We start from the raw sequence: 144,179 nt of genomic DNA on the forward strand, positions 1-144,179 counted from the left end.
GTATGATTTGGGGGGAAATTGGGAATTCTGGATTTGTCCCTGCGGAGTTCAATACCCCTTGAGGATACTGGATTATGCAGGTAAGGAGAAAAACATACAGGCTGGCATCAGGTATTGTTCAAGCCACCACAAACTGCAGTGAAAGCAGTTGTTTGTGTTCCCCAAGGGAAAACATCTAATATTTCGCATTGGCTGCCTGCATTTTGACTCTGTGGGGGTTTATTTGGTCTAACCTGGCATAATTCTGTCCTTCCCTATACTGAGAAACAATAACAACAACCAAAAGTAAGCCATTGCTATCTCTCAGCTCTGACCTTTATTTTGATTTCATGAGTGGCCTTCCCACTTTCTGCAGTTGGACACCTCCTACTAAATTGTACGAGGGTATTTTAGCCCTGAAAATTTATAGGCGTCACCAACTGAAATGCTGGCAATGGAAATCCCATGCTGACAGTAAATTGATTATCTCAAGTGGGGCTATATCTTGTATCTGTTCTCTCCTCAAAGGAAGTAGACTTCATTAAGTGTTGGAGGCCAACTGGGGAATACCTTAGAACTTTGATCACGGTCTATGTTTCACTATGAGTGTGGGATGCAAGTATACAGGCAAGAACTTACATTTGACCTCAATCATTCTTAATAGTCTTAAAATTAAACCTGACAAGAAAACTAACCCACCCATTCAAGGGAGGTTATTTGTAGGTTGTTATAAGCCAGAAAATAAATCCACTAGAGACCATTTATTATTTAATTAACCAAACTGTGTGTACAATTTTGATTATTTACAAGGTTCTGATGGAGAATCCCACATTCCGCTTTATGAATGAGTCACCTAGCCCCATTATGTGGTGCTGTCTCACCCCCCCTTTCAGCTCATTATGAAGCAGCAAAGCAAATTCACTAGACTTTCAACTAAATTCCTACACAGGTTCTCGGAATAACCATGTTAATTTATTAACAGAGTTCATCAATGCAAACAGGCAAGTAGGGGATGTATAAATTGTATGAATAATCAATTGGAAGCTCCAGCACTTGAATGGAGAAAGCTTGTTTTTAAGGTCATAATGTGAACCATTTAAAAGATTTATCTGTAGCATCTGTAGCTCTTGGTCAGGTAAGAGGTTTCCTTTGTGTATAGGGAAATTAGTCAATTCATAAATAAAATGTTTACTTAATTTCTTTCTGGACAACTGGTCTCCAACAATTCAATATTGTCACTCCTTCCCATTAATTAATATTATACAAGAGGCAGCACAGGTTAGTTTATCTTCAACCCTACAAGTTGCAACTTTGCCAGAGTCTGGGAAATTATGTAAAAATCTAATTTCATTAGGTTTTAATGAGTCCAGAGACTGTGTCAAGTCTACAACGGTGCCTGTGGAGCGCTAAGCACAGAACCTGGAGAGAGGTAATTGAGGGTAAACCATAGACATTCACTCGTGGGGAAGAAACAGGAAAAAAATATATATATATACAGTGAGGGAAAAAAGTATGTGATCATCTGCTGATTTTGTATGTTTGCCCACTGACATAGAAATGCTGGAATACCCATCCACGACCCATTTTTAATGCCCTGGCTGAGAGAAGGAGGTTCTCACCCAAGATTTGATGGTACATTGCCCCGTCCATCGTCCCTTTGATATGGTGCAGTTGTCCTGTCCCCTTAGCATAAAAACACCCCCAAAGCATAATGTTTCCACCTCCATGTTTGATGGTGGGGATGGTGTTCTTGGGGTCATTCCTCCTCCTCCAAACACGGCGAGTTGAGTTGATGCCAAAGAGCTCGATTTTGGTCTTATCTGACCACAACACTTTCACCCAGTTCTCCTCTGAATCATTAAGATGTTCATTGGCAAACTTCAGACTGGCCTGTACATGTGCTTTCTTGAGCAAGGGGACCTTGCGGGCGCTGCAGGATTTCAGTCCTTCACGGCATAGTGTGTTACCAATTGTTTTCTTGGTGACTATGGTCCCAGCTGCCTTGAGATCATTAACAAGATCCTCCCGTGTAGTTCTGGGCTGATTCCTCACCGTTCTCATGATCATTGAAACTCCACGGGGTGAGATCTTGCATGGAGCCCCAGACCGAGGGAGACTGACAGTTATTTTGTGTTTCTTCCATTTGCGAATAATCGCACCAACTGTTGTCACCTTCTCACCAAGCTGCTTGGCTTGTAGCCCATTCCAGCCTTGTGTAGGTCTACAATCTTGTCCCTGACATCCTTGGACAGCTCTTTGGTCTTGGCCATGGTAGAGAGTTTGGAAACTGATTGATTGATTGCTTCTGTGGACAGGTGTCTTTTATACAGGTAACGAGCTGAGATTAGGAGCACTCCCTTTAAGAGAGTGCTCCTAATCTCAGCTCGTTACCTGTATAAAAGACACCTGGGAGCCAGAAATCTTGCTGATTGATAGGAGATCAAATACTTATTTCCCTCATTAACATGTAAATCAATTTATAACTTTTTTGAAATGCGTTTTTCTAGATTTTTTTGTTGTTATTCTGTCTCTCACTGTTAAAATACACCTACCATTAAAATTATAGACTGATCATTTCTTTGTCAGTGGGCAAACGTACAAAATCAGCAGGGGATCAAATACTTTTTTCCCTCACTGTATATATAGAAGCCAATCCAGAAGAAGAAATACAAGCAAGTACAAAGGTTTTTCACCCTCCTTTCCCTAGTGAGTCACCAAATAAAAAGTACAATTTGGTTGCATTAAATGCTCAAAATCTGATTCTGTCTCTGTACCCATTCTTTACAGTGCACTTTGTCATAGAAAATGCAGAATGCTTGATGTGTCCTTGAAACTAATTATTGCGAATAATAAGACTAAAAAAAAAGAGTATTCAGAATGGATACATTAAAGAAAATGCCCAATTCCGCCCAACCAAGAGGGGAAGACAACTCTGCAATTACCCTGAACAAATGGGTGACTGACAGAATCATTTTCAATGCTTTCTTATCCCCCAAAATAATTTCTCTCTCGATTGTGTGAAATAAATTATATAATTTTGGTTATTTTCCACTTTTTGGAGCTCCTGTGTGGCTCATCCATTCAGATTGTGGGTTAAGGCCTGTAGTCCAGACAATGCTGGTTCCAATCTAAGTTGTCATAGCCAACTATGAACAAGATTCCTCAAAGGGTGGTGTGCAATATATATATACACTCACCTAAAGGATTATTAGGAACACCATACTAATACTGTGTTTGACCCCCTTTCACCTTCAGAACTGCCTTAATTCTACGTGGCATTGATTCAACAAGGTGCTGAAAGCATTCTTCAGAAATGTTGGCCCATATTGATAGGATAGCATCTTGCAGTTGATGGAGATTTGTGGGATGCACATCCAGGGCACGAAGCTCCCGTTCCACCACATCCCAAAGATGCTCTATTGGGTTGAGATCTGGTGACTGTGGGGGCCAGTTTAGTACAGTGAACTCATTGTCATGTTCAAGAAACCAATTTGAAATGATTCGACCTTTGTGACATGGTGCATTATCCTGCTGGAAGTAGCCATCAGAGGATGGGTACATGGTGGTCATAAAGGGATGGACATGGTCAGAAACAATGCTCAGGTAGGCCGTGGCATTTAAACGATGCCCAATTGGCACTAAGGGGCCTAAAGTGTGCCAAGAAAACATCCCCCACACCATTACACCACCACCAGCAGCCTGCACAGTGGTAACAAGGCATGATGGATCCATGTTCTCATTCTGTTTACGCCAAATTCTGACTCTACCATCTGAATGTCTCAACAGAAATCGAGACTCATCAGACCAGGCAACATTTTTCCAGTCTTCAACTGTCCAATTTTGGTGAGCTTGTGCAAATTGTAGCCTCTTTTTCCTATTTGTAGTGGAGATGAGTGGTACCCAGTGGGGTCTTCTGCTGTTGTAGCCCATCCGCCTCAAGGTTGTACGTGTTGTGGCTTCACAAATGCTTTGCTGCATACCTCGGTTGTAACGAGTGGTTATTTCAGTCAAAGTTGCTCTTCTATCAGCTTGAATCAGTCGGCCCATTCTCCTCTGACCTCTAGGATCAACAAGGCATTTTCGCCCACAGGACTGCCGCATACTGGATGTTTTTCCCTTTTCACACCATTCTTTGTAAACCCTAGAAATGGTTGTGCGTGAAAATCCCAGTAACTGAGCAGATTGTGAAATACTCAGACCGGCCCGTCTGGCACCAACAACCATGCCACGCTCAAAATTGCTTAAATCACCTTTCTTTCCCATTCAGACATTCAGTTTGGAGTTCAGGAGATTGTCTTGACCAGGACCACACCCCTAAATGCATTGAAGCAACTGCCATGTGATTGGTTGGTTAGATAATTGCATTAATGAGAAATTGAACAGGTGTTCCTAATAATCCTTTAGGTGAGTGTATATATATATATATATATATATATATATATATATATATATATATATTAATAAAAAGAACCAGAAAGAGTAATCCTTTACCTCTCTCTTATCCCAAGCCTGCTAGGCAATGCAAAGAATAAAATAACATGGACAACCATCAAGCCTAACAACTTCAGACAAACGTTAGCATTCAACCAAATACAGGGCATTGAGATCTGACAGCTTCTTTTGCTCCCCTCTCACAAAATAGTTAGTTCAATTCTCAGATAGACTAGAAAAAAAAAGACAAGGAATGTCATATATATAAACTTTGATTTACCATTTCACAGTTATCAGGGCAGATTTCTCCTAAAATACAAAGCACGTTTAAATATCCCATATCAAAAAGCGGGACACTGGGTAAGACTTACCAATCAGTCGTTTTGAAGATGTCAGGTATAATTTAGTGAGAGTGGATTAGTTTGTACAAAAATATGTTTTGAAAAGTTATTTGTGGTATATATAAATAGAATGTATTGGTAGTGATAGATCTCTGTTTGTAAGGTAAATGGAGTGCCACAAGCTTTCTCAGTTGTGAAGGCAGGAAACCTTAACACTGTGGCATGCTTAATATATATATATATATATATATATATATATATTTTTTTTTTTATATAATTCTGTAATCCTGGCTATGCTCTTGTGGACTTTATCCAGGAGTTCAAAGGGAGCTGTACACAATTGTCAAAGCATCACTAGAGTCAGGTTTGATGGGGACACCACTGTGGCTTCTATGGTACCTGCAGATACAGATAGTTAGCAGTTCCATCTGCATCAAGTCCTTCCCATCATTGTAGTACCTGGGCTGAGGGTGTACAAGACATGCATTGAGAAAAATAGATGACTTTGAGGACAAGCACTTTGTCTCCCGAAGACACAGAGTTTTAGTGCAACTGCTGATTCCAAGTTGGAGTTTGGAATAAGATAGAAGATTAGATATATGTTGCTTTAGGTTTTACTGCCAACTCACATCTTCAACGTGTCAGTGAAAAAAAGCTGATTTAATGTGACATGCATCACAGTTCTGTGTCCTGAAGCTGCTCATTATGACGTGATTGAGGTAGGAATGCAAATGCAAATAATCTGTTATTTCTTCCCTTTGGCATAACTAAAGGACTTTTGAAGAATGGGGGGGCAGCATTTAAATTATGAGCATATGCAAATGCCATTACAATTCCAGGTCTAGGAACAGAAGAAACCAACATGTTGTCATATTGAAGAAAAAACTTTAAACAACACAGAGGGTTCTGACAGCTCTCAAAAGCAGCTGACTGCACGCCTCTTTTAACGTGACGTGACTCCCTTCATAACTCCCCAATCTGACACAGAGGGAGATTTTCTCAACAGCAAAGCCCCGACACTCTTTAAAAAAATGAATACTAAAGACCGACTTTAGTCTTACTTTACTCTTACTTTGCAATTGATTTTGAAGTAAATTAGCATTGGGCAGGGTTCGAGGAGGGACTGTGTGGAGGGATCAGGGATAGATTGGAAATTTCTTCTGCCCAGTCAATGCCAGTACTTTTTATTTAAAGAAAGACAAGAATGCTGAGCATGGCCCTTGAAGAATCACAAAACACGAACAGCAAAGACAAACAGGATCTGGATGGTTGATCAACTAGCCTCACAGAGAATCGTAGCTGTCTGAGCTTGACTTAAATCACAGGAGCTTGCTGGACCTTGAAGCATGCCCCCACCTCCCCATCAGGTGTCTGATTGACTTATTGACTGTGGAAAGAGAGCACAGAAGCTAACTGTATTCTCATTCCAAGTCAATCAGCCAATCAGATTTCCCACTAGTCAACACTGTAGCCATTTAACTAATCACAGTTATGGACAGCTGGCAATACAAAAAAAAAAGTGTTCAGGGATCCTTATGTACATAGTATATATTGCCCGTGTTTTGTTTGTCTTATATACCAACATTTAGAGCACTGGTTAAATAATAGAAAGTCAAATAACATTTTAAGACTCAAAACAAAAACTGAGAGGGATACAAGATACAGGTAATTGACTGATCACATTTTGTTTATTGCAGGGTTTCTCATTCCTGGTCCTTGTGACTAATTGCATCTTCTGATACAATATATATTGATATATTGATACAGGAGGGATTGTATCAAACACTACTGCAATTATCATTCGTTGTACTGCCTGGGCCTAACTGGTTACATTCCAGAAACTGTGTGAATTAGGTGTAATTTCTTCAACTGACAAAAACTTTAGTTCTAATCAAACAAAAAGTTATGTTAAGAGTTAATTAAGGCTATACACCTTACTTGAACCCAGAAGACACAGTGGGTTAGCAAGGAACTGGATTAGGATACACTGGTTCCAGGCATGGTGCAAAAGAGAGAATGAAACAATGCAACACACTTCTTTACCACATAGATTGAGAAAGGCTGATTGAAGGTGCCTAAGGTGAAATTGAACTGGTAGAAACGGTTAATGACTGCTTTCAAAGGCAATTTGATCAAGGCACCCACCAGAGGAGGTGCTTGTATTGATCAAGGCCCAGATTGAATCAGAACGCCAGCCCACTCGCAAATTACAAAGCTAGCACTTGATGATTGGTCTCCAACGAGTAGAAGCACAAAGGCTCTGGCCAAACAGAAAAGTGGCCATCAAAACTGAGTTTGTAATTTGCAATGGTTGGGTAGGTTGTAATTTTGATTTAATCCAAGACCCAGGCCTTTCACATTAAAAACTATTAAAAGTCTGATGCCTTGGAAGAGAAATGTACAACTGAAAAATGCACTTTCATGTACAATATACATATCATAAAGGTGGAATTTTACATGTAGAAGTAGTAACCTATGGAAAGGATTTTGACCCATTTATCATCGTCTTCATTGTCATTTCAAACTTTGTTCCTGCAATGTTGTATTTGAGCTTGTGTTCTAAATAAATGCTCAGGTACATAAATGTTTGATGAGATGGTTACATGGATTAATTTAATACTGTTCTAATAATTACAAATAATGTACATTGAATCAAAAGAATATCTTCAGCATTAACTGTAAACATAATATATATATGTTATCTATAGATACATTACTAGATTTGTTAAGTAATGCGAGGTCCAGTTGGAATGAAACACAGACTTGCAGCCCTACAAGAATGGAGTTTGAGATCTCCAATCTAGAGAATTAGGGGAAGCAATCATAAATGCCAATACATGACTACGTGATTGGTCAGCAAGTTAGGAAAAAGGATATTGCTATCCTGGAAAGAGTTCACAGAACAGTAACTAGTCCAGTCTAAAATGAACATGGCCAGGTTAAAAGTAACTTTGAAAAGCCCCTAAGGTTTTGATCAAATACATTTTCAAATAATTTTGATCAACTATGACACAAAGACCAGATGTCACAAGTACAATTTAAATGCAGATCTGAACATAGCAGGCTTTTCTGTTGACAAAGAGTCATAGGCATCTGGAAGACCCTACTGAGCCACGTTGTGGAACGCAACTCTCTTCTGCCCTTCAAGAACCAGCATGAAGACATACTGGGGTCATTGACCTCCCACCAACCCAACAAGAGAGATCTTCGCTTGTTAGTGCACATCCCTTTTCAGAAGGCTCTCTTTGCGATACCTTTCGCTAGAGAATATCAAATATGTTTCCTAATGTTTGGAATGCCAGTAATTTTTTCACAGCCCCTATTATTTTGGCATAAAGGGGAAAACAATAAATAAAGTGTGGGGCAAAAAAGAAACCAGAAAAATATTGGCAACGGCCTCTTTTTTTGTGCTCCCTTCGTTGTGATCTGCCACAGAGTTCAAAGAGCCCAACGCTCTCACCTGAAATTGAGGGCACTGTCTGGTGAAATTGGGGCCAGGAAATGGCATTTCAATTGAAAAATACACTTAAAGCAATTCCAGTTCAATGAAGAAATTGGGTAGCTAAACTGAAAGACAACAAGTGGGAAAGGAAAGGCTTACACAGAGGGCAAGGAACTATGGGAAATTAGAAACCATTCTAGACCCAATAACTTTAAAAAAATAAAGGACCAAACACACAACAGTGCAAGGAAAGCTGTCAAAATAGGAATAAAAGATTTGAAGGTATGAACTGAAGCATTCAGCTTTTCAAGGAAAATATAATGTACTCTAGGGAGTACTTTGCAATATTATTATTTCGCTCTTGATGTATGCCATGAAGTAATTTAATTTATGGATCTGAAGCTATAATAAAATCTCTAATAACCAGCAAACCTTAATTAGCTAAAGAGAAGGAAAGCACTGGAAATGGTTCTGCTTTTTAACCACCTTGTTTTCTTTAATAAAGATACTGAACAGCATTTACTGTATTGCTCAGCATGTTCTCAACTATACAAAGCCATTTTCCACAATTAAAAAGACCCCAGAGTTTATAGTGATGGCAAGGATTTGCTAAACAATAAGGGAACACAAAATGCAGTACTAGCCAATTATCTTGACACATTATAAAATCTGCACAAACAGGGTCACAAAATGTCATATATACCATCATCAGTTATGGTTCAATACTTCGGACAGGCAAAGCTCCCTTTAAGGACAAACACGGACAAGGAAATCGGTAGGGGGGGGCTGGGGATCATGCATCGTCCATTATCAATCTGCAACAAATAGTTATTGAATCTTGACAATTGAGCCAGGACCAGGTTGTACAAGAAAGAAAAACAGTCCCCTTGGAAATTGATTGAATGTAGTTTATTTACAGATTTCCAATAGTACAGACCAGTGGCGTAATTTGTCCTATAAGCTGTGAATGATGGTGCGGTCCTTCAGTTGCTGTACATATTCCCTTGCCTGGTCTAGACCAGTCGTCTCCTCCTCCTTGGGTGGCACCCCCTCCATCAGCTTCACAAAGTAATGGCAGTGCACTTTATCCATGATGCCAAACATGCCTCGGCCATGGTAACGTATGCGTTTCAGATATTTGCCCTTCCCAGAATAGGATTCAGCTATAAATGCCAAAGAACAAAGAAAAAAAATCTTAGCATCTATTTTACCAGAAAAAAGAAACACAACATTTTACATTATGGTTTACTGCCTGGAATGATAGGTACATATATTAAGCATATTACTCCCTACATGTTACATAATCTAGAAAGATTCAAGGTTCTAATTGTTTCAAATACAGATTTAGAAAAACAAGTCTTTTTTGGTTCCCAAAAAGATGTGTCAAAATAGCAAAAGGCTCATCTGATACAACACATTTCAGTTAGACAGACCACCTTCATAAAGCACATGTAAAAAAAAAAACCCTCTTTAGTCTGAGAAAATAAACATATACGCTCTTTAGCCTTCCACTTGAGAAGACTAACCTACAAGAAAGATGTTTTTTTGAATTAGAAAAAAAAAATCCTAGATGTGAAGTGTTGAGGCAATTACTTATGTAACCTAAATATAGAGGCTTGTTCGGTGCTTTCTCTGAATCCCAGAAGTCTAGGAGTTGAAATGTTCCTGGAGCTTCATTCATACAGTCTTAATGCCTGGCCAGCATATATATAAATAATCAGCAAACGTTATGAAATATGCTAGGAACTGCTAATGAGTATTTTATGACCATATGGGCTCAGAACTCAGTAAGACGAGTTACTTGTTAGAAATGAAAGTTAATATGCTTGAAATTAAAAAGTATTAATAGGGAGAGCTCCAGCACATGCTGAAATGGCACGATTAAAAAATATTAGCTTTTTCCCCCCTATGCAGACAGGCACTGTTAGAAGGAAAAAAAAAATCAGTTAATCTGGTTCGGGGCTTTGCCCTTCTAATGTTCAAATTGCATTTTTTTTTTTTCTCGGCTTCTCTTGATTGCTTTGAACGTTTTGCAGCACATTCCTTTTATTCGACTCTTTTCTTTTTCCAGAGGATTATATATTTCCTGCTGAGTTTTTCTGCCCGGGGTCTGTGGAATGCTGCTTAAAAAGTGTGACAGTGCATACGAACATAGCTCAGCTAGTAAAAAATAAATAAATATATGAATAATTTACCAAATACATTTACAACAGGGAATACACTTACCTATGAACAAATTTGATTTGTATTCTACATTGTGATTTCTTACTGCCATATCCTGGGCTTCTAAAAGAACCTAAAATAATAAAACATTAAGTGAATACATTCATTATTAACGAGAGAAGCAAATAAAAAGGCCAGATGAAGAATTAAGCTGTCTTACAAAAGATATTTTAAATCATATTTAACTGCTATGTTGTCTGCTTCTGAATATTTTAGGCAGATAAGAAAAAAATATTTTCATTACATTTCATACTTTACTGATTTGTGTTCTGAACAGAATAATTGCATTATTACCATGGCTTAGTATTTGCTCCCTTCAGTTGTAAAGTACAATATATTCAGGGAACATTATCCAAAATCACATAGAGGGGGGTTATAAAGTCTTCAATCACTACTGTGCAGAATATCTCTGTAACCGTGTGACTGATTTGCTTGAAATTCAAAGAGGAGGCTGGTCGATTCATGTCCCCAAACCTGCAGGGTTGAGGCCAGTGTGATCTGCCTGTGAACGTTTCATGGAATGCACTTTATTTGTTGAGAGCCATGTCTGTAAGCATGCCAAGTAATATGCAATAGCATTCCTTAGATAACGTACACCAATGGGCACGATGGCACCAAGTGGCAATTTTGTTTCCTCTACTGCCGGTCAAATTACCCTGATCCCATCTGTAAAGTGTGTGAATTTCAATTTAATTGTATGCACGGCTATTGAGATATTCTTCCCAAAGTTATTACCAAGACATTAAAACCGCCCTTTAAATACAAGAGCTAGTGATGTTAGCCAATGTTTGCTGTGCACTCTGCTAGATGTGGGTAATGTGTTTTTCTATATGTATATATAATCTGACCTTTTACCCTTGCCTGGTTTTCCAAGTAATGCAAGGTTCAGGTCATCACAGGAATACGTTTTATACAGTCTACATGAGCTCAGACACAGAGGGCCCTATTTAACTGTGGATAGTTTGTCCCAGTAATGCATTCAGTATGAAATGGGCAGTTTACACAAGGGGGTGGTAAAAATGACCCATGTATATATATGAACAGCACCATTCAGATTTTAGGAACAAAAGATTTTCAGAAATTGTAATGGAATATTCTGAAAACCAATTCTTGGTAAACAACACCTAGATGTAATGACATGAATACCAGCTGTGTGAATATCCAGTACAAGCCATGGCCTATATTATTGTTTTTATTACATTCGCTGCATTGGCATTGGATGTTTTACAGCCACAAAATAACTATTTTTGTCTTATCAGGCCAACATTTTTCTGTTTCATATTAAAACAAATAAAGAAACAGAGAAACACAAGGACGTTCCTTAAAACATCAAATAATATTTAAGTAAGTATTTTCCTGCAATCATCAGATTTAGGTGAACTGTGATAATTAACATGCATCACTCCTACTACCATCGATGTGTGTTTTGGGAAGCCCTTGTAGTACTGTAGAGATACTGTTCTGAAGTAATTTCCATCCACTACCCTAGTATCTTGTTTGTATATGGTGGTACATGCTGTAATGAAAAGGTACCATTTTTTTGTACTGCTCTATATCCAAACAAGAGTTATCTGAATGTGGGTAGGTTACTTGCTTTTACATTGATTGCAATGCAATGTCCCCTATAATGTGGATGACATACCTCCTTTATGATTTGTGCACCCTTTTTGTCATTGAATTCAAGCTGGGCAATGGCCTGGTCAACAGTCATACCTCGAATCTGTAGAAGTATAGTGAATCATAAAAGAAAGATACAATTATTTTAGCTTTTTGCACTACTTGGCTTATGTATCTTTGAACAGTACAGTATGAATCTTTATACATATGCATTGAAGCACTTAACCTTTGAAGGGACCCTTTATCTTAATAATCAGGCAATTTGTGGTAAATGTAGGAAATAATACCCAAGAGGGATTCTAATATACATTGTGTTCCTAGTGCAGTCTAAAATAAATATGCATTTCTTGCCTTAAAGAGATTATTTTTCATTATGCTATAAACAAACTGCATCAGCCCTATACACATATTGACAGGCCTTACTGTATACTTCTAAAATCAGTTAAATAATGAAAATGTTATATGTTTATTTTCATCATTTAAAATAATTGTAGTAAATTTGTAAGCCCCTTGGATAAAGGTGTATTTCCTATGGGTTGCAAATAGTAAACAATGCAAGATTAAATTGACAAGGTAAACAATCTAGAAGAAGAGTAACACAAAGGCAGTAGATTTTACAGTTTACTATTTATTTCTACCTTAACATTCACTGTATATTAATATCCAGAATTACTGTAATGACATTATTGATCAGAAGCCTATAGTTAGATATTAAGAAGTTAACAAATTAATAAAACAAATCTGTATATATGTATGAAATGTAAAAATATGATAAATCTAGGCTTTTGGAAAAATAATCCAACAAAGAAATAATGGAAGATCCAAATTGCAATATATGAACTCATTAGACTAGACTAGATTTACTTTTTTAACCGTTACTGCATTCGCTTTGACCAAAGTGCTTTATTTAATCATGGATTTGGTTACCTTGAGTGCTTTAAAATCTAGTTTAAACATTTTTAAAATGTGTTTTTTTGCTATTGTACTGCTTGGAGGAAAATGCTATGTGCTTTTTCATACATGTTAAATAGCAGTTAAATTATACAATAATGCATCAAGTTTTATTTACCAGTTTAGCCAGATACCACATCTTGTCCTTGCTGTATTTTATTTGTCTTCTGCAATGGTATATTTCCTGCAATAAAATACAGATTTGGTAATAATGTTAATTGTGGTACAGGTTATGAATCTAGTAGAGTGTAATGCATCTTACAGGCCGATCAATAAGTTGATCGATTGCTCAGCATCTTTAATCAATAAGTTAGCATCAATAAAAATAAAATAAAATACACAGAAGTACATACTTAGACAAAAACAAAAATAACAATTTTCTGTAATCGAGTAGGGACTTCCAATCACCAAGCTACAGAAAATAATGAATTACTCTGTGTACAGCAGATGCTGTAACACCTGTTTTTGTAGTATGCCAAAGGCTAAAAGTAATGTAACATAGAAACATCATTCAGCTTAAATAAATAGTTTCAAACATGCTGACGTCAAATGTTGTAATAAAAAATACAACTCATACTATAAAGAAATAAGTCCTCAGTTTTCTTCACTTGGTAGGTCGCTACTGTGAAGAAAATGCAGATCTATAACACTATACGTTTACGGCGTTTAATTTGCTTTAGAGAAAACTGTACAGATTATAGACTGAACTGAATCAAGAAAATGTGTGAACATTGCATTTCTGAGTGGCAGTCCAATGCTTACAAATCCCGTCTCAAAGTTAAATTAACATTTTTTTCCTTAACTGAATCATAATGTCCTGATATTGGGATATTTTGGTAAGAATAATAAATGAAACTCACGGCCGGCCTGCGAGGCTCTCCTGGCAGCTGTGGAGGGAACATGATGCGATTCTTTCTCTCCCAGTTCTTATTGACTTCTAGCGCTGCGCTGTTGTGGAAGCTGGCATTTTGTAATGCGCTGCATGGTACCAGCAATCTGCAGGATACAAGTTACATGCATGACTAGTAACATGTACACTGGGGAAGATGTTGCTTAATTTACAAACACAGCAGTCAGTAAATCATCGAGGCCAGTGTTTCACAAGCAGTGTGCCGTGACATTGTTGTGCCACCAGGCATGCACAGGTGAACTATGTCTGTTTAAACACATAAAAACGAAACTAATAATGTCTAATTTATCAAGAATACAAACGTTTCTACCAGAATCTAATTCGTCTGTGCATCAAGACACGCTGATGTTTCTCAGGTAATTTTTTTTTTTATCAAAAGGGGAGAATGTGCAGGAGGGATAGGTGTCAGTACACAATTTTCCAAATTAAGTAGTTGTACCTTGAGCTTTAAACGGATTGGAAACACTGAGCCACAGCTCACGATACGAAATATTTACTGCATGAAAAGGTAACATCTCTCTTAGTCTTCGGGGTTCTTTACTAAAGACATATTTTCTTTGGATTAAATCGTGACCCCTAATAATAGTGAATAATAAAAAATACAATACAAAAGAATAATGATACATTATAGGTCTTCATTTTAATTGATTCAGACAGAAAACATGACTTTTTACAGTAAAGCCTGTTATGTTTTATTATGTGTCCTTATTGTAGGACAACAGAGTGACTACCGCCGTGTAGCAAAATAAAAATATAACCCACGCTATCATCAGGTCTTACCTGCTTTGCACACGAGTCGTAATGCTTCTTAAAATGAAACCACCTATGACAAAAATGTAAACACAGTCATGATAAATGAATTGTAAGTTCAACTAAGAATAATTCTTAAATAATTCAATTTTATAAACTGCCTTACCCATTCCTAAAATACAGGACGCCGCCATATTGCTTCTGTGAAAAAATGCTTTACGGCAACGCTTATAGCTTTAATGATGCTGGAAAAAAAATGGAAAGAAAGGGGCAATTTCTGCAGTCCAACAGTCCGAGTTCCGTATTATTTATTTATGTGCTTATTTATGTTTGTTTAAACAATTTTGACATTCAACAGTATGTAATATGTAATATTTTATAATAATAATAATAATAATAATAATAATAATAATAATAATACTTCAACGTTTTTGTAAATTATGTACATGAAGTTTATCCCTCCTGCCTTCCTGTAGTCTGTTTACGACAATCTAGTTGCTGTACGGCTGTCGTTCTGTTTGTTGCAGCGGCATGAGCAGTGGAGAAGGTCCCATTCCTAACAGCTCGGCAGCAACGTGTTGTATGATGAACTTCAGAGTCTAATTTGATTGAATGCTATTGTCTGATTTACAATGCCCGAGAGACTTCTGCCAGCGTCTCCCAACTGGTACTGCTCCAGGTCCAGTGACGCGAATGCCAAGGGAGTGTTTGGATTTGGGGCTAAAAACTCAGTATATCTTATTAGCATCACTTCATCGTCGCCTGTTGTCGTGGGTAAGTTTACGTTTTATAAACTTCTCTTATGCCTTAATAACTTTTAGGTATTATCATCATCATACTTTTTGATCTATCTACTGTGGTTAATCAAGATACGCAGCCAGAAATCAAAATACCTTCTCATTGTAGAGCAAATACAATTTAATAAATTATGTATTTATTTTGTATTATTTTTTTAAGCGTAGTTTGTAATTATATATAACACACACTATACATACAGAGGAATGTAGATTGATTCTTACTACATTTGTCTTTTCCCCGCCTTCATATTATTCGAGTTGAAATGAGTTTCCCTTTCTTTAGCAGCAACATCAGTGTTACAGTTTTAAGGTAAGGGGATCTCAGAAAAACGACCATGTGTACTAAATAATGGCCGATGACAAAATGTCTTATTGTTATTTTTCTCAGGTGAACTGATAGGCCACAGAGAGCGTGTATCAGGATTCACCTTTTGCCATTATCTGGGTCAAGAAGATCTGTGCGCCAGTAGTTCTGATGATGGGACTGTCAAAATCTGGGACTGTGAGAGAAAGATTATGCTTAAAGAGCACAGAGCTCACCAGGTGAGTTAAACTGTCTCCTTCCATGCCTCTGGAACACCCCCACATTCACAGAGTGATGCCAACAGAATAGTGTAAATACAGTTTCACCTCAGCTAAGAGCTCAACATTACAGCAAAACGTCAGCCAAGGGGATGCTACAGGTTTTTATAGGTCTCATAATATCCATCACTTTCTAAAGACCATCATGGTAACTGTGTCAATTCAGACAAGCGATTAGTGACACCAGATAGAGCACTCTGGGTTACAGTGATTTGGATTTAAGAAAATCACAGCTTTGGGCAGTGGACTCCTGTTACCGGAGATCTGCTGAAGTGATGATCTGATATTCAGTGCAGAGCAGTGTATTGGAATTTGAAGTCTGCCTCATGTTGTCAGCAAAGCACAATCTGTACTCTTGATGTGGTGATTGCAAATGCATTTCTTAACTAGTATGCCCCTTAGTGGAATACTGTTATTCCAGTGACATACAGCACTGTGTAAATAGTTTTAATAATCATAATAATTTTTAATAATCTCTGCTTTTTAAAAACCTATTTTCCCGATCTGAGCTTGTTAGTTTTGCTCTGCCCAAAATGTGCATGTTATACTTCTAGATGGATTGTGATGACAAAAAAAAACCTTCCATTGACAGAGTACCATAACTGCTTTGCACTGGTCCCCACTGGAGAAAGACCTGGTGGTTTCTGGAGACGAGAAAGGGGTCGTCGTTTGTTACTGGCACAATCGTAATGACACGCAAAGCTTCTTCCCGGAACCAAGGAATGTCTTTTGTTTGTCCTGTTCCCCTCACAATGAAAACTACATCGCTGTGGGGCAAGTATTCCGATCAGTTAATGCCATGGCACTGAGTCCAGTGTTTGGATCTCTGTTACAGAAAGTTATCTCACAGCAGATCTGTCCTATACTTTCTCACTGATGTATTCTACCGAAGTTGCGAAAATAAGGTACAGTTCATATGACAGTATGACTGTACTTTGCTATAAGACTCTCTGAAGCCGTTGCCTAAAAACAGGGAGCCTTGATTCACAAGTTTTCTTCAGTACATATTGTGTTGTGTACTCTGCATCCAAATTAGAACCAGAAATAAGTGCACTGATTAAAACACTCTGATCTGCTGAAATATATGCACTCCACTTCATTCATTGATTTTAACTTGTGATTTTATAAATTGGGAAAGGTACAAAACTATAATACCAAATTGACTCTCAAGGTTAATATATGGGATCTGTTGGGGTCAGTGTGCAAATTGGTCAGTTTGTGAAATCCAAAATAGAAAACATGATCTATTAATTTGAGGTTAGGTAGATCTGTGAGCTGGAGTTGTGTTTTGGTGGGCTGTCAGGCGTCACATTTAATAAACCTCTTGCCTTACTCTTTCATCCTAGGTACAAAGATGGGATGATTATTGTGATTGACATAAGTAAAAAGAATGAAGTCGTGCACCGTCTGAGAGGCCATGACGATGAGGTCCATGCCCTGGCTTGGTGTCCTGAGCCTGGGGAGGAGGCTTTGCACAGCCGTCCAGAGGAAGGGACAGGTGGGAATCCTTTACAAGATAGATCTACAACCCTGATCCTGGAGTGCCCTGAGCTAACAGGTTATATCAGCCTGCTTTTAATGATCCAGTTATCGAGACTAGGAGACAATTAATTTTGATCATAAAACCACTGTGAATTCTAGGGTTGGGGTCAATTCCAGGTTGACCACTCTGATTCCGCTGGTAAGATTCAGTTCTGTTCCTATTGCAGTTGATCCTATTATGTCAAAGGCAAAAGGAATTGGAATTGGAATGGGTCTGAAAAAGTGGAATTGAAAGCCAACCCTGTCGAATTCAGTAATTTAGAGATGGAATGGCCCGGATATTGAAGTTATAAATTAACAAGTCTCCTGCTTACACGGTCATTCCAATACTATATATAATACTGACTAAAGTGTTTCCTGGTCTGCTGATTTAGGGAGACCTACAAAATTAACTGAATTGGTGCTTTCCAGGGTGATGGTAGGATAATACTGCTTCACACACTCGCACAATAGCTCAGCAGGCTGGGCCGCAAGGAAATGAGATTTCCTACATTTGTTATTCTGTCTCTCACTGTTAAAATACACCTACCATTAAAATTATAGACTGATCATTTCTTTGTCAGTGGGCAAACGTACAAAATCAGCAGGGGATCAAATATTTTTTTCCCTCACTGTATACACTCACCTAAAGGATTATTAGGAACACCATACTAATACTGTGTTTGACCCTCTTTCGCCTTCAGAACTGCCTTAATTCTATGTGGCATTGATTCAACAAGGTGCTGAAAGCATTCTTTAGAAATGTTGGCCCATATTGATATGATAGCATCTTGCAGTTGATGGAGATTTGTGGGATGCACATCCAGGGCACGAAGCTCCCGTTCCACTACATCCCAAAGATGCTCTATTGGGTTGAGATCTGGTGACTGTGGGGGCCAGTTTAGTACAGTGAACTCATTGTCATGTTCAAGAAACCAATTTGAAATGATTCGACCTTTGTGACATGGTGCATTATCCTGCTGGAAGTAGCCTTCAGAGGATGGGTACATGGTGGTCATAAAGGGATGGACATGGTCAGAAACAAGGCTCAGGTAGGCCATGGCATTTAAACGATGCCCAATTGGCACTAAGGGGCCTAAAGTGTGCCAATAAAACATCCCCCACACCATTACACCACCACCAGCAGCCTGCACAGTGGTAACAAGGCATGATGGATCCATGTTCTCATTCTGTTTACGCCAAATTCTGACTCTACCATCTGAATGTCTCAACAGAAATGGAGACTCATCAGACCAGGCAACATTTTTCCAGTCTTCAACTGTCCAATTTTGGTGAGCTTGTGCAAATTGTAGCCTCTTTTTCCTATTTGTAGTGGAGATGAGTGGTACCCGGTGGGGTCTTCTGCTGTTGTAGCCCATCCGCCTCAAGGTTGTACATGTTGTGGCTTCACAAATGCTTTGCTGCATACCTCGGTTGTAACGAGTGGTTATTTCAGTCAAAGTTGCTCTTCTATCAGCTTGAATCAGTCGGCCCATTCTCCTCTGACCTCTAGCATCAACAAGGCATTTTTGCCCACAGGACTGCCGCATACTGGATGTTTTTCCCTTTTCACACCATTCTTTGTAAACCCTAGAAATGGTTGTGCGTGAAAATCCCAGTAACTGAGCAGATTGTGAAATACTCAGACCGGCCCGTCTGGCACCAACAACCATGCCACGCTCAAAATTGCTTAAATCACCTTTCTTTCCCATTCAGTTTGGAGTTCAGGAGATTGTCTTGACCAGGACCACACCCCTAAATGCATTGAAGCAACTGCCATGTGATTGGTTGGTTAGATAATTGCATTAATGGGAAATTGAACAGGTGTTCCTAATAATCCTTTAGGTGAGTGTATGTGTATAATATATAATTTTGTTGGATTGGGGCTCTATATATATATATAAATATATATGTGTTATTGCATAGCCCCAATCCAACAAGATTCCAAGTTGCCCAAAACTATTAGGTTGTGTCTGTAGGACCAGGTTTTGGTCTTGCTGCTGGCATCCCAATAGCTTGTGTTTTTAAGAACATAAGAAAGTTTACAAACCAGAGGACGCCATTTGCCCCATCGTGCTCGTTTGGTGTCCATTAACAACTAAGTGATGCAAGGATCCTATCCAGTCTATTTTTAAATGTTCCCAAATTTTCAGCTTCAGCCACATCCCTGGGGAGTTTGTTCCAGATTGTGACAACTCTCTGTGTGAAGAAGTGTCTCTTGTTTTCGGTCTTGAATGCCTTGAAGCCCAATTTCCATTTGTGTCCCGGGGTGGGTGTGTCCCTGCTGATCTGGAAAAGCTTGATGTGGTTGATGCCTTTCATGATTTTGAAGACTTGAATCAAGTCGCCGCGTAGTCTCCTCTGTTTTAGGGTGAAAAGGTTCAGTTCCCTCAGTCTCTCAATAGGACGTTCCCATCAGACCTGGAATAAGTCTGGTTGCTCTCCTCTGAACTGCCTTTAGAGCAACTAACTAGTGCATTGTACAGTCTGAACATTACTGCCCTTGTTCTAAATTCTACACTTTTGACAATATACCCTAGCATTTTGTTTGCCTTTTTTATTGCTTCCCCACATTGTTTAGATGGAGAAAGTGAGAAGTCCACATAGACTCCTAGGTCTTTCTCATGAGTTAATTCATCTAGTTCTATTCCTCCCATAGTGTAATTATAGTGGACATTTTTTTTTTTTACCTCCATGTAATACCTTGCACTTGTCCACATTGAATTTCATCTGCCAGGTGTCGGCCCACAACTGAATAGTATTTAAGTCCCCTTGAATAATCTGTTCTGCCAAGATTGTATCTGCTGAGCCACCTATTTTTGTATCATCTGCAAATTTGACAAGTTTACTAACTATCCCAGAGTCCAGATCATTAACTCCTCTTATTGACACCCTCTGTTTCCTATACATCAACCAGTTCATAATCCATCTACTTACATTACCCTGAATGCCTACAGCTTCCAATTTTAGGATAAGCCTTTGGTGCGGAACCTTGTCAAAAGCTTTCTGTAAATCTAAGTATATCACATCATATGCTTTCACGTTGAATCGGGCATGTTTTCCTACAGACTACAATATTGCTAATTGGTGCTTACCTTTAACAGAGGTAAACAATGGGCTGCTAGGGGGATGTGAGAGAGGCTGTTACCTGGCGTCAGGAAGCAAGGACCAGACTGTCCGCGTGTGGAGCACAGCAAAGGGGAAAGGTCAGTCTTTTTCATGTGTGCAATTCCTATCAAAGCACATCTAAGTATTTCTTTGTTGGGTTTCTCAATCCTGGTCTTCTAGTTTTCCTTCTGATCTTTTACTTAATTTAATTTTTCTAAAATCCCCATTTACAATAGATCTGTCACTGATTACAAGTATTCCAATCAAGATATCGTCTTGGAGCCAAACAATCTTAATGCATTGTGTTTGTCTCTTGATTCAGCATTAGAAAGGCAAAACAATCACTGGCTAAAGTATTCCATTAGGACCAGAAATCCTAATACCAAAACTCTCAAAATATCACTTATGTGAAAGTCCTTATTACTGGGTTAATCTTCCAAAGAATAGGACTCCTCTATGGGAGGATTTTGAATTATACAGTATTCCCTTCACTTCATTGACCCTGCTGTTGAAGGTCGCATCAATAATAAAGAATCTGTAGAAACACTGACCTGCAAGGCAATGCATTAGATACAAAAAAAAGCCAAGTCTGTCTACCCCTTACAATGCAGCCCTTGTGGACCGGATGGAATGGAGACTACGTTATTAAAAAATAGTTATAAATATAAGAATCCGTTGTGTTTTCTGTGCATCTCTGCAGGGGTGATGACGCTGAAACTCCCATTCCTGAAGAGAAGAGGAGCTGGGGTCGACCCCGGGGTGAAGGAGAGGCTCTGGCTCACAGTAAATTGGCCTAAGGGTCATCCTACACACATCGTATCCAGCTGTTTTGGGTATATAACCATTGTCCCAGAATCATGCCTCCGGTGCACTTCGTGTATCGTAGCTCTGCATTCTCTTTTGACCAATTGTGAACTGACACAATTCCCTAAGTGCACTGTGACGGAACCTTTGTAACCAAATTCATCCCATTCAGGCATCAACATATGACGGTCCATAATGCATTAATTTACAAAGCCATTCGATCCCATTTGCTTATGTGCCTTTTTTAATTTATATATTTATATATTAACGTACTTAACAGTACACCACTTTTTACAAATATTTTCTGTTGGATTTAAGGTTATATTGTGTGCTGGATAAAATCAGTTCTTATTCCCACAACACTTGCAAATTTATTAATTGCCAAATATGATGATCATTCTCAATGAGAATTCTAAGTGGTTCTGTTTTCCATTTTCATATCAGAAGTATAAAGTGATATGCTGCCACACTGTCCATTCCCCCATATCCTGGTTGGTACAGCTAAATAAAGCGGCTAAAACTGTTTGCACATAGAAATAAATTGACCTTTTTAATTAAAAAAAAATAAAGATGTACAAGAGCATATTTTATTGACTGAATTCGCCTTCTTGTGTTTACCTGTCAGTGAGTCTATGAGATAAGTACTACAAATTATAAAAATGGATTCAAGTATCTCTTAAGTATTTCTGATCAAATTTAGCAAAATGTAAATTGTATGCATGTTTTAATGGTAAACAACTAATTTAACAGTGGATGTAGTCAATTAAATGCAGATTTACATATATAGTTTTTTATTTTGTACTCTTCAAGATCTGTAAGCCACCTTGAATAAAGGGTATGCAGATGGTTTAATTAAGTGTTTATACAGAAGTAAAGTCTTTTTGGCCCTCTTTTGTCCAAACGACCATTTAGCAAGCAAGGGCTAATGGAAAAAAATGAGCAGTGGTTTTAAAAGTTCTGAATATCCTTTTCGAGAGAGTTGCTGTACTTCCCCTGTCTTTTCTATTTAATGTGTGCCCTCTTCATGTTTCAGTGGGGAGCTGCTGTCGTGGGACCTTATGAAGAATGGCAAGCAGAAGTGGACTCTGCTGGGCTCTGCATCCGAGGGCCAGACTCACTCAAGGATTGTCTTTAACATGACCTCTGTGTGTGTCGAGGACAACAGGGAACTTCTCATCAGCATTTCAATGGACAGAGAAGTAACAGTTTTTTGTGGGGTTTCAACATTTTTAATGACATCAATCAATACATTTCTGAGTACCATTTCCAAGCACATAATCAGGTTTTTAGTCAGGTTATTGTAGCACATCTGGCAGAGCTGAGCAAAAATTTCAAATTACACTGATGAAGCCAAAGAGCCAGTAATATGAACTCAACATGTACCAGCATGCTCATTCACTCAAAATATGTTAACAAGCTCCAGATATGTTTATTACCAGGAAATAACTAGTAAATGGGTGCAAAACTTCCTATGGTTCAAACTGCTATGCAATGGTCTTATTTCTAACTTTGCATTCAAATTGTTCAACTCAAATGTGATTTCTTTGCAGCGTACCAAGTCCAAATAAAGTTTTAATGAATCAAAGACTTGAGGATGTCTCACAAAAAGATGAAGATGTTATTAGTAAACCGATAAAAGAAAGCTAGTGTTCCTTTGATGAAATTAACTCTTTTTAAAAATTACAGCATTACACAGCTGTTTTCACAGGGGCTTTGTATTATCAATTACATAACTATTATACTTTCAGTAGCAAATAAAGTGCCGAATTAGCATTGAAACTGGCTTTACAGATAATGAATTCCATGTTTTCCATTAAAGTTAATTACAATGGGGAGCAGTAATGAGGCCCTTTGTGATATCCACTTGTAACAGGTTGTCAGTGTGTGGGCGAAATGTAGGCTAACCTAATGGCTTTCACAAAAAACATTCTTTCTTCTTTGATCTGTGGCAGTTACACAATGAGATTGGTTAAGGCGGTTCTCACCTCGTCTTGGCGGGGAGCACAGACAGAATTCTAATCGATGGCATCCTCTCTTCAAAGCACCTGTCCCACTTCAAGGGAGTTTAGTTTTCATTTCTTTTGTCGTTTCAGATTAAATGCTGGGACTTGTCTACCCTAGAGTGCTGCTGGACCCTGCCATCCCTCGGCGGATTTGTGTACGCGCTGACCTTCTCCCCCGTGGATACAGGTTCCCTGGCCGTGGGTGTTGGAGACAACATGATCCGAGTGTGGAGCACTCTGTCCATCCAGAACAAGCATGACACCAAGACCTTCTGGCAAGGAATCAAATCCAAAGTCACGGCGGTATGTGAGGTTCCTTCTCGACCACTCCTCATAGAGAACAGAAATCTGCCTGACCCCACACTGCGATCTCCTTAAAGGAATTAAGTGCTGTTCTTTGAGGATGTGAAATTCGATGCATACTAAATACGTCAAAATGAGTGCTGGTTGTTTTTTTTTTCTTAACACTTTTAACGTTTTAGAGCTCCTGTGTGCAGGTTGAGTCCAATAGGCCAGACAGCCATGGTTCCAATCAGGGCTGTGTCATAGCCGGCTGGAACCAGAATTCGCCCTGGGGGCAGCATGCTATTGGCGCAGGGCCAATAGCACACTGCCGCCAGGAGGATCTTGGTTACAATGGGCTCGAGCTGGTCACAGTTTCCTTGGCGTGTTGTCAAGCAGCGACTCCTGTAGCTTACTTGGCGCCTGCGAGCCCTGCAGTGTTATCGGTGAGAGCACCTCTAGTCCTTCCCATAATGCTGTAGCTCTGCTCTTTCTATTAGGGACTCGCAGGGGGACAGAAACAGATGGCTTTGCAATGCACAAATCGGAGAATGTTTTTTGTGTGTTTGTAAGTTAGCTGCCTTCAGGAGTACAGGAGTTCCATTACTCAGCCAAGCTGATTAATTAACAAATAATAGCAACATTAAATAATTATTCTAGCCCCACTTCCTTTTTCATTTTAGCTGTCCTGGCACACACTGAAGGAAGGCTCTCTGGCATTTGGAACTGATGATGGCAAAGTTGGCATTTATGAAGCTTACTCTAACAAGTAAGTGGATGCATACGGACAGACGCTGACCAGATTTAATTGTGCACAACCTGAAGGATTTTACATTTTCTGGTGGTTCTATTTCTAGATCCAGAAATAAGTATTATGTGGTCACACAGTGATGGATGATAAGTTATTGATCTTAAATTGATATTGATCTGGTTTCTACCAGGATCATAACATTTGTCTTGACGTTCTCTAAATCCTAATTTGTAACCTAAAGCTACATTGATATTTCTATTTGCCAGGCCCCCGCAAATATCCAGCACTTATCACCGAAAGACTGTGTACACAGTGGCCTGGGGACCCCCAATACCCCCCCTGACATTTGGTAAGTTTGTTGCTATAAAAAAAAGTTGCATAACAAAGAAGCATGCATCACACAGACACACACACACACACACACACACACACACACACACACACACACACACATACATATATCTATATAGACACCCACGCAACAACAGACAAGCGCCACCACCCTGCACAAACTGTTCTTCGTATGGTTCTATTCTGTTTGCTGATTTTCATTCATAAAAAGTTATATATTGCTACATTTATACTGGGTTGGTTATTTTTGCATACATTTTCAGTATACTAGAAAACAGGTGATTGGTAGATTAAATCAATCCACTCCTATTTAACGGTGAATTGACTTATTTTGTTTGTACATTATTAGTCTGGCAAAGACGGGAAGAAATTCACTATTTATTGTATAACTTCTGTAGTGGAATTGGGAGATAGATGTCCTTTTACTAACTTTTCTTGTTATACACTGTTACAGTACAAGGTGAATACTGACCAGAAAACCTACCAGTTTGTGTTTTAGAAGTAGTTATTTAGTGAAGAATTGGCCAGAATTGTTAGCACCAATGGAATGCTTAATACCTAGATGTGAAAATATCTGCCTGATTCTGCTTCTTTCAGTAAACATCTACCACTATAAGCACTTTATCTGTTTAAAACTCTGCAACATAAACCACTCTTATCCATCCTCAATGACAGTAAAAGTTAAGCAGACAGCGCTTTAATAAAAACACATTAACTGAACGAGTATTTTAAAACTAGTTAATTTCCTGCACACATGTTCACTGGGAAATCAAACAAACAGTAGCTAATGTAAGCAGCTGCAGCTTGTGGCATTTTTATTGCGGTATCTGTCATACATCTCTGAAGCTGTAAAGATAATTGCCTTGTTTAAAAATAGTTGCTGATGAGTCTAAAAATCCACACATTGGCTTTCCAGGCATTTTTTGAAAATATCTCTTATTTATTAATTTTTTTGTGCTTATTGTGCATTTTCTGAGCTGCAGGCCTCCTCGGAGGGTGTGTCATCTTCAGAAATACTGTGGTGATGAAAAATGCTGTCGATGTGAATAGATTCCCAAATCACCTGGCTTTGTTTAGTGTGCCCATTTGTTCCATTCACTCAATTCTTCAAGATAATATACACCAATCAGCCATAACATTATGACCACCTGCCTAATATTGTGTAGGTCCCAAAATAGCCCTGATCCATCGAGGCATGGACTCCACTAGACCTCTGAAGGTGTGCTGTGGTATCTGGCACCAAGACGTTAGCAGCAGATCCTTTAAGTCCTGTAAGTTCGAGGTGGGGCCTCCATGGATCGGACTTGTTTGTCCAGCACATCTCACAGATGCTCGATTGGATTGAGATCTGGGGAATTTGGAGGCCAAGTCAACACCTTGAACTTGTGATTCATCAGACCAGGCCACCTTCTTCCATTGCTCCGTGGTCCAGTTCTGATGCTCACGTGCCCATTGCAGGCGCTTTCGGCAGTGGACAGGGGTCAGCATGGGCACCCTGACTGGTCTGCAGGTTACGCAGCCCCATACGCATCAAACTGCGAAGCACTGTGTGTTCTGACACCTTTCTATCAGAACCAGCATTAACGTTTTCAGCAATTTGAGCTACAGTAGCTCGTTTGTTGGATCGGACCACTCGGGCCAGCCTTTGCTCCCCACATGCATCAATGAGCCTTGGTCACCCAATACCCTGTCGCCAGTTCACTGCTTTTCCTTCCTTGGACCACTTTTGATAGGTACTGACCACTGCAGACCGGGAACACCTCACAAGAGCTTCAGTTTTGGAGATGCTCTGACCCAGTCGTCTAGCCATCACAATGTGGCCCTTGTCAAAGTCGCTCAGATCCTTACGCTTGCCCATTTTTCCTGCTTCTAACACATCAACTTTGAGGACAAAATGTTCACTTGCTGCCTAATATATCCCACCCACTGACAGGTGCCATGATATCGAGATTATTAGTGGTATTCTCTTCACCTGTCAGTGGTCATAATGTTATGGCTGATCAGTGTAAATGTTGTGGAAAAAAGGTGGAAAAAAAAGAGAAAACAACTATCCCGTTTTGCTTGTCATTACCGATAAAGGATAGGAACAAAGCATTTATTTTCTTTGTCTTTTTTGGTTTTCTTTAATCTAATCTTTTCAGTACATTTTTATAAATGTAATCATCACAGTGTTTGGACAGATGTCTTGAGGTAGCACAACCTATACAAAGCTCTGTTCAGAGCACAGGTTGGGACCTATATTGCATATATCACTGGTTTGATTGACTGACTAACCAGGATACCACAAGGATTGGCTTGAAATGTGTTTTATCTTTCATCTTTTATTTCCTACCAAAAATACCTGGTGCCCATGAAGAAAAATATATTATTTGGTAGCTATATATATGATGCAGTGTGATTTGAAAGGAAATGTTTCCATAGATATGAATTTGAAGATCCTTTTTTTGTGATTTGATAGTACATACATTAATTGTTCATCATTATTAAGCCTTAACATAATAACAGTAACATTAAATATAAGGACCTGGTAGTCACAATGTGAATTGTAATTCACATTTTATCCTGTAAATAGATTTGTAGGGAAGTGTATTGTAGTTAACATAAACAGGATACTAAGTAACATTTTTTTATTAAGGTAGTCAAAACTATTATTTATTTATACAGCGTGGTGAAACATGAGCCATGTTTAAACTTCAGGCTGAAATATAGTATTCTCTAAGGGTATAATTTCCAGTTTACTGGGTGATTTTACAGTTTTCCATAAATGTTAAATCCCTCTTTTTTTCAATAATTTAACAGTTTCCTCAATTTGAAGCCCAACAGAAACCTCTCCTCTTTATATTTAAACCTCTTTGTCAGATTCTGCGTTTCAAAGCTGTAATTCCTTTTTATTTACTGGGGAGCTTGTTTGAGATGCCCTGGATCTCTAGAACAATGTGTTCCTGTGAATTGCTTTTGTAGGAGGGGATGGAGACAAGCTGTCAGTCGCTCTGTATAGCTGTGCGGGAGAAGGAGTCATCTTTCAACACAACCCCTGGAAATTGGCAGGAGAAGCCAGTGACATTGATAAAGTTATTCGGGACACAAATGGCATTAAGGTACGAAATCAAGGATTTAGCATCCAGAACAGATGACTTTCTCAGTAAGAAAGGATAAAATAATGTGTTCTTAGGGAGCAATTCTGTGTTTGATTCATCGTATCCTCTTTGAAATATGACCGTACTGTATGTAGCTTGGGAAATTTTACTTTGCTGCTGCAGTGACAGGAACTTGACTTAAATATCTATTTTTCAAAGCCCTATCACTTTTTGAAGATGTTCATTTTCAACTTTTGTTTCACCACACTGTGTGGTAAAAGCCTTCTTTTAAAGTATTTAATTTTAATTTCAATATGTTCATGCCTTATGTTCAAAATGTGAGCATTACCTGCTTCAATTTTGACTGAAGGTAATGTATTTGTATAAAGATCAATAGAGCGGTCTTCCTGTCTTTTTAAATATCAACTGATGTGTTTTTGCAGCACAAATTATCACCACACACTGATCTCAGCTGGAAACCAGATGGCAAAATACTGGCTATTGGGAATGAAGATGGGTGAGTTGCTAATATATTATATAGACCTATACACACACATGCTTACCTGTGGCTCAGAAACCTGTAGATTTCAAAGGACCAGAAGAAATAAAAACAATATATCTGGCATTTTTGATAGTTATTTTTTATTTATTTATTTATACACCAATCAGCCATAGCATTATGACCACCTGCCTAATATTGTGACCCGTCGAGGCATGGACTCCACTAGACCTCTGAAGGTGTGCTGTGGTATCTGGCACCAAGACATTAGCAGCAGATCCTTTAAGTCCTGTAAGTTTCGAGGTGGGGCCTCCATGGATCGGACTTGTTTGTCCAGCACATCCTATTCACAACCTTCCTATCAGAACCAGCATTAACTTTTTCAGCAGTTTGAGCTACAGTAGCTCGTCTGTTGGATCGGACCACACGGGCCAGCCTTCGCTCCCCACGTGCATCATTGAGCCTTGGCCGCCCATGACCCTGTCGCCGGTTCACCGCTTTTCCTTCCTTGGACCACTAATAGGTACTGACCACTGCAGACCTCACAGGTGCCATGATAACGAAATTATCAGTGTTATTCACTTCACCTGTCAGTGGTCATAATGTTATCGCTGATTGTTGTATAGCACCTTTGACCAAGGTGCTTAACAGTTTTTTTAAACTAAACGGTTATGATCAAGAGAAATGGCTAAAGGAAGAAGGTACATTTATTAGGCAAGGATGAGAAAGTAGAGAGTGGTGCTATAATGAGAAGAGAGACTAGGGCAGGGATGGGCAAATACGCAGGTTCCTGCCACATATCTGTTTTGTCATGAATTAATAATAATAATAATATTAATAATATTATCATATTGTAGCCTTGCCTTTTTATGTTTGCTGTCTCCCAACACAATAACACCCCACATATAACACACATTCACACTCATGCACACACACAGACAGACAGGGTCCCCGAACTGACCCACCCACCCTGCATACACACTTTTACATCCTCCCCACACCTTTGGGCTGCACTACTGTCACATACACACACACACACCCGCCAGGATCGCTACAATATTTACACTGATATTTATGTTAGAATGTTTAAAATAGATCTAACTTAAAACTTTTACTCATTCAATGTGAAGAAGAGAGTCTCTCTTGGACATTAATAAGGGAGGTGAAGTCAGGTGTCATTTCCGATGTTGCAACGCGCAGCACTGCTTCAAGGTGGTCGTCACTAATGGAGGATCTGTTCTTTGATTTATTGAATTACATCACCGAAAATGTCTGTTCGCATACGTAGGTTGAACCAAACAGTACAAGCATCTTTTGATCATGGGCCCAGATCTTTTGAAACTTCTGTTCATTGAGAGACGCATGAAACCTCAGGAGTGGCGCAGATTTGAATTGTTCCCCAAGCAGTGCGTCAGACTGCAAGTCAATAAGCTCAAGCTGGAGATCAATATGAGCGTTGTCCACATTGAATGTGAAAGGGAACGAAATCAAAGCCATGTCATTTTCTAACATTTAAAAATCTTTTCCGGTTCACATTTCATATTGTAATCTGTTGCAATGTATGGGGGGGGTGTGAAGTTCTTGCCTTCAATTCGACAGGAAAAAAGTAGCAACTTTGCCATGAAGGCTTTGACAGGGGAGTACATGTCATGAGCAAAAAGCCCCCTTCCTTGTAGTTTACAATCCAGTTTATTCAGGAGACCTATGACATCAATGGCAAACGCAAAATCACAGCTCTCGTCAAGGGCCAGAGAAAAATAAGAAAAATTGTTTATCCTACCTTTCAACTGTTGTTCCATGTTCTCAGAGATTTCTTCAACACGTCACGTCACAGTACACCTTGACAGTTAAAGTTTTTCAAAAAGCTCTTTCTTGTCAGGGCACAATATTGCAGTAGATTCAACCAAACATTGCTTGATGAATTCTCCCTCTGAGAATGGCTTGCTGTTTTTTGTGATTTTGTGAGTAACCACATCGCTTGTTCTGGTAACTCCATCTTGAGCTGAATTAAGTCTGGTGAAAAAGCTTTGTTCCTTTTGCATTCGTGAAACCATCCCGTGCAATTGTGTACCCTTCTCTTCCGAAGACATGCTCTCATATCTGGCTGCATGTTTCATTTCAAAGTGACGTTTCAAGTTGTACTCTTGAATACTGCTACAATTTCTTTGCAAACTAAGCACACAGCTTTTCCTGTGACCTCAGTAAAGAAGTATTTTGATGTCCATTGTTTATTAAACACTCTGTGTTCCGCGTCTATGTTCCTGTTATTAGATAAACTCATTTTGCAATTGTAAATTTACAGGTGAAATGTGAAATCACTTCCCGCACTCGTGCTGAACCATAGCCACGCATCATAGCAACCAATCAGAGGCCTGTGTCAACTAAGTACAATAAAAGTCCCCAAAACTGTGTGTGTTCACATTCAAAGTACATACTATTGAATACTAAGAGAACTTTTACATTATTTTATTAAAGGTTTCACAGCTAGGCGAGTGTATATTATTCAAAATTATGATTTAGTCTGGAGGTCATAAAGGGCCAGAGTGAGGTAAGGAATGGGCCGCATCCAGCCTGTGGGCCGTATTTTGCCCAGGTCTGGGCTAGAGCATGCAGTGGGATAGGGTATGGTGAAAAGATGTGTTTTTAGGCAGGAGGGAAATCTACTTAATGAAGGGGACTGCTTTATATTGAGTGGGAGTTTGTTCCAATGAAGGGGAGCCAGGAGGGAAACGGAACGGAAACGGTATTGGGCACAAGAGGGAGGGAGGGAGGGAGGGACCGAGGGGCACAACAGCGTTTCAGAGCGTAAGGGACAGGAGGGAACATAGATGAGAGCAGCCAGGTAGTGGGGCGAGACCATGGAGGGATTTATAAACTAGAGTAAGGAATTTAAATAAGCAGCGATAATAAACAGGGAGCCAGTGTAGCTGGTGGAGAAGAGGGGAGGTATGAGAGGAGCGGGGGAGGTGAATTTGCTGTAATGGTATAAAGGCATAAAAGGGGAGGCCAAGGAGGAGGGAGTTGCAGTAGTCAAGGCGGCTGAGGAAAAGAGTATGAACCAGGAGTTTGGTGGCAGAGAAAGAGATGGAGGGACGTACTTTTCCGGATGTTAAATAGGTGAAATCAGCAGGTACGTGTAATGGCCGAGATATGATCAGCAAAGGAAAGGGTCGCATCAGAGATGATGCCGAGGTTGTGGGCAGAATTAGTTGGAATGAGGGATGGGGGAGGAAATAAAATGGTGGGGGTGGGAGAGGGAAGAGAAGGGGAGGGAAAGAAAAGGATTTCAGTTTTTGATGGGTTGATGAGGAGGTATTGGCGTGCCATCCAAGATTGGATAGCAGTCAGGCAGGCAGTTATACGGGCGGAAAGTTCAGGGGTGAAGGAATGGAAGTGAAAAAAAATCAGTGTTGTCAGCAAAAAATGGTGAGGGAAGTTAAATGAAGAAATTAAAGCTTCAAGAGGTGAGGTGTACAAAGAGTAGTCATGTTTGGCTAGTTCCACAACAGAGGAAATTAGAAAGGAGGGAGTGGTAGGTTTGGAGGTTCAAAGGTGAGGGAGAAGACTTCCAGAGTTGCTCGGTCTGGCGTAATGAACATTGGTCTGATTTAAGGGAAAGAGTGAGCAAAGGTTGAGGAGGCCTATCTGAGGGAGAATAAGGACATTGTGGAGCCAGGGAATTGAGGGAGGAGGATAGTGCACTGAATATGGTGTCAGCGGCTAGGTCCGGCCAGAAAGGACAATAAGGTCAAGGGTATTGCCAGAGGTGTGAATAGGGGGAGAAGCAGGAGGTTGAATGAGTTGGTGAGGGGAAGGGCAGAATCAATGAGGGAGCATTGTAGGTAAAGACTGAAATCTAGGAGAATGAATGGGTGAGGGAGGACAGGAGGTAGTCGAGGTGATCGACGAATGTGGAGGAAGAGCCAGGGGGCCATAGATAACAAGGAAGATAATGGGGTGGGGGAGGGTAAAGGAAGTGAGTTGATACTAAAATGAAGGGAAGGTGGTAATATTTGCGGGAGAAGAAGTAGGGGTCCAGGAGGAGGATGTAAGAAGACCAATACCTCCGCCTTTAACAGCCGGACGTGGAGTATGGTAGAAAGTGGTGACTGAGAAGGTGAGGGCAGCAGGGGTGATCGTGTTGTGTGGTGAGATCCAAGTTTTGGTGAGTGCAAACACATCAAGGTGGAGGGAGAGGAAGGCATCTAAGGTAGCTGCAGGTTTGTTACATACTGAGCATGCGTTCCACAGGCCCAGTTTGATTAGGGAGGGATGGGGGAGAGGTACAGGGATTTGGGAGGTCAGGTGATGATGGGGAAGGGGAGGTTTTACTGGAAGGGAAAGGTGAATCAGGTTGGAGGGAATAGAACGACGGAGATTGATCACTTTTCGGCAGGGAGAGATCGGAAGGAATGGGAAATGTAAGGGGGGTACATGAAGGGGTCTGGGAAAAGGACCAAGGAGGAGTAGTGATCAGAGTAACTTCAGTTGCCAGAGGCAAGGAGAAGTTGAGTGAAGTGTATAATGATAGAAGGAAGGGGAGGTGGGTATGGAAGACACATGGGTGAAGGACTCTCTCTCACAGAGCCCAATGAATTGGTGAAATCCTGAATGCTCTCACTTAAACAGGAACAGAGGGTGGGGATACCTAGGGGGGAAAAAGGGAGGAGAAGTGATGAGACAGACTAACTCACACTGAGTCTGGGCATTAGCAATAGGGTCGAAACTAAAATGGGGGGGAGGCATGGGAATAGATTAGTTTAACTAGGATATAGGGGGAAAGAAAATGAACTGGTTATGCACAATGCTTCCAGAGTAGTTAATTATCAGTCCAGGTTGGAGAAAAACTGGTCAGCAAAAATGCAGGTGATGGAGGACAAGGCAGGACAAAACACGGACAAGCACAGCCACTCGCTGCGCCTTTAAAGAGCTAATTGCAGACACAGACCTCTAAAACAGGAACGCCAGGACACAAAACAGCACAATTACCTGCTGTCTACTGTCTGCATTTGCTGAGTGGGGAGTTTGAATGTAGAATGAGCGCTACATTGCAAGCTTGGATGTAAAGAGCGTCCCAGCCACGGCCAGATGATATTATTGTCTGCTCCACCTCCAGCAGGTTAGAAGCTGCTGGGATTTTAGAGTCACAGTTTTGAACAGCGGAGACAGACAAGCAATAAACAAACAATTAAAAATGCAAAGCTGATTGTAGACATAGACCTCCAAAACAGGAACGCCAGGACACAGAACAGCAAATGCAGATGGTAAACAGCAGGTATTTGTAGAGTGGTGAGTTTGAATGTTGAATGCAATGAATGAATGTTGAGTTAAAATAGCAATGAGCCAGATACATTGCAAGAAGAACTGACCAGAGATCATAGCTTACCTGGTGTAACCTGGAACAGAGACGTTTAGGATCAAAACAAGTGGAAACATCTCAGGGAGGCCTAATCCAACAGTGGATCACCAAAGGTTAATTATAATGACTCGCCTATATCTGGTTTCGAAATGACAACTGAATAGAAGCCGAGGATATCATTTTAGGCTGAAAATAGACATTCACTGAACTTGTGTCACACTGTTTGCTTAACATGTTAACTTGAAGTAGAGACTTTTTCCTCTTCTCAGTGATCAGATATTCAAAGTAGGTACAGAAGAACTAGATATGCAATCAATAAGTTTCCTAGTTCAATACTTTTTTTTTTAAACATTCATTATTTGATTATTAGCTTATTTTGTAGTAGGGTGACTATTGCAACCACACCTGCAATTATTTATGGTTTTTGTTACCCTTCTCAGGATGTACATTTTGATGCTTGTGTGGGTGTCTGCATATCTTTATTCCTTTCTCTTTTCTTAATAAAACACCTACTCTATTTGAAGGGAGGTTGTACCCTCTTGTTCCTGTTAAAATCAGATTGAATGCAAAGTTTTGCATTTTATTGATTGCAAACTACTGAAAACAACAGATCTGCTATGGTTCCAGTGTGCATTTGACCCATTTGATTTTACATTATTGTATCCCACAGGTCAGTAGATGTGTTTCAAGCTCCAAATCTCAAGTTGCTGTGCACCATTCAGCAGCACCACAAGATCATCAATGTCATTTGCTGGCATCATGAGCACGGCAGCCAATCAGATCTCGGTTACCTGATAGCTTCCGGGTCAAGCAACGCAATTGTGTATGTGCACAACCTCAAGACTGTAATAGGCAAGTATTGCTTGTTATATTTACAGAATGGGGAGGGGAGGGGGTTCTGCTTAGTGGAAATACTAGCTTTCACTCGAAGTTAGGGCTCATAGGGATTCTGGGAATTGTATTAGCAGACTTTGACTGGGATTTCCTGAAGAAAGGGTGGGTTATTGGCAATGTATCAAATACAAATAAATACTGATATAATACTGACTAATAGTATTATTTACTATTATTGACAATTCCTATGTTGATACAACAAATGCTGGTTGTTGCTGAGTTTGCTAAGGGCTGTGTTTACCAAAGCAATTTTAATATTGCATTGTGCTTTTAAGTCCCAAGATCATTGTGATTGTCTGGGTACTGGAGACCAGCGGCATGGGTGGGGAACATTTCAAGAAGAAGTTATTACTCGCTGAAGACTAATCTTCCCGCTTCTGTAGCCTTTTCCTATAATCCACTTTGTATGCCCAGGTCGGTTTGGTAAATAGCGGATTAGGAATTGGTTCATTTTTCCTTTCTGTCTCTTTCAAAAGAGTCTCCACCAGAAAGCCCTGCCCTGATTACAGAACCCTACAGAAGCCTCGTGGGACACACGGCAAAAATCACCAGCCTGGCCTGGAGTCCTCATCATGACGGGAGGCTGGTGTCCGTCTGTTATGATGGGACGGCACAGGTGAAATATCGTAACAAACACAACAAAATGCACAGCATTACACTAGAATGGATACTGGACACGCATTTCATCACAATCTTAGCAGAAATGTCCTATAATTCACACTGATACAATTATCAATGTGAGTATATGACATCTCTGCTTACACACTGATGTGCACCTTAATTATTAGCTGTGCTACACTTGTTGCAGTACGAGGATGATTCTAATGACTAATATGCGCAGCACTGATCATCGCCACTTGTGCTTGCAGGGGTGTAAAATTCCTACTCTGTAAAAAGGAAGGTATGGAGCAGCTAGGGTTATATTGTGCATTTGTCCACTGTTTGATCTCTATTGTGAGTCACAGATTAATAGATTTCTTTCAGGCTCCTAGTTTCAAGTATTCACTGTTCTGCAGAGTGCCATCTACATTAGAGACCTGAACTGGAGGTATAGCATTCTGATTTGTGAATTACAGCTTGTTTTAATGAGTGAATACCTCTTATTTTTGAGAAGATCTGGGCAGCTCTACGGGGTAGAAGCTGAGTCAGACATTTTTGCATATCGATACGTCATTTAGAGTGGCAGAAAATGAAAGTAATAGAGCAATTCACCAAATTGTACACATTTTCCTCAAGGAGGCGCTTTGAATTTTTAAATTGGATCCATTAAGGCTAAAAGACCAGCTTGATTAACTGGATCCGAAGGGGTTTTGAAATTTCTTCTTCTGAGCACTTCTGTTTTTCTGCTTGCGATGCTGAAATGGATGTCTTTTAAACTACTGAAGCAAAAGGTTACTATTTGGATAACTGACTGCAAAATGATTCATTAAATGATAGTCTTAATTATACATTGTGAACTTTATTGTTTATCAGCTTCAGTGGTTTAGCCTTAAAAATATTTTTAATCGTGCAACAGAATTTTGTCTGACATTGGTCTTTACAATTCAAGATTACCTTTGTTTGTTTTTCCTGCTCTCCAAGTGATGTATAACAAATGTCTGAATTATAAAAAGAGAACTGGTTAATTCAAGATGGAACCTCCTTTAATAATTGTGAGAATACTTACTTACTCCATTTAAGGATTAAAGGATGTTTTTTTTCATTCCTTGAAGACTTTGAAGTTGAAAAACCACTACTCTGCTTTTTGCAGTTGAAATAAAGTGGTTCCAGTTTTTCACTTTCTATAATTAGTGTCAATAGGGAGCACATATTGCAGGTTCTTGTTAGAGATATGTGCATTATTACAAGCCATTTCTTAAAGGTAGTTTACTTCGCACAAGCAAAAGGCATGCATGAAGAGGTACCAGCCAATTACTTTGGCCCTTTTAAATAAAAAAATCATATTTCCACAAATCTGTGCTGTATTTCCATAGGTGTGGGATGTGCCGCAGGAGGAAGCTGTGTGTAACTACAGGGGTCACAAAGGTCGTCTGCTGTGTGTTCAGTGGTCTCCTGTAGACCCCGATGTGGTTTGGACGGGAGGCGATGATTTTACTGTACAAGAGTGGGCCGTGTCAAAGCAGGAGCACACCAAACCTCCAAAAGGTAAGAATGAGAACAATACATGATGCTCTTTCCTGTTTGATCACCATGTATAAATAGCTGAATCAGTATGGAGAGCTCCACAGCCCGCTGTTCTGTGAGTGTTGTTCATAGCGCAGGGCCCAGCCAGTAGTTTTGTTTCCCCAATGGATTTAAAGCCTTTTTTGAAGACGTGGGTGGAAATAGTAGGCCTGCATTGTAGACCGTCCACATTGTCCCAATGGGAAATTGTTTAAGTACATGAAAAGTACATAAAAACAACAACAACTGGGCAGTTATCAGAGGAGTCTAGCTGCTTTCTAAATACCTCTACACACTTTCGTTTTCCCACAATCAGGTTTAAGTGGTATTAAGACATAGATGTTGATACTTGTGTGTTTTGTTCCCTCATCTACCTTTACTTCTCAGTTTAAAGCTGCAGTTACTTTCAGACAACAGCACTATTTCCACAGACTTTGAAAGTCCCTCTTGGTTTGTCTCTATTGTGTGGCTCTGCTGCTTTTAATCAGATTGGAGATTTAATTTAATTTTTTCTGCTCTCCGTCAGGAAAAAAAGGCATTGACCTTGAGAAGAAGAGATCATCCCAGCAGAAAGTGAAAGCCAAGAAGAAGAAGAAACAGATGACAAGCAAAGCAGGCAGTAAGCCACAGGATGGCGAGGTTACCAACGGTGAAGGGGAGGGTCGACACTCTGTGGGACTGGAGGAGGGGCCTTCAGACCTGGAGGAAGAGGAGGAGAAAGAGAGAGAGGCTGGACCTCAGGCCACAATGAGCACTCCAATAGCGGGTATCAAAATTAGGGTTATTCTCGTAGGGCTTGGGTTGACATTGTTGTTAGTTATTGTCAGTACAAGTCATATCTTTGTTTGTGGTAAATAGCATGTTGTCAAATGGGAGTCAAGAGGATTTATTATAGGTGGTTCTAATTTTACTCCAAACCCTAGGTATTGGCTTCAGAACCCCCCACATCTCACATGACACAAACGTTGTAAATCTGGCAGTAGAGATCACTATATTTAAGATGTTCAAACTGTAGTCTAGACTTCGTTCACTCCTCAAGATCTGCCATTTACCAAACTTAGCTGTGTTGTGTATTTTGTACTTTTAAGCATCTTGGCTTGAAATGCTTTCTTTTAGGTGAAATTATTTAAACATAACCCCCCCCCCGTCAAAAAAAAGAATGTTGTATATTTAAAATCTAGTCATATCATGTGAGTGGAAAATTATTTGGTGGAAGTTCAGACCTCTACAGTGCAAGCGTTTGGCGAGTAACAATAATGTTGTGCGAGTGTGAAATACAATTTGGGCGCACAGTGCAAATACAATATTTGAACTCTATAAGGAAATACTACATTGAAATGATTATGATAATAACGATATTTTGCACTGATTGTTATTACGGTAGAAAATGTGGCAAATGTAGTTCGGTTATGGATTGTCGCAATTAACCAAGAAGGCAACAAAAAAGTCCTTTGAATGATGTTAATGACCCAGTGTTGCAGCAGTTAATTTGGCATGATATCCAATCACCTACTAGCTGGCGTTAGCTGCCTCGCCATTAAAACACACTTACAGATACAATACAGTACTCGATGACAGCGGGGCTACAACAGCTTAGCGATAAAGTTGATTATTAAAATCTAATAAAATGTAATTAATCGTCGATTAGTTGGGTCTACCTGGCGCGCAGCTACTAAAAAAATAACCTTTAGAGATGGCAGAGGCACCTGTGGAAAGTATAGGAGCACTTGACATGGAATTTACACTGAAGACAGTTTGCTGCAACATGTGCAAAGGTGAACTCACATGGCGAGCACGACAATGACGCAGAGCACTGAAGAGAGACAGGATGGAGACGCTCAGCTGGTGCACATTGGATCTGTTTAAACTGCACAAAGTACTCAGCCTTTCCCGTTACTTGAGCTACGCCCGTTTCTTTACCTCCTCAACTACATTATTAACATTTTATTTATTATACCTCAAGCAACAGTCAAAACAGACACACAGTACACAGATGCAATACAGCAGTGCAGTACACACAGACACAGCAAAATAAGCAAGAAAAACAAGCGGCTAGGTTAGCCAATAAAGTAGACCAAGCAATAAAAAGTCTGAAATAATTATTTTAAAACTTGTAACTAACAGAGATCCTTAAACTTTTTCCAAAAAGTTAACACATTTCTTTAAATGTGTAGGGCGTGCATGGTGCATTATACTCTATGAGCAAACTAGTGCCATACACATTGAATTCAAAATATAAGTATATACAGTGAGGGAAATAAGTATTTGACCCCTTCGACTTAGTACTAGGTGGCAAAACCCTTGTTGGCAATCACAGAGGTCAGACGTTTCTTGTAGTTGGCCACCAGGTTTGCACACATGTCAGGAGGGATTTTGTCCCACTCCTCTTTGCAGATCCTCTCCAAGTCATTAAGGTTTCGAGGCTGACGTTTGGCAACTCGAGCCTTTAGCTCCCTCCACAGATTTTCTATGGGATTAAGGTCTGGAGACTGGCTAGACCACTCCAAGACCTTAATGTGCTTCTTCTTGAGCCACTCCTTTGTTGCCTTGGCTGTGTGTTTTGGGTCATTTTCAATGCCCTGGCTGAGGGAAGGAGGTTCTCACCCAAGATTTGACGGTACATGGCTTCGTCCATCGTCCCTTTGATGCGGTGCAGTTGTCCTGTCCCCTTTGCAGAAAAACACCCCCAAAGCATAATGTTTCCACCTCCGTGTTTGATGGTGGGGATGGTGTTCTTGGGGTCATAGGCAGCATTCCTCCTCCTCCAAACACCGCGAGTTGAGTTTATGCCAAAGAGCTCGATTTTGGTCTCATCTGACCACAACACTTTCACCCAGTTCTCCTCTGAATCATTCAGATGTTCATTGGCAAACTTCAGACGGGCCTGTACATGTGCTTTCTTGAGCAGGGGGACCTTGCGGGGGCGCTGCAGGATTTCAGTCCTTCACGGCATAGTTTGTTAACAATTGTTTTCTTGGTGATTATGGTCCCAGCTGACTTGAGATCATTAACAAGATCTTCCCGTGTAGTTCTGGACTGATACCTCACCGTTCTCATGATCATTGAAACTCCACGAGATGAGATCTTGCATGGAGCCCCAGACCGAAGGAGACTGACAGTTATTTTGTGTTTCTTCCACTTGCAAATAATTGCACCAACTGTTGTCACCTTCTCACCAAGCTGCTTGGCGATGGTCTTGTAGCCCATTCCAGCCCTGTGTAGGTCTACAATCTTGTCCCTGACATCCTTGGACAGCTCTTTGGTCTTGGCCATGGTGCAGAGTTTGGAATCTGATTGATTGATTGCTTCTGTGGACAGGTGTCTTTTATACAGGTTACGAGCTGAGATTAGGAGCACTCCTTTAAGAGAGTGCTCCTAATCTCAGCTCGTTACCTGTATAAAAGACACCTGGGAGCCAGAAATCTTGCTGATTGATAGGGGATCAAATACTTATTTCCCTCATTAACATGCAAATCATTTTATAACTTTTTTGAAATGCATTTTTCTGGATTTTTTTGTTGTTATTCTGTCTCTCACTGTTAAAATACACCTACCATTAAAATTATAGACTGATCATTTCTTTGTTAGTGGGCAAACGTACAAAATCAGCAGGGGATCAAATATTTTTTTCCCTCACTGTATCATAAACGAAAAAACAAATGGAAAACGTTTGCGTTTCGTTTTGAGTTTGCATCAGTGCTGCTGTGTGTGCATGTATTTACACGGGCATGCAGAGGGGGGAGTAGGGTTGCCCATTTCTTTCCCCTGCCCTTTTTTCCCCCCGAAGTGCCCTATATGACTGCCCCACCACCACCCCACCACCACCCCACCACCACCTCTTTTGTTTTTCATTTTAAATATGAACCATTTATTATGATGTGCCACAATTTGTTTTTGTGTGTATGTGCGCGCCCCTAAATCTTGGGCTGTGCCCCTAATTTAGGGGCACAGTGCTCCTAAGGAAAAAAGTAAGCGTAGAGCCCTGAGTTGATTGAACCTCTAACCATTAATATGGCTAACCCTAACCCATTCATTCTTGTTCCAGCAGCATCCAAAGAGTCTAATCGGCCAGTGGATAGGATTGTGTCTGAAAAAATACAAAACGGAGGGAAGGCATTCGCTTTTGTTAAAAGAGAAGTGGTAAAAGAGGAGAGAAAGAGAGAAAAACAAGGTGGGTGTCTCCCATTATTATCTGTATTTGTTTAGAGACATAGACTTAACTTCAGGAACATGGCTGTAGTAGTTTCTTCCACGGATTCTTGTGTAATAGCATGCCACCTGTTTTCAGTGCTCAAATACACCCTGACTTAATCTCCATGCATGGGTGCAGGGATAAACCTATTCCCTGACAGACATGGTGCATTGCCACTGTAACACTTCTCCTTCTCTTCTTTCACTCAGAGATCCCAGTGAAGAAGAGGAAACCACGCTCATTGCTTCCTCTCAGCACAACTATGGATCACAGGCCTAAAGAGGAGCTCCAGCAAGATTGCCTGACTCTCGCTGCCATCAGACATTCAAAAGGCAAGCTGGGTCTCCTCTGAGTACCGAATTCACTTCTAAACCCTGACCATACCTTGGCTGGGACTGAATAGTGGACAAAGAGTTTTTATGTTATTGAGGCTTTTATTTGAGCACTTTCTTGACATTTGTTAAAGGGTCATTGTCTCCATCTGTTTTCAAATTCCTGACTTCAACGGGGTGATTTTTTTTCAGTGCCAAGATCCAAGGGTGTTAACTGCTGACAATGTGGTTTACTCTGTTTCTCCATGCCTTCATTATTCTTGATTCAGAAAAATACATAAAATATCATGTGTAGAACTGACTTTAAAGTTTAAATTTATATCCTTGCGTTGTGCTTGCTGAACGTTTTTTTTTTTATTATTTTAAACCACATCTGCGGTTGACCTCATTTGATCACTTTAAAATTTTAAAACCTTTAGTCCATTTCCTCTTAGCTGTCAAGGCGAATCCACAAAGGTGCTGTGTAAAGGCTGTATTATGCAGACTTTTCTTTTTTCCTCATGAGCAATATGTTGATGCACAACTTCGCTCTTATTAACTCTTCATTCACTGCCGTGCACCCCCCATTAAACTGAGTTCTGACATTTCTCTGTTTATCGCCCCGTCTGCAGTGTTGCCGAGTCAGTGTGTGCCAGGATCTGGGGACCACATTCAGCTGGGCCTTTTTGGTGACAGGAAAGCTCTCTACCAGATGTTTGAAGAAGAGGGTGAGACTTTGGATACAGCCTTTTAAAATTGCAAAACATACTTTGTGTCCACCTCCTAGAAGCCCATATCAATAGAAAACTTGAATGTGTTAAAGTTTATCAACGCTTTTTTAAAAGGTGTACATTAATGGTACAAAATTTTTAAAATGAAGCATTGCATTTACTTTTGTTGACTTAACTTGCATTCTGAATGTTTTATGTGTTTCTTCCAAGCTTCTGTTTTTCTTTTAGTTTTTATCCCCATTAGGAAAAACAGCTGCTACTTAAAATGCACAGGTTTGACCTTAATACAACACCATCCCTTTAAAATAAATTGCGTTAGCTATCCCAATCACATCTGGGTGCTTGATGATTTCCCATTTGTTTTGCACCTACTGAAAGCTCACTGCTGCAAGGGGCTGAGATTCCTGTTCTAATGTAATCCATTATTTAAAATGACTGGAGTATGTGCCAGTTTTAAATCCATGCCATTCAATTGTGCAAAAAACATAAATAACCATAATATTGGCACTTATCATATTTGTTTGTTTAATATGACTCTTGAAGTCTCTTGAACCTAATAAGCCGCATCTGTGAGCGTAGAACATCATTTGGAGCCATTGAGGGAAAACAAATCCTAGTGTTCAACATTACTCCCTCTAACTGTAGACATATTAGTCTCTAGTACAGGAGCAATGATTCAGTAACCATAATTGATATTCAGAGATGGCTTTAGAATAACCTGTGACTTTTCCACATTTTATCACAGAATCCATGTGAAAGTAAAGAAATTGATTAGTTTAGTTTAGTCACCTTACATATGCTACCGAAATAGCTGACTTTCGACCATTCATTTTCCATTTGTATAATCTACTCATACACTACTGGATTTATACTGAAGTTCCCCATATCCTTGTATTTGTAAAATAAACTAAAACACATACCATACATTTAAAAAAAGATAGCTGAATCCCGTTTAGTCAGAACTCCTAATCTGTTTTGGGTTTATCTTGCAGGAAAGAGCCACATCGAAGGAGGTCACTATGACTCTGCCATATACCTGTTACTGTGGAAAGGAGATATCACAGGAGCTCTGCAAATGGCAACTGAGAAGGGAGAGCTAACAGATCACTTAGTCTCTATTGCCCCCATGGGTAAGTAGTAGTAACTGCATTACAATTCCAAAACACTTACATTTGTTGTTTTGGTAGTTAGTTATTCTGGCACTTGTCTGAAAGTACCTGTTTTTCTCTGTTTCAACCTTAATTGTTCATTATTTAGTCTCATTTTAACCTTTCAATTGTACTCCTTTTAAATGTTTTTTGCTTCAGAAATACTCTGGAAAATCTCTAAGTGGCAATTCTCCTTTAGCAAACTCAGTTTATTAAATTGGCACTGCCCTACAGCTAAATTGTTCTTCTCGGGTTACTGGCTAATGTTGTGCAGATGGATGGGGTTTACTGTGCAAAACACATCTAACAAACAAGCATTCTAAGATTTCCAAGGGGCCGATTGAAGGGGCTTCAGTTCCACACACCTGGTCAATATGCTTATGTTAACAGAAGGCCTGAAATCTAGCGCTCGGTACAGGGTTAGAGTTGATTTTGAATCCTCTTTTATTTATTATTAGGAGTGGAAAACAAGGTAATTCTTTATTCCAAGTGTCTTAATATAGATTTAGTTTACCAATCACCATCATTATTTTACGTAAACAAGTCGGTTCACAAGCAGAAATCGTTAAACACTTTGCCTCAATAATGCAAATACGGCCAAATCTCAGCCATGAAGATAATTTCTTATTTGACTCCAGGTAGTATTCACTAGCTATAACTATTTACTATACATGTCATAATATATCAATTAAGTTGGTTAATTAGTTAATTACATTTCTGTCAAACACTCCTTTAGCATACTCAAATTAACCAAGCTAATATCCAAATCAGATAATATCCATTATCTCTGAGAATGCTTCGTGGCATAAATATATTGCAGGGCTTTCAAAGTCCCAGCGGTTAGGCTCAGGAGACCAAGTGTCTCAGTCAAATGTTTTGTCCCCTCCTTCAAACAAGCTCTCTTCCTTTTTTTTTTTTCCATCCTCCCTTCAGCTGGCTATCAGGTGTGGTCGCGGACTGTGGAAGCCTTTGTGAAGCAGCTGTGTTTCCAGGAGCAGTTTGTCAAGGCAGCCTCTTACCTCCTCTCTATTCACAAGGTTTACGAGGCTGTTGAGCTTCTGAGGTCCCGCCAGCTGTACAGGTGAATTGCAGGGTCCTCTCGGTGACACACGCAAAGGCAATCCACACCCTGACAGATCGTCTGGCTCTCACTTTAGCCATCTCTCTCCAAAGGACTACCGTTACACGTATTGTATGCCTGACAATTCTTTTTCAGGTTTAAGAGGTTTTAGTCTAGAGTAGAGATGTCAAACTTAGTTCCCAGGGAGCTGCATTGTCTGGCTGGCTATTTTTTCTGTTCCCTCTAAGCTCTCAGCTACTTAATTGGCTCTTAAACTTGGTTCAGTCAGCTGACATCTTTACAGTATCTTGTAGGTAGAATCTGTGTTCGGCAAACTCTGAAAAGAGATCACTGATAGAAAAATATAGTTAAACTAATATTCCTGAAACTAAATGAAATTGCCCAGTAGCATTGTTTCAAATCAAGGGTGTGAGTACTTTAGACTTAAGTGAAATAAAAGGTGAAATAATACAAATCGCAATGATTAACCCCATTTTAAAACTGAACATCAATAACTGCATTAACAGTTAACTAAATTTGATGCACAGACAGAGGGAGAGAATTGCTTTTATTCCAGGATGAAAAGGATGAATTTAATGTCTCCTCAGGCTCCAAACCGTTTTGTAGATAATTTGTTCTCGACTCAGCAGCATATTTTAAGATATCATTTATTTTTTTATAAAAAGTTAAGTATCTTAAATAAGCGTAAATGAGGAAAAGAAAATTGTGATAATTTAGTAATTGGGAACTCCAGTTAGAAGAAAAACCACTGCAGCCCTCTAGGAACTGAATTTTACACCCTGGGTCTAGACTGACAGTTACTGTTTTTGGCTCATGTTCTTTGACCGGGGGTTACTCTCGACATTACAGGGACCATTTGAGTGGTGCTTCTAAAGAGATGTTTGTGTTCTTGTTTTTGCTTTATTTTTGCACATTTTTATATTTTTCCAGTCAGATTTAATGCATTGTGTTTTTCTTATGTTTTCAATTTCACTTTCTTCATATCCATCTGCATCTTTACAGTACAATATAATGGTGCTCGATTTCAGACAAGACCATGTTGTACCGCTTTTCTCTATTGTTTAGGGAGAAGCCGTGGAATTTGGCAACCTATTTTCCGTTTACAAAGCAGAATCCTAATTGCCTTTATACACGAAAAGAAAAGCTTGAGGCACAATCCGGACGATTTACAAAATAAATCAATTTCCCGTATGTCATCTACGCATCAGTGCTCCAAGTCACGCTGTTGAAGTACACGGTGCAGCAAATTGCCAAAGAGTATTTTAAAAGCAATTGAAATACATTCTCTGTTATTGAACATGTGCATCTACTTCTTCTTCTCATCCTTCTAGGGAAGCCATTGCATTGAGCAAGGCTAGACTGTGTCCTGAAGACCCTGTTTTGAAGGATCTCTATACCGCCTGGGCAGCTATCCTTGAGAAAGATGGCCATTACTCCACAGCGGCTAAATGGTTTGTGTATAGCGAGGCGGTTCATTTTGCTTTGCCCTCATGTCCATTGCTACTACTATTGCACTGTTGATGCCTGTGGCAGGGAGGGGCTTAATTGTCCCTCCCTGCATGCTCATGGACTGCAGGTGGCTGGGGTGATTGATCAATTAAGGTCAATCAACCCCAGCCACCTGCTATATAAGGAGGCCTCAGCCTCCCATTAAGGGAAGTGGGAGAGTTGGATTTGGTGGGTTAGAGTTGGAGAGTTGGGTGTGGGACTAAACCTGCCCAGTATGCTGTTTTGTTGGGGCTTTTCTGTTTGGTGTCTTTTTGGTTTCCTGTTTTGGTGGACCGTTTCTGTTGGCCCTCGTGCCTGTTTATTTTATGTATTAAAGATCTTGTTTTTTGTTTACTCATAGTCTGTCTCCAAGCCTCCATTACTGGCTACCCTGCCACAATGCCTCATTCAGCAATCGCCAAAAAATTGCTTTTGAGTGTACAGATATAATAGGAACCTTCCAGGCAAAAATTACCAAATCAAGCAAGAAAAAGAATACAAACAACCTTTATTGAAGGGTGTATCTAACAGGAAGACGAATGGGATTATTAACAATAATGGGATTTAGAAAATGAAACTAGTGGTTCTAAAGAAAACCGAAAACTACCCACACATTTCAAAACATGTTTAAATAATTCAGATGCTGTATGAAATGTCATATCCCAGGACACTTGCAAAGCGGTTGAACCTAGCTCTAGGTTCTATTGAAGGTTCATGGACTTTTTAGTGATTTAAATGACAACTATTTGTTTCTTCTGGTTCCCTCAGTTATCTAGCAGCGGACTCTGCCTTTGATGCTGCCAAAGTGATCGCCAAGAAGGGAGATGTGGTGTCCTTAAGAGCAGCTGCAGAGCTGGCCCTGATTGTGGGTGAAAAGGACCTGTCACATTCCCTTTCCCTGCGATGTGCAAAAGAGCTGCTGTCTGTTCAGGATTGGCTTGCAGCCCAGGAAGTACTCCAGACACAGGAAAGCTTATTGGTGAGTGGAGCACTTGTACCTCTTCTGAAGGGGAAAATCAAAAGGGCGGGAGGAAGGGCTTGTGACACTTCCCTGCGCTCATAACTCAAAAGGCCGCCGACAGTGTGAAACAAAAGCCAATAAAAAGGGAATCACTTAAGGCAAGCATGGTTGGTTAAGGCAAAGACCTTATTGTAAGTAACTCTGTTGCAGCAATTCTGTTCAGTCTAAATCTCTTTGGGTTCCAGTGCCTGCTAAGTGAATGATTCCCTTAAAATAAGCAATCGTGCAAGTCTCTCATTTCCTCCTCTCTGCAGTACCCATAGAGTAAATGGACCGATAGTCATTCCCATAGACTAAATATCAATCTTCACCATGTCTGTCTGCGTCAGGCCCTGTGTACTGGCACCAGGCTGAACTATTGGATTATGAGGCCTTTGTGTGCGCTTCCTCAATTACTTTTCACCACTGGGTTATCTTTCCATTAAGACTCCTTAAATAACGTGTAAATAGCTGTAGTTATCATTCTCCTAGAACAAACTCTGAAAATATATAATTGGAAGATACGTATAGTGTAATTCACAATAGTAACAGACCGAATATAAATTTCATCTAAGATCTGAGAATGTTTTTTAATGGAAGACAGAGGTCCCTTTAGCATCTGTTACAGATCATATTAATATTGTTATACAAAAAAAAGGTGCATCTTTGATGCTTTAAAGCACTGAATGAAATAAGTATGAATTACATGGTAATTTTCATTATTACAGTTTTATTTATTTCCTTTTTTTGCCCAGGGTCACCAGCTATTGTTTTGCACTAATGAGTTGTTGTGGAAAAGCCTGGCAGACACAGCTCTCATAACCTGGAGCAGTACTTCAGCTCACAGCTGGATGGCAATCGCAGATGATGGGTTTTTGACCGCAGTGAGTGAAGTGTGGGTGAAGGAGTTTGGTATCTCCCCTATTGACAGTGAAAAATTAAAGCTACTCCACCAGCAGCTGAAATCCATGGAGAATCCTCCTGCCACTGTGAATGTACCCATCAAACAGGTAGGTGTAAGAAATACAAGATCCAGCACAACCTGTACTCCCCCTCTTCAATCTGAATGCAGGCGGAATAGAATTACTGAAGAAAAAACTGTTCTGCCGCTGTAAAGCACTCTTCAAACCCAGACAGGCCTTATTTATATTTCCCAATACATCAATGGATGGAGTCTAAAATATTTCATTTTCACACAGGGACTGTCAAAACAAAACACATTTTTTAAATTAAATGTTAGTTTGGGAATGAGCAAAATGTTTTGTAATCTTTTGAGGGGGTATGATTTAATTCAAATATGAAAAACAAAATGCAGGCAAATGTAGAAATAGATGACTCATTCATTGCTTTGGTTCTTTTCATTGTAACTTAGCAATATTTGTTGAATATCAAATTCGTTTGGTAGTTTGACATATGTAAATGCTCACTTGAAGGTGAGCATCTAGTGAGAACCTTCTAGTAGTTACTGTGGGGGCTCAGTTAGGAAAAGATTAGACTTGTAACTAGGGTTGTCAAAAATAGATACTACCGTGATACCAAATTTCAGAAACGGTTCTGAGTTATGCATTCAGTAATATCGAAAGCCAGAAAATATCAGAGCACTCTGATACTCTGATTGTGTCTTTCACTTAAAAGACAGAGATTTAACAAAATATGTTTGTCTGTGCAGTGACACTATACACCTCAGGTGGAAACAATAAAGAGACAACCAATGGACCTTATTCCTGGTCCCAGCAAAAACGAGGCTCAGAATGCATCAGTTCCAGAAGTCGATAAACAAACTTGTATCACTGTTGTGTTTTTGCGTGGTATCGATTTATCATGAAACTGTACTGGTATCGTATCGAAGTTCCAACTTCTAGTATCGTGACAACCCTACTTGTAGCAGTTTTGGTTAGAACCCAGAGATCATTAGATTACACGTTGCAGTGAATAAAATATCAACTGTAAGAGACAGACAGAATGGTGTACAGGTATCATCTAATTAGATGTCTTCAGAATCTGTCCAGCAGTGGTAGGACACTGTGTGATTCTCATGGGCTGTAATTACCCATTCATGTATTTCTAATTAATCCCTTTCAGCTCTTGTTCCACTTATCCGTTGACCTGACCCTCACCCTGTTGAGCGCTCTGGCAGGGTCCTGGGGAGAGATGCTGGAGGAGATGTTGTGCGCTCTGTCCCGCTGCAGAGACACTGGACACTTCATTCTCATGAAGGAGATCTGTGGGCTACTTTTTCCAAAGGGTAAGAGAGGGAGGAGAAGCTGAGGTAGACTTCTTTGTCAGTACAGCATCTAGTTGATGTTCCTCTATACCTCCACATCATTGCCTTAGATTTGGCAAAAATTAAAGAATTCAATTAAATCGGGACTGTAAAGTACATGTTGATAGATATTTGGGATCCAGATACTGAAGGCTTCACACTTGGATCCCAAAAAATAATTTATATTAAAAAAATAAATAAAAAAAAATGAACTGCCCTTTAGCAATAATGCTTAACGCTGCACACAATCCAAAATTCAGATGTTTTGGGGGATACATTTCAGAGCTAAGGAAAATGTGGATGCTTTTTATTGTTTCAATTAGCACCTTTTAATATAGTATTAGATCTCAGTAGTCATTGTCCGTTTGTGTGGGAGGAAAAAATTAAGATCCCTGTTTTCAGTCAATTATAATTAAAATTACAATGACGTATTTTTTTTTGTCTGAAATATAATTGGTGATATTTTGTTCAATTGTAATTCGGCTCTTGGATTATAATACGTGAAAGGTAATATACAAAGCAATGTAAACAGGTATCAGTAAGCATTGTCAGTAAGGTGAATTAGCATGTGGAGCAGCAGTAGGCAATTCCAGTCGCAATTATTAGGATAAGAGGTCAAATCATCTGTCGATTCTATGTATTAAAAAGCTGCTGATTGAAAGATATGTCTCAAACCCACTGGAATCTTATCCTCAAGGGTTACTATTGCCTGAATCTTACTTCACCAGGATCTGTTACCAAAATGCATATCTTCTTCCCACGTCAATCAGACTCCCCCTGACCTGTGCACATATGACTATAAGTCTTCCTTGCTCCTTGCAGGGACTGAATCCATCTCTAATTTCAAAGGGAAGCTAGACCTCACAGATGAAAAGAGCATCTCCGCTGCTCAAAGCCTTGAGGCCTTCATATGTTACCTGAAGTTGTATGAACTGTGGTGGACTAGCAGCAGTGAGCACACACCACTTTTGCCAGAGGAGACCATCGCTGCTTCTACTGCTGCTTCTCACAACGATGAGCCTAATGGACCCGACCACATCGGTGGTGCAGGAGCCGAGGATGAAGCACCCGACGATGAGTGTTCTGCTAAAGAGATCCCAGATGTGCTGGCAAGTGCTGCTGAACAAGAGAAACCAGAGCGCCTAGAAAAGGCCCAGTGTGTGTTGACCTGCAAGGCATGTCTGTCTGAACCACACGCCATGTTACAGGCGTGTGAGAGGGCCAAAGCCGAGGTGCAGCATAGACTGTCCAACATGGTATACCACCACCTGAAAAACCAAGGGGACCAACACAAAGACCATCCTGCTGCCACACAGACCGAAAACGACACCCCAGCCAGCGAACCTGCACTGAGGTTTGGCTAACATACCTTATCAGTGTTTTTTATATGTTTTAAGTCTTACTGCTATGTGTGTTGTTTTAACTACTTTTGCAGATTAGAGATTGGTATGATAATCTGCCTATTGTTAGCGAAGAGGGAGTCCACACTTGTAAAAACAAATGGACTTTAAAAAGCTGTAAATTGAAGGAAGGTGCTTTGTACGGCAGTGATGTAAGGTAGTGTTTTTGTAATTTCCAGTGACATCATCTATTGTGTTCCCCTACCAGCATAACCATATTTTTTTAAATCATGAAATAAAGATGCATTTAATCTGTATTTTAACATGTATTTCATTCATTTCAGTGAGGAACATGCATCTCTGCCTTCCTTGATTGCCCTAGTGTCTGAACATAATAAACAACTGGCTGAAATTCCTGAACACGTCAAGGTAGTAATCTTAAACTTTACTCCATCGTTCCTGGCTGTTTTAACTTATTGTATTCGAGCCTTTGTCTAAGGTGACTTCAGTAAGGAACTGCAAAAAAAAATAAGAAAAGTGGTGCAAGGGTTACACACTGTAGTCTTTTAACAAAACAATTACCCTACAGTTTTCTTCTACAAGAGACTGCACTGTAGCAATTGAGATGTAGGACTATAGTACTCTTGAAGCCAGAACATGTACACCATGAACATAACGAAGGGACTCATTTAATCTCCCATACAGGGCAACTTAAACTTGGCAATAACACTAGGAAAATAGTCTAAATAGTGAGGCCATGATATTAGTTTGTTATTACAATCTTATTACAATATGAAATATTTCTTAAAAGATAAGAAACGATATGTAGCCACAAATAAACATTCAAAAAAATATTTTACTCTTTGCAAAAGCCTTCCAGAATGCGATGTTACATTAAATCGTCTGTCCCATTTCAGGAACACCCCTTCCCAGATGTAATGGAGTGCTGCCTTATCCTTCTTCATATGGCCCGAACCTCAGAAATCCCTGTTGACCTGCAGAAAGAGGCTTTAGCTCTTGTCCAGAAGTATGGAACTACACATGCACTCCGCAAAGCCTGTCAGAAATTCCTAACACCAGATTGTACTGGAGAAGTACAATGTACTGAGGACTAGTCGTATAATTTCAGAAATCAGAAACTACATAACATGGCAAGCCTCGGACAGCATCATCTGTCTGTTTTCTAAGTGTGTACATAAATTTAATAAAATTTCAATTCATGCACTTTTTTGGGGTTGTTTGTTCGATGTAACTTTTCCTTCTTCAAGCATCGGTAACATTAAGAGTAAGGGAGTGTGTTGGACTATTAAAACTGATTTGTTTCAATTATGAAGTCCCATCAGTGAATGAAGTCATTTAAAAAAAATACGATTCATACCTCGCACAAAGAGAAGGAGCTATTTTAATCACAATCTAATCTTCTCAGACTCCATTCTTTATTGTTGCTGTTGTGATGAAAGGTTAAGGTGTCTTTAGTCTGAATCCATGATTTTTTCTACTTAGACCTTTACTAAGTTACCTAAAAACATTAGTATAGGATACATTTTAAGTTCTCCAAGTCAAGAATCCCAGTTTGCAGTGGGGTGTAAATAACAAATATTAGTCAAAATAATTAAGTTACTAAGAACTCAGTTGGAACAATAGCCAAAAGACAATGTGGTTCTAGGATTGGGTTTGTAAAAGGTTTTAAGTAAGTAAAGCCTGGGGAGCAATAGTGTTTTCTAACATACTTTCTAATTCCAGAGATAAATTGACATTCTTGGCAGCCAATAGGGATGAGTAAACGGTCTTAATTCAAATGAAATCTTTACAGTATACATTGTTGCTTATCACATTAGTATACTAGTTTTCAAATAAAGTTTGAATATATACATTTTATATGCATACACTGAAATTGTTTTTGTATGACCTTTATCTGGGAAATACATAAGCGACTCGTTTTCACTTCCTTCACATGAAGAACACGAAACACAAAACTACTTAAATCAGTCATAAATGCAACTTGGATGTGTTGTATTATGAATAAGATGCATTTTCAGGGGGCCTTGCAAGTGGTTTAGTCAATAAAAGCAGATCCTTGATCCCAGCTCATGCCATTAGCTAATTGGTGACTCAAAAGGTAGGAGAGAGAAAAACATAAATAGGCTAAAAAACAGATAATAAAGGACCAGAGGAGGTAAAAAATTGTCAAAAATCATTCAATATTTACACCTCCAAATGTATATACTTTTTATAGGTTTCATTAAACATACTGACATTTTAACTAATGTTTTTACTGCATTACTGAGCATTGCTTTGTGACCTTATGGGTATGTGCATGCCCCAAAAGCTGGAAGACATGACAAAATACTAAAAGTGCAGATTCAGTTTATAGAAAACACTTTAATATACAACAGTTTAAAACAATGTACGTCTTAAAAACAATATAAATCACAAACATCTATTTAAAGAAGTTAGCGGTGAACAACTTAAGAGCAAAAGGTACAGTGAACCTCAGAAGCTTCTTTCCTGATTTATCGCCATCCCTCCCCAGCCAGTTTAAAGTCTAAAATCTGTTAAAAATGGTAAAACGTAACATCATCTTTGAAATTTTACATTTTAATATACATACCTTTCCAGCATAATTTAAAATATTACATTTTCTACAAACATGTCTATAAAGTATCCAACAGTGTTCTTATTTGAATTTGAAACATTCTTAAATCTTTTACCACTTCTATGGGCTTAGAGACCTTTTTCTTTTTGTTGGCAAATTGTGGAAAATGATTGCTTTTGGGCACATTAAAATGCTGTACTTCTGTGTTAACTGTACACAGCACACAGGCTCTGGTCCCCCATGTTATTAAAAAAAAATAGTTACATGAAAAAATGAATTTGATATTAAATCGGGTAACTACTGCTGCAAACAAAAAGCAATAAAAGGTTCCAAATCAAGTCCAATTTAAAGCTAGAAAGGTTCGATAGTGGTATTTAAAGGGAAAAACTATGGTTCTGCTGAAATTAAACTATAAAAAATAACCTGACTGACCAGAATGTGTTCGCCAGTATAAAGTCCTTTCACTGATGCATTTTATACAGAAATTCATTTTTTTTTTCTCTTTTTTTTTTTTTTTTTTGTGCTGAAAAAAATATATTCAACAAAACTGTTGGATAAGATAAAACAAGTGCATCCGCTGTTTGATGCTCTTCAATTCTTTTGGTCAGTGTTTGTTGTTGCTTTCTTCCTGGGAGGAACTGGCAATGCCATTTTGATTTTGGGAAGATCCAGACCCCAGGCCATACAATCGGCCGCAGTATTTTGCATCGTCGATATTGTCTTCGAAAAACAACTGCAATCGAAACAGAGAAAGGAATTTGCATTAGTTCTGCTGATTTCTCTCTGGGCCATGCACTATATTTAGTAAACTTCAAGCTTTTATTCAATATACATCAACGATATTTGTTGTGGTACAGGAACTTAAATGTACAGATTTAAATTGGCCCAGTCATTGGGGAATGTCAGAGCTGTCACTTATTCAGAAGTCAGAAAATAAGTATTATTCTAAAATCACAGGTTTACATGAAAAGGTTTGTTTGGCAACCAGAACTTCTGAGGTTTTTTTTTTTTCAAGGTTCAAAGGTTCGTCAGGTGACAAGGATTTGTTTTCTTCTTGTTAACAGAAACTGACAATATTTGAATACTAAACTACACTTCAGATGTCCCTCACAGCCTATCTAGATTAAAACATTTGATTTGTATAATGCCTATTACTTAAATAAAAGTTGGTGGACAAAGTTCAAAACCGTCATAAAAAGCCCTTCAATTGCCACTGTCTTTTCAGCATCAATATGCTTGTATGAGTGGATCATTTTGCGGCTTATTTTTACTTTTATTAGTATTAGAAAATGTTCTGAAAACAGCAAATTGGTGTAAAACCCTTAATGAAAACAGGTCACCATCTCATAACGGTAGTTGAAGGTTCTATTTATTTTCTAATCTAAATGTTATGTTATGTTATGATAATCAGTCTCATTGTGTATGATCTGTGTAACCATTTTATTTACTTCTAAATAAAAAAATATTTACCTTAAGTTCAATTAAAGTTGCTTTAGTTGAGTGTATGAATAAGGTATGCTTTTACTGGAAGGTGTCATGCAAGTAAAATCAAATACCTGTACATAAACCATGTGCTTGTAAAAATAAATAAAAACATGATTCATGTTATTTCAAACATTCAAGGGGATGTTATTTTGTTTACATGGATTATCTGTGAAATAAGGTTCAATTGACCCTTCAGGACAGCCCAAGCTTTCTCACTTTGATCTTGTAAAATACAGACCGTTTTTTTATTGTAAGTTTGAAAAAGTCATAAAAAATAAATAAAAGTATAAATGGATTTTTTTGTATTTACTTAATATTTTACCATATTTAGCTCTGTACTGCTGTTTTACATTAAGTGTATTCATCGCAACAGATAAAACTGGAAATTAATCTGACAAAGCCTATGCAGAAACATGTGCATCTCTAGTTATATCCTTGGATGTACCAGTGATTTCATTATAGAATTAACAAAAACCTGGACCAGTAAGGCTCTGTCCATTACCTCTTTCATTCGGAAGAAAGCCATTCCTGTGAGCAACGAGTCGGAGCCAGCCTGGTGCTGCCGTCCAATTCTCTTCAACTCCAGCTGGTCAGCCACTTCCTGAAGCCCCCCCTTAAAGAGAAACAAACACATTGAAGCAACTCCGGTGTGATAAGGCATTACCTGATCTTACAAATGTATACATTTATTTTATAAATCCTTAAAACTTAGCAAGCAATTGCACAGAATTGAACAGGGCACCTCTCCATTCATACCTATATTAAGTTGCCCAATTTGATGTAGATAAATTATAAATGCATCATCAGCTTGAATATTTGATTTGTCTTATACTGATGTCATTTAGTGATATTCACAATTAGTTTTTAACAGACTAAATATGGTTTTCCCAGTGCATTGACTAAATACATTCAAACTAAATAATTGTGTAATGCTTAGACAACTCCTGTATAAGAAGGATAACATCTTCAAGAAACTGTAGTTCTAAATCAGACAATGTCTCTCCACTGACAAGGGCAAACCATCACTGCTGAGACCACTCTACACTGTGCTTGTGAACTTGTGCTTTCAAGGTTTCAGTTCTCTCTCCTTAATCACATGCCAACTTGAAATGAATAGGTGCTACCTACCTTGAGGTTCTTACAGCTCTTCATGAGATATTTAACATCATAAATGGCAGGAAAGAAGAGGTTAAGAATCTGGAAAAACTCGTGCTCCTCCTCTGGCAGCCGAGAGTCTGTAAGAAGCTTCACCAAGTAGCCAAAATCATAGCCACTGCAAGCAAGCAGAAAAATCATTTCAGCACAAACTTATTTCTCCATTCCCTTCAAATCTGTGGCTGAATCCTCCACATTCTTATATTTATAAGCTATGGATGCTGTTTGCATTGTGTGGTACCAGTGAATGGTTGACACAGCTTTTGTTAATTCAGCTGCAACTACATTATATATAAAGTTATAAACTACAGTTATATTCAATAACAATCTGACAAAAAATGTTTATCCACACCACTTACAACGTCATTTTCTAATTCTAGTCATCAAAATCTTAAAATTGATTGGGTTATTTTTAGGGCTGGGTAGAAAGATCGATTTTCTGATTAATTGGGATTCTGGTTTGGAAGATCTGATATCGATTCTTAAAATCCCGAGATAAATCTTATAAATGTATGCATTTCCTCAGTGAATGAAAAAACAGTGCCGCCTGGCCAAACATGCGTGAACGAAGAAAAAAAAAAAAAAAGTAACTTTAAAGCACAAGCACACTCCCCCCCATTTGCCCTGGCTAAATCCGATCCGCAAGAATCATTTCATTCCCCGCTCTTCAATAACAGATGGCTGTTTGGCGCACACACTAAAACTACCCTTGCACTATTTTGAAAGTTGAGGTATGCTTACTTAAACATTTTCATTCAGATAGTAACATAGAAAATGTAGCTTTTTGAATGATAATAATCAGGTAGCTAAATTTAAAGTGTGTATGTTTTTTTTATTTATTATTATTAAAGTGCACTTTTTTTAATGACTTATTTTGAAAGACAACAAAATTAGGTACTTTTTTTATTTTTATTATTTGTCAAAAAACAAAAGCAATTAATTTTGGTTATTTATAGTTGTTAAATAAAAAACAATTCAGTGTAATCTTTTGGGCCTGGTCGTAAATGCTTAACATTCATCTTTAGTAATGTACCATGTTATACATTAAATTAAATTATTAATTCTCATATAATCTCTCTCATAAGCATTAATGGTGATGTTATTATCACAAATTAAATCTAAATCAAATCAGGAATCGAATTCGAATCGAATTGGGAGATAAGTGCCAATACCCAAACCTAGATATCAAAAGTTTTAAACATTAATCTAAAAATAATCACATTGCTATGTTGTATTTAAAAAAGAACCTTGTATTGTAACCCATTATATCCTAGTCTTCTGCACAAGGAAAGTGCACAAGTGTACACATGCAGGTGTTTAAGTCTGCTCCATTTTTGTTTGAGTATTATTTAAATATTATCCTAGCTTCAAGCTTGCTACATTGTAACAACTTAAATCTGATAATCACAAAAAACATCAGCTCTCAAATCCTGAATGGAAACATGAATCCTGGCACCACACATTAGTTCCAATGTCTGAACTTAAAGCTTGGCTTTTGTACATTACTCATGGCTTAATAACCCTCAGTTCCACTCATCCCTTTTACCTGTGAAAAGAGAGCCACTTGACATTTTCACACAGCACTAAACCAGATGTCATCAGGAGTTCTGCAAAGTATAGTGTATCAATTCCTTCTTCCTCGTGCTTCTTAAACTGAAGACCCGAGTTTTGGAGTAGATCTATTGAATCCTGGGAATACATATCCTCTCTGTATTAGAAGACAAATACAAGCATTAACAACAAGAATAAAAGCCCAGAAATAATAAAACAAGTCTTCAGCACTGACACAACTTTTCAAAACAATCTAAAGTGCCTTTTTAATTAAACTGATTCAGACTCTAACTTTGGAAACAATCATTTTTTGTTTTAAAATATTTTTTGAATTAACATTTCCTGTAAAATAAAAATTAGATACAGAAAATACAGACAGAAATAAAAACCTTGATCTGTAGGAAATCAAATTAGTTTGGTTTCCAGAGCAATTAAAAAATAGTAATGTATGTCTGTCCTGATTGCAGAAATGGAAAAACACATCCGCTTCCTCCAAAGTACTTTACACACAATAAAAGAAGCCAGGCATAACACTGAATCAAGAGCACATACGTTAAATTGAACTTGAAATTGAATTGCCAGGTGGTTGTTCCCGGCGGATAATCTCCGTCCTCGTTCATAAACGTGAGTCCCAGCTGGATGATTTTCAGCAGGTCCACATTACACCGCAATAGCTGGTACTGGTAATCCACAGTGCTACGAAACTCTCCTATGGGCCTCACCACGACACCTGGAAACTCTGTGTCCTAGAATAATTCACAAAACCATCAAATTTCTGAAATGTTTCAAAGCAAACTGCAAGCAATTTTAGTCAAAATGCAATCTTCATATATATTAAGTGCACAAAACATGTTTTAAAAGTTAGGCATTTGGAGTTTTATCCAGTTTCTCAGGTTTCAGTTTATTAATCCCATGCAGTACACATATATATTGAAAAAGGTATTCATGTCTCCCAGCCCACTTCCATCATAACTGGAAAGGTCCAACAAATCTCATATGCTTTAGAGAGATTGTAGAGAGACTTGGCCACACACTTTGCAATTGCTCCCAATGATCACACTACTTAAAAGTTCAAAAATGTTTTAACATTTGTTTTTGGAAAAAAAAAAATATATATTTTGATCCAATTACACACGGACACAATGCGTTTCAACTCATGGTTTTCATCAGGTGTCAATTAGGGCACATCCCATTTATACTTGTGTTAATTGCATTCAATTGTTCAATTTCAAATGTACCAATACAGGTTTAAGTTAACAACTTCACAAATGTAAACAATTATCAAATAACACATTCACGGATACATACTCAAATTCATATTAAATGTACTCATATGTTAAAATCATACGCACTTATTATTTCAAGGTAATTTACTTGATTACAAACAATTTACATAAAAAAGTAATGCAATTAACACAAGTATGTTCCATAAAAAATAAAAGGAAATTTGAAGTAGTGTGGATCATTGGGAACAAGTGCAGCCAAGTCTCTCAACAATCTCTCTAAAGGATATGAGGTTTGTTGGACCTTTCCAGCTCGGATTAAGTGGGTTGGGAAACAACTTCCCTTTTCAATAGACATTACCTTACAGTCAGCACCTTTGTGGACAAATAAGCATTGCACGAAATAGTTTTGTTTTTAAGAATATATATATATATATATATATATATATATATACACACACACACATATAAACAAATGTATACATAAAAGAAAATACTTATTTACTAGTGCTGTGTGTGTAATGTTTGTTATGAGGGGTTTTAAGGACATTGCTTTCTTCTGTGTAGGTATATTTTGAACAGTAAAGTGTAAAATACAAAAATACTAGTTGGTAAAATAGCTATTTAGTAGTATTAGGGAAACTGTGTTTGACTGAAGTTATTACCATGGCGATATAGTTGTAACTCTGAATTATCTGCCGGATTTTCCTCATCTCCTCCTCCACATTGCTGGCCCAGACTTCACAGATAATCTGACTGGTATCTGCAAGCGCGGCTGGCATGGTGCACGGCTGGGGAAACGACTGAAAACAACTCGGGAAATTGTGCAGCACTTTCCACAATACCGCCTGCCGTGTACAATCTGCAAATGCACGAACACACACACACATCAGGAGGCTATCGTTCACAACTACTAATGCAGTTATTTCTTTATTTTTGCAACTGCAGTGCTCATTGATATCATCACGGGATACCATTCCTATAGACAGCACTATAATATGCCAGATCTGTGGAATCTATGTATAGCCTAACTAAGATCAGGATACAGTTTATTGAACGTGGCTAAAATAACATTATAATTCTTCCAATAACAACAATTAACAAAGTAACATGTATTGAATAATAGAACGTCAACTAACCATAAAGTAGTTTACTGTGAGAAACATCAGACACACTGAATTATATCTGTGCGAATATTAGTTTTCTCAATCAAAATACCAAGGCATTTTAAACTGCAAGAGTGTAATGTTCTACAAGTTTTACAAGAGGCAACACAAACACATCTAACCAGTCAGACAAACGAAAAAACGTATCGGTTTGTGAAAACGTGAAAAAGGACATGGCATATGTATAATAATATATCGCCATCTTCTTCCTTTAATACCGATGTACCTATCATACAGTACACACAATAATGCATTTAAAATACACATCTATTACAAAGAACAAATACATTATAACTAAAACATGGCATATTCTCGCGTTGTTTATTTCCAGGCTACGATATCCTCCTTTGTGGCCATTACCGCTGTTGTATACACATTGTTTTAAACCACTGAGAGCCATAACACTCGATATAATGTAATATACTGTACTGTGTACCTGGTTAGAAACGTTTCAGGTATTTGTTTTCTCCAGTTTGTGTTGAAGCTGCCGCTTTATCCTGACCTCTCTATCGGAAGTCGAGAAGCGCAGGAGGGAACACGGCGCAGGCGCACTGACCTGCTCTGTAACCCTTGACCCCGCTACAAGGCTACACTTCGAGTCACGTGACTCACCGCATGTCCGCCTAAAAGAAAGGACTGGTCGCGTTCTAGAGCGCAGATTTGCGCAGTTCTGCAGAAATCCACCGATCCCATTGGTGGAGCAGCGCAGGTCTGCGGAAATCTGCAATATGCGAACGCGACCGTTTTTCTCCAATATTTTCAACGCGGCTTGTTGTCACCGTCAGCCTGAAGAAACTGATCGCTTTCATCTAGCGCATTTGTTCACAGTTGTGGGCGGATCTGCCCTGTTCGCTCCACTAATGGGATCAGTGGAATTGTGCAGATCTGTGCAGAACTGCGGAAATCTGTACAACAGTAATGCGAGCAAATTCTATACAAGCGCATCTGCCAAAAGATTGGTACTGGTAATGCCAAAGATAAAGACAGGAGTCGCGTCCATGCAGCGCAGAATTCCGCAGTTCTGCACAGATCTGCAGAATTCCACCGATCCCATTGGAGGATCAGTGCAGACCAGGATGTGTGGTACTGTGTTGGAGCAGGCCCGTGTTCCCAACAACACAGAACAGGTATTTGATAGAGCAGCTACTGGATACGATTCTCACTCTACACACTATTGCCATCTAATCTGGCGGTATATATATATATATATATATTACTGTGAAAGCCGTACTAGGTACGATAATGTAATAAACGGTGAAAAGCTTCAGTTTTTGACTTCATATTGATACATAATAACTTTGCAATACAACAAATATTTCTTCGATGTTTGTATGATAATAGCTTGCCATTACATTTTCGCAATCTCCATGTTAGCCCGATGTCTTCCAACACCAAGACTGCACAAACCGCGATGCAGACTGCTTTCTGCAGACTGTCGTGAACGCAGCCACTATTTGAGCATGAACTGATGAGTTTGTTATGCTTAACTATTGTTTTGCACCACTTCTGCAATAAAAGGTTTTATTTATATATTTTGAAAAGATAATTTGTATGTGCAAGGTGTAAATGTACAATAATTACAGTCGAAACCTTAAGAAAACTAAATTGAGAAATAAAATATTAATTGCATTAACACACATTATTTTAATCACTTATAGTACAAGAGCCAAAGACAAACTCCAAACATCCTCTTGCTTCTGCTTCAACAGTATAATTTATAAAGTACTGTAGATAATCGATTTCCCATGATATGCCCCTTAAATCATCGATCAATTACAGTTTAACAATTTATTTGAAAGTTATATTTATAACCTTAATATCATCATTAACTTAAAGGATTCAGTATGCCATATTGCAGGGCTGGGCTTGGTCCTTTCGATGTGTTGCAAGAAAAAACAACAACAAAAATAAATCATAAAAACATATAATTGAGCAGCATTAATATTTTATGTGTTGTTAAATGGCCTGGTGTCATTCTGAGTCACCTCAACCAGAGCTTTGCCCTGGATAAGGATGTCTGCTAATAAATTATTATTATTATTATTATTATTATTATTATTAATAATAATAATAATAATAATAAAATAATAATAGTGGAAAATACAGGGCAGGCATGGATGCTGAATGCATAGTGGCTTAGCATTTTGGAGAAAAAAGCCTTAATTCAGATTAAGGGTGAGGTTTAAGTGTTTGTTCCTTCTAAAGCACAAAATGTCATTTTTAAATTGGTAAGGTGTGTGAATTGTTATATGCATCTGTATGCATTTTGTCTATTTTACAATCCTGTTTAATGATGCCAAAGAATGGTCAGAAGTTAAGAAGGAAAGTGTTGAAAATGGCCACATCTCTGAATAGCTGGATGGCAATATGAGACAGGAGTTTAGAAACCAATATTGGTGGAATTACAAATGAAGGTTTGAAGGCCTTTCAGAATCTTTCTAGATTCACCCAATATAATTTCCTCTTCACCTAAGCAGTACAGTGTTCCACTTCTTTACACACCACCTATACCGCATGCTTTATGCAGTTACTACAAGAAAAACATAATTATCTACTGCCCCCACCCCACCATAATTACTGATGACAGATAATCACTTTCAGTGTGAAGACATTCCATTTCCAGTGCATTTTCTAAATCGCTATGTAGTTTTGTTACATCAGAGAAAACAATATTTTAAGTATGACATGTAACTTGTTTTTCCGATCATTTCAAAATTTAAAAAATGGGGACACTCAATTACAGGAGAAAGCAAGTTTTAGGAAGCAGCTTGATTTTAAAAGAACGTTAGACGTCTTAAAGTGTGTTTTAATATTTACCAGGAAGCTTTTTGCACATGGAGCATTACAAAATATATTCCATTATAATTATTTTGGAATGAAAATACCAACAAATGAGCAGAAAGTTATATGATGTATAGTATACATACAATTGTAATTCTAGTCTGTGGCTCAAAATGTTGGACTGTGCAGTCTGAAGGGACACACATTGCTGATGTCCTGGCTTCTTTGACTAATGATTTTCCAATGAGCAATTAATGCTTACCTCTGCAGCAAAATGTTCCAATTATCTAGAGATCATTCCAAAACCATTACCTCTCCAGTTCTATTTTATCAACCCCCCCGAAAACCATACTTCATAAATCTCATTCACACCTGAAGACATTTAGAAAAAATAAATTTCTTATGCACCATACTTAATAATACATCAATAATAACTCTGGGTTCAAACACTTTAAATCTCCAGAAGTTCTGTTTTAGGAAAATGCTGCAATACCTAAGCCATTTTCATTTTGGGAAAATACAGTTTCTGACATTTTAATTTGACTTTTTCCATATCTTTTGAAATAGAATAGATTAAATATGAATGTTACACCCTTCTTTTGTAGCATTTTTTTTAACTTAATATAACACTGACAGTCACAAGAAACAAAAATAATACAGAAATAAAATAGAGAACACATACTAAACAAACCACGTGATATCTACAGCATGAAATCATGGCCACTATGATATGCTAATGTTCAGATCATCGCCACACAGATCTTGTTTTCCATGTACAAATTCCTTACTTCTATTTTATATGGCCCAATTTGTTTAGGAAGATATACTTTATTGTTCCTGCTAATGTATATTAAGAGAATGCATTACTATGGTAAAATTTATATTTTGCCATCAAACATAAGCATAACCATATGTAAAATAGCAGCTTTTAATAAAATGACTGAAAAAAGGACAATACTCCGTCATCATTATTTAACCTAATCAATAACCTGACCCTCACAGAATAACCACTTGATCTTAACTCCCAAGCAGTAAACAATGTGATAAAACTAGTAATTATCTGGAGTAAAGAAATAAAGGACATGTATCAAAAGAAGCAAATAGATTATTGATTTTAGCCGAATATAGAACTCGCTTAAAAAATATCGTAAGTATAATGTAGGTAAAAACAGAAACTTATTCTGTGGTTCAGAAGCAATCAAATTAAATCTCGTCTCCATCTCCATGTTGGATGTGAGGGATTCATGTTTAGCATAGGGCAATACAAACATTTTGGCAACCTAGTATCTAATACTAATGTTTCGTTCTTTTAACACACGTGAGGTACACAGATGTCAGGTATACAGAACAGGTTTACATTGCATTAGGTTTACTGACAGTCAGTTTGTCTCAAGTTGTATTAAAGTTAATGTAGCCGGGCCTGCTTCTCAGAAGATACAGAGGTATCTCCATTTTCCATTTGCAGTGGACTTCCCTTTAGCTTTGGCATGAGTGAAATCCAAGCATCGTTCACTGTTGTGCAGTGTTTACACTTGTCTGGATATGAGAAACCTCTAAGACTGGCAGTAACAGCTGGAAAGCATCCTGAATGTAAGAAGCACTGTTGGAAGCCTGGAAAACATAATAATAATAATAATTAAAAATAAAATAATTTATTTCTGAGAACATTAAGGAAAATCTTAATTAAAACTTGTCGAAGCCTGGAATCCACCATCCCAAAGGACCATGCATGCCAGTGAGTAAAGATGAGGCAACTAGGTAATGCACACGAGTAGCAAAACAAACTGATAGTTACACAAATAAAATAGAAAATGTATTGTTTTGCAGCTTTTATGGAAACAAAACTGATTACAAAAAATAACATATGGGTGCCTAGTTAATATATTTCAGCTCAATATAGGACAAAACATCGGGGTGTACAGCATTGTAATTTCAGTAAACATTGGCCTACAATAACCATAGATACTGGCATAAAGTGTGTGTGTTTATCTATATAGACACACACACTTTATAATTATAAAAATAAAAATAAAACACACACACATTTCACAAGTTATTTAATATTATATATACCTGTATTACTATTTTTATCTTATTTTTCCTGCACTTTTTCCATGAATGATGAAGGTATATGCAAAACAATTAAAATGTGCTGTATAGTATACATGGATTTTCAGTAATGATTAAATAATTGTTGTGTGAACGTCATTATTCGTATCAAAATTAGATTTGTAATTTCACAGGAATACAAAACTGCTCCCTGAATATTGATTACAATTAACATAATACAGCGACGGACAGAATAATAATTCCAATTTGTTCTTCTCTTTCTTAACAAATTGATCATATTTCTGACTGTCTACACTGGGAGTATAATACAATATAGTTTTATGTAAAACATATTTGTATGTGTTTATGTGACAGAGTGGTAGGCTGGCAGCCTTGAGCTGTGCCATTGTTTTGGATTGGTCCATTGTAATGCATAGCGAGAACAGAAAAACGTTGTTATTTCTGTATTTGTTCACTTCATTCAAACTGCTTGCTTTGCTTTTGGAGTCCATTAACATTTAAATCAACAGGTTAAAATTTTTAAATGTGTTCACTTGTGTCATTCATGTCTGGTGACATACAGAACCCTTAACAGGTTTACAGCTCTATCAGATCTATCCTGTCTTAGTAGTAATTGTTTTCTTGTCATTTTAATTAATTTTTGATCAGTATAGTAAATCTAAATAATAATAAAAAAATAAATCACACCAAATCAGAACTTGGAATGAAAAGTAATAATCAAAATACACTGATCAGCAATTACATTATGACCACCTGCCTAATATTGTGTAGGTCCCCATTTTGCCACCAAAACAGCCCTAACCCGTCGTGGCATGGACTCCACTAGATCTCTGAAGGTGTGCTGTGGTATCTGGCACCAAGACGTTAGCAGCAGATCCTTTAAGTCCTGTAAGTTGCGAGGTGGGGCCTCCATGGATCGGACTTGTTTGTCCAGCACATCCCACAGATGCTCGATTGGACTGAGATCTGGGGAATTTGGAGGCCAAGTCAACACCTTGAACTCGTGATTCATCAGACCAGGCCACCTTCTTCCATTGCTCCGTGGTCCAGTTCTGATGCTCACGTGCCCATTGTAGGCGCTTTTGGCAGTGGACAGGGGTCAGCATGGGCACCCTCACTGGTCTGCGGCTACGCAGCCCCATACGCAACAAACCAGCATTAACTTTTTCAGCAATTTGAGCTACAGTAGCTCGTCTGTTGGATCGGACCACACAGGCCAGCCTTCGCTCCCCACGTGCATCAAATGAGCCTTGGCCACCCATGACCCTGTCGCCGGTTCACCGCATTTCCTTCCTTGGACCACTTTTGATAGGTACTGACCACTGCAGACTGGGAACACCCCACAAGAGCTGCAGTTTTGGAGATGCTCTGACCCAGTCATCTAGCCATCACAATTTGGCCCTTGTCAAAGTCGCTCAGATCCTTACGCTTGCCCATTTTTCCTGCTTATAACACATCAACTTTGAGGACAAAATGTTCACTTGCTGCCTAATATATCCCACCCACTGACAGGTGCCATGATAACGAGATTATCAGTGTTATTCACTTCACCTGTCATTGGTCATAATGTTATGGCTGATCGGTGTATAGTAAAAGAAAAGGAAGAAAAATTCTCATAAATTCTAGGGTTGGTTATATTTACAATCTTGTAATAATACATTTGGATTTCAAAATTAATCAAAAAAGCTTTATGAATGCATGGCTTTTAGAAGTTGTAGTGCATCTATTCAATTCTCTATAAATAAAGAGTTCCTGCTGTCCCGTAGATAAATAAAATAAAGATGAGGCTTCAGGATAATGAAATACTAACCTCTAAAAAGACTCCTGTTATCAGTGGATTAAGGATGTCACCCTTTTCATTCGACTGCAAAACAAAACAGAATGCTCTCATCCATGTGATATATCACAGTCTTGATTTCAGAAATCCTGATTTTAGGTATAATGGCCCCTGATAGTAATTCAAAATAAAAACCTTAATATAAAATATAACAAAAAAAATCTTAATCAATATCTGATTGCAGGAAAAACACTCCTAAGTGAATACACTTTATTTAAGAGAGCAAGACAGTGGTCATTGGGCAGGTAACTTATGCCACCACTTAGCTAAAGCATTACATTTTCTGCTATTTACACATCTCTATATTATAGTTGAACATTTCCATAATACAAAGGACCTTTGCACTGATCTGTCACTTTGTAGAATGTTCTGTACAAATTGAGCAAAAATGAATGAGGTCCTCTTACCCCCACTGTAGCCAAACAAGTAGTAAACTTCTTGGACAGCAACGATATCTCTTTGCATAAAATGATCGTCATTCTGAAAAAGAAACGGTCCAAGTTAACATGGTCATTCTATGGGATGGTTTTGTTTCAATGAAATAAGGAGAAGGCAGCATAGAGTAGTGTAAGTAATAAAAACAAAAACAGCCCAGTTGCATTCATATTTCTTAAACATATGCACAATTATACTTATACCAAAGCAAAGCAAACATGAAAACATTTGCAAGCAGACTCCTAAAACAATGATCATGCCAGCAAGTCCTTCCTTTATTGTCCTCTCCTCACTTTACGGTTTTCTTTTGTTAATTAGGTAGTTAGCGGAGGCCGGGCGTCTTACTGTGAGAGAGCTTTGGCTTGTGCCAAGGCCATCACCTCCCGACTGCGACGGTGAAGGATCAGTTCGGCCACTTTGTGGAATTGTTCTATTGATCTGGCCGTCAGCTCAGCCAGGCTCCTAATTGCAGACGTGTGAATTTCCTGTAACGGACAAGCCAGGAATGGATCAGCACTGGGTACTGAAGGGCAAAGACCAAGAAAATATTCACATATTAATAATATGAAAAAAATATACATTGCTTAGAACAAACAGGCACTTGCATCATACAGAGCAGAGGTGACGACCCAGGGCTGTGAGAAATGGTACAGCAGAGGTTATAACTAAAACACCAATCACTAATTACCAGATAGTCATTTTGACCTATTAAGCTATATGACTGAGTGAATTGATGCATTAAGAGAAACAAACATGAAAATGGGTTTGTAGAGTCCATAGTTATGGACTACTTCTGATACAGAATACAATGGACTGTTTTGTGTTCTTTAGAGAGAAAAAAAGTCTGCAGCTCTCAATGGCATTCTTATTCTTCTCTCATACCTCCACAGTGCACTGAGCAACCACTTCTGAACTGACACCTTCTGTCGCTTCTTTCTCATCTTGCATCTTTGATTCTTCAGCTGGAACATTTATTTGAGAGATCCAATCATCTGCATTCTTTCTGGCCTAAACAGATTGTAATTATTGCAATTTTGCAGTGCCATTTCATCCATTGCAGCAACTAAACAGTGTTTTAAGTAGCAATTCTATTCACAAGAGCATATCAACTGTAAATATAGTATGGCAATATTTTCAGATATGGTGTCCCATAACTGTGTACATAAGTGTAAGTAAACTAATAACCTATTAAAAAGGAAAAGGGGGGGAAAGCTATCCTATTCATAGCATTTTAGATTTGCTTTATCCATTGTAAAATACTAATTTCCACTAGATGGCAATAAACCTACTTTAGTTCATTTTGGTTAAAACATTCACAAGCTTTGGCATCTGAAAAGACTTGTTTACAGTTTAGTCATCACATTTATAAATAAGAGGGAGACCTACTGTGCCAAGCTTCTCTGCCGTTGTTGATATGTGTAGTTCTGCCAAGACATCAGTTAATTCCTTCACAAATTCAGTGCCTTCATCATCTACAAATCCAGTAAAAAAAAAACGTTAAGATATTATGATATTCATAATAAATATTGTATATTTTCTTTAAGATATGTCCTCTAGTTACAAACAGCTGTTAAACTGGATAAGAAAGTTTCTAGACACACCCAACATAGGCTGGTATGAGATACAATTAAGTGCTGTCTTGAGGTGTGACTGAAGCCAGATCATCCAGTTCAACTACACTTATGAAAAGGCGACTATTTCCATCTTCTAACCTATAGGTTCAACTGAAATCGCACCTTTTCTATCGTCCTCTTCCTCGTCATCAAACTCTACCAATGAAAACGCTTCTTTGATAAGCTCCAATTCCTCTTTCATCTTGGCTAATTCCTCACCAGACCATGTAGTGAGAATAGATTTCACCTGAAACAATGATTCGCAGAGATCCCAATGTAATACAAATCAGTGTGTGAGGTGAGAATTTACACGGCTATAGCTGTGTTTCTGTCAAACGAAATAATGCAGGGAGACAGCAATATTGAAGCTGAAGATCCATAAGAAGCCTCCTTAAACTTGAATTAAAACTGAATAACTTAAAACTGCAGCAGTTTACCATTTTTAATGTTTTTAGGCTTTCGCTACAAATGTATTCTGTGGCTTTGAAATATCCTACAGGCAGTAAAGTTAAGGATTGTCAATCTGCTATATTGTTGCCTTGATTTTTATTTAACAATTTCCTGTCCAGAAAACACTATAAAAAGTAGAAATAAAATGCAAATAAAATTATCATATTAATTCTGTTAATAAGACATTTCCATACACAACAGCAGTAACTGAACAGTAAATGTGTACATTTGGAAACACTGGGTTATTACACTTTTCCATTGCAGATCTTGAAATGGCAATGGTAATATTGCACTTAGGGGGGAAGGGGAAACCATTTTAAATGCTTACCTTTGCATCACTTTCCCTGGACAGCAGCTCCAGCGCCTCCAGGTGAGACAGGCCCTGGAATTCATCGAACAGTATTCCATAATGGGCCTTCCTGTCCATGTCTGCCGACACCTGTTGAGCAGTCTGCTTCTCTTCTCTCTCTTTCGCTTCTCGTAAAACCTAAACAAGATTCAACAGGAGTCATTTTCACAACACACAACCTGTGCTAGGTTTCTTCTTATGACACTGTAGGTCTGTTTAAATTAGTCCAACATTATGGCTCATAACAACACACAAACAAGACAATAGTCCATTTACCTGGGATAAAGTCGACGTTCTAATCATCAGTCCTTTCGTTTTCTTAAACCCTGGATCACCCTCTGCTATAACATCCATAGTCTTTTTGCCTATGAACTCTAAGGCATCCAGACCACCAGTTATTACAGTCTTCCCCTAAGAGGTTAAATAAATAAATAAATAAACACACACACACACACACACACACACACAAACATAAACATAAACATAAGAGCTGGGTTTAAGCTTCTCTTTAATTGTAACCTAAGGACAGTTATAACAGTTGAAAGAGTTTAAGTTATCCCACAGTGGACTAAAAACACACTATATACTGCTGTGTGCTGTCCTGTATTTAGATCTGCCCCTCTTAGTACAATGCTGATACAAGACTTTTGTCAACTTGGATGCAGTTCCAAGCATTTGTTCTTCTCAGCATCACAGGGTATTTAAAAGCCCCTTTCACACAGTAAAAAGTACAAAATCTGAGCAAAACTCTATACTTACTGTGCTCTGAACAACACTGGAGAAAGAGGAAAACATCCCCATCGCCCCTCCCATTGCAGAAGCACCGGAACTTTCTTTAGAAGTGCTGGCTTCTTCCCTGTTTAGTTCACCCACTGTAAAAGAAAGCTTACAATCAACACTGGTTGATTTTATTCTCTTCAGCCACTTACAATACTATCTACACATTTCTAGGGCGTGTGAAGGAAATATTCTTCACTTCCATTAAATCAATATATTTAATGTAAAAAGGCTTCATATGTCAATTTAGAAATGTATGTTATCATATATATATACACATTATAAAATGCACGGTCACCTTCTTGCGTTTCATCTTCTTCTTTGATTTGCGTGGAGAGATCTGTAGGGTTTGGTATCCCAAGCGATGTTTCTGCTTTTTCAATAACCTGGGAGATTCCTTGGCCTTTAGGAAGGACGGCATTAAGATAAATACAGAGCTGTCTGCAGTGAGGTCATAAAGTTACCTGGCACCTGGCAGAAGCTGTTGTCACAGAAAAGCGATTCAACTAAAAATGTCTTGCATTCGCTCCTTATACTTACTGAGGGTTTTTGTGGAGATTCAAAGGTGAACCAACTAAGGCCTGTAAAGACGACTGCGTTTTGTGTGGAGGGGCACCTGGTGATATGGCAGCCAAAGGCCCATTTTAGTGTGCCATTACAGTGACACGGACTGCAGAGGTTTAGTTTTTACTATTCGTAATGATCACCCATGCAGAATATCCTCTCTCATTAACTCACCCATATTGGCCACCGTGGCTGTGGCACTGGACAGGAGAGACTTGCCCCAGCTCCCCCAATAACCCCAGCCCCCCTGAGACACAGAGGTTGAGCTGGTATCCTGGATTTGGAATGAAGACAGAAAAATTAATACTAGTAATACTATACTATATTCCAATAAATCACCCCCCAACACTGTGGAAGTGGCTAGTTCCCTCAGAACTTGGTATAAACACAGGCCTATGGGATTAGAATCTGCATTATGTTCTGTGAAAAACGAGATTGACTTATTATTTCACCTTTTGGGCTTCCTCTGCCTGTTTCTCCACTTGCTGCTCTGTTGGATCAAGAGGAGGTTTGCTTTCGGGTCTTTTGCGGGTCACGCGAACAGGCGTCTCTTCTGCAACACCCTGCTCACATGCCTTATGGGCATCACCAGCATCAGCTGCTGGAGAGGGAGTGTGCTCTACAGAGTCCATCTCTGAGATTCCCCTCTCTACTGCAGGGTCACTGGAGCTTCCACCTTCTGACATCCTAAAACATTCCTGCAAGATAAAACAAAACTGTTCAAATTCACAACATGTGCTTCATTTTGCCTTTTGCTGCTCTTGCCTAGAAATAGGCTGCTATCTTTCTAACTTATAATCATCACAAAATACAGATGTACATATTTCAGAAATACAATTACGTTTTTTTTTTATATAGAGTACTTTATATAACAGGATTCCTAACTGAAGATTCTATTCAGGGGTAAGTGTGAGAAGAAATGTGATATCATGGTTAAAGCAGTGTCAGTTGCAGTAGGGGAATTACCTAAAATACAACTACAATTAATGTAATTTGAAGTACAGGAATTACAGATAAAATACAAGCAATAGCAGGGTGCAAAAAGGTGGGGAGGTGATAAGTGCAAGTTAAGAAAATGCATTAAACTTTCAGTGCCATTATGTCCAATGGAGAGTATGAACAGTTGTATCAATGAGACAATAAAAACAAGGTTTTATTTCCCACCTTTAAAACAAACTAAATTAGGAGCCTGCGTCATCATCAGTTTGTGTGTGTGTGTGTGTGTGTGTGTGTGTGTGTGTGTGTGTGTGTGTGTGTGTGTGTGTGTGTGTGTGTGTGTGTGTGTGTGTGTGTGTGTGTGTGTGTGTGTATACATATAGTAGCAATCTTGAGCCTCGCTAAAAGGCCTGGACTTTTTAGGGATGCGGTAAGATCGGTGCATTGTGGCGTGGGATAACAGGGTTCGAGTCCCCAGAACACCCCGGGGGTTGTTACATTGGTGTTAGCAGTGGGATACCGAACATGCGTCAGGCCACTCTCGGTGGAGAGGTGGAAGAGCAGTGTGAAAGTCGTTACAATATATACACACACACAAGAAGTATAAAAGTAATTTGTTCAGGTTGATGTTACTGACGACAGAACAGATGATTTGCTATGCAGAGACATAACATGAGCAGAAATATCTATTTTAAAGCACACGTTTGTGTAAGTATTCTACAAAGCAGTAGGCAATCCGATGTTATAAATCACAAGTGACGTACTAATTAATAAGTGATTACACATCACTCGAGTTTAGCAGTGTATTTAATTAAATGTCCACGAATAACACAAATACACCGATATGCAGTCACATTAAAACGATTTATTCGCATTAGTAAGCCTATATAGCTAGTACAAATTAAAGATAAACCCTTGTAATTGCACACATCGATAGTTTCTGTAGCTTAAGAGGTATTAATAATGTCATCCTTATTAACATTAAAATAAAGTGGATACAATACATCTGAACTAAATGTAATCAGATTTAGTGTTGAGATCATACTCCTGCTTTTTTGACGACCTGAACGGTATTCCAGTAGCTGTCATAATACATACTACTAGTCCCACATAAAATTTTCACAAATCATAAAATCCCTGCCACAAAAAATCAATAATGCTACAATACCTATAATGCAATTGCAGTGATGTGCGTCCTGGGCACCAGATGTTGTATTCTCAGCCACGTCACTGGACTTTGGAAACCATTCCTTCTTTTCCCTTTTGTATTTCACCTTTTAAAGTAGGAAGTACACAATATTTCATCATTTCCGTTTCCGGTGTAGATCAGGAAGCGCACGAAGGTAATTTTAATTATTGTACGTTGTGATTTTGTTTGTTTTGCTTTTCAAGTTTGCTCTGTTTTGATGCTAATGTATAGTATCAACACATATATATTCAATTTTATATATGCCAACCTAGTGTGCAATATGAATAGCAGCAAAGTGTTATATATATATAGTGTTAAATAAAATTGAAGTATCTATATTGACAAAATTATTACGCAGTGGTTATATTTATTCCGTTTTTAAATAACACGAATGTCGTTTGACAGGTATCACAGAAGTCAAGGAAGCTCGAAAGTAAAATATTTCCTGGTTTGCTGGTAACGACCTGTTTTTATTGTTGTGCACTTGAATGGGTTTTGGTTTCGTAGTGGTAGTTGTCACGTCTGTTTTGATATGTTGCTGAAACAGCGGGGGAATCCGGTGCTTTTCATTTTCCTCGGGTGCACTGTGGTCTGTTTCACTGGTGCACAAAGAGCAGCTGGATTTAGAACTGAGCCGCCACAGAACAAGTCGCATATTCCCGAACAGCGCCTGGCCAATCTCCCAGCTCTCCGGGAGGTCGTTGTAAAGGAGGGATCCAGTACTTTAATTGAATGCAACGTGACTGGAAGCTATGAGGATATACTGTGGTACAACTCCAAGGGACACATTCTGGATGAAGAGGAAGGAGGTGAGTGACCCATGAAGAACTATATACCCAGTGCTTTCGCAGTGCCAATCTTTGAGTGTGGCGCAATTTTGTAGATGCATGTGATTACACTCGACCTTTGGTATTCCAGCGTTACATTTAACGGATTTAATGGATCCCAGTGTATAGGGGGGGGGGGGGGGGGGGTGCATATGATCTAACTATATTTGAAATTGATGTTTGTGTTTTTTCATTTGGATGTACTCATAAAAACCATACATACTTATTTAATAAAACAATTATCAAATGCTACTTTTTGTGTCGGTACATGTAACTGCTCTCATATATATATATATATATATATATATATATATATATATACATATATATATATATATATATATATATTATAGTTCAGGTGATTGGGAATTAATTTCAGTTCAGTCCATATAGACTGTGGATATTGAAGTCCTTGCTCCTTTCATTGCTATACATTGGCAGCCCTGTAAACGAAAAGCTTGTGCCAAGTCACACAGAAACTGCGTATTATCTTTTTGTAGTACTATTGCATCTTAAATATGTTTACCTTGTGAATGCTGAAATTAAATTTGTTTTGCTTTCTTCAGGAGGAAAATGGTTGATCCTAGACAAAGGCGTCTTAAACATCACAACAGTGAGTTTTGAAGACCGAGGCAGGTACACGTGTATAGCCTCGGGCTCCTCAGGGACCTCGAACTATACCATCACCTTACGAGTGGCGTACACCCACAGCGGCCTTGGCTTCTACTATGTCATAGTGTGCCTGGTTGCCTTCACCATCACCATGATCCTCAATATCACCCGGCTCTGCATGGTCAGCAGCCACCTGCGCAAGACAGAGAAAGCCATCAATGAGTTCTTCCGGACCGAGGGGGCCGAGAGGCTGCAGAAGGCCTTCGAGATTGCCAAGCGCATCCCCATCATCACCTCGGCCAAGACGCTGGAGTTGGCCAAAGTCACCCAGTTCAAGACCATGGAGTTCGCCAGGCACATCGAAGAGCTTGCCAGGAGCGTACCCCTGCCGCCCCTCATCCTCAACTGCAGGGCTTTCGTGGAGGAAATGTTTGAGGCCGTCCACCTCGACGACCCTGACCGGCCCAGGAAAGCAAGCAAGCATTGCCAGGCTATTGATGGATGCCCGGAGGTGGGGCAAGAGAGTATTTATACTGTCCAGTCAGGGGTCCAAGAGAGTGCTGCCCGAGAAGGAGATTTGGAATATGGGTTTCCTCAGGAGCAAGGCCAGGAAATACAAGTCTCTGTTCATCTGCAATTGAAACCGCCCGAGGTGGAGGTTGATTGCAATAGTCATGGCCCTGAAGACAGTGATGATGAGATGGCTGTTTCCATGCTAGGCACCACTGGTCCTAAATGTGTCATTTATGAAAGTCACATCTAGGCCTTGAGGGCTGAAGACCAGCACGTTTTTAAGATTCCTTTAAAACATTTACCCACCAAGATGTTAAATTCAAGTTGAAGTATACAAATTGTCGGAGGGGTAATGGCTTTTGACATTTACCTGAATAAATGGCTCTTGCTTACCTTTTTCCAGTCAGGTGTGAAGAGAAAAAACAAAATGGGCCAGCTGCCTTGTGCATTTGGAGATTTCCTTTTGTATTTGTCTTTACTGATGTTGCTGCTACTCCTTCATCCTCCAAATGTGTCCCTGCTCATGACAAAATTCTCCTCTCCCACCCAAGTTGGTCTGAGACAAACTGCCAGATTTTCATGCCATGAAATTAGTGATTTGAGTCAAAAGACATTATTGAAATTACCCAACAGGCTTTGAAATCTTTATGGTGCAGTCCAAAATGTACTTCCCGTTTTCCTTCCCATGTGGACAAGCTCTTCTAGCTTTTTTTTTAATTATTATTATTTTTAAGCTTTTATGGCATGCAAAATTCACTGTGCACTTATGCACCCTGTTGATGAGGTCTAGTCTTTTAAGAAAATGATTACAAAAGCCTTTCAAAACCTCAAATTTAAATTGGAAAATGAATGGAGAGCATAGAAATTAGGCCCCTGAGGCCTGGGTATGTGCATTGCTGTAGTTATAAATTCAGATGACATACATTTATTGTTATTTGTAAATGTTTTTTTAATTCTGTGGAATTACGGAATAAAGATAGGCCTACATGACACTTCTCTTAGACATGGTAAATGCATTGTTTGATTGTGGCAAAGACCACATTAATCTGGATAATCCTATACAATTATTCATCCCATTCATTTTCAAATGTTCAATTAATGATAATGTGGGAGAAACCAGGCTTTGTGTGCCATAGTATTGAAATGTCTTTTGAATTGAGAGAATTTTGTTTACAGCCATATTGTTAATCTTTGATGGTGTTTTCACTGAAGGACCATTAATTTGTGTAAGAAAGGTGAATGATTTACTTTGGCACTGCCTTTATGTGCCACAGATCCATTCTGTATTATTTTTTATTCAGTTCAGTTACTCCAGAATAATGTAGTATAGTAGGGTAATAAAATGCAATACCATTCCCTTCCCAGCAGATGGTAGGCTACCATTGTGCTGAAAGCTGGTACATACAGTACTTTCACCCATACCATCTGTTGATCTAAAATAATAATCTCGCATGGGGGAAAATAAAGTAGATTACATTATTCTTTCTCAGATATTAAAATATAAAACCTCCTGTTTTGCCTCCAATTGCATTCCAGTTTATCCAAAGAGCCTTTTAAATTCCCAGAAAGCATGCAAACCAGGATTATTTTTCCCACTGTTACATATTTAGACATAGGATATCACTTCCCTTCTGTTAAATAGAAACCTCTACTGATAACATTTTTAAAATGTGTTTTGTGATTAACTTCGATACTGTAATGTTACATTTCCATTAACATGAATGGTTGGTTTTATGAATTAGACTGTTTTATAGATTTTTGTATCTTGTATTTGTATTTGTGTAGGACTCTGGAACATATACAGCTCTGGAAAAAATTAAGAGACCACTGAAAAATTATCAGTTTCTCTGGTTTTACTATTTATAGGTATGTGTTTGGGTAAAATGAACATTTTTGTTTTATTCTATAAACTACTGACAACATTTCTCCCAAATTCCAAATAAAAATATGAATGGAATAGAATGGCTGCCATACATGTAGAAATGCTGATTTTTAGAAAAAAATTGCAGTGCTCTCAATTTTTTTTCCAGAGCTGTATAATCAGTGTGGTGCAAAATTATAAGTGAATCTAGTACTTGTTTGGTGTTTTCTGGGAGGGGTATACAACAACATCGACTGATGTGATTGACACTTGCAATCGATGAACAACTGTATGATGTAATGTTGTTTAATCGGCAAAGTGAGAAGAAATGAGTGAAACTTATTCACCTGGTGAGAGAGTCAGATAAATCCTGAAAACAAGGTCATGAGAAAATATTCCTCTTCTCTCCAGGTGAATCATTTTCCTTATGTTTTTCCACCCCCATGGTTGACTAATCAGTATATTGCAGCTGTTTTTCAGTTTCAACTGTCAATCACATTATATATTCTCATTTTTAAAAATATATATATATCACACACACACAATTTCATTGAGGGGAATATTATGATTTAGGAACAAGGGACAAGGAATAGATTTAAATTGTCACAAGTTCCATGCATTTCTAAACTGAGACTGAATATTTTTTCTTTGCATCCAAGGAAATCTTTATAATGCTACATCTTTACATTCAGGTTGTTCCAGAATTTGTGATTTCTGACATATTAGCTGAAGAGGTGAATCTGAGAGCACTGCACATATTTGTAAAATACTGCAATTTTTTAAGTAGGCATTTGTTCAGGTATAAACGTAAGTGGGTTCTTCTGTGTGTGAGATATGTGCTTTCTCATGAAACTCGGATAGGACAGATAATGTTGATTTTCACTATTGAACTTGTCTTACTTAATAAAATAGACAAGCAGTTTTCCTTAAATAGAAGAAAAGGAATATTATTTTAAAATGGGTGAAACTGATCTGTGTTTTCAGAGAAACTGGGGAGCTTGTTGTTGCCGTAGTGACTTGAAGTTGTGGTTGCCATAGTCTCCCTGATATGCCATAATTGTTACAGAATTTCTCTAATGGCTGTGGTACAGACTGTGTCACAAATGCAAAGTGTTCAGGCTCATTTGAAAAAAGTAATGGACTTTTGGTTTTCAGGTTGAATTATGGTGGTGCTGATGTCATGTCATGTTATTCAAGATGTACAGGGCCACTACCAAGTAACCAATTCTGTGGTGCAGGTTTTTTCAGATTTTGATAAATAAATGGCATTGAGGGCTTTGTACCAGCAGCAAGCTTCTCTTGAGATTTGACTCAAACGTGTTGTAATAAGGTGTATATTAGGCACTGAATTCAGCCAGCATATTCTTTGTTTCAACAGACTTAGCAATTCCTTAGGTGGTGAAATTGCCTTTTAAACTGGTGCATATTTGAACTTGGGTGCTATATTGTGTTTATTTCCTGGGGTTGTATGAGAGTATGACAAGAGTAAAATATATATATATGAATTATGAATTGATGATAACTGTCCATTGACTACTATTCTGGAAGCCACACAGGAGTTGTTTGAAACACTAAACCTATCCAATTTCTCTTCTGGGTATATGACTATGATTATATGATCAACCTGAACTGAGATCCTGCAGCGAACGCATTACCTTGGATATATTCTGTTCGGTGTAAATCAAATATGAGTTGGTTTGTTATGAGAGACCAATTTAGTCAAAGTCAGTCTGAAGGAAATGTTTACTGTGATCACTTTATTTGTATAATAGACTAAAATGATGGTTCTGAATAACTGGTAAAAATCCCTGATATGACTAAATCCAAAATAATGTGCAGCCAATTCAGTGGGTAAGAGTTTCTTCAACAAGCTGTGAAAAAGTTATACAAATAATGAGAGACTGTGCATATTCAGCAAATTTTGGGGTTTGTTGTTATGTCCTTATTTAAAACACTTTTTTGTGTGCTTTATATGTCATATTTTGTTCATAAAATATCTACGTCTCCGAATTCACACCTGTGAAGCAGAACGCTTTTTAAAAATCATTACCATACTGTTCACATGCAAAGATGAAGAATTCACTTATGTGTGGCTTCTTTAGATATTCAGGTGGTTGTGTGACTACAGTATGCTGTAAATGATCATTGTGACTAACTTAATGTACTGATTGTTCTGAACTTTGGTGTGGTGTTTGTGTTAATCCTAGATTAATGTCTTTCTTCAATAAAGTCTGAATATTTTTGGAAATAACAATTTTGTTTTTTGTTTTATTCGCTTTGTTTGAAGATAATACTGACAATGCTTTTTTTCTCATGCTTTCAATAACATCTGGAATGTTATGTTAATGGACAATAAAAAGCATTAATGTTCTATATGCAGATAAATCCATTTTTATGGGAAGACTAAAATTAAGTATTAATAAGTCTTAAGTTTATTCTGGTGTTGTATGTTGTTCTTGATGTTGTATGTTACCAATTTCCTTAGAGAGATCATTAATAATGAACAACAATTGAAGGTGACAGACCACTTGGAGGACAGAATGCCAAGCATATGTGTACTAATGATTGTTCACAAATACATTAAAAAGAAATAGCAATAAAATGTATATTATAAAATGCTTCATTTTCATACACATTTTCATTCCGAAGACTGTCCACATGATTAGGACTACCAGTGTGCCTCATTTTGTTGGTATTCACTTAAGAAAAAATTAAATTTGGTTTGTTGTAGCCCAACTACACACTTCTTATGTACAACACTGCAGTAAGTTTCTTCTTCAACAGCCCAAATACATGCGGTTTGTGTGTGTGTATGTGTATGTGTGTGTGTGAAGTCATTGTTGAGAAATATTCAATGCAGCAATAAAAATCAACTACTTGTCTTTTTCCCCCTTCATTTGGCTTGAAACCCTGGGGAATGCCGCTACACACTCAGAAGATGTCTGGAAGTGTCAAAGTAATGGGCTATTTGCATAACTTTTATTATGCAGGAGGACGGAGTGATTGGCAAGCAGTCATTAAAGCAAGTCATATGTGGAACGTGTCCTGATGGAGAACTGAATAAGACAAGATGACTTTTACTTAAAATTATAAGCAGTCACAGCAGACAGGGTTGAAAATATCCCCAGCTCCCTAAGTAGTGTTTTCTGTACTAAACAATGAGGCTTGGAAAAACCCAGTCTCTTGACTTTGCAAGTTGAGAGGCTGCTAAAATATTGCAAAATTGATGTCTGCAGCCCAGAAGAATGTATTACCTGCATCTATATAATGACAAAGTATAATTTATTAGCTGCATTGATTATTTATTTTCTGGATATCATTAGATTAGTCATTTTATGCTAGGTTAGAAAGAAAAAAACAATTGGTACTTTCCATCGCTTGACTTCCCTCGTTTTGATTTAATAATGGGCACTGTACAGTGTCTAACAGCCTCTTTAGAACTAATGACAACGGTTAGTCACTGCCATTAGGTTCCTGCAAAATTTCAAACTGACATACACCACTTCCTGGCAGTGTCAAATTAAACTGAACGATCTGGTTATTTCCAGAGGTCTTTTAAGTGCTCAGCTCCACAATAAATACATACAAACATAGGTGTTTATAATGTTGGTCTATCCAAGCAACAGTGTTATGAAAAAGGCGCATTGTGAAGCAATACAATTGGGCACACATAAATATGGGACCAATTTGAACACTCCAGTGGACAGTGACAGGACACACCAGGAGGCAGCTCAGTGTGACCACTATTTATGTCTATGCTGGCTTGCATGTATAGAAGGCTACAATATACAGCTGCAAGAAACACTGCAGTGTTCAAGAGGGTGATATGATGTTTGATGCAATGATCCACACTGTCCCATTTGTAAGTGGACCAGATTTTATTGCTGCACAGTGCACAGATTGTTAATAGATCATATTTATCAATTAACTAAATGCAAAGTGAGTGAACAGAAGAAAATTCTACATCAAATCAATATTTGGTGTGACCACCCTTTGCCTTCAAAACAGCATCAATTTTTCTAGGTACACTTGCACACAGTTTGTGAAGCAACTCACCGTTCTCATGATCATTGAAACACCACGAGGTGAGATCTTGCATGGAGCCCCAGACCGAGGGAGACTGACAGTTATTTTGTGTTTCTTCCATTTGCGAATAATCGCACCAACTGTTGTCACCTTCTCACCAAGCTGCTTGGTGATGGTCTTGTAGCCCATTCCAGCCTTGTGTAGGTCTACAATCTTGTCCCTGACATCCTAGGACAGCTCTTTGGTCTTGGCCATGGTGGAGAGTTTGGAATCTGATTGATTGATTGCTTCTGTGGACAGGTGTCTTTTATACAGGTAACGAGCTGAGATTAGGAGCGCTTCCTTTTAGAGAATGCTACTAATCTCAGCTCGTTACCTGTATAAAAGACACCTGGGAGCCAGAAATCTTGCTGATTGATAGGGGATCAAATACTTATTTCCCTCATTAACATGCAAATCAATTTATAACTTTTTTGAAATGCGTTTTTCTGGATTTGTTTGTTGTTATTCTGTCTCTCACTGTTATATATATAATTTCATTGATGGATAGATATAGATAGAGGTTTAGAAATATATACACAGACTACTCAATAAAGTTAGCTGGCCTATTCTTGAAATGTATATATATGTATATACAGCTTAACATTTATACATCTGATCCGTAGATTATAATATACAGTGCCATCATAATATTGCCTTCTGTATTTTAATATTAGTCTCATGTAGTCTTACATGCATTATAGAGCCATCACAATTACACAATACATTTCCACTACCTGAACTTCCTTCAGTCAGGAATCTTAACTGTTTTCTCAAGGCTAAATCAACACTGTATTGTTTAATGAGCAAAAATTATGAAATAAAATTAATGACAGAGTAACATTGTTCAAATGATAGATGTGATTTGACTACAACTGTGTGTGTTTGTGAGTGTATAATTTAAATTGTATGTATCATACTGAATATCAAACATAAGCTTGCACCAAATGTTAATCAAATTCCTGATTGAAGTAGATGATTGAGAGGTAAATTGCAGGTGTTATTTATATGATCCATATGACAAGAAATCCCTCAGGTTCAGCTTTGGTGATAGTAGTGAAACATGGGCCTCAACAGGAGCATGTCCTGCTTATCCCTCTCACTTAACAATTACTGTTAAACTGCCTTTGCCTCCGATTCAACCATAAAGTGAAGCTGTCATGTTGTAATGGAAAATGTCTTGTTGAGTCATAGCCTGGAAAATCTGATAGAAAACCTGGCATGGCTGAAGAGCTGGTAATTATATGTAGCTCCTTTCCAGAACTGATGCTACTTAGTAGAAAAGGCGTTGCTCAGCATTGCCGTCTTTCCATCAGTGCCGACAATTGATTGTGCTCTCCTTATCTCACGGCTGTCTGCAGAAATTTATAGCCATCCTGACACTGATTCTCCTCTTCATAAATCCTTTCAAGAGTTTGTTGTATGTTGGCCAAGTAAATCATTCATAATCTGTCAAATTAGGGCAGGGTCTCATTATACATATATAAATACCTATTGCCTGCTTTTGGAAAACTAGACGTTAGTGGGGGAATAAAATATTTCAGCTGAATCCAACTTTAAAGAAAGCCCTACTGCAAGTAATTTGATACTCTAAATCTTCAATTTTTAAGTTTCTCCACCTTCATGAGCTGCTGTAATGTATGAGAGTCAGGTGCACCATATAGCCTATTATGAATCTTACTGTCATTGAATAAGATGAAAATAGAAGGCTGGTTTCTTATCCATTTTAATATGTTTTTTTGTTTGTGTGTTTTGTATTGTGTGCTATTATGATGTGTATTGCATATGATGTTACTATGTTGATTGTATATGTAAAATCTCTCTCTCTCGCATTATATATATATATATATATATATATATAGCATTTCACATTAGGTGAATTTTCCACAAAACTAAACATATTATCTCCCTCTCTTATTATTTTGAGCACATCACATTTTCGACACTCTAAAGAAGTGGTTGGCAGCCTTCATTTTTGTGTATCTTCAGCTTTTGTCTAACCTGGTTTCCTGAACTGAAGCACTTTGAAAACCACCTGATTCAAGTACAGCCAGTTACAGAAAAATGATTAAGTAAACCCAGAACTGATTTTTATATCATCAATCTGTTCATACCAAGTTGGATTAGTTGTGCAGAAAACTAAGTGACTGTAAATAAATAAATGTTAACAAACAAACTTTTCTACTTTGGAAATCAGACCAACTTTAATGCAGTTAACTAATACTATGCTTTTTTCCTTTGTTTTCCTTCATGTCTGTTAATTGTTCGCCCCAGGCATTGAGTTGCAAGAAAACATACTGTTGCTAAAGGCAGCTTTAGGTTACAAAAGTGAACTTTGTCTTCCATACTGTTCTCCCATGCTTCCATAGCAGGGAAATAATTTAATCATCTAAAAATGAAATGGTTAACAAACAGAAATTCACAAAGAAAACAGCAAAATATTAAAGTTCACACTTCTCTTTTAAGGAAGTTATTTTTGAAAAATTTAAATTGCAATAGAGTAAGCAAGACTTGTGTTATACACTGAAGTGTCACAAGCTAAAGCTGGAGATAGCAAGGGAATACAAATCGACTACACTACCCAGGTTTAATGAGGACCGTGGCTCAAGCCACCCAACCTTTTCCCCGCAGAGGCACGGTTCAGGACCCCAGTACACCACGACAGACACAGGTAAGTTTAATGTAATTGTTTTATTTTCAGAATCAATTAAGAGGTTGAATACTACATACAGGGCGAGAAGTCTGTACTCAGTAGAAACAGGGGAAATAACAATTTATAAAACCTATTTAAAATGCCTTTAATAGCCCCAGCGTAATCACTATAATAACCCTACCCAAATGAAACACAGGAGCAAAAATAAATAAATCAATAATAAGGATCCTAATTAAAAGGGCAATCAAATATCTAAGACTTTGCCCTGTTGAATTCAGGAGCATAAAGTGAAGGATGTGCAACACTGACCCTTTGCTTGTCCCCACAGACAGCAACATCACAAACCACCACCACTAGGCGAGTATGGTATTGGGACTGTGGGATTTGTTCTTCACAAGCCTATAGACCCCGTTCACATTTGAGATTTAGGCCGGCCCAGGGCCACCTTAACTCAAATGTGAATGGGGTCAAAGATTTAAGGCAGCCCTGGGCCGGGTCAAAACTAGTCCCGTTTTTTGACCCAGCCTAAATCTTTTGAGGGACCTAAAGGAGACCTAAATGTGAATAATTTTAACCTCAATGTTTATTTCTTGAAGGTGATTCAAACCAAACGGCTGCTTCCGCCTGGTGACGCGATCCCAGTACTGCACTTTGTCCGGCTGTGCCTCTCTCTCTCTCTCTTCTCTTGTCTTCTCTTTTCCGGTGCATGCAACCTGGAGGAGGGCAGAACTGCAACCCTGTTGTTAGAGATACTCCAGCTGATGGAAACAGGCGAGTCTGGCAGTCTGCAGTTATAGTCAGGGATAACAGTCAGTATACAATCCAGTAATTGTATACTAATTGTATTCCACTATGGTAAGAAAACAAAGGGAAACTGCTAGTAGGAAAGTCCTGAAATGTTTGTACCTCAATGCCAGTATAAGGAACAAGATGTTAGACCTAGAAGCCACAGTGCTGGTGTGTGACTATGATGTTGTAGGAGTGACAGAAACATGGCTTATAGAAAATGATGGGGATGAATACAAGTTGAAAGGATACACACAGTTAAGGAGAGATAATTGCAGAGGTGGTGGGATAGCATTATATGTCAGAAAAACACAAATTAGATCCTGATAACTAAATGGAATCTCTGTGGGTTAAGTTATCAGATTTCCTTGGCTCATCAGCGTGTGAACTGGTTTACATCAAAGTGGCAGTCTTGAGGATGGCACCGAGAATGGGCCAAATAGCTTGGAATCCCTGCTGCGAGTAGTCTGGGGAAGGGGGCCTGTAGGTAATAAAAACTCTTTGAAATGGACGAGAGCCGAAATCACGACACAGAGCTATGAACCCGGGCCAACCGGCATTTCCAAAAGATGGCATGGATTGACATCAGTCATAAATCAAGCCCCCCTCCAATAGGACACTGGGGGCTGAAACCGAAATTCAATCTCACAAACTCAAGAACCAATTATCTATTGATCTGACAGGCATATAAAGGGTAGCGCACAGCATCTCTCTCTCTCTCTCTCTCTCACCTGAACCAGTAACTCGCTGCCACAGCTTAACCTGTAGCTCTGTTGCCAGAACTGGAACCAGAAACGGAACAAAGTCTTTGCCGGCAACAGAAGAGTTAAACTGGGAGAAGGAGATTGAGCCGTACGAAGAATTCTTTAAAGAACTTTATTCAGTTAAAGAACTTTAGAACCTGCGCCTGCCCGCCTGTACCCATCTGATCAGTGGAGTTTTACAGCTGGACAATTGACTAAGTCGACTGAATACGAAAGTGTCAGTCATTTAAATAGCTATTGAGTCTTAAGAAACTCGACCCTTGGAACCAAACAGGGCCCTGCTTTCCTCAAAGACTTTGTCTTCAAGTAACTACGGTGGAAAAACCCTGCTTGCAAAGAAGATTTTGTGCACACCCTTGGAGCCTTCAAACCAGTGGAAAATCTGTTTGGAAAAGACTCTGTTTCGCGAAACCCCAACTTCCAGGTGCATCGACTGAGTGGAAGTTCTTGGACAAAGCCTTTGTTCCACACCACACGGACCTCGTGCCTTGTGCTGTTATCTGAGCCCGAAGCCAGAGAGGCCTCTCTGCGACGAAATTGAGATAAGTTTATCAGTTTGGAGTTTATCATTCATGACATTTGAGAAATCAATTAGAAATGTTAATCTGTGATTCATAACTCTAGAATGTGTAATATCATTTAGTTTTGCTTAAATATAAATATGTGTTGCATTAAACTGTTTTGTTGACAATTTTAGAAATAAAATCTGTCAACACTGAGAAATATCTTCTCATTCCTGTTTAACTGTTCAGTCTGAAATTGACACACGTTAATAGACATTAGATTATTGGTGGCCCTGCCTATCCTTAATCATTGAATAATAATCAGTTAAGGGAAATTGTGGTAACAAGTAATGATAGGATCTTTCTTGGCACCTAAACATAAATGAGACTGATATATATATATAACGAGAAGTTACCTGACATAAATACTAACCTGCGTAGTTATTTGATGTCCGACTAACAATACTAATGAGAGACTCACCTTCGTCTTACTAACCGGTATTGTAGTCAATGTGTTCATAACCTTTTTTGTTTAACGATTTGTGTGTTATCATATGCGATCCCATGGTCTTTGATTTGGTCACGTAAGTGATTTGTCTTTGATTTGTGATCTAGAGTGAATTTTAATTAGTTTTTCCCTTTTTGTATGATTAGTGTAGTGCTACATTTAGTCTTTGTTTTTAATACATTTGACAATTTATATCTTTGGAATTGGTGTCTGCGTCCATTTATTATGGAAATTTAGTTCTACAAGATTCCAGGATTCTTGATAAAGTGATACTATATAATTCACTTCTTTTATTGAAATTTATAAATGTACCTTACATTACAGGAGCATCTTAATGAAAATCATATTCTTGGAGATAGTCAACATGGGTTTAGACGAGGCAGATCATGTCTTACTAATTTATTAGAATTTTTTGAACATGCAACTGCAGCTGTAGATTACGTGAAAGCATATGATATGATATACATAGATTTTCAGAAAGCTTTTGATAAAGTTTCCACACCAGAGACTGATCCTCAAATTGGAGGCTGTAGGCATTCAGGGTAATGTAAGTAGATGGATTATAAACTGGTTGATGTATAGGAGACAGAAGGTGTCGATTAGAGGAGTTGCTTCTAACTGGAGTGAGGTTGATAGTGGAGTTCCACAGGGATCAATACTAGGGCCAGTGCTTTTTCTAATCTATATTAATGATCAGGACTCTGGGATAGTTAGCAAACTTGTCAAATTTGCAGATGATACTAAAATAGGTGGCTCAGCAGATACAATCTCGGAAGCACAGTGTCAGGGTCTCTCAGGAGAGGACCGCAGGGCAAGGGAGTAAGGACCCAGGTGCAGTTCACGTAGAGCTGGCAGACAAGACAAATGGGCTAGGCAAGGACGTGGTTGAGGGCACAGGCAATGGTCGTGGGATCAGGAGTACAGACAGGCAAAGGTGAGTCAAAAATGAGAAAACAGGCAATGGGCTAGGAGCGAGGAGACAAGGAGCGAGGAATCGCAGACTGGGCTGAGGGCAGTGAGGGGTTTAAGAAGAGGAGCAGGAACTGGGAAGGCAGGTGCAGGGCCAATGGAAACAGAGGTAGAGTGAACAATGCACATGGGAGACCGGAATGTTAATAGATGAGAAAAGAACAATGAGGGGAATGGAAAGACAGGGAGATAGCGGCCTCTAGCGGTGAAAGCGGGTGAGTACGTGGGAACCGTGACACACAGGTTATTCAAAGGCACTTCGATAATATTCAGTTGTGGGCCTACACTTGGCAGATGAAATTCAATGTGGAAAAGTGCAAGGTAATACATGCAGGTAACAAAAATGTCCACTATAATAACACTATGGGAGGAATAGAACTGGAAGAAGTAACGCATGAGAAAGACCTAGGAATCTTGGTGGACTCCTCACTTTCTCCATCCAAACAATGTGGGGAAGCAATAAAAAAGGCAAATAGAATGTTAGGGTATATTGTCAAAAGTGTAGAATTTAGAACAAGGGAAGTAATGTTAAGACTGTACAATGCACTAGTTAGACCTCATCTGGAATACTGTATACAGTTCTGGGCACCACACTTATAGATATCGCTGCTCTAGAGGCAGTTCAGAGGAGAGCTACCAGACTTATTCCAGGTTTGAAGGGAATATCCTACTCGGAGAGACTGAAGGAACTAAACCTTTTCACCCTGGAACAGAGGAGACTACGTGGGGTCTCGATTCAAGTCTTCAAAATCATGAAAGGCATCGACCACATCAAACCAGAGGAGCTTTTCCAGATCAGCAGGGACACATGTACCCGTGGACACAATTGGAAATTGGTCTTCAAGGCATTCAAAACACTAAGGGTCCATGCAATGTGCATATCGATCAATAACTAGTCTCTCTCTCACAGGTAAATTACTGGAGGCCAACAGGGAGAAAACACAAGAGGAGCGGACAGCGAAGGGGCAATATCAGATAAAGGATGCTTAACAACACCGTCTTGTTTCCCTTCTTCTCTTTTCACACAACTTCAAATCCAAAATAGCAAGAGATTAGACACAGCTTTTTCCCTGGAAGAAACCTCCCTATCCAGGGCATCAAAATCTTCGCCGTGGCTGCCTGTCAGCCAGTTAAATAGTCCTGGTGAAACAATCATCTGTGGAATGATAGGTAGGCAAAATAATAATAAAACACACATAATAATGAAAAGGTGAAAGAAATTCAACACACACAACCAATAATTGAACAACAAGCATAATCAAACCAATTAAGAAAACCACCCAATAATAAAATTCATAAAATGTAATCCGTGAATTGAATAATAACAAAGAAAACAAAATAACGCAAGTGATATGGCCAAGTCACGACACCATCTATGACAGAAGGTTTGCAAATGACCAGGGGTCATCTTATCTGCGAATCTCTTCAAGAATTTCCTTGAAAGGTTAGCTTCAATAGCATGGCTGGCTAGCTTGTTCCAGACACCCACCACCCTTTGTGTAAAGCACATTTCAACTCACTTCCTTTTTGTTTCTGCTTGTCTCATCAGGTCCTTGTTAATACTGAAGTAGTCTTTTGTCAATACCTTCAGGAATTCTCATAATATCTGTTCCAGACTAAAGGGATTTGGTTATTTTAACCTGTATGTAGCACATGTAAAACTAGGAATGATACATGGCATATGGTTAACTTATACAAATGGAAAGTCTGTAACTCACTTGTTTTTCAGTTTCATCTAGTCAAATTCAGGGTTTTTCTTACTTAATTCCCTGACATGCATTGGAGGCTATCAATTATTAAAAGCCACACTTTCTTCAATAGTTCCAAAGCAAAATTTCACACCACAGCAGATAAGCTAACAAGATTCAATTAATGTTGTGCTTTGCTTACAATAACTGACTGCTGTTTCCAAATGAGACAACAAGCCAAAAGACACATTCAGTTGCTGCTGAATTGGTTTGCATTACGCCATTTGAATGCTTCTTAATTTAAAGATGAAGTTTATTTTATTTTGAATGTAGGTAGGTTTAAAAAAAGCCAAACGACAGCTATGAATTATGCATACTGTCAATCAGAAAGCTAACATAATATTTATCAGACACTAGTCTCCTACAGCTTCCCAACACCTTAATGACAGAGCAAAAAAGGGAGGGAGGGATTGTGATTATATGGCCTCAGTTGTAGAAGGATACAGCAAGTAATAGAGAACAATTCAAGTGTGGTAATCCAAAGAAGCCTTCAGATAACAGTAATTATTTTCTTCCTTTCTTTAGTTTTCTTCATAAATAATGTTGGAGGGTTATACTGTTGTTACCAAAGTTGAGATCTCATAAGACCTTGCAAACTACAGTGCTTGTTCAGTTGCAAAGAGTCCATTGAGTCAAGAGCCCTAATGCCAAAGAGTCCTGGGATCTCATGTATCAACACTGCGTACGCACAAAAACTTTGCGTACGCCATCTTTCACGCTTACGGTCTGATGTACTAACAGTGAAATGAACGCAAGAATGTGCATTCCTCCACGCCAACTTCATGTCTGGCGCACGTACATTTCTCATGGTTTTTGTTTGTTGGCAACTCTTACAGGCAATGAAGTGAAGTTGCAAACATTACACTACGAATTGTTGTACAAGTCTATCGCACCACCACCCGTGAGAAGCATTGTTATTAATTTGCAATTTATAAACTAATTAAAATACTATTGTCACACAAGCCTTATGGGAATATTCTATCAATTATGCAATTAAGTAAGAACATATAAAAGCATGTGCAGATTGATACAACCCTTAGTCTATGGCAATGGCAGCGTTGGCCTTATTAGAGGACTTTGCTAATGGCAGAATCCGAGGAGACCGAGTTTTTAGGGACCACAATGATTTTCTGGCCCACTTGGAGCTCTGTGCTGAGTTGGGTCCGGATTTGGAGAGAGAGACAGCGAGGAGCCACGCAATACCCATTCCCCTGCAGGGGCTGACGACACTTGGTTTCCTGGCAACTGGCAGACCGCTCAGGAATAAGCCAGTCGTCTTTGAGCCGTGCAATGCCAGCTGTATGGGACGGGATCATCCGCATGTCTACCAGTTATATAAGGTTCCCATACGATGCAGTTGACCAGCCAAATATTAAAGCGCAATTTGCAGCGATAGCCGGTTTTCCTAATGTAATTGGAGCGATCGACTGCACACACATTGCTATAAAGGCGCCATCTGAAGAAGAATTTGCATATGTGAATCGGAAACATTTCCATTCAATAAATGTGCAGGTAATATGTAATGCATAAATGCGCATAACAAATATTGTGGCAAGGTGGCCTGGGTCAACCCATGATTCACACATCCTTACAAACAGCATGGTTGGGATGAGGCTCCAACCTGGCAGGGTGCACGATGGGTGGCTTCTTGGTGAGTGATGCATTTAAAGCTATGGTTCTATTTAATATTATTTTTATTATTGTTTTGCTGTTTAATTATACAATTGCCCATCAGGAGACCGGTTATCCACTAAAGAGGTGGCTGTTAACCCACCTCACGAACCCACAAACTGACCAAGAGCGCAGCTACAATGATGCCCATTCTCACACTCAGTCAGTTGTAGAGTGGGCGATTGCACAGCTGAAATGTCGGTGGCGCTGCCTTGACAGGACCGGGGGGATGCTGTTATACCACCCTGACAAGATGTGCCGCATCGTGCTGGCCTGTGGTGTGCTGCACAATGTCGTGCACAGGCACGGCATACCACTTGGTGAGGTGGCAGCACCGCCAGATGACCCCGACCAAGGACCAATGTATGTGCAGCCCAACCAACAAGCCATTCAGGCCCGTCAACATGTGATTGTGACAATATACACTCACCTAAAGGATTATTAGGAACACCTGTTCAATTTCTCATTAATGCAATTATCTAACCAACCAATCACATGGCAGTTGCTTCAATGCATTTAGGGGTGTGGTCCTGGTCAAGACAATCTCCTGAACTCCAAACTGAATGTCTGAATGGGAAAGAAAGGTGATTTAAGCACTTTTGAGCGTGGCATGGTTGTTGGTGCCAGACGGGCCGGTCTGAGTATTTCACAATCTGCTCAGTTACTGGGATTTTCACGCACAACCATTTCTAGGGTTTACAAAGAATGGTGTGAAAAGGGAAAAACATCCAGTATGCGGCCGTCCTGTGGGCGAAAATGCCTTGTTGATGCTAGAGGTCAGAGGAGAATGGGCCGACTGATTCAAGCTGATAGAAGAGCAACTTTGACTGAAATAACCACTCGTTACAACCGAGGTATGCAGCAAAGCATTTGTGAAGCCACAACACGTACAACCTTGAGGCGGATGGGCTACAACAGCAGAAGATCCCACCGGGTACCACTCATCTCCACTACAAATAGGAAAAAGAGGCTACAATTTGCACAAGCTCACCAAAATTGGACAGTTGAAGACTGGAAACATGTTGCCTGGTCTGATGAGTCTCGATTTCTGTTGAGACATTCAGATGGTAGAGTCAGAATTTGGCGTAAACAGAATGAGGACATGGATCCATCATGCCTTGTTACCACTGTGCAGGCTGGTGGTGGTGGTGTAATGGTGTGGGGGATGTTTTCTTGGCACACTTTAGGCCCCTTAGTGCCAATTGGGCATCGTTTAAATGCCACGGCCTACCTGAGCATTGTTTCTGACCATGTCCATCCCTTTATGACCACCATGTACCCATCCTCTGATGGCTACTTCCAGCAGGATAATGCACCATGTCACAAAGGTCGAATCATTTCAAATTGGTTTCTTGAACATGACAATGAGTTCACTGTACTAAACTGGCCCCCACAGTCACCAGATCTCAACCCAATAGAGCATCTTTGGGATGTGGTGGAACGGGAGCTTCGTGCCCTGGATGTGCATCCCACAAATCTCCATCAACTGCAAGATGCTATCCTATCAATATGGGCCAACATTTCTAAAGAATGCTTTCAGCACCTTGTTGAATCAATGCCACGTAGAATTAAGGCAGTTCTGAAGGTGAAAGGGGGTCAAACACAGTATTAGTATGGTGTTCCTAATAATCCTTTAGGTGAGTGTAAATGGTAATCAGAGACAAAGTTCATTTTTTGACCAATTGTACCACTGCCTGTTCTGCCCACACTTTGTCGGTGCGGTCCACTTAACTTCCACCTTTATATCAGACCATTTATTTTTAAGGTCATTTACAGTGCGATGTTCAGATCCTACCGCATTGACGGCGTCAGCCAAACTCTCCCACTCATTTTTTTTTCCTTTTGTTATTAATTCCAGAGGACAAAGTTCCAAATAAAATATTTTTTCTCGTTTCTACCTCCGATAGTAGCACCTCCAATTCACTTTCCATAAAGTTTCATTTCTTGCTGCTGGCTTTTGCCACAGTGGACTCATTACCATATTATAATTTATTTAATTAAGGGAGGAGACAGGGTGGGGTGTATAATGGGTTCAATCTTGTAGTAAAGGGTTTGGCTGAAATGAAAACCAGAACACCCTGTTTTCTAGGACCAGGGTTGTAGACCCCTGATGTGTCCATATATATATATATATATATACACCTAACAGCCATAAAATTATGACCACCTGCCTAATATTGTGTAGGTCCCCCTTTTGCCGCCAAAACAGCCCTGACCCGTCGAGGCATGGACTCCACTAGACCTCTGAAGGTGTGTTGTGGTATCTGGCACCAAGACGTTAGCAGCAGATCCTTTAAGTCCTGGAAGTTCGAGGTGGGGCCTCCATGGATCGGGCTTGTTTGTCCAGCACATCCCACAGATGCTCGATTGGATTGAGATCTGGGGAATTTGGAGGCCAAGTCAACACCTTGAACTCGTGATTCATCAGACCAGGCCACCTTCTTCCATTGCTCCGTGGTCCAATTCTGATGCGCAGCTCCATACGCAACAAACTGCGATGCACTGTGTGTTCTGACACCTTTCTATTAGAACCAGCATTAACTTTTTCAGCAATTTGAGCTATAGTAGCTCGTCTGTTGGATCAGACCACATGGGCCGGCCTTCGTTCCCCACGTGCATCAATGAGCCTTGGCCGCCCATGACCCTGTCGCCAGTTCACCGCTTTTCCTTCCTTGGACCACTTTTAATAGACCAGGAACACCCCACAAGAGCTGCAGTTTTGGGGATCCTCTGACCCAGTCGTCTAGCCATCACAATTTGGCCCTTGTCAAAGTCGCTCAGATCCTTACGCTTGCCCATTTTTCCTGCTTCTAACACATCAACTTTGAGGACAAAATGTTCACTTGCTGCCTAATATAACCCACCCATTGACAGGTGCCATGATAACGAGATTATCAGTGTTATTCACTTCACCTGTCAGTGGTCATAATGTTATGGCTGATCGGTGTGTGTATATATTCTGTACATCCACTTCCACATATGCATAGTGGGAGCTGACACCCAGGAGACAGACTAAATTAAAGGAAAATAGAATAAGTTTATTTAACTGAAAAAATAAAACGCAAATGCTTCCTTCCTCCCAACCCCCCTTATAACCTTCTTTTATGTAGTAGAAACAATTCATGTAAAATATTAGTAACATCCAAACATAGGAAGAATTCAGAATATCCAAGCTGCTTTAAAAAATCTGAATATATTTTGATCATATTTGAGATATATATATTTCTCATATTTGACAGACTGCCTTGCATTAATCAAGGAACACGTTCAAAGAACGTGTTAATTTATTCTAATGGGGGGCAGTTTTACAAACCTGTGTGGTCTCAAAGTGTACTAGAATTATGAGACAATGCTAGTTGTTCTGCATACATATTACCTCAGAGCCAAGGCTGTTCATTTGAAGACCACAGGCTAAAGGGCAGTGATGCCAGCTGATTGTCTGAACAACGCTGTCAGATTTGCCCCACAACCCTGTTACCATCACAACACAGATACAGATACTCCGAGGAGATTCAATTCACTAATTGGACCACCTCCCATATGTATGGAAATGTTAGGCCCCACAAGATTCAGTAGGAGTCGATCTTTGGCAATACAGTATTTCCATAGATTTAATTATTAATGGGTGGCCTGATCTGTGCCTCATTCATTGTGTCCCCCAGAGGTGTTCTCTGCAAAAAGAAATAAAAAGCACAGTTGAAATGGACTTTTGTTTTATTTGATGAGCACGTCATCAATAATAGAGTGCTTTTTTGTTGAGGAATGGAGTACTTTTTCACAGACGCACTCTAATGCTTTAGTCATAACCCGAACAGAGAGATTATAAATATGAAACAATTCAACAGCTATACCTTTAAATGACCTCTGATAGGTTTTTTTTTTTGGTACGTATTAAATGTATTTATTTTGAAGAATTTAAAGAATACAAGAATGTATTTATTTTAGTCATTTCTATTCAGTGTAATAAGATAAGACTTGTTCCACTTTTTTTCTGGAAAGGGTCAAAGGGCATATCTGAAGAATACAACCTGAAACTCACCACCACATTTTTTTATATCCAATAAGACAGAGCATGAGATCTCACTGTTATACTGTTATTATCAGGATGTTATGATTTCCATAACATCAGAGTAGGTGTTAAAACTTCATGTGTACTTGAACTCAGCTCTCGCCAAGATATTTAATACTTCCCTTTACAGTAGCCTAACATGATTCATCTGCATATGGAAACCCATACTCATCTGCAACTTCAACTTCTTACATTTCCTCCCATCTGATGATACATCTGCCTGGTACTGATGGATGAAGTGTAATGCTGGCTCTGGGGGTCAGTTTATTTTTGCCTCCCCAGCACATCAGCACACACTGTGGTTGTGATGCTGGCTCCAGGGATCAACCAGACCATGGTCTCCGCAGCGCACTATCCCACGACACCTCAAGAGGGTCCGCCACCCACCTGTGTCCCCCACTCTGCTGAGCCCTACTTACCTGTGCATCTCTAGCAGCTTCCAGTTGTCCTATACATGACTTGGTTTTATTTCCTTTCTTTAATGGCCAGTTTTACTTTTGGTTTTAAATACAGAAGCAAAATGCTATTCAGCTCACCAGTTTTATTTTCGGGCAGCATAAGTTTGCCGAATCAGGATCTTGTGCATATTTATAGAATGCTAGTGTTATCAAAAATCAGAACAGACTTTCAATTCTATAGAGAAATGCAGGATTTGGAAAGGTTTGAGCTGATGTGGTGTGTTAATACTATGTTGTGTATTGTTGAGGGGTGTGAATCAAGGATACATCTATGACGTAATTTCCTTAATTTCTTTCTTTGCTCGTAAATAGTCAGCAGTATGTGGGGGGGGGGTGGTGGTTGGAAAGGTTTTGAAATGTTTCATTCTTAGCGTATTTTGTTTAATTGTAGTATGGGGTATTTTCTTGGTCTATACGGTACATTTTCAATGTGTTAATTGTTTTTATATTTGTTAAATTATGCTAGCAAGCTATGCAATGGGGAGTACAGAGACTGAACAGATAACCAAACCAAGCCAATTTGATTAAGCTTCAAAACCCAAAATATATCTTGTACTGCGTGGAAACAGAAGGGAAAGCAGGCAAGCTGAGATCAAAACGCTGCACAGGAGACAGGGGATGGGTGTGTGTGTGGGATGCTTTGCTGGTTGTTCAGAGCTTTGGAACATGCTTTAACACCACAAGATTAAAAAAAAAAGAATAAAAAATAGGGCAGGCACGATAATGAGATGGCCTAGTGAGTTTTTCATTTTTTTGCCAAGACGAGAAAATTCAAAATAGAGAGATAAAAATGTTCCCCTTTTCCCATATTTGACAGTAAGACTATAATTATCAGAAGAGGCTCCTCAGTAAGTAAGCCATTTTTAAGATCTGACAAGCACTTCGATGACTTAGCAGATAACGACAAGTGACTGTGGAGCTACAGGGGGCAAGAGGGAGATAAAAGTATAAAGGAGCTTAAGGCAACAGGCAGAATATTGACGCCAACCAAACTGCCAGTTTTGTCTTAATTGACAAATCTCCAGAACTGCTGCTGTCTCTTTTGTGGATACAGTGCAAGTTAACATATTGCACTGCAGCTAAACTTGCCCAAGCTTTACTAATCATCAACAAGGTTACCAGATTCAATCCTGGACTAAACAGAAACTTTTATAAGCCACCAATTTTAAATTCAAAGCACAGTACTTATATTTGAACGCTTTGATTAGGTCTGGGTCTAAAGCTTGAGTTTTGAACATTCTGTATATTTCTGCAAAAGTAAAATAAAACAAGAAAACCTTTTTACAGTTCTAATTTTAGAACATTCCTGGCCCCCCACATACAGCCAAAACCACGTATAGCCAAGACCATGTAAGTTAAGTCCATATAATATGCGGAGCAACTGTACATATTTGTAACTGGATTGGTGGTGATACTATCAAAAATAAATCCTCTTATTTTCTTATTTTTCCATTATTATAATAATAATAATAATTATTATTATTATTATTATTATTATTATTATTATACATGCACACTTTGGGCTCAGTTGGAATCAGATGGATAAAATGGGCAGAGAACTAAATAGAGGACTATCCAGGAAAATCAAGAGAAAAACTTAAGACACAAATAAATTTATTAATTCTGTCTTTGTAGCCTAAACAGAAAATAATAACATAACCCAATATAAGTATTAGTTGTGGCAATATTCAACTTCTGCTAGCTCTAGATATTACTGCTGCTTCTATCATCTGCTGTCTAAGCAGTTCAGTTTCATACAGTGCAGTTCTAGTAGCAATCAATTATATTCACTTCAGATGCTCAACAAGAACTTGACTTGAAAATAATTGAAAATAATTAAATAATAGTCTAGAATATTCTAGCAAAATACACATATAAGTCCCAATATTATTATTAATTTTTTTAATAGTAGTAGTAGTATTGGTCTGCATGGTTAAAATACATAATTTACTAAATATGGACCATTATTGGTTAGATTTTAAAACCAGGCTACTGTGCACATCTGATTATGTTGACAGATCCTTATTTTGTGACCAGAACATCAAACCTGCCCCTTCCTCTTGCAGCTTTTGTCAACAACTATTCAGTAGCTATTTAACTACAATTACTTTGTCAATCATGCTGAGCAGAGGGCTGGTACTAGGAGATAGAGATGAACCATTTCACTAATTTATGAAGCCTTCTGCTACTGTCCAGGCTTGATGAACTGTTCCTAATACATCAAACTGGCTTTCTCTATGCATAGAGTGGGCAGAAAGACCTTCTTCGTTCTGGCAGAAGGAAATGCAGAAATTTAAGACAGCATGCATACCACTGGAGAATAGCCTTCTTCACAAACAGTGGGACCTTACCATTTCCCAGTGTCCCACCTTCTTGCAATAGGAAGTCTTTGATCTTTAAGTAGGCCAGAAATTATTAGTGCAGAGATTCATTTCTACCTATTAAGATCTTCTCCATTTCCTCTTGCTGTCACTCGCTCTTCTTTTGTATGTAATGAAGACAGAACTGCCTATAATTTTATATAAAAAAAGAATTCCAATTAACCTTGTTAAAAGTTTAATTCTATTCATTGGTACAGTCTGTAATATGGTATTTATTTTCTCCATTCCAAGGCTTTAATGGCATTTAAACTATATATACATATATACATATATATATATATATATATATATATATATATATATATATATATATATATATATATATATATATCTAGTCAGATTTGTTGTGTGGTTTGAGCTGTGCCTGAAAAATCACCCACACAGAAAAATTATTCTGTGAGCTTTGCATTTCAAATGTGTTCTGTACCTCATTTGCTCTTTTCTCCTATCTTATGTGGTGTTTTAATTGAGTATAACAGTGTAATTTTTAATTGTATTTCAGTAAAAATACTACTGTACTATATGCTACCTTGTATATGTACTGTAACTATAAAAGAGGGAGACAAATCCATCAGTTAGCAAAATTCCCATGTAAAAAAACAAAACAAAAATATAAGATAGATAGATAGATAGATAGATAGATAGATATGGGCTAGATTCCTATGAAAAGGATTCTTAGCTTCAGATTTAGTTATTCTCATAGGGTTTGTAATTTAGAAGTATTTGAAATCTTGGCATTTTACCACTGTGAATAATTTTTACACTGACATTTAGAGAAGGTGGGAAGGGAAGGCAATTCCTTTTTATCTAGCACTCTTTTCTTTCCAAAGTATTATTTGAACGAACCCAGGCTTCATTGCAGGCCTGCTTAATTGAGTTTGCGCCACCCTTGTTTATGTTTGATTGCACCTCCTTCATTAAAACTGGTCAACAGTTTTAAGGTGGTACATCTGAGTAAGGTAAAGGAACTGTAAATGTTACCGTTGAGATCTAATAACTCCATAGGATTAGTAAGGCAGCACAAGTACACAAGGCTGTCCATGCCACTGCAACTAAAAAACTGCAATGAATGCCTTGAGCCTATGGGATCTCTAAAACATAAATTATTTAGCAATTATTTCTACAGCCTTAACTGGCTGAGGTTTACTTGTTATGGAAACAGTAACTATAGCATCACACTAATGGGAAATGGAATTGGTTGATTTTTATGGTCAATATTAATATCTTCAGATGATCATTATTAAATGATAAAGCTTATAAATGTATTGAGGGCACATTCCTTTGTCTTTGCAATAATATTAAACCATCTCAAGCCATCTAGTTCTGTATTCAGATTTACCCCACCATCTCTCTGTGCTAACATGAGCAGTAGAAATCTTATCTTTTCAGAAAAAAAAGTTCTCTTCAGTAATAGTTATCAGTAGATGCAGCTTTATCAGCTACCCCCAACATTTGTTTTTATGGCAGGCTTGATTTCCAAGAGTTTGCATTTTAAGTGTGTGTGTTTGTTTTGTTTGTTCTTTGTGTTCTCCATTATTGTTCCGTTTTCTCCTTCCATATTATTATTTGTGTTTTTTCAGTTATGTAACACTCTTTTTTTCTTACACCTCTCCTTTCTCAGTGTTATGGTCTTCCCTTTTTGTTAAATGAGCTTCTAATAATAATTAATTACACTACATGACCAAAAGTATGTGGACACCCCTTCTAATTAATGGATTTGGGCTAGGCACCTTAGTTAAACTGAAGGGAAATATTAATGCTACAGCATATAATGACATTCGAGATGATTTTGGGCTTCCAACTTCGTGGCAACAATTTGGGGACGGCCCTTTCCTGTTTCAGCATGACAATGCCCCCGTGCACAAAGCGAGGTCCATACAGAAATGATTTGTCGCAATTGGTGTGGAAGAACTTGACTGGTCTGCACAGAGCCCTGACCTCAACCCCATGGAACACCTTTGGGGTGAATTGGAACGGTGACTGTGAGCCAGACCTAATCGCCCAACATCAGACCCTGACCTCACTACTGCTCTTGTGGCTGAATGGAGCAAGTCGCCGCAGCAATGTTCCAACATCTAGTGGAAAGAGGCTGTTATAGCAGCAAAGGTGGGACCAACTCCATATTAATGCCCATGATTTTGGATTGAGATGTTCGATGAGCAGGTGTCCACATACTTTTGTCCATGTAGTGTATATAATGTTTTAAAAACCACTGATGGTGATGGAAACACAGAATGGAAAACTAGCTGAATCAACCCTTGAACATGTATTCTTCAGTGGAATTCTTCCAGATTGACCCCAGGATAAGAGTTGAATACCTCTGCTATTAATATATAGGGAAGACATGAAAAGGATTTAAATTAAAAAGTAGAGCAAAAACAGACAGTGCAAATGGCTATAACCTCACACAGCCTATATGGTTAATTTGCTTTGCACTTTTTCTGGCAAACAGCCATGCTGCAAGAATGACTACTTGACTGAGTAAAAATCTGCCTGGATTTCTCTTAGCTCTGTCTGTGACTCACAGGTCAGCTCTTTCACCCAGTCCACACTCTTCTGTTACATTCAGAGCAAAGGGCAATGAGTCTTTTGATTTCAGACTTGCTGTGTTTAATAACACCTATTTTTCATACCTCCATGTCATGATAGCTAAAGAAAATAACAAAACAAAAAGAAAAGCATTCATATCCCACCGAGATACCAATTTAGCAGCTCATTTCAAGCTAACCGTTTAGAAATTGTGATCTACAACATCTTTCAGATTAGGAAGGGAAGCCCTCCAAAAAGTGAGTAAAAGTGAAATGGTGCTGTAAATATACTTGAGAAAAACAAAGTTAATATGCTGTTGCACAAATTTCAAGATGTTGTGTTGAATGGCAGACAGTTTATCAGAGGTTCCACCTATGTTTTTTTCTCATCAGAATACAAACCTTTTCAAACACTATCAAAGGTAGTTGTTTTGTCACAGTCCAGCTGTATTCTGTGTTTTCAATCTCCAAGCAAACACATTCAACAGCAAATATATTGAATTGATTCTCTGCGGTCTAGTTGTTAAAAAAAAAAAATATATATATATATATATATATATATATATATATATATATATATATATTCTTTCAGTGCCTTGATGTTGTACTGGCTTATTTAGTACAAGATAACAGACTTATAACTTATGTTGTCCAGACAGAATAATTCAGTTTGTCCTTTAATTTTCCAACTGAAAGACATGACTACATTTTTTTAAGTTAGCAAAACTTTGGCTGGGTATTAATAATGACATATACACACACAAATACATCTAACAACTTCTCTGATCTAAAAATGCAGTTAATCTTTTCTTATTCCCACCAATATTTTGCTACCCATTCACCCAAGACCGTTTCTCATACCTATCTCACAGTTTGCCCCCCATAAATGCTTTCATAGTGGAGCGCGATAGATCATTCACAGCAACCACTGAATTTGTGAATGTCTTCGAAGCAAAGCGTTAATGACACAGAACTAATGCAGAATCATTTTCAATGCAATTGCATTCATCTCATGAGGTCTAGCATCGGTCTGGAGGTTGCTAGGAATTATTCATTGCTGCTGGAGGACACTGTGTAATAGGATTACTGAACTGGTCACATAATACATTTATGAGTGTCCTGGAGGGAGTTCTCTGCACACAGAGCATCTTGACTTTCTGATTAGAGCAAGCAAGTGGTCTGGTAGCCTTATCAGCAAATCTGATTCACAATAACTAGTGGCAGAGATAACTGATCAAATAAAGAAAATGAAATTACTAACAGTATTTTAACATCATATGTATAGTTTACATTATTTTTAACTTAGCAACATAACATGCAAGCTTATATAGTCATATACCTCACTTCTTTAACATTGAAGTAACAGACTAATAAATGCATTGGATATTAGAAGAACAATATTATTTAAAAAAAATTCAAATGAGAATTGTGGATCTCTGGTATTCACATATATCACTCATTCAAAAAACCCAAGTGGACCCAAGCCTTTCACGCTAATTAACAATTTCTACATCTTTATGACTTTCCAGTGAATTAAATCAAAAGCATTCAACTGAAATGAATTCACTGTCACTCTGTATGACTTCCGGTAGGCTCATCACTTATTAACACACTACTAAAAATTAAATCATGCTTCTTTAATGACACATCATTTCAAGGTCTGAAATTCCACACTTCTTTCTTTCTGAAAAGCGGGTAATAGGAAGGTAAACTACTTTTTCTCTTTTTCTTTCGAGAACATTTGAATTGATTTCCATTATATCTGTACACTAGAAGATATTCTCCTAACTGCCATCTTAAAAAAAAAAAAAACAAGGGGGGGTTGCAGGGTTGGGGGCACACAGATTAAATCTCCTGTCTTCTATTTTATTTTTGTGATTTCGATATTTTTTGAAGGCTTTGGAACTTTTGTCTAATGAGTCCTGTAGGGGCTGGGGCCACAGCCTTCCACTGTAGACTAATTTGCTTTTGTACATGAACTGAATGATGTCCTTCAATTGTGATCTGTGAAGGTTAGTAACACCCAAGAGGGGGGTTTCTGTCTGTTCTTTGAGATTTTTTTATTCCTTTATCTACCTGTAGAGGATTTCTGTAATTTTCCAGCCATAAGTATGGGAACTATGGCATACTGTCAGTTAACCCTTCTGATAATCAGATTTAGAATTTAGAGATCCTAAAACGGCTACAGAAAGTTGGTGCTGTAAAGGGTGTGAAAACCAAGCATTTCATATTTTAATACTTACCTTTCAAAACACAACACCCCATTGCCAGAAGTTACCGGTGGAGCACATAGACAGAGTTAATATCACATGCAATTCAGATCACATGCATGCAGAGTCATACTGGAGAAAGGATTATATAATGGAGATAAGGAGCAGACTCTCTAGGTTTTAAAATATGCAATTACAAATGGATTTGATTCTGGTGACCAAAATCTTGAATGGGATGGAAGACGTCACCCCTAAGGCCTACTTCACATTTAATAGTGAAACAAGGACCATTTGGAAAATAAGGTGTCTGCACCAAGCTTTCCAGGCTTTTTTAAAATCGCAGGCTCCTTCAAATATTGTCTGGATGCAATTCTGGGTTTGGTTAGCTATTCAAAACTAAGCATGTATGTATGATGTCCTTACATCAATATGCAAGTTAAACATAGGAAAAATACAGTCAAACTGTTAGTGTACCTAGTTGCACTTCTTTTGCATACTAGACTAGGTTTTATTTTTTTGAACTTGGAATTCCCAAAAAGCCACCTTAGACCTGTGTTCCTTGAGGAAAGACATGACAAATAATCTGAAAAGCATGTTGTCAAAGCATTCGCTGTTCCTAGTGCTTGAAACGCAGAATGCAACACAGCCCTACTATTACAACGATTGGAGTTTGATGCAGATGGACCTGCCAACAAACCTGAACCTGCAGGCAATTGAGAAACCCCAGGGAGGCACTGATATTGCCCAGCTGTTTTCTACCCACGTCACACTCTTGGGAACTCCGAGCTAAAGCTGACAATAATATAGCCGGGATTTGAAGACTTGCTAGTGACAGAATGGTAAAGATTGGAGACTAGCTGGATACAAGATACTAAAATCCTGCACTACATGTGAAGACTCTTCTCAGAGCCTCTCCCTGCAAGCCATCTTTGATGTATTCTTCTAAAGCCTTGCATATCTGAACGTTCAAAATGCCTGTTTTAAACCTGTGCAACCCTGCAAAATTCATCAGGGCAACAGGAAACATGAATTGCAATGAGCTGCGTTCCCCTTAGATTCAAGAAACATTCTGAAACAGCTGTTATACCATTTCCTCCCACCAGAAACAAAACTAAGCTAGGCAGCAATAAATCGAAAGAGGTTAGCGTTAAAAACTCCAGTCGCAGTGGGCATTCCAGGCCTGTCCTCACCTGCTTAGCAAAGCAAGGCATGGGGGGGGGCTGGCAAAGTGCAAGCAAGGGGAGATGCACACTGGAGATTGCATACATGTTTTCCTCTGGATGTCCCATGTGCAAACTGATATTCATAGTATAATGTTTAATTAAGTATGCTCTACATTCAGTGTGGGGAAGGGAGGTGATTGTCTCTATGAATGCAACAGCACTAAGCCTGCATATTGGCATTATAAATATTTATGTGAGACTTACACATTCATGGAGTTGCTTTTGCCTTTTTCAGTAGCATCCCCCAAATCTAATGGTTTTCCTTAGACGTTCTCATACTAAAAGCAGGGTCCTAGATTCACTTAATTACCAAAGGAGGTAACGCAGTTTATTTAATTGACACAGTGTGATTTCAAGTAGTCCTCAAATGGAAAAGGAAAGACAAAAAATATACTTTTTTTTAGGAATAAAAAGGGAACTAGTGCTGTCCCTCAAATGATAGACAAACCCCAATCTCTTGTAGATGTTGTCTTTTCTGCTATCTGTAAGTGCCGAATCACTGAATAGCTCACCTTTGGGGAATTGACAGCGCCATGATTGTGATGTAGGTTATACTTTCAAATTGTAAAAAGTTCCCAAAATGATAGGATGGAACAGCAAAATCAGAGATACTTTACACTCCTACTAACACATCAGTACATATAAACCCATCATTCTTGGCACTGTGCTAGTTCCCCTTTAAGATAAAAAATTATTAAAAGCTGGGTAAGAGATTAGCGGTCTCAACATGCCTGTGCCATTTGCACTGACAATTCTGTAAAATGCTATCATTTTCAAGCAAATCAGGATCATAGTCTCATAGCCTTGTCCCTTGTATGTATGAGAGGGAATAGAGACATGACGTATGTTTTTTGTTCCCCCCTGACTGTTGACTCCTTATACTGGAGGTTTGAATGCCCTTGATGCATGTTTTACAGAAGCGAGAGAGGAGAGAGGACTCACTAACTGCTGCTTTTATCTGGTGGGTCATCACTGGGGCTGAATGCAGCATCTGACTGTAAAATATAAATCAGTACAAATGTGAGAAAAACGGTCAAACATCTTGAAAGCATTTTGTGAATTGCATTGTGATTATTATTTATTTATATATTTATGTATTTATTAGCAGATGGGTGACAGTTTCCACAAGAAACATTTTCAAAGCATTACAAAATGCAGCAAATACAATACAGTACAATAATTTCTGGAAAAATAAAATGCAACACATTCGAGAATTATTATATCTATTCGGTTTCTTAGCAGACACCCTTATCCAGGGTGACTTTTGATATTGTTACAATACATCACAATATTTTTACATTTTACCCATTTATACAGCTGGGCATCTACTGGAGCAATCTAGGTAAATTACCTTGCTCAAGGGTACAACAGCAGTGTCCCCACCTGGGATTGAATCCACGACCCTCCACTCCAGAGCCCTAACCACTACTCCACACCACTGCCATATGTATTAATTTCTCTATACATTTATTTCAGCAAGCACTGCCATATATTATACATACAGTTGTAGTTGCAAGAAATCCCACCCATCATCTGAGTCAATGTAATTCGTTGATTCATGTAGGTTACAAATATTGTTAATTAAACTAGACAATCCATGGCTGCATGGATATGCTGGTCAATAAGGCATGACAGTAGCAGACCTGTCGTGACTTATTTAAAGTGGTTATGACTGGTTACAGTTTTAAATAATTTGGGTTAATGCTTGCCTACACAAATCAATACAACAAAAGATAAAGGTCCAAGGCATGAATGGTTAAATCAGAACAAACAGTATTAACTAAACACTGATTCAGCCTAAGGAAAACTATACATTATTGAGTGTATTGAACTTAATTACACAAGTGGATGTGTAACCTTTGGGCTACCACTCCATGGAAATCTCTCTATGAAAAAAAACAAATTACATCGCTGTCCTAACTTGTTTCAAATGGACTTCAACTGTATATTTTTAATAATGTCAACATCTGCCCAATAAACTTTACTATCACTAAAATGGGTGCAAATGTTGCTCTGGGGAAATAAAAACTGATAGGGATTTTCCAAGCTTTGTTTCACTTGAAATGTATGCAGGTGAATATCACATGAAATGTGAAGATGTATATTTAAAAATGATAATAATACTATAAGATAAATCATATTTCTGCAAATGTAGTTGCAGTTGGAAAAAAAAGGGGACCAAAAATGTCACTACAGCAAACAGCTTGAAGTAACCCAAGTCATTAGCTTGCATATCAAGGTCAGTGTTGTGGAACAGTTATACGTACAACTGTGGGGTGCAATGAGAGGTGAATGCAATTCTACAGTGTGACCAGATCTGCATTCCTATTTGTAATCTTAATTTCGTTCAAATTCCATCTCCCCCTCATAAGGAACAAAGATTTTATTTTTATTGTAATGGGAAAATGCTTTTAATAACTGTTGAAAAGAAGACATCCTTGCTTTTCCCATTCTGCTTTTCATAGCTAGGGCTCTTGTCTCTAGTGATTGGTAATTTTTATTATGAAGCTTGCTCCGGTGTCCACCTTGAACGGAAAGAGGATCCACATTAGTTTTATCCATTTACTGTGAAAATATCCAATGCAGAAGCACATCTAACTGGAATGGTTTACCTTGATACTAATTATCTATTATTTGAAAAATGGCCCTTGCTTTTTACAATTACTATCATTCTCAACTGGTGACACTTTCTTTTCAAGGCAGATTTTATTTGAATATGCCATTGTTAGTTTTGGCATAAAGGGAAATTAGGCAGCTTACATTTCACTTAATTTAATGCAATGCTAGAAAGCAGGCAGGACATAGACCTTGGGTGGAGGAATGGGCAGAGGCGTTGCTAGGGGTGAACATTCCTGTTAAAGCCCTGTATCTTTTTATTCTGCCCTGGATCTTTTTGATAATGAATGTTTTATATATTGTTTTCCATTGTTGGTCGGCTGTCAAATGGCTATGCAGCTCTCCCTCACACTCGCTCTCTTTGCTGGAGTCATTAGATGGATATATGTAATAATATAACAGTGGGGGTGACAGGTGTCAGGTCCACATGACCGTCCCTCAGATCACCACCAGGGGTCTCCAACACTCCAGCTCTATTATCACCTTCTCTGGTTTATTTTTTTCCCCCTGCACCTCATCATTGAATAATTGCCCAATCTCTCCTAGTCATTTCGCTCACACCTATCCCCATTTACCTATCCCCTTCCCTAATATATATACCCCTCTGTTTGTTAACTTCTTCGCGAAGTCTAGTTTGCCAAACATAGCAGCATTTCTGAACCTTAAGGTCTATTCACACCGGACTCGACCCGACAGGTGATTTTGTGGTACGAAAAAACCTCACTGCAAAATAGAACTCATTGTTTAGATAGTGAGCTTTCACACTGCTGGCGATGTGACAACGCGACACTGAAGTGACACGATTAAAATAGAAAGCGTTTCCAAGTCTGCAATTTTGTCAAGCGACATTTAGAGAAGTGACCAATGAAAAGCTTTGTACTGCTCATAACAAAGTAAACACAGAAGAAAAACAATGGCATGTCCACAGCACTTCAAATGTGGCAGCTGTAGAGATGCCAACCCAGTAGCTAAAGCAATAGAGGTGTAGGTGTCTCCAGATGACAGAAATCTCAAAGGCAGTTAATAATAATAATAATAATAATAATAATAATAATAATAATAATAATAATACGTTACTTTAAACTTGTGATAGCAAATAATGTGGTAGCTTCTCTGTGATCTCTAGATTACAACCAGCAGTAGCATTTTACTTAGCTGCACTACTCTACAATAACTTGTTTTAGTAACCATCATGTATTCATATATTAACCTGGGAACCATACACACTGGAGGAATGTCCTATTATGAAGTGTTAACCCGTTAAAATACTTTTTTTATATCCTTAATTTGCTTATTAAAATATTTTGCTTTAATACATTTACATACCATATATATATTGGAGATATATAGATATATGCTCAGTTACTGGGATTTTCACGCACAACCATTTATATATATACATATATATACATATATATACATTATATATATATATATACATATATACATATATATATATATATACATATATACATATATATATACGTATATATATATATATATATATATATATACATATATATATATATATATATATATATATATATATACATATATACATATATATATATACACACTGTGATGCTGGTACATCACATGGTCAGGAGCAATGGCCATGTTCCTGACCTATACACAGACTGACACAACCTGGTGACATTATGGACCATCAAAGAAACACTGACTTACCTGTTCAAAAGGATTCCACCACAGCATGCAGACATGGGAAAACAAGGGAAAGAACATACATTAACATGTGAGCTCACATAACATGCACAATCTTACAAACATTTAACATTCAGCTAAAAAGGACAATAACAGTGAACTAAATCTAAAAGATCTCTGTAAATACTCACCTGTTTACATGTATTTTGATTTAACCTTGGGATTGTGTTGTGGGGGGTGGATTGGTGTTGGATGTGTGTGGATTGTGAGGAGTCAGGTGGTTCTGTGGGTTTGTTGTGGAAATGGGGATACAGAAACCTATCATCCTGGTTATTTAAGGGAAGCCCTGGAGTAACTAGGGGGTGGGGCTTAAGGTATAAAGGAAGCAGGAAGTATGCAGAGAGAGAGAGTGTGTTTGGGGCATGACATGAAAGAGCAGAAGTTCAAAGTCAGCTTTTTAATGCTGGACCAAGCTACATGTTAGTAGCTAGTTTCTGTTTTCTTTTTACAAACCCAGTTAGTGTTTTGTTTTGTTTTTGTTTTGTTTATTTGCTTTATACCTGGAGTTTACCTTTTAAGGCCAATGCTGGTGTACTGTGGACCTGAGGGGAATTGCTCCATTTCCCCACACAGTGGAATAAAGACTTTTACTTTTTCACTAAAGTTCTGAGTACTGTGGAATCTGTGGGCCAAGTTTAATTATTGCCACTCTTCCAGAGCTCGGCAAAGAGTGGAGGGTGACACACGTACACACACACGCACATACACACTACCGGTCAAGTTTCAGAACACCCCCATTTTTCCAGTTTTTATTGAAATATAAGCAGCTCAAGTCCAGTGAATAACCTGAAATGATACAAATGTAAGTGGTAAATGGCCAGAGGTAAAAGAAAAAAGTTTAGGTTACCAAAAACTGAAAAATAATGTACATTTCAGAGTTACAGTTAGGTCCATAAATATTTGGAAAGTGACACAATTGTCATCATTTTGGCTCTGTATGCCACCACAATGGATTAGAAAGGAAACAAAAATGATGTGCTTTAAGTGTACTTTCATCTTTAATTTGAAGGTAGTTACATTCAATCTGGTTGAACGGTGTAGAAATTATACCAATTTTTACATGTGGTGCCCCCAACTTTAGGGGCTCAAAAGTAATTGGACAAGCTAACATAATCATACATTTCAATACTTGGTGGTAAATCCCTTGCAGTCAATGACTGCCTGAAGTCTGAAACCCAAAGACATCACCAGATGCTGTGATTTTTCCTTGGTGATGCTCTGCCAGGCCTGTACTGCAGCTGTCTTTAGTTCCTGCTTGTTCTTGTGTTACTACACCCTCTTAAACATTATTTGGCAGTGTGCATATTATATTATATATGCAGTGTTATATTCTATATTATATTCCTACAATGCGCACACCGTTTGAAAGCTTATTCTCTTTTCTCTTTCTCTTTTCTCGTTTCGTTTCACACATCTGATTTACAGTTTCCGTGTCGCCAGCCATCATTCAAAGCCCGGGGGGGAGGGGGTCTTAGTCTCAGGGAGCGCAGTCTGCTTTGTGGGTGGGGTCTCATTCAGATGGTGAGAGATCACTCAGTTTCGATCAAATAGGCTTGTTTTGTTCAGAACAACCTAACGATTAATCCAGAATATTTTATTTGATGTTCTATCAAACAGAGAAGTTCAGATCCAATTATGCAAAATCGATGTGTATTAGTACACTGTAAACAGAGTTTTCCATCTTGAAATTTTGAGCTCTATGGGTGTGTGTTGCTTCTACCAAAACATGGATCGCTTTGTTTTGATCAGCAGACTGTCTGGTTCCAGAATATGTCATAATTGTCAATATTTTCTGAGATTTTGTATTCCTGTTTTCAGAATGCGGGGGGGGTCAAAAATCAGAGAATGCTTCACATCGTTAGAAAGCTGAGAGTCTCAGCTTTCATAGGATACCAAAGACTTGGCAAACAACACAACAGTGAAGAGTTCACATGGTATTAAAGAGAAGCACACTGATATTTAGCCCTGTTAAGGGTACCAGAGGGGTTTGTCAGTTTAAGGGGTTAAATTGTGTTAAACAAAACGATTCCAAGATTTCTGTATCTCCAATAGTTTATTTGTTTCAATTTCAGAGTACATTGAGACAAAACTGAAAAAAATTGAGGTGTTCTAAAAATTTTGACCGGTACAGTACAGTGGTACTCATTAAAACAAGGAAATCTACAAACCAGCATAAAATAATTGTATAGGCTTTGTATAGTTTTTAGGAGTCTACTTTTTACATGTTATCATGATTGATTTATTTTGTGATCTTTAGTGTGAAGTATGTGGTGTATAAATTTCAATGTCTGAGATCGATGTTAAAAAACTAGTCATGTAATAAAAAAAAAAATCAGACTACACAGAAGTCTCCAAATTATTATTTTCTCATCTTTTTTAATTATCTTTTGTTTACTTTAACTTTAAGACTTGGGTGTTGACATTATTTACTTATCTACTATGAGAGCATTTCATAAAATGTTTTGTGTTACAATGAAGTAATAGGGCCTACAATAACATTTGAACATGCAACTGCAGCTGTAGATCACGTGAAAGCATATGATATGATATACTTAGATTTCCAAAAAGCTTTTGATAAGGTTCCACACCAAAGACTGATCCTCAAATTGGAAGCTGTAGGCATTCAGGGTAATGTAAGTAGATGGATTATGAACTGGTTGATGTATAGGAAACAGAGGGTGTCAATTAGAGGAGTCACTTCTAACTGGAGTGAGGTTGTTAGTGAAGTTCCACAGGGATCAGTACTAGGGCCTTTGCTTTTTCTAATCTATATTAATGATCTGGACTCTGGGATAGTTAGCAAACTTGTCAAATTTGCAGATACAATCAGCAGATACAATCTCGTCAGCACAGGCTATTCAGAGGGACTTAGATAATATTCAGTTATGAGCCGACACCTGGCAAATGAAATTCAATGTGGACAAGTGCCAGGTAATACATGCAGGTAACAATAATGTCCACTATAATTACACTATTGGAGGTACAGATCTAGATGAAGTAACGCATGAGAAAGACCTAGGAGTCTATGTGGACTCCTCACTTTCTCCATCCAAGCAATGTGGGGAAGCAATAAAAAAGGCAAACAGAATGCTAGGGTATATTGTCAAAAGTGTAGAATTTAAAACAAGGGAAGTAATGTTAAGACTGTACAATGCGCTAGTTAGACCTCATCTAGAATACTGTGTACAGTTCTGGGCACCACACTTCAAGAAGGATATTGCTGCTTTAGAGGCAGTTCAGAGGAGAGCAACCAGACTTATTCCAGGTCTGAAGGGAAAGTCCTACTCGGAGAGACTGAGGGAACTGAACCTTTTCACCCTGGAACAGAGGAGACTACGTGGGGACTTGATCCAAGTCTTCAAAATCATGAAAGGCATCGACCACATCAAACCAGAACATTTAAAAATAGTCTGGATAGGATCCTTGGATCACTTAGATAATAATGAACACCAAACGAGCATGATGGGTCGAATGGCCCCCTCTCGTTTGTAAACTTTCTTATGTTCTTATGTTCTTATGATTGTTTAATAGTACAATAGTCTCCAAAAGCATATGCAGTCTTGGTACGAAGTCTGGCACCACGAGATGAATTAGCGCTTCTTTCACTGTTTAAATAATGTTCTTGTATGGTGACTGAGAGGTGCAAAAAAGTGTACCAGATTGATGTATTTCGTTTTTTCCCCCCGGACCCCCAACCTGTGATGTGACTCTAGGCTAAGCCCACAATGTCATCAATTGCTAGCAACACCTCAGGGAATGGATACAATTTCAGTCAAAATTTAGATCCTCTTTTCGTTACAAGTTTGTCTGACCTTATTCCGTGAAACTTAAAAAAATATATATAAAAAAAAAAAAAAAAAATTGCACTTGTCAAAGTAATTTTCTCCTCTCTCAATTAGGTCTTGCGTTTAAATTAAATTTTAATTTGGATATTACAGACAAGGCTGGGTGCCTGAAGACTGGCTAAGTGGTCCAGAGTTTTGGAGATCGACCTTTTTAATATGCTAATTGTTAAGTTTTATGCAAATGCATTCTAATCGCCTAGAAATTGGATGCAGGCGGTAATTTGTTATTTAATGGAATGCTCATTTATTCCAAAGGTGGAAAGGGAATTTGCCCATATGTCAGTAGACATTGAAAGCAGGACAAGAAAATGTGGCAGGTCATAATCAGTGATAGGACACCTTCAAATGACAAGGATAATCTCTCTTGACGGTCATTTGAAGATCTCCAAAGTATATCACAGCAGTGGCTAGATTGTTTTCTTTTTCTCTCTGAAACAGTCGTAAAAAGGGACTGGATACCACATTCTCAGAAAACAGACCCCAAGCCTTCAACCTAAGTGTTGGCACCCTTCATTTAGAAAATGAAATACTCATTCTTATGGTTCCTGAAACTACAATTCTTTATCAATTAAAAAAAATTGGAGATTTAATGAAAACTGATTAATCATGCAGAAAGCACACTAGTAGGATCTGACATGATTACTACAGCTGCTCAGTGTTTGTACTGTAAACCTCAAAAAGATATACATGATGAATCACTACAGGTGCATAAGCAATATTTGCTGCTGTGTTACTACATTCATTCACAATCACGTTGTTTCAAATGAAAAGAAACAAACCTAATTTCTGTTACTCCAGTTGGAATAAACAGGTGATGTGACTACTTATTCCAATAATGACTTCAGTTAAGTAATTAAGTCCTGAGGTCGAACTAAAACCAGCAATGCCAGCAGCCCTCGAGGACTGAAATTGCTCTGCACTTTTCTGTTGTTAGTCCCTAACATGTTTAGTTAAATATTGTCCTCTTTCCTGGCATACTTTACATTCATGTTATGCATGGTGGTTTTGTGTTTATGGATTTTTTTTTCTCTCAGCCTTCAAAATAGAAGTACAATGAATATTTCAGTGAACCGATTTTGACTTTGAAGTGTCCCGTTCTGTGACAGTGACTGAGATAAAAGCCGGGACTCAGGGAACTCTATCAGAATACAGTTTTGCGCATTGCTATGCAACATCTGCCACACTCTCTGCTGCTGATGTGAACAGCTCAGACCCTGCTTCTCCCATGGCCATGTTCGATAGCCCTGAATTTCCAATTGCTATGGACAAAATTCTTGTTTTCTGCTTATCTCATGCAATTTAAAGTCCTGTTCCTCGTAGCTGGCTAACTGAGTAAGACAGCTACCTTCCAGGGTAACTTTTTTCATTCCTCAAAGCAAACTTAAAGTCCAGCAGAGTAATTACCATAGCAACACATCATTAAGCTCAAACCTGCTCGAGCACAGGCTAACAGATCTGTGCATAAAAGCTTGTGCTACTACCTAATGAAAATGCTTTACAAACCCCTCTAAAATGGGGACGCCCTTCCTTAGAGATCAAGGAACAATTTTAATACGATCAGCTTTTTGTAGGGAATGAGTACTGAGAGATTGACAAGATAATTTGCATCATTCACGTTTTTCTATTTGAGCTCTATAGACTCAGCCAGCAAGATATAATTTACAAAATAAATCTACTTGAGCCATACAATGCCCACACCACCCGGCGCAGCTGTGCTTTGACAGTAACACAGACTATATGCAGGGCTATGCTTTTTGGCTAGTGGTGCTGTGGCAGGAAGGGGGTTAACAGTCCCTTTCTGCCGGCTCATGGACTGCAGGTGGTTGGGGTTGATCAATCAATTAGTGTCAATCAACCCCAGCCACCTGCTATAAAAGGAGGCCTCAGCCACACATTTGGGAGTTTAGAGCTTGGGGAGAGCAAGTAAGGTGATTGTGCATGCTGTTTTGTTACTGTTCTACAGTGAAGACTTGGTCCATGTATTTTGTGTACTTTTGGTCTGGCCATTGTGCACATTTCTTTTGTGTGTTTATTTAATAGAAGTCTTGTTTTTTGAAGTACCTGTGGTCCGTCTCTGAGCCTCCATTCCCAGCAAGCCTGCCACAGGCACATTCCTATACTCAGTTGGAAATATCAGCGAAGCTGCTACTACGGGGTTTTATGCAATTTAAAGAATAGGTAATCCAATAGTTATAGTATTATAGGTTACATTATTATGCAGAGATCCCTAATGTCATTGGTGCTGTGGACTGCAGTCAGGTCCCCATCAAGGCACCCTCAGAACCAAATGAGACTGATTTTGTGAACAGCAAATCATTTCACAGCATTGATGTAGAGGTGATAATGACATTATCACTTTCTTTAAATTAAAATGACTTGCAACTCTGCAATTTATGCAAATCCAACATTTTAATTACAATTATGCAATGTCTGTGCCAGACAGTAGGGTATCAGGTATTGGATAATACTGTAAATAAATAAAACCCATAAAAGTCTATGCTCATTATTATTATTACTTGGCAGAAGCCCTTATCCAGGGTGACTTACAACATAAGTGCAAAAATATAGTGAGTACAAGGCAATCATTACAAATTCAATTTAACTAAAACATAGCAATTCAAAATACATTTTACAAATTCCAATTTACACAAGTACAGTAAGTGAGGTCCTACATCCTGGACAGTGAAAGCTAAGTGCTGTCAAGATGTAGGGTCACAGTCAGTCAGTGCAGTGTGGTCGAGGCAGCGGTAGGTGAGGGTCAATGTCTTGAACTGAATGCGTGCCGGTATCGGGAGCCAGTGGAGGGAGTGGAGCAGTGGAGTAGCGTGTGCGAACCGTGGCAGAGAGAATACCAGACGAGCCGCAGAGTTCTGGATGAGCTGGAGCGGGCTCAGGAAGAATGTTGCTCAGGAAGAATCTACAGGTGCGTGTCAGCGTGGTGATGTGCTGGGTGTAGGAGAGTGCAGGATCGAGGGTCACTGCTAGATTTTTAGCGGAAGAAGGAGAGAGTGTGGTGGATTCCAAGGGGATCGAGATGGGGAGGCCAGCAGAAGGTGAGGAAGAGTGGAGGAAAAACAGGAGATCCGATTTGGAGAGGTTGAGCTTGAGGTGGTGCGAGTGCATCCAAGTGGAAATAGCAGACAAGCAGGAAGAGATGCGAGAGGGGATGAGAGGGTCAGAAGAGGCAAAAGACGGGAAGATCTGGGCATCATCAGCGTAGAAGCGGTAGGAGAAACCATGGGAAGCGATGAGGGGGCCCAGGGAGTGAGTGTATAGAGAACAGGAGCGGGCCCAGGACGGAGGCTTGGGGAATGCCTGTGAGGAGAGGTTGGGGGGTGGATGAGGAGCGTCGCCATGTCACTTGGTAGGACCGGTCACTGAGGTAGGAGGAGAACCAGGTGAGAGCAGTCCCAGAGATTCCAAGGTCAGCAAGGCAGGAGAGGAGGATGGAGTGATCAACGGTGTCAAATGCTGCGGAGAGGTCAAGGAGGATGAGGACTGAGGAGAGGGAAGATGCCCGAGCACAGCTGAGGGAGTCAGTGACAGCCAGGAGAGCCGTCTCAGTGGAGTGAGCTGTGCGGAAGCCGGATTGCAGAGGATCAAGGAGTGAGTGTTGGGACAGAAAGTCAGAGAGCTGACGGTGGACCGCCCGCTCGAGAGTCTTTGAGAGGAAGGGGAGTAGGGAGACAGGGCGGTAGTTCTGAGGAGAGGTGGCGTCAAGGGTTGGTTTCTTGAGTAATGCGATGACAGCAGCTTGTTTAAATGCAGAGGGGAAACAGCCAGAGAGGAGTGAGGAGTTGAGGAGGGAGGAGATGAAGGGAAGAAGATTAGGAGCGGTCGCTTGGAAGAGGCGAGAAGGGAGAGGGTCCAGGACACACGTTGTAGGTTTGTGACGGAGGAGGAGAGCAGAAACTTCAGCATCTGAGAGAGCTGTGGGTCGAGATAGAGGAGAGAGAGGGGGGACAGAGAAGAGGAGAGAAGGGGAGAGCAGGAGCCCTGTTCCTCCTCCCCGCCCAGTAAGACAAGGGGAGTGGGACAGGATGAACAGAGAGGATAAGGCAGCAGGGGTGGTTGAGTTGTCTGGGGAGATCCATGTCTCGGTGAGAGCAAGGAAATCCAGAGACTGGTGGGAGGCGAAGGCAGAGATGAAGTCGGCCTTATTGGAAGCCGAGTGGCAGTTCCACAGGCCCACAGGGAGTGGAATAGAGGGGAGGGAGGAGGAGGGGAGAGGCAGAGAGATGAGGTCGGAGGGATTAGGGAAACAATAGTGCGCAGGTTCATGCCGAGAGGAAGGAGAGAGCAAGACGGGAATCAGAGAGACCGTCATGGTTGCCTGTTGTTGCTGTGCAGCGCCTCCTCGCTGGAGTCCCCACAGTTAGAGTCCCTGCCCTTTGTAAGCATGGCCCTTCAGAAGGGGGGCACTGAAGACTGCTGGCGCTGACTGCTAGCACAGAGGGGTGGGGGACGGTTAAATACAACACCTGTTACTAATTAGGACAGTGCACACCTGTGTTGCGTTGAATGGCACAAGGCTGGTCAGGATGGCACTCCCTCCCACGCAGGACTGCTAATAGCACAATTAATGGCCGCTTAACATCTGAATACAGAGCCAGACACACGCAGTTACACTGAACAATAGCTCGAAGTAATGTTAAACAAATGCTAAATAATCACAGCCTACACAGTGTAACGCTTCTGATTGCAGACGGGGCGTGTCGAGTGCGCTAAGTAACTGGCTAAATTCACTAACAAACAGTCGCTGCTTTTACTACAAAACAGGTGCAAGATGTACAATTCGTATCTAAACAACAAACCACGTACACAAATCGATGTAACTTAACTAAACGAGGAAACGCGAGAGAAAAAGCGATACTTAGCTGCGGCGACTTGAGCGACTTCTCAGCTGTCTTGCCCGAGAGTCCAGTGGCAACGACACAAACACACCGGATAATTTAAGTTGTATTAGACTCATACATGGAAATGGAAAATATCAGACAAAAAGCAGGAGTATGAATATGCTAGCATTAACAGTGTCCAAATGTTACATGGATAAGAACATAGAACAATGTGCATGCATTATTTGCAGTTGGGTGATTCATCACACTAAAGTATTATATATTTTTAAAAAGAACAATGGCAAAATATGAAGAAACAATAGAGAGCTAACCATTCTGTTACAGTAAACTCTCAGTCCATGTTACATTCCATAAACAAGTATGCAGATTTAAATTAGATGGTGTGTGAAATGAATATATTGGGGTAAATACAGCCTGTGTGTATATATATAATGTGGAATGTGGTGTTTCCTACACTGTTATCTAGCTACTGATTTAGCTTGAAAACATGTTCTATACTGTATGTTATGAATGCGACTTTGTACATCCATATGGTTTTCCTTGGTGCAAAGATAATGAACGGTGCAAGTAAGCTTGACAAAATGAATTAGTTGTTCAAGCGAAAGAGTCACCCAATCTTATAGCTACCGGTGTCTCACATTACCCGATTTTACAGATGAGTTTGCTATGGACAGTGGCTTTGGATTAGGCATGTGCATGACAAATATTTTGAATATCGATAACTCCACAGCTGTTGTCCTCAACTATTTAAATAGTCGCCTGCACCCCCTCCACCCATTCAAAATGCGACATACATTAAATGTGAAATAATGCAATGTGACCATTTTTGCATTTTTTAACTATTTTAAAATACTTATGTAACAACAACTTTCTTAAATAAACATAAGCTATGTAAAAAATAAATTACTATTAGAAGACGTATGGAAATGAAATAATGATATGCACAGATCTGTAGAATTCCACCGATCCCATTGGTGGAGCCGCAGAACTGGGGAAATCCGTGCTATACCAACGCAACCATTGTTAGCCAATCACTGACCCTCCCGTCAATCTTCATTACAGCTAGAGAGCCAGTCAACAGTACAGGCTTTAAAATAAAATCAATATACACTTTTTTTTTTTTTTTTTTTTTACTATCTAATGTTAGATTCACTTGTCAATTGTCGAATTTTTGACTATTCGGTCTCATCCCTACTTTGGATAGTGGGAATGAGTTATTTTTCTAGTTATTATTGTTTTTGTATTCATATCTATAGCACATGTATTATAATAAACATGTCTTACTGCCTATTTGTTGCCCAGATTTCATTTAGACCAGGTGGATAATCTTGTATACAAATTCATAATTGCACACAAACTAAACATTCTACACTTGATTTGTTGTTACACTAAAGAAAAAATAAATCTAAACTGACTTCTATGCATCAAAAAGTCACGGGAGGTGACATCTGACAGCTGTCTACAATGCCCCCGGACCCCCTTAGAACAATCGGTGCCCCTGCAGCAAACACAGAATCCTGTAGGAAACACTGTATATATATTTAAAATTAAGTTAATTTTTTGCCAATTTTTGTCAATTTCCTCGAATCTGTTCGACACACACAGAAAGGAGGCACACAGACAGGCCATTGGTTGGATTTGATTGAGCTGTGGAGTCCAGCTGAAGCAGAATTACTGGCAGTACACTTTAAAAAACATCAGTAGGCTTTGCTCTAATAGAGATAGCAGTGCTCTGAGCAACAAACCTTAGCCTTAAACATAACCTTGGTCTGCTTAGCCATCTATTGGTGTAACAAACCACACTTGGCAGAACAGGGGATTAATTATACCTTCACTTAGGCCTACTGTATCGCATACTTCTGAAAGATAGACCACATATCAGAAATACTCTTCTGCTCTTGATTTTTTTTTAGTTTTTTTATCGGTTTTGCTTTGCTTTTTTGGCATTTGTGTTTTGTCTTTTTTTTCCATTCCCTTTGGTTTTGGGAGTTGTATTTTCTAATCCTGATCCTCAGAATTCTCTGGGTTTTATTCCACCCACGCCCTTAATTATGATTCATTCACCATTCAACCCTTTATTTAACTTTTTTTCCTCACAACTTTTTTCCCCCTCTACCCTTAACTTCAGAAATATCTTGCTTTAAATGTGTTTTTTGCTAAGGCATTACACAAACAAAATTTTGTTCAGTCTGTCCTCAACTGTTTAATAAATTGTCACTGTCTTAAACCTGCCTAAACAAGTATTAACAAGGTGTTGTTGCACAGACACAGGTGCAGATATACAATTAATTCTGTATGGGTTCAACTGATTTAATTCCAGACACCTGGTCATCAAAACAGCTCACCTAAATTAAAGGAGCTCAGAAACCTACTACTTGATACAGGATTAATACTATAGTCTTATGCCGAATTATTTTAGTAAGAGCTGGAATTAGTGCTAAGTAATGGCCTTAACAAGCAGATAGTTCAATTAGAGGGTTTGATTAGCCAATGATAGATGCAGTGACATAAAATGTGCTGCCACTTCACTGCCTTAATCCCTCACTTGGTTACAGAACATTCCTGGGGAAAACGTTGCCTTTTCTGATCCCCCCCCAACCAACCCCCCAACCCCCCAACCCCCCAACCCACCAACACCACACTTTGATGCAGAGAATTTCTTGTGGAATTTATAGAGATGAAGCACAGACTAATGGACAACCAATGGTTTCATCCTACGGTCATATAAAAGTACATTTTTTATTTATGCCGAAGGAAAAATAAGGCACCTTTTGTTTGAAGAAAAATAAATCTCTTGTTTGAGGTATATGTAGTGCCTCTATTCTGGATTAGAACAGACACCTATACATCAAGGACCTAGGTTCTGAGCAGTTAGAGAAGATCAACTCACTACTTACTATTTACCAAGATTATGCATTATTCACAACTGTACAGGTTTTACTGCTTTTTCTCCCCAAATATTTTTTATAATTATGAATAAAGAAGAGCTATTTGATTATATTGAAGCAAATAAAAGTAATGGGGACACAGATGTGTGTGTGTGTGTGTGTGTGTGTGTGTGTGTGTGTGTGTGTGTGTGTGTGTAATTCAGTATTGTTCAGTTCTTTGGAAAAAAAATATAAAAATATCTACCCAGGTAGTTTAAAGCAATAAACAAAAACAAATGTTAGAGATCTCTTATCAAAGTTCAGTAGGTGCAAATCCTGAAGATCAGTTCATTCCTAACAGAAGGAATCCGAAACCGCTGGCCACACAACTTCCAAACGCTCCTTCAGGGAGAGTGCTCGCCATCTTTGCTCCATGTTAAATAAAAGCATTAAAATAATAATAATAATAATAATAATAATAATAATAATAATAATAATATATCTGGGATAGCAGTGGAACATTTTTTAAACTCTTTGCAATGAGACCTCATTCAGATATTCCGATTTAACATCAATGTCTGTGCTTATTAACAAACTCCATTAATTATTTTCACAGAAATAAAATAAACCTTAAACAGTGCAACACAGATTCCCGATTAGCCCATTTGACTTGTCCACCAATTTTACTATTAATGAAGGTTTTTTTTACCATGTAAAAACGCTTTCATATTCAAGTAGTATATTCCAATAAAACAAAGACATTATTTCAATGCTTTGTTTTAAAAAACACAGAAATAACATTACATGTATCAAATACATACAACGTATACCTCTCACAATACATTATATATTACTCAAATTGGTAATAGAAATAATACAACGTTACATTTATTTGATTTTACTAAAATACGCTTACTCATGCTAGCTAGCCAGACATTCAGCTAAAAACACTTATCCAAATAACGCTCAATTAACTGGGATTAACAGAGATTGATGCAAAATTATAATTACTTATTTTATAATGTCTTATATTATGTGTAGACTTTCTGAATGGAAGTGTTTACAATAAAAAGCTACTTCAGCGACTCATGAGAGCACCCTCTACCGGGAAATGAACTCTGGAAACCAAGCTTCGTTACGTCACACCAGCAGCGAACAGTGTGGAATTGGTTTGGAATACGTTAAAGATATTTAGATAGATGTAGAGATGGCTAGTTAGAAATATAGATTTAGAGATAGATATAGAGACATAGATTTAGTGACAGATAGATAGATATTGTGGTAGAGTCATGCCAGCCCCCCCTCCTCTGCGCCATGGGATATTTGAATAAAAGAAGTCCGCACAGAATTTGAATCTCTTACCTCAGGCTCTCGAAGCACCGGCTCAGTACTGTTTTACCCGCTAGGCCAATCAGGTAGATATGTTGTAAAAGACAGCTATATAAATGTAGACTATACTCTATATCAGCATCATTTGGATCATTACACAATTACATTCCTAGATAAATAAATACGAAATACGATGACGCGATTTTGACTATAACTAGACTATATGAAATGCAAACTAGACCTTAATTGCATTTATTTGACGTCGACATACAACAATCATCATGTACAAATGACTGCTTCCTAAATTCAGCATGCAGTCTTGAGTCTCTATTTTTATCACAGCTAAACTATGACATATAATGTTACTTATAGTATACCTTGGTGACAAAGCAATATTTATGACCGCATATTTGTGGACATGTACACATCGACACAGTATCTTCACATAAGCGTTATTGAACTACAGATCACAGATGGCGATGGGTTCATGTGTATATCGCCTTGCTTAAGTCTGGAGGAATGTGGCCTTTCGCATCACTCGATACAGAGCAATATCGTGTATTGACCCGCAGATGTCACTATGGAGGGCATGTATGGAGCGCTTCGAAGCAGTGAACCTTTTTCGATGCAATTGCTTCAAATGGTTCAATGCTTTGGAAAGCTTTGTTTCCCCATCACTACATTACATGGCAGTGGTGTACGGCACAAGACCAACATGTGGCTACTTTCCCTGATTTTGTGGATAAATCTCAAAGGTTTCTAAAGATCAATCCTAATCTATCAGTCTATAAATTAATGTTATTTGAATACATTGTGGCAATGTAGTGATTTTGTTGCTGCAACATTGTACTGCAACGTAGTGACAATATAAAATTGCTTCAACATTGTAATACAACGTTGTCACAGCGCAAGAATTACGTTGTTGCAATGTTGTAGCAACGTTGTAGCAACATAGCTTTAGGTTGTGGGAACGTTGTGACCACGTAGTATTATAACGTTGTGGCAACGTCAAAATGAAGTTCCCAGGTACGTTGCTACAACATTGTGTTCTAACAATTAATATTGTAAAATCTATTTACACAAATTAAAAAAATGCATTATGCATACAACCATCAAACTACCTTCAATATAGTTATGTATAGCTTCTTTGATGAAAAAGCACATGGAAATACCTTTAGAAATAACACAATACCAATACATACCAATAATAAAGCCAGTAAAATGTTTTAATAGTAAGACAAACACAGCGTTTATTTTAACAAACCTATTTAATAATGATTAAATACAATTCAAGGAATTAGTAAATAACACATGCATAAATACATACAGTATAAACTAAGGAACGTGAAGCCTCAAGTGAGAAGTGTGTATACATTTATTGGAGGTTTAAAAATGGATTTGATTCAAGTTACAGATGATCACAGTCTCTTCTCTTCCTCTTCTTGTGACTGTGGAGTGTCAGGTATCTGAAATAAAGAGTTTTGCTGGAATTAACAGACCATCACTCTAAAACATTTGCAAAACCTTGCAATTTAAAGGCTAACCAGTCCTAATAAAAAATTATAACACCCATGGAAGGCAACCTTAACCTATTCTAGTTAACATATTTTATATCCTGCGTTCTCCCATCCTCCCATTAATGTCAAAATGTTTAAATGTCTTTCATTTCAAGTAATATTGTTAGCAAGGGGATTTTCCATTACAATTTTAATAATTTGGCTAGTTTAAAGATGAGTCCTCACATATAGGTTGTAATATTTACCTTTCTCTTGCACTTCCCAGGTGTGTGTTTAAAGGTTTCCTGAAATGCATTCCTCCATCTCCTGATTGGAATTTCATAATTGCTCCTAAATAAGAAGAATAAAGCAATTATTTCAGGCTGAATTACAGAATTATATGCTCAATACTATATACAGTGAGGGAAAAAAGTATTTGATCCCCTGCTGATTTTGTACGTTTGCCCACTGACAAAGAAATGATCAGTCTATAATTTTAATCGTAGGTGTATTTTAACAGTGAGAGAGAATAACAACAAAAAAATCCAGAAAAACGCATTTCAAAAAAGTTATACATTGATTTGCATGTTAATGAGGGAAATAAGTATTTGATCCCCTATCAATCAGCAAGATTTCTGGCTCCCAGGTGTCTTTTATACAGGTAACAAGCTGAGATTAGGGGCACTCTCTTAAAGGGAGTGCTCCTAATCTCAGCTCGTTACCTGTATAAGAGACACCTGTCCACAGAAGGAATCAAACAATCAGATTCCAAACTCTCCACCATGGCCAAGACCACAGAGCTGTCCAAGGATGTCAGGGACAAGATTGTAGACCTACACAAGGCTGGAATGGGCTACAAGACCATCGCCAAGCAGCTTGGTGAGAAGGTGACAACAGTTGGTGCAATTATTCGCAAGTGGAAGAAACACAAAATAACTGTCAGTCTCCCTCGGTCTGGGTTTCCATGCAAGATCTCACCTCGTGGAGTTTCAATGATCATGAGAACGGTGAGGAATCAGCCCAGAACTACACGGGAGGATCTTGTTAATGATTTCAAGGCAGCTGGGACCATAGTCACCAAGAAAACAATTGGTTACACACTATGCCGTGAAGCACTGAAATCCTGCAGCGCCCGCAAGGCCCCCCTGTTCAAGAAAGCACATGTACAGGCCCGTCTGAAGTTTGCCAACATCTAAATGATTCAGAGGAGAACTAAGTGAAAGTGTGGTCAGATGAGACCAAAATCGAGCTCTTTGGCATCAACTCAACTCGCCGTGTTTGGAGGAGGAGGAATGACCCCAAGAACACCATCCCCACCGTCAAACATGGAGGTGGAAACATTATGCTTTGGGGGTGTTTTTCTGCTAAGAGGACAGGACAACTGCACCGCATCAAAGGGACGATGGATGGGGCCATGTACCGTCAAATCTTGGGTGAGAACCTCCTTCCCTCAGCCAAGGGCATTGAAAATAGGTCGTGGATGGTATTCCAGCATGACAATAACCCAAAACACACAGCCAAGGCAACAAAGGAGTGGCTCAAGAAGAAGCACATTAAGGTCCTGGAGTGGCCTAGCCAGCCTCCAGACCTTAATCCCATAGAAAATCTGTGGAGGGAGTTGAAGGTTCGAGTTGCCAAACGTCAGCCTCAAAACCTTAATGACTTGGAGAGGATCTGCAAAGAGGAGTGGGACAAAATCCCTCCTGAGATGTGTGCAAACCTGGTGGCCAACTACAAGAAACGTCTAACCTCTGTGATTGCCAACAAGGGTTTTGCCACCAAGTACTAAGTCGAAGGGGTCAAATACTTATTTCCCTCATTAACATGCAAATCAATGTATAACTTTTTTTAAATGCGTTTTTTTTTATTTTTTTGTTGTTATTCTGTCTCTCACTGTTAAAATACACCTACCATTAAAATTATAGACTGATCATTTCTTTGTCAGTGGGCAAATGTACAAAATCAGCAGGGGATGAAATACTTTTTTCCCCCACTGTAGCACTTTAAGGCACAGTAAGGTTGAGTTGTCATTATTATTTATTTGTTTTGGGTTATTGATGTAAGTGTAAATAAAATAAAATAACCATAAGTTTGGTCTAAATTGCTATTATAGTATAGTTAATCATTATGAATATACAACTCTTCTCTCCAGGGTCTCTGTCTAAATCCTCTCTCCCCCAACAAATATAATTTCCTAGATTTAACACACTTATCACTTTATTCTGTATTAGGCAGGTACCCTCTTTGTGGTGTTGTTGCGGGCCCAGTAGCTGTGTTGCACCTAAACAAATATAAAAATAACACAATACCTTTATATACAAATTGTGATATATAGCAAATAGTGTGTAATGTGTATTAAATGCAAAATGTACACTCTTAATAATAATAGCTGATGAAACCAGTGCTGTACCTCATGTATTGTGATGAGCCATGATTCAGGGACTATTGCCACATCTTTCTCTGCAAGATAATCAGCAACTACTGCATACATCCTATAAAGAAAGCAAAACAAAAAGATAAAGAACAGTTTGATTGATTACATACTATCATATACAATCATACATAGGGTAGCACTCATTTAGGTCATTGATTATTCCCCAAGTAGTGTTGAAAGTATTTTACTGGCCACTTTCAGTACCACTGCCTGTGTCAGAGCAAGTACATGCTTCTTCAATTAAATCAATTCTGTCATCAGTATGTGCAGAATTGCCATCCATGTTAGAGAGACCTTGGTTATTTTCAGATTGTTGCAAGTTTTGTAGAACCTTTGTGGCTGATCTCCAATGTTTTAGGTAATTATTTAGTAATTTTCTGAAAAATGTAAACAGACTATGCATTTGTTAGAAAGGAAATGCTTATTTACAGTAACATTTTACCTTAGTCTCAGACTAACTACAATAGTCCAAGAGAAAAGCATCTGCAGTTCTACAAGACCCTGTGAAAATAAAATGTAACATGAAAATACATGACAAACAATGTATTGCTGTAGATTTTAAAATGTAGAATACAGATTTGTCATGGTCATAAATAATTAAATTATAAATCTGATTAACCGATTGAGAACTCAAAGGGTGCCACTGCCTGCTACCGGAGGGAAACTAAATGTTTCATTTAGTGTATGTGTTACATGTTCCTGTGTGCTGCTACAGTACAACTGTTTAATTGTTAAGTAAGGTATGTGTTTTACGGACCAACTAGAATGAGCCAGTAAAGCAAAATAATAACAATAATTTAAAATAATGAATATATAAATCACATATACATTTATTAAAATAATTAATTTGCCACAACTTTTATTTATAACAAGTAATATAACTAACGTTATATAACAACGTAGCGGTTTTCACAACCGTACCACAACATTGTGATTAAGTTGATACAAAACATTTCTACAGTGTTATTAAGTGTGGTTGCACATGACGTTTATTTGAGTCAAGTAACATTTCTAATGTTGTAGCAACGTTGTGTTGGCCCCAACCAATCCACAAGCCTACTACAAAGTTGGGAGGACGTTGTGTGTTAGCTGGGGCATCTAAGGAGCTGGTAGATGGTTTTGTTCAGGTGACCTGCGATTTGGATACACCTGCACTCCAGGTGCTTGTGCAGCAGCACGCCGTATAGAATTGGTGAATGAAACCCGACCCAAAGACCAGGTGTTCTGACAAACTGAGCTTCCCTATCAGGATGAGCTAGCTGCCCTTTAGTCTTAAAAAAATTGGCTACTGCTTGGAATGAACTGCCCCAACTGAAAACATCAGGGAGCTCATCCTGTCAGACAGAAAGTACCTGACAGAATGGGCTACCAGCTGTTTTTCAACATTATTACTGTATTTTAACCTTTAAAAACTGAGGTAGCTCATCCTGTCGGACAGAAGGGAACCATCAGAATGGGCTGCCCACTGTTTTTCAGTACCACCGAGTTGGAGGCGTGGTTTATTATCAATGAGATTGGCAGCAATTCAAAAAATAATAGATAGCTTGTGGATTATTATAATTATTATTATCATTGTAAGTAGTAGTACATGAGGTAATTTGAATGCCAAAGGCGTTCGGTATTTAATTGTGGCAACACAACGAATTAAAATAAGTCTCTTTTCCGTTTTCCGCTGGATGATATCCTGTACATTTTACTTTATATATAATACAAAAAATACTGAACACTTCCAAGATATTATTTTTACTGATTTAATTAATTTATTATAAATTACATTAATAATATTAATAATAATAAAATCAAAAACAACAATCTACACGCTGACTCTGTTTTGAGTTGCCGCCGATCTGTCACCCGTCTAAAGCAACGAAGCCAGGCCTCAGGTTTGATGTGTGCTCATGAATATTCATTAAGCCGCCAATCGAGACTGCACTTTGGCGATAAAGCGTTCTTGTCAGTCCAAGTCAAAACATTGCTGGTTGAAATAACTCGTATGTGTTAAGAAGGGGTGTCTGTAATACAAGTCAGATGCATCGTGTTAAGAAAGCAATTTTTTTTTTTTAAGGGGACGTGTCAGATGTGGTCATTTCATGTCTGTGAAATTGGAGGATAACTGTTTTCGAAAGTAGCAAACACTGTACATATAGGCTAGGTATGTTAAGAATGATTTATATGAGTGTAAATAGTCGTCAGATATTTTAAATTTATCGTAGTCTTTTGTTTAACAGGAATTCGTCACTAAACCGTGATGGGAGAGTTCAACACGGCGTGATACGATTACATAATTAATGCGTCCGTTTTGGACTCAGCCCAACAGCCCTGAGGGCAGAACAGGATGATGCGTCTGATTGGTTAAGGTGGGACTTAGCTTGGCATTATTTTCAAGTAAAACATGTGCAGACGTTATACAGGCCTGAAGTGCAACTGCTTAAAAAATAAAACAGCTGCTGAAAAAATAAAGCAGGAGCTGTGAGATTTGGAAGTGCTGAAAAAATAAACCAGGGGCTGCGAGATTTGCAGCGGCTGCGAGATTTAGAAGTGCTGAAAAAATAAAGCAGGGGCTGCGAGATTTGCAGTGGCTGTGAGATTTGGAAGTGCTGAAAAAATAAAGCAGCTGCTGCAGCATTTCCAGAAGCAATTACGGAAAGGGAGGTACATTGTGAATATATTTGACTGATGCCATTGGACAGCAAGCAAGTCACGTCGGCCGAGCAGCTTCTCAGAAGAGACAACAGAGTCTGAGAAACGGCGCCAACTGCGCAGAGCGCGAAGTGTCATATTAATATTGTTGTGATCTTCTGCTCTCTATTCACTGTGGTGACATATTAAGAGTTATAGGGCTGTCCTAAAATGTATTCGAAATTAATGAAAGCTTAGGTAGGAGACAGAATGGGGTTAAAAGTAGCTATATTTACTAAATTAACAACTGTACTTCATTATTACAAGGCGTGTGACAGTGCTTTATTTTTATTATTATTGTTAAGCACTAACAGAAAACATCTGTTAACAATTCCATCAGAAGGAGCAGTTTACTGATTTAATAGACAAGAGCAGGGGCTAATTTGGGAAATGCAAAATTAGAGAGACGGCTTTAACAAATATGAATGACTCCAAAAAACTAAGAAACAATAATAAACAACACATTCATATAAAATAGTATTTTTATTTTAGGGGCGGCACGGTGGCACTGGGTTCGGGTCTCGGCTCTGTGTCTGTCTGCGCGGTTTCCTGGGTCTCCCGCTTCTTCCACCGTCCGCCAGGTTGATCAGCAAAGCTAAATTGCCCAGCAATGGGCTGCGTCCCGTCCTGGGTGTGTTCCTGCCGATCCGCCATGCCTGCCGGGATCGGCTCCAGCTTCCCCGCGACCCTGACCAGGATAAGCGGCTTCGAAAATGGATGGATTTTTATTTTATTAAGGACTTCTGCATTGTCTCTCTAACTTAAAACCATATACTGTCTGTAGTGTTCTGTACAAAACATGTTGGGAACCTTAACCTTTGTTGTATTGTCCACAATATATATTATAAAGCAAATATATATATATATATATATATACACTCACCTAAAGGATTATTAGGAACACCATACTAATACTGTGTTTGACCCCCTTTCGCCTTCAGAACTGCCTTAATTCTATGTGGCATTGATTCAACAAGGTGCTGAAAGCATTCTTTAGAAATGTTGGCCCGTATTGATAGGATAGCATCTTGCAGTTGATGGAGATTTGTGGGATGCACATCCAGGGCACGAAGCTCCCGTTCCACCACATCCCAAAGATGCTCTATTGGGTTGAGATCTGGTGACTGTGGGGGCCAGTTTAGTACAGTGAACTCATTGTCATGTTCAAGAAACCAATTTGAAATGATTCGACCTTTGTGACATGGTGCATTATCCTGCTGGAAGTAGCCATCAGAGGATGGGTACATGGTGGTCATAAAGGGATGGACATGGTCAGAAACAATGCTCAGGTAGGCCGTGGCATTTAATCGATGCCCAATTGGCACTAAGGAGCCTAAAGTGTGCCAAGAAAACATCCCCCACACCATTACACCACCACCACCAGCCTGCACAGTGGAAACAAGGCATGATGGATCCATGTTCTCATTCTGTTTACGCCAAATTCTGACTCTACCATCTGAATGTCTCAACAGAAATCGAGACTCATCAGACCAGGCAACATTTTTTTTCCCTTTTCACACCATTCTTTGTAAACCCTAGAAATGGTTGTGCGTGAAAATCCCATTAACTGAGCAGATTGTGAAATACTCAGACCGGCCCGTCTGGCACCAACAACCATGCCATACTCAAAATTGCTTAAATCACCTTTCTTTCCCATTCAGACATTCAGTTTGGAGTTCAGGAGATTGTCTTGACCAGGACCACACCCCTAAATGCATTGAAGCAACTGCCATGTGATTGGTTGATTAGATAATTGCATTAATGAGAAATTGAACAGGTGTTCCTAATAATCCTTTAGGTGAGTGTATTTCATAATGCACCCTCCCTTTCCGTAATTGCTTCTGGAAATGCTGCAGCAGCTGCTTTATTTTTTCAGCACTTCTAAATCTCGCAGCCGCTGCAAATCTCGCAGCCTCTGGTTTATTTTTTCAGCACTTCCAAATCTCACAGCCCCTGCTTCATTTTTTCAGCAGCTGTTTTATTTTTTCAGCAGTTGCACTTCAGGGCCACCGTACATCGGCTGTATTCTGGACTGCAACCAGAGGTCTTCCATGGCCAGATTAAATCCTGTGAAAATAACATACAAGGACATATTAACAAGAAAATATGTGGAAACACTGCCCCAATTTACATTAAGATATACAAATGTCTCCTCTGTATTCACTGTTATAATCCGGTACCAAAGACAGTCATTTGGACCATTATGATTTATGTATATTCATTTGTATTTATTAGGCTAACACCTTTATCTGTGAGTGTGAGGGTGAGTTCATGACATTGTGAAATTGTGAAATGTCAGTATAATATATCTATTAACAACAATAATAATACATCATTTTGAACAGTGATCATTAACATGTATACTACAGGCTTAAACATTTACAACATAAGATAGGACCAGGTATCTTTGCTGGTGCAGGGAACCAAAGTCTTTGAATACACGTAACATAATGGGTATTTAAAAGGAAATTGTATTTTTGAGTATGTTGCACTGTGGGGCAGGAGAACTGGGTTCGAGTCCCAACCCTGCCTTGGCCGAAAACCCCTGAAGTGCTACAGTATCAATATGTATTTAGCTAGGTCGCTAACATTTTTTATTATAAACAAATTCTTCTACTAGCAAAAAATCCTTCCATACACACACATTGGTACTGGATTATCACAGTGAATACAGAGAAGACCATTGTATATATTAATGTAAATTGTGGGGCCCACATATTTTCCAAATAAACCATGTTGCTATGATAAAACTGTATTCTCATATTTTAATGTGTCCTTATATGTTATTTCAGTGCTTTACTGATTATTTTCACAGGGTTTAACCTAACCATGAAAGAACTCTGGCTGCAGTCCAGAATACAGCCTATTCCAAATCTATAATTCCAACTGTAGGATGTAGATTACCTGATTGGGTTATTTACTTCTAAGTCCTGCCTCCAAGAAGAAGTAAATAGCACAGTCAAACACATGATCTACGTCCTGCCTTCTAAAGTCAAGTAACCAATCAGACGCAATATCCTGTTCTGATGCCTTCAGAACAGCACTGGTTTCCAAAAACTCAACTGATTACATCTCAATGGATTAAGCACTTCCTTAGTAACCAAATTGTTTATGTGGGTTACATGTACATTTGAGGCATCCTATGAATTCTTATTGTATTTTATTTTTGTATTCATTTGTTGATCTACTTTAAGATTTGATTGAAAAAGCTCTCTGGATGGTGACTGCCTTGAAATAGAGAACCAGAATAACTGTGTGTGTGTGTGTGTGTGTGTGTGTGTGTGTGTGTGTGTCTAGCCCACCATCAAACCATAGAGATTGAGCACATCACACCATCCAGATGAACAGATGCCTATTGCCACCCAAGCAGTAGCTAGGGGAAGGTGGTACAGATATCATTTAGTGCCAAGAACATACTCAGCGTGGCCTTGATTAACAGCCACATCAGACCAGAGAGAGCCAGGCCTCACACAGAAAGACAGCATATGCTGAATCAGCTGAAATATTAAGGCTTCTAATGCATTCCTCTAGGCTTACTGGGTAATGCACATTACATTTTGGCAAAAGCAAAACTGAAGCATTACAGTAGTTATTAAAATTGCAATCTGAAATGGAATGGCAGTCCTGGACCATGATTTTCTAAATACACACCCATTGTCAAGTGATATATATGTTTCAGCCAAAGATGCTACCAAAAGTCAAGATTTCTCTGATGCAGAACAGCTTGGCAATGAGTCACTGATATGTGGTTGATAAAAGAAAAGATTAAATAATGCCAGCTGTTATATACTGCGGGCACGGGAACAGGGGAACCCAGTTGCGGTGCTGTTTGGACAGTCAAGACAAGGGGGTGTTGGATATTGGCAGGACAGGGCTATCAGTGTTAAGGTAAAGATGTGGCCGTGGGCATGGGCCAGGGTCAGGCAGTCATGCAAACAGGCAATCAGGAAGAGCAAGGTCATGGTCAGGATGTCAATCAGGAGGTTAATGCTATAACAAGGCACAGGGAGACTGCTTAGATATGTAACTAACACTGACAAAACTTTGTGACTTGTGACAGACAGGAGTTTACATGGGGACCAGACGAAAGCAAGGAACCAGGTTTGGGAGGTGCATGGCGAATGGGGGCAGAAGGTGATTGAACAAGTGCACATGGTGTTCAGGAATATTGATTGATTGATTGAATGAAGGCAGCTGGGAGAAGTGACTGGTAAGGAAGTTTGATGGTGACATCTAGTGGGGAAAAGTGGAAGTGCCTGGAATGGGAGAAGAGTGCTGGTTTGTGGCCGTGACAGCAGTATTCATACCCTTAGGGAAAATGTTTTTGCTGTTTTCAATGTTTGTGTCACTTTGTATCTCTGTCTCTTTATAATTCCCATTATGTGCAATTAATGCATGCTTTGTTAAATAATCAAAGGAGGTGTACATAAAAGTGGGTTGCTAAATACCGTATGTTGAATATTGCTGATTCCAGTTTTGTACTATGAATATGATGCAGATAAAGGTGGCATTTATCTGGTTTTAAGCACCATTTGGGCCTGATGTGACAGGAAGAAGTGCGTGTCTTGGTGGCAACCAAATTGTTAAAAATCAATTCAGATGCTGTGATGCTGAATGAGGGTTACCTGATTTGTTCTGCATGTTAATTGGACAGGGTCTGGGTTTGTGAGCTTCACCTATGAATAGATGAAAGTCTTTACCTGATGGTGCATTACTCCTAGGTTTTTACTTGTCAGGTGCATGTCTGTCTTGAGCCAGAAAACATTAATTGGATTACACTAGGCCTTCCTTCTGCATTATAATGAAGCAGGGATCGTGCATGTCATGTATCCTGTTTTATTTGCTAAAAAGGTACATCAATTACAGGTATTTTTTAATATGTACTTAACAGTCTTACGGTCACCTTACAGGCTCAAGGACCAAGAAAGATATGTGGTAGATAGATCCAGTTATGGTTAAAACAGAGCCGATCAGCTTACAAAATAGATTCAGTGCATCTGAATGGTCTCATTGTTTACAGAATTGTCCATCCCTTTAGGTAGCAAACAATCATTGCAAGCAATATAACTCAAAGCTCAGATATTCATATTGTTCGAGTTATAGCTGAGAGTTCCCAAGGTGGTATTTATACATGATATAAAAGGTACAGGGCATTTTGCAAATGCAGATTTCTCTTGTCCTTGTTTTTTTTAAATCCCACAGGAAATCCTAGTCATACTGTGCAAGTTACAGCCTAGCAATGGTTTGTCCACAGGATCCAACCAGTACTCTGAACAGAACTACAAAAAATATACACTGAACAAAAATATAAATGCAACACATGAAGTGTTGGTTCTATATTTCATGAGCTGAAATAATGTTCCAGAAATGTTCCATATACACAAAAAGCTTATTTATCTTACATTTTGTGCACACATTTGTTTAATTCCCTCTTAGCATTTCTCCTTTGTCAAGATCCATCCACCTGACAGGTGTGGCTGATTAAACGGCATGGTCATTACACAGGTGCACCATGTGCTGGGGACAATAAAAAGCCATGTGCAGTTTTCTCACAACACAATGCCACAGATGTCTTAAGTTTTGAGGGAGTGTGCAATTGGCATGCTAACTGTAGGAATGTCCACCAGAGCTGTTGCCAGAAAATTAATTTCTCTACCATAAATATTTGAGAACTTGGCAGTACATCCAGCCTGCCTCACAACCACAGACCACATGCAACCATGCCAGCCCAGGACCTCTACATCAGGTTTCTTCACGAGCCACCCAGACAGCTGATGAAACTGTGAGTTTGCACAACCCAAACTTTTCTGCACAATCTTTCTGAAAACGTCTCCGGGAATCTCATCTGTGGCTTGTTGTCCTCACCAGGGTCTTGACCTGACTGCAGCTCTGGTGGACATTCCTGTAGTCAGCATGCCAAATGCACACTCCCTCAAAACTTGAGACTTGAAATTCATAGATTTATAACGAGTTTGAATTTATAACAATTGACTGATTTCCTTAGGAACCGTAACTCCGTAAAGGCTTTAAAATGGTTGCGTGTTGCATATATATTTTAGTTCAATGTATATTTGACAAGGTGTAGCACCTGCGATGGGGTGATATATCAAGCAAATAAGCAAATCAAGGGTGAACTTTGTGTCTGTGATAATTCAAGCAAATCTTTTGTCTTTATTGCTGGATTTATCTGCAGCACCATGAATCTGTTATGTATTGGAATTTCCCTCTTTCTAGAGGACATGCCTGTAAAGTGCAATCAATCTTAGAAAATTATCAGGTCTGGTACTCTAAAAAGCTTTTATCAGTCTTGATTATATTGACGGCCTAGAAAGCATATATATTTAATTTGCACAAATGTTAATTCGGGAAGGAAGATTGCTCCATTAAAAGAATATTTAGTTTATGATAATTTCAAATTATTATTATTATTATTATTATTATTATTATTATTATTATTATTATTATTTTGTTGTACTGTGCTTCAGACAATGATACATTTTAAATAATTATGGAATGCCGTTTGAGTCAATATTAAATAAATAAATATGCCTATGACATAAATAAATACATAAATGAGGCAATAAATATATAAATGAGTCAATATATGAATAAATAGTATTTTTTATTATGTTTTTCATAATGCCACATTTCAGTATTCCATGGCACTATTTCATAATGACACATTTCAGTATTTCATAATGGCACATTTCCATTTGTTATATTCAAATGAATGGGGCGTGGTTTCTCACAGATTCAGACCAAAGCAGCAGCACATTCAGTCTGTTTGCGCTGCTGTGCGGACGATACGGAGGACAGAGGATATGGCGGATACTATTTTGGCCCGTATTGAAGGCTTTTTTGAAATACTCGGGCGGATAAGTGCTCTGGTGGCAAAAACACTTATAATACCGGTAGACGCCTAAGATGCGAGGGCCAGTAAACACAATTTAACATGACTGACATTAAACAATCATGCAATCTGGTGTAGAAATATGATATACAAAGAGATGGGAGAAACGCAGCATGAGTGGCATATTTTCCACCAGGAAATCGATACGACAGGAGACAGGTGGATAGCAAAGTTGTTCAGCAGTTAAAGTAGCTAAAACGTTAATGTCAAAGTTTTTACACATAAACTTGATCAGTCCACAATACATAGTATATACAACTCCCTTTGATAACATCGATCTAATTACGTTTTCTTCAGTTATTATCTTCATAATGTATGTTTCGGTAGTTTCACAACACCGATTAGCGTGGGGCGGGGGATGCGATTTGATTTGATTTCGGCTGATTCTCTTGGCTCCGGGAGTGACGGTGTGGAGGCACTGCGCAGGCGCGGGGCAGGATCCCTGTGTGACGTGAGCAGCAGCTGCAGGCAACACAACGCGACCTGCGCTTTGGGAGTCGAAGAGTGATGAACGACGGTCGAACGCACATTAAAATAAAAGTATAAGGATTAAGTTGCTTTTAACCATAATTTGCGGTGCTCTGTACATATCTATCTATTTATTTATTTATATTTCATTATATATGTAATATATAAATATAGGGGAAAATACACGTTTTCACTGCTGACTGGTGTATTTGTGCAATTCCAGAAAAACATAAGGATTGTAACTCAGACAATGGGGGGTGAAATGCAATGTACAGACCCAAATTGAATAGCTCAAGGGGTTAGATGCATCAGATTTATTTCATTGCAATTGTTGCTGGGCATCTAGTGGTAAAACGGTAAAAACTGACTTTTTGACTGTAAAATAAGGAAATTATTGTAATATGAAATAGAAGTCAAAATTAAATAAATTTCTCCACAGTACTGGGGAGAAGAATAAACAAAAAACAAAGGCAACTGCTGACACTTATACATCTTCATTACCTAATGCATATTATGGTCCATGACTTTTGGAGAAGTTGTTTGGTTACTTTCTTCCTGTTATTCTGATTTGATCTGATTTAAGGTAAAGACTTTTTAAACAAGAAGATTCATCACCCTGAGTTTAACGGAGAGAATGATCCTAATGATTTAATTTTACAATTTAAACAATGGGTAAATACTACCGACTTCTGTACACAGGTACAAGCAAGACATGTCAATACTCGTGGCAAGTGTGGTAATACAGTAGTGACTTCTAACAATGAGTTCACCTCTATAATACATACAAGGTTAACAGATGTACCAACTACTGTTGAAAAAGTATTCAATGCTGATAGATTAATAGAAGAAGCCCCACAAAAGTGTGTGTGATGGGGTGGCCGGGAATTGAGGCTCAAAGACAGAACCACAGGTAACAAAAACAACACTTTTATTGAAGGAACACAAAGTAAACAGGCATGAAGGCCAAAACAAAAGTGAACAAAACAAACTACACACAGGATGGAAACAGTCTTCACTGTGTTATAACAAAACAACACACACACCTTGCTTGCAATCCAAACTCTCTAACCCCTGATGCTTTACGCACACAAGTATGGTCGTCACCTAAAATATATGTTAAAATTTGTGATGGAAAACAGACAATACAATTTGAATTCCATTATCTAACATGTAGGGCAATCAGTCTCACGAGGTAATTATTTGTCAGTATTAATGAATGACATAAATCTTTACATTGTAATGACTGGCTATTTGTAAAACTCAGAAAGCCTGTCTACATATAACATTATATGGCTTGTCTTAATTGTACAGCAGCAAAACAACAATGCTACATTAGTTTACTGCAGGCACATTATACATTTCCAAAGATTACTTTTAAGAATATACATTTGAATACTGAAAACATAAAGTCGGCCTGCACGCATCCAAATTTAAACACCAGATCATTTCCTTGCAGACGATATGTTTTGTATGATGTGGAGAAAGACAAACTAAATGTAGCAGTATACGCATGGCTAACATATTGAAAATATATACTGATGGCTTAGACAATTATTTGTTTTTAAAATGCATTGACACAACAGATATGGTTTGTAAAAATCTGTATCTCTTTCCATAAAAACTGACATATCTACACATTTGGAGGACAGCACCCTAGTAAACACTCTCACCAGTATGTAGCCCCATGACCTCAGTCATGCGGGAGCTGTGCTGTGGGAGAGAGCAGCCAGTCAGTTCACATTTTATAGTTTATTTTGGTACCTATTAAATACATTTAAAATTTCAAATGATTTGAAATACAAAAAACCCATAAACACACATATATAAGTAGATAACTGTGTGAGAGAAAATTCCAAAGCCACTTTCATGTAGCTTATGAACTGAGACACGTTAAGCAATTTTACTCATAGGCCTTTCATCAATGTTTGACCAGATTTTGATATTGCAGATGTCAGAAAAAAACACCACAGGTGATGTGAATGGTTTTGGTAATTTATATCAAATATAAAGCTTGGGTATGAACTGCTGAAATGTTTGAATATTAAACCAGATTTTGCGAGGTCCTCTGAGGTTCTGCGCATTTCTTACTGTGTATTTAACGTGCGTTTGATATTGATTATGTTCAGTTAAGTGCCTGCTCTTTTGTATAGGACTGGTAGGTGTGGGTCTTGTCATAAGAAAAGTTAGGATCCATTTGCTTAGTAGCAGAGGCGATTTTAGGGTATGTGAGAGCGGGGGAGGCGGCGGACCGAGGGGGGGGGGGTTCCTATTTGCCTAGGATGCCTAACCCCCTTGTGACGCCCCTGGTTCGTAGAGTAAATCACGTTAAGCTATTCCCACATTCACCGCATTTAACATTACGCACAATTCACCTTGGTTACAATAGGCACTAACACGTTGTTACGTTTTAAGTACAGTTAACCACCTTAAGCCCTTTCCACATTAAGCGATATTCACATATATGCACATATATTAACGTCATACCGCTGTCCTCCGTATTGTCCTTCGAGCAGCGCAAACAGACTGAATGTGCTGCTGCTTTGGTCTGAATCTGTGAGAAACCACGCCCCATTCATTTGAATATAACAAATGGAAATGTGCCATTATGAAATACTGCCATGCAATACTGAAATGTGGCATTATAAAAAAACATAATTAAAAAAAAATACTATTTATTTATATATTGACTCATTTATATATTTATTGCCTCATTTATTTATTTATTTCATAGCCATATTTATTTATTTATGTAATATTGACTGAAACGGCATTCCATAAATAATGCATTGTACTCTGAAGGTGTTCAAAACATAAAACAAACAAATAGATTGTTTAAAGGTGCTGTGTTAACCTTTCCCTGCACCCCCATACAACTCCACTCTGACACACTCCTCCAATAGTCTTTGCTTCTCTGTGTCCTTTTGGCACTCGAGCACCTGCTCCACATGTGTGTGTATGTGAGCAGAAAGATATACAAAATTATCATTAAAGCACGTAAGTGCTAAATCGTATGTGTCACAGCTTGGCTTGCCTTCTCCCCTTGAAATGGGATTCTGTTCTCCTTTCAGTGCATCTCCAACTTCTTTCATGTGAACAGAACTGAAATGTCATGCTGCTCTTCCTCGATCTTCCCCATAAACTCTATTTGCAGTGAAATTATATTTTGTTTGTGGTTTAATTTCACTGGAGGCTAAAGCAATATGAATAGTATAAGCAAATACCTAATATGCTGTGAAGTAATGTACAATATGTAACTGTCATCTGGAAAAGCTGTGCCATTTATGTACTTTTTGCTTATTCTTTACGCAAGCATAGGTTTCTAAAAGGCTTGGTAAGCAGCAAATGAGAGTACACTATGTTACTGAATGTATTCAGATGACCATCAGTTTCCAGACAATAGTCACTCCCAATGCATTTAATAGGGCAAGGGCCTCATCCTCAGCCTTAATGTTGCTGCAGTGCTTTAGATTGACAGTGAGAGGAATACTCTAAAATTCTTCCTGCGATGCACCCTTCTGCAAGATAAAATTTAAATGTATTTAAAATGTAAAATGTATTTTGATCAAACAACATTCATAGAATCTAAACATATATATGTGACCATGCTTTCATTTATGTTTTTTTCTTCTTCCAGCCAGTAGACTATAAGTGTGTATGTCTGTGTGTGTGTGTTGGGTGGGGGTTCAATGAGGTGAAGCGACATTGTAACTAAAAGATTTTTTGCCGTGATTTTATGCAGCATAAACGTGAATTGCATTTGCTTTGTAAAATAAATACATACATACATACATACATACATACATACATACATACATACATACATACATACATACATACATACATACATACATACATACATACATACATACATACATACATACATACATACATACATACATACATACATACATACATACATACATAAATAAATAAATAGTAGGCCTAGAGCGGTGTTTGCCAGGGACTACAACAAAGCATGCTGGTGCTTTTTACCTTTGATCTGCAGAAATGTGTGTTTAAAAACCATAGACGTTGGGAGGGATTGAAAAGAAACATTTTAATTGATTATACAGGGAAGGAAGAGAACCAACAATGTGGGGTTATGTACAACATGACAGAACTGTTCGCTGGCATTAAATGCATTTCCTATAGCTATTTCTACTGTATCTAAACATAGTACCAATGTAACACAATGACTTATCAAGGACCTTGAGCCAGGATATAATTTTATTACAGTACATTATTTCAGAAATGGTGCTTATAGCTGTTCAGCACGGCTGTACACATAATTTGTGAAGGTAATTTATAGCTCTATCCTGTTTAGTACAGATAACTGGTTATTTACTTATGTAAAGCTACAGAACCAAACCAGAAAGCAATTACAGCAGACTGCGTCACACAGCTGTTCCAAGTTGCGTTGTTGCTCAGGTAACAGATCTCATTGTGTACAGGAGACTGATTTGTTGATGTCATTGCCTCAACGATCAGACTTTTGGTGCAGTGCATTTTGTCTCCTGCTTGTGCTGAGGGAATAAAGCAATCAGAGGTGTGCGTGTGACAGCAGTTTGCATCCAGGGAGTGACACCCCTTGTCTTGTCTTTAGATCACAATGTAACAATAGTATTAATAATTATTTATTAATAAATAATAATAAATACACTTTTTTTTCTTTTTAATTACATTTTTTTTGTCTTTAAATGAAAATGGTAATACTTTACAATAGATCTCCCTAATTACAGTGTATTAACATAGTAGGTACTCAGTAACTATACCATAGTTACTCATAAGAACAGTGTAATTATGCATTTGTTAACATGTACTTAATATGTAAAAGTGATTAATGGTATATGTAAGTACACATTTGTCTGTTAAGGGTGCCTTTGGAGCTATTCCGAGCATCATAGGTGTAGGTTTTGGGAGGGACGGGGTGGACACGTTCCGCCAATGTTGAGAGAACCTTAAATTGTACCCCCCCAACATTGTTTGCCTGACTCCAAAGGCGTATGGGACACATCCTCACCAGTATTGACAGCGTCCCCCCCAATATTGACAGTGTCCTCCACAGTTCTGAAACAAAACCTACGCCCATGCTGGGCAAAACTACACTGTTCTTATGAGTAACTAAGATGTAGTTACTGAGTACCTACTATGTAATTAGGGAGACCTATTGTAAAGTGTTACCATGAAAATCTGGAAAAAGTTTTTAATCACACATGGATGAGTCATTTTCCAGAGGACACCTGGCACTCACACATATGGAGTAGCAGGCCTATGAGTAGAGATGAAGATTAGTTTCTATCTGTGGAGAGTGCCATCAAGAAGAAAATGGAAAAATCTGTTAACTTGACAGAAAATAGTCAGATGTTTTTGGAATACAATCAGAAATCTTTAGCATATTCTAGAAAAGTTTCTAAAAACTCTGCTCACATGTAGTTTTGCTTAAGACTTAATAATGATTAAAAATACAAACACAAATTCAATTTGAATTGTATATGTTAAAGGTAATAGACGAGCAACCATATGTTGTTCACAGTGAAATTACTAATGCTAGCTAGTGTGAGAATTGTGATGAAATGTGATCAAGATTGGATGCGATGTTAACGTCTGATGCTTTTGCTTCCCACCTCAGTCAGATAGAAAGTGTAGAAAGTGTGACTGAATTTTAACCCTTTCCTTGTGAATGCTGCAGAACATCTGTCAGTTCGAAGTGGAATCCAATGGATAAGATTTGAAACCTCCTTGAGGAACACCAGAGTTTGTCAGGAATAATGGTTGATTTACTTGACTGTAATAAAATGAACGGCCTTTGACATATTTGTCTTTGACAGATGGCTGTGGCAGATGGAGGGAATAAGCCAAGGTGTTTTTGTGTGGAGGCATCAGATCAGTGCAGGAAAATAAACAGCACTTTATTGTCTTTTGTTCCACTTTTGATCTTCATTATAATACAATTCCAGCTCAGAATCACCACCGAATCACCTGCTGCCCTTTTTGCAGATAGGGCAGCAGTATAGAGTAGTCTTTAGTGCTCTGGACTCCTGAGCAGAGGGTTGTGGTTCAATCCCATGTGGGGGACACTGCTTTTGTACCCTTGAGCAAGGTGCTTTACCTTGACTGCTCCAGTAAGAATTCAGCTGTGTAAATGGGTAATTGGATGTAAAATTAATTAGATATATTGATAGTCTCCCTGGAAGGGTGTCTGCTTAGAAATATATAATACATAGAAAATCACAACTACAGGAGACCAACACCCCCAGCATGATTCTGCAGAGAAAAATAAATCAGCAGTTCAAACTAAAGTTTTTCCTGGACAGACACACCAGAATCTTCCCTTCATCTACCTTCTGAACTGCAATTGACCATTATTATTTGTATTATTAATTTCTTGGCAGATGCCCTTATCCAGGGTGACTTACCATGAGTTCACAGACACTGCAACGCATAACTAGAGGCCGCTCTCTCTCCTTCCACCTGATTCCTAGCTAACTTTTATCGGAGGAGGGCGTCTTCTGTCAACACGAATTAATTGAAACTGGAAACCGAGGCCTCAGTGATCAAAATTCCAAGTGTTTTTTTAAAGTGATGGTTTAAACATAACCCACAACACCTGCTGGGTTGGGGCTCCATCAATTTGAAGACAAGGTTATGCTCTCAGACGTCAAATTTAAACCGCTATCACAGACACAACACCGTCTGGTGAGGAGCTTGTAAACTCTTCAGAGTCACACCCGAATCTTGCCTTCATCTACCTTCTGAACTCCTCTAATCTATGAGTTCACAGACACTGCAACGCATAATCAGAGAAGCGCATGCAAAACTAGAGACCGCTCTGTTTAGAAATCTCCCTGCTAGCTTCCTTTTATCCGAGGTGGGCGTCTTCTGTCAGCGCTAATTAACTGAATCCAGAGGCTTCAGTGATCAAAATTCCAAATGTTTTTTTAAAGTGATGATTTAAACATAACCCATAACACCTGCTGGATTGGGGCTCTTTCACTTTGAAGGCACAGTTATGCCATCAGACCTCGCATTCAAACCGCAGTTGAAAAGCCATGTAGACAATTGTTATGTCATTAACCCTGAAAAAGACTGCCATGGTTTTGTTGTCTTTGAAACAGTTATGAATTTGGAGGTACGCTGTTTATTTAAGTTGGAAAATGCTATTATATTACCATTTGATATACTCTGCACTGCTTATATAGAGGAATCACTTACTTGCTTGTTTATTTATACCTGACAACTTCAGCTTCTGCCTTGGTGGTTTTCTGTTTGAAATTTACCTTTTTTTTTGCCTAAAAAATAAAACTAAAACTCAATACCGCCTTCTTGAATTCTCTTAAGTCTGTGTTTGTATAGCTGTTTGCTGACCTTGCACCATTTTATTTGTTGCTGTTCAATAATTTAAAGTTAGAGCACTCCTTTCGCGACCGGGGAAATGGAAAATGGAAAAATTTAAAATGAGATGCTTGGCAAAATGTTTCTTTCACTGTTTAACCCAAAAATAAAAGAATGACCAAGAAATACAAATATATAGAAAGACTCAAAATGACATTAAATAAAATACATGAATTGTTTGTTAACATTTGCTGGAAAATATAACAAATCAATAAAAGCACTTGGATGTTAGAACAGGGAATGCTTCTGTTGTGGTGAAGCTGTAACTTACGTTATAATACTTGCACTTGTCATCTCTTATATATGACTAGAAATCCACTCTTTGACAGTGATATAGAGACTAAAGCTTTATACTTAAAAGAGCAAGTAGCTGGGTTCTGGGTAAAATAGCTGCATGTCTACGTAGTCTTCGTGTGTTTACCGCAGTTGTATATTGGGTCCTTTAACAGAATTAGGTTTATCACTGCCCATTTCCTAAGGTGCTAACACAGCAATAATGTCCCATGATGTCATAAGAAACAGATGCCAAATGGTACACTGGAGGAGACGCTTCACCCTCTGCGAGTAATAGAATGCATTTGAAATACCAGTGGAGAATAATGTCAGCCTTTTTAATGCAAAATAGAGTTGGAAATCTGTTAACTTGGGAAAGAATAATGACTGATGCGTCAGCAGTGAAGTAAGGAAGTACAATGCAACACATTTCCGAATCCAGCTAAGTGATCCTTGAAGACCTGTTTGCGTTCATCTATTTCTGATGGGTGGTGTTCCGAGTATCAGTAGATCAGTGGATGGCTTGACAAGGGTATCAATTGATTCCATATATTGCTTCCTGCAGATCAAGATCTTACCCCGTGATTGCAGTTTTTTGTTAAAAATTCGTTAATTAAAGGCATAAATTATATTGTAATTGGCTTAATTTGACCATTTATGTTAAAATAAGTAATGTCAAGCTACCTTTACAATTGTTCATGTGCATGGAAATATGCAAACCATTCAATATTATTATTATTATTATTATTATTATTATTATTATTATTATTATTATTAATAATAATAATAATAATATTAATATTATTATTATTTTACCATGTAAAGGTTTAAATATGGGTTCAGTGGAAGATTATGTTACTTTGTTGGACTAAAAACATGCCTGCAGAGTATGGCTGGGCAGGATAAAATAAGCCTATTGAGTTCCAAGCCAGTGGGAGATGGTTTTGATTGCAAATCACAACAGCCTACAAAGTAGAAAATGCTTTCTGTATCTTTAAAACAGTAAAGAACCATCTAATTTTCTCCACGGGTTGATGTTTATCAAATGGATAAGGTTATAGTGATGAACCCACACTGAGCATTCTATATTCTACTCCCATCTGTTACGACCACAAAAGCGCTCACCAGTAAGAACGCAGTACCACACGCATTGTAAACATCAACAAACAAAGCCGCAAAGCAGATTAAAGCTTCTAACAATACAAAAGTGTACATCACTACACTTTTATTCCACAGCTTAATCAGGATAACAAAAATATGTGGTCTAATACAGTATAATAAAGGCATTCCCTCTATATAACAAGATGATCTATGCTGTGCAAGTGTGGAAGGAGAGTAAAAGAAACCCAAAATGCTACACATAAAGGGCTTACTAAACACAGACTTTGCTTGAATGAAGTGTGTTTGAGGGAGCTTCCTTTAGTCCAAGTACTCTGAAGACTTTATAGGTCCGGTGCGGTCACATCCATTCATGCAGGTTCATCCCCCAAAAGGTATCTTCAGGTGTAGTGCACCAGGAACTCCACCCACACCAATCACCTCAAGGCAATAATGAGTGGGGCGGGCATAACACACAAAGTGTGGTTGCCACTTAATCCAAAAACACTTTGAGACAGAGCAGGGTTTAAGCTTTTCTGGGATTGAACAACTGAAAGGAATGAATGTATGTAAACATTTTGGCTAAATTGATATTTTTGCTATATGAAACTATAATAGTTAATTAGCAGAATACAAACATACACAGAATACATACACAATTATTATTTTATTTTCCATAATTGTATATTTAGGCTTCTCAATACTAATTAAGCAATAATTCAGTTTAGCAAGGGTTTATTGCTTAATGTACATTATCCATATTCAATTGTTTGAAAGTCTGCTGGAAATGGTGCTTGGTAACAACTCCATCTGAGAGCATGAGAGTCTATAGGAGAGTCTATAGGAGAGCTCTAAATTATGCATGTTAATTGAACTGTTTCAGTGAACTACTTGTCTGATTATCTGTTTCCTGCCCTTGAAAGTTTGGACTGACTTCAAAATTATCATTTGCCTTGTGCAACCTGCACATCTCCAGAACTCTCCTTAATGTGAGTTAATTGTTGCAGTGAACAGGTGTCAGGCATTGTATAACCACTGGGCCTTATAAAGACCTGTTTCCATTCCCATCTGTGTCTGATGCACGCACACACACACCTGGTAACATGCTAAGAATTCTTCATCAGCTCATAGCTGGGATTTTAAAAGACTGAAAAGAACCTGGGGACTTCAAAGGGGTGCACTGAGGTGGAGTTTGGGGATACAATAAGTTGTATAAACAGTAAGAAGCAAATTAAATCAATGCGTTTCACCAGTAAAGCATTTCTCTGGCTCATTAGAT

The 144,179-nt window shown here is 38.6% G+C and overlaps 5 protein-coding genes across 9 annotated transcripts; 2 read left to right on the forward strand and 3 right to left on the reverse strand.

Annotated features, from left to right (window-relative positions):
* Positions 1 to 9,087: 9,087 nt before the first annotated feature.
* Positions 9,088 to 14,951, reverse strand: mrpl22 (mitochondrial ribosomal protein L22). Its single transcript, XM_066716470.1, has 7 exons — positions 14,811 to 14,951; positions 14,675 to 14,717; positions 13,845 to 13,980; positions 13,103 to 13,168; positions 12,059 to 12,136; positions 10,420 to 10,489; positions 9,088 to 9,356 (listed from the first exon to the last, which is right to left on the reverse strand). The coding sequence occupies exons 1-7, from the start codon at positions 14,836 to 14,838 to the stop codon at positions 9,148 to 9,150; spliced, it is 630 nt and encodes a 209-aa protein (XP_066572567.1). The 5' UTR covers positions 14,839 to 14,951; the 3' UTR covers positions 9,088 to 9,147.
* Positions 14,145 to 51,613, forward strand: gemin5 (gem (nuclear organelle) associated protein 5). 4 transcript variants are annotated; one of them, XM_066716462.1, is made up of 30 exons: positions 14,145 to 14,250; positions 15,172 to 15,418; positions 15,830 to 15,984; positions 16,616 to 16,797; positions 17,370 to 17,521; positions 18,780 to 18,836; positions 20,649 to 20,750; positions 21,353 to 21,485; positions 22,490 to 22,655; positions 23,550 to 23,762; positions 24,425 to 24,510; positions 24,759 to 24,841; positions 27,805 to 27,941; positions 28,364 to 28,437; positions 34,449 to 34,630; positions 35,149 to 35,288; positions 36,646 to 36,817; positions 37,362 to 37,601; positions 40,881 to 41,006; positions 41,237 to 41,359; positions 41,971 to 42,066; positions 43,062 to 43,199; positions 44,151 to 44,298; positions 45,630 to 45,749; positions 46,555 to 46,765; positions 47,542 to 47,796; positions 48,869 to 49,031; positions 49,872 to 50,403; positions 50,734 to 50,818; positions 51,307 to 51,613. In XM_066716462.1, exons 2-30 carry the CDS (start codon positions 15,277 to 15,279, stop codon positions 51,502 to 51,504), a joined length of 4,611 nt encoding a protein of 1,536 aa, XP_066572559.1. In that variant the 5' UTR covers positions 14,145 to 14,250; positions 15,172 to 15,276; the 3' UTR covers positions 51,505 to 51,613. The 4 variants fall into 4 exon arrangements, with proteins under 4 accessions (XP_066572559.1, XP_066572558.1, XP_066572560.1 ...); XM_066716461.1 differs by lacking the exon at positions 14,145 to 14,250 and having other exon boundaries at positions 15,110 to 15,418; XM_066716463.1 differs by lacking the exon at positions 14,145 to 14,250 and having other exon boundaries at positions 15,110 to 15,418; positions 40,884 to 41,006.
* Positions 51,614 to 52,751: 1,138 nt separating this feature from the next.
* On the reverse strand, positions 52,752 to 60,138 carry cnot8 (CCR4-NOT transcription complex, subunit 8). The gene is made up of 7 exons (XM_066716469.1): positions 60,002 to 60,138; positions 59,065 to 59,261; positions 57,729 to 57,922; positions 57,172 to 57,333; positions 55,599 to 55,743; positions 54,973 to 55,083; positions 52,752 to 53,718 (listed from the first exon to the last, which is right to left on the reverse strand). Exons 2-7 carry the CDS (start codon positions 59,179 to 59,181, stop codon positions 53,590 to 53,592), a joined length of 858 nt encoding a protein of 285 aa, XP_066572566.1. The 5' UTR covers positions 59,182 to 59,261; positions 60,002 to 60,138; the 3' UTR covers positions 52,752 to 53,589.
* Positions 60,139 to 62,333: 2,195 nt separating this feature from the next.
* On the reverse strand, positions 62,334 to 72,675 carry fam114a2 (family with sequence similarity 114 member A2). 2 transcript variants are annotated; one of them, XM_066716465.1, is made up of 14 exons: positions 72,546 to 72,675; positions 70,894 to 71,139; positions 70,616 to 70,715; positions 70,176 to 70,280; positions 69,860 to 69,972; positions 69,377 to 69,511; positions 69,080 to 69,238; positions 68,425 to 68,548; positions 68,075 to 68,160; positions 67,571 to 67,696; positions 67,034 to 67,173; positions 66,661 to 66,733; positions 66,227 to 66,280; positions 62,334 to 63,957 (listed from the first exon to the last, which is right to left on the reverse strand). In XM_066716465.1, the coding sequence occupies exons 2-14, from the start codon at positions 71,125 to 71,127 to the stop codon at positions 63,856 to 63,858; spliced, it is 1,551 nt and encodes a 516-aa protein (XP_066572562.1). In that variant the 5' UTR covers positions 71,128 to 71,139; positions 72,546 to 72,675; the 3' UTR covers positions 62,334 to 63,855. The 2 variants fall into 2 exon arrangements, with proteins under 2 accessions (XP_066572562.1, XP_066572563.1); XM_066716466.1 differs by having other exon boundaries at positions 70,894 to 71,157; positions 72,546 to 72,658.
* A 22-nt stretch (positions 72,676 to 72,697) lies between these two features.
* LOC136762873 (microfibril-associated glycoprotein 3) lies at positions 72,698 to 78,633 on the forward strand. The gene is made up of 3 exons (XM_066716467.1): positions 72,698 to 72,720; positions 72,972 to 73,375; positions 73,960 to 78,633. The coding sequence occupies exons 2-3, from the start codon at positions 73,099 to 73,101 to the stop codon at positions 74,766 to 74,768; spliced, it is 1,086 nt and encodes a 361-aa protein (XP_066572564.1). The 5' UTR covers positions 72,698 to 72,720; positions 72,972 to 73,098; the 3' UTR covers positions 74,769 to 78,633.
* Positions 78,634 to 144,179: the final 65,546 nt, after the last annotated feature.

The sequence above is a fragment of the Amia ocellicauda genome, chromosome 11, assembly GCF_036373705.1.
Source record: "Amia ocellicauda isolate fAmiCal2 chromosome 11, fAmiCal2.hap1, whole genome shotgun sequence".
Classification (NCBI taxonomy): Eukaryota; Metazoa; Chordata; class Actinopteri; order Amiiformes; family Amiidae; genus Amia; species Amia ocellicauda.

Bases quoted from the DNA above. Each gene is read 5' to 3' on its own strand.
- mrpl22 (XM_066716470.1), bottom strand. From the start codon at position 14,838: ATGGCGGCGTCCTGTATTTTAGGAATGG. The intron at 12,137-13,102 runs GTAAATAAAACT...ATACTTCTACAG, and splicing joins TGTGGTATCTGGCTAAACTG to ATTCGAGGTATGACTGTTGA. The intron at 10,490-12,058 runs GTATGTCATCCA...TTATTATTTTAG, and splicing joins GTGCACAAATCATAAAGGAG to GTTCTTTTAGAAGCCCAGGA.
- gemin5 (XM_066716462.1), top strand. From the start codon at position 15,277: ATGCCCGAGAGACTTCTGCCAGCGTCTCCCAACTGGTACTGCTCCAGG. The intron at 41,007-41,236 runs GTGGGTGTCTCC...TCTTTCACTCAG, and splicing joins GAGAAAGAGAGAAAAACAAG to AGATCCCAGTGAAGAAGAGG. The intron at 43,200-44,150 runs GTAAGTAGTAGT...TCCTCCCTTCAG, and splicing joins AGTCTCTATTGCCCCCATGG to CTGGCTATCAGGTGTGGTCG.
- cnot8 (XM_066716469.1), bottom strand. From the start codon at position 59,181: ATGCCAGCCGCGCTTGCAGATACCAGTCAGATTATCTGTGAAGTCTGG. The intron at 55,744-57,171 runs GTAAAAGGGATG...GCTTGCTTGCAG, and splicing joins AAGTGGCTCTCTTTTCACAG to TGGCTATGATTTTGGCTACT. The intron at 53,719-54,972 runs GTAATGGACAGA...TTTCGATTGCAG, and splicing joins CTTTCTTCCGAATGAAAGAG to TTGTTTTTCGAAGACAATAT.
- fam114a2 (XM_066716465.1), bottom strand. From the start codon at position 71,127: ATGTCAGAAGGTGGAAGCTCCAGTGACCCTGCAGTAGAGAGGGGAATC. The intron at 69,973-70,175 runs GTGACCGTGCAT...TTTCTTTTACAG, and splicing joins AGAAGATGAAACGCAAGAAG to TGGGTGAACTAAACAGGGAA. The intron at 63,958-66,226 runs GTTAGTATTTCA...TATGTTTTCCAG, and splicing joins TAACAGGAGTCTTTTTAGAG to GCTTCCAACAGTGCTTCTTA.
- LOC136762873 (XM_066716467.1), top strand. From the start codon at position 73,099: ATGTTGCTGAAACAGCGGGGGAATCCGGTGCTTTTCATTTTCCTCGGG. The intron at 73,376-73,959 runs GTGAGTGACCCA...TGCTTTCTTCAG, and splicing joins TCTGGATGAAGAGGAAGGAG to GAGGAAAATGGTTGATCCTA.